The 111541-nt window shown below is 37.5% G+C and overlaps 6 protein-coding genes across 11 annotated transcripts; 4 read left to right on the top strand and 2 right to left on the bottom strand.

Annotated features, from left to right (window-relative positions):
* Window positions 1-4977: 4977 nt before the first annotated feature.
* On the top strand, window positions 4978-30203 carry LOC149829379 (ubiquitin C-terminal hydrolase 12-like). 5 transcript variants are annotated; one of them, XM_090018078.1, is made up of 32 exons: window positions 4978-5106; window positions 5385-5448; window positions 5603-5753; window positions 5868-6025; window positions 6428-6693; window positions 6926-7144; window positions 7253-7361; window positions 7455-7570; window positions 7748-7846; window positions 10774-10883; window positions 20945-21019; window positions 21574-21652; window positions 21776-21922; window positions 22020-22100; window positions 22193-22312; window positions 23349-23471; window positions 24436-24513; window positions 24626-24714; window positions 24793-24901; window positions 25033-25101; window positions 25201-25311; window positions 26857-26912; window positions 27057-27234; window positions 27315-27416; window positions 27496-27567; window positions 27814-27879; window positions 28028-28093; window positions 28290-28376; window positions 28482-28595; window positions 28817-28891; window positions 28983-29069; window positions 29520-30203. In XM_090018078.1, the coding sequence occupies exons 1-32, from the start codon at window positions 5077-5079 to the stop codon at window positions 29559-29561; spliced, it is 3348 nt and encodes a 1115-aa protein (XP_089874204.1). In that variant the 5' UTR covers window positions 4978-5076; the 3' UTR covers window positions 29562-30203. The 5 variants fall into 5 exon arrangements, with proteins under 5 accessions (XP_089874204.1, XP_089874203.1, XP_089874206.1 ...); XM_090018077.1 differs by having other exon boundaries at window positions 28479-28595; XM_090018080.1 differs by lacking the exon at window positions 7748-7846 and having other exon boundaries at window positions 28479-28595.
* A 2639-nt stretch (window positions 30204-32842) lies between these two features.
* On the bottom strand, window positions 32843-34834 carry LOC149829378 (Pentatricopeptide repeat (PPR) superfamily protein). The gene has a single exon (XM_090017253.1). The coding sequence runs from the start codon at window positions 34832-34834 to the stop codon at window positions 33035-33037; it is 1800 nt and encodes a 599-aa protein (XP_089873379.1). The 3' UTR covers window positions 32843-33034.
* Window positions 34835-42992: 8158 nt separating this feature from the next.
* Window positions 42993-45345, top strand: LOC149829377 (uncharacterized). Its single transcript, XM_090018075.1, has 4 exons — window positions 42993-43247; window positions 43460-43563; window positions 44421-44539; window positions 45077-45345. Exons 1-4 carry the CDS (start codon window positions 43001-43003, stop codon window positions 45153-45155), a joined length of 549 nt encoding a protein of 182 aa, XP_089874201.1. The 5' UTR covers window positions 42993-43000; the 3' UTR covers window positions 45156-45345.
* Window positions 45346-55664: 10319 nt separating this feature from the next.
* LOC149829376 (uncharacterized) lies at window positions 55665-59918 on the top strand. Of its 2 annotated transcripts, XM_090017359.1 has the most exons (10): window positions 55665-55785; window positions 55972-56066; window positions 56196-56308; window positions 57148-57219; window positions 57902-57937; window positions 58189-58234; window positions 58372-58459; window positions 58623-58680; window positions 59378-59443; window positions 59715-59918. In XM_090017359.1, the coding sequence occupies exons 2-9, from the start codon at window positions 55988-55990 to the stop codon at window positions 59426-59428; spliced, it is 543 nt and encodes a 180-aa protein (XP_089873485.1). In that variant the 5' UTR covers window positions 55665-55785; window positions 55972-55987; the 3' UTR covers window positions 59429-59443; window positions 59715-59918. The 2 variants fall into 2 exon arrangements, with proteins under 2 accessions (XP_089873485.1, XP_089873486.1); XM_090017360.1 differs by lacking the exons at window positions 55665-55785; window positions 57902-57937 and having other exon boundaries at window positions 55841-56066.
* A 2274-nt stretch (window positions 59919-62192) lies between these two features.
* Window positions 62193-66533, bottom strand: LOC149829375 (uncharacterized). The gene is made up of 4 exons (XM_090017358.1): window positions 66181-66533; window positions 63852-64007; window positions 63189-63270; window positions 62193-62564 (listed from the first exon to the last, which is right to left on the bottom strand). The coding sequence occupies exons 1-4, from the start codon at window positions 66508-66510 to the stop codon at window positions 62413-62415; spliced, it is 720 nt and encodes a 239-aa protein (XP_089873484.1). The 5' UTR covers window positions 66511-66533; the 3' UTR covers window positions 62193-62412.
* Window positions 66534-73522: 6989 nt separating this feature from the next.
* LOC149829374 (serine/threonine-protein kinase TOUSLED-like) lies at window positions 73523-93534 on the top strand. The gene is made up of 17 exons (XM_090017357.1): window positions 73523-74262; window positions 74761-74850; window positions 80259-80465; window positions 80602-80664; window positions 81026-81058; window positions 81408-81515; window positions 81664-81708; window positions 82632-82744; window positions 84246-84312; window positions 86032-86098; window positions 89429-89526; window positions 89771-89950; window positions 90145-90355; window positions 91230-91494; window positions 92321-92375; window positions 92622-92783; window positions 93217-93534. The coding sequence occupies exons 1-17, from the start codon at window positions 74053-74055 to the stop codon at window positions 93310-93312; spliced, it is 2070 nt and encodes a 689-aa protein (XP_089873483.1). The 5' UTR covers window positions 73523-74052; the 3' UTR covers window positions 93313-93534.
* The last annotated feature ends 18007 nt before the right edge of the window (window positions 93535-111541 follow it).

Raw genomic sequence — 111541 nt, 5'->3', positions numbered from 1 at the left:
TTATATATATATATAATATTCAAGCTGAGTCAGGTAATTGGCAAAATCATGACCCATGCATATTGCTTGGGTCAGTTCGAGTCGACCCCAATATTATTCGGTTTGACACTTTCCATACCTATACCCAGAAATTTGGGTTCGGGTCGAGTTAAATACCTAATATAAACCGAACCCGTCGACAGCCCTAGAGGCAAAGCGTACGCACTTCTGCTGGTTTGATACGTGCTCACATCACAATGACAAAATTATCCTCAACTTTCAAGACGGTGGGATGCAGCGTGAGTCAGGGACACCCCTGATGGTGGTCCCTGTGATCGCCATTCATCTTTGTGATGAACGGCATCCCAAATACCGAAACTATATTGTTTATTTCATAGATGGGTCTCACAAAAATTTTAGGAAACTCAAGATGAACCGCGTTTTAGAGCATAAAAAATGATGGCTGAAAATAAATCCAAAACACCTGTTTCTCGGATGCCGTACATCACAAGGTTGAACAACATGAAAGGGACCTGGCTTATGTCACAAGGACACTGCTAAAAGAACACAAAGACATGCTATTTCTATTAAGAATAATAGGAAAGGGGACACGACACGAGAACATGTTGAAGTGTCTCTGTGACACACACCCTGACAGTAATCCTCTGACCCGATACGCTTTCATATGCCATAAACAAAATGGAAATGACACGTACCCTTCCATGCACAATCCAGCAAACTAGTCAACTTTGTACCTTGTTTGGCATGTTCTTTGCCTATCAATAAACCCTTCTGAATGCTTATACTTGGTGGTTAGGAGTCTTAGGACGCACTATCATAACTCAAGTCCCAAGTTCGATTCCCATGGGGTTATCCCCCAGCTTTCTTATCAAAAAGAACAAACGTCAAGATCAACTAGTTCTTCATGAAGGGGAAGGCTCGAGCCACGTTGCAGAAATTCTGACCAATTTTGGTGAGCTTGCCCACTTGTAATCAAGATGAATTACAAAAAGATCATGGTGCAAGCGATCCAACAACAGTATCTAGCTTTTCACTCACAAATGCAGCTATTAGTTTCACTCAAGATAGCAAGGTTCCCATGTAATTCTCGTTCATAATTCATAACTAAAGCCACGTGTAGACGTGACAAAAGAAAAAAAGAAAAAGAAAAAAAAAAACAGCATTCTTTTTAAATAAGAAAATGTGGGATTGCTTCAGCGAAAAGACATCCACCACACAAATTGCTAAGGGGACACTTGTATATGAACGTATGAACACATGGTTGGCTATGTTACCATCTTCATCATAACCATTCCTTGTCTCGTCTAGAGAGGGTCGGCTGCAGAGAATCAAGCATCATAATGATATCAAGAAGCCAACATTAAATTGTCCATACCGACATAAATTTGCCCATATCACTGTTCAAAGCATCATAATGGTATTAGGGGTGTCAACGGGTCGAGTTTAGCCAGACCCGACCTATACCAAACCCTATAGGTCCAGACCCGAAGGTCCGATTAATACATGGACCCAGGTACAGTTTGTAAAATTTTATACCAGACCCGGGCCCAACCCGAGTTCCAATTAAGACTCTCTGTTTTTCAACATAAAAATGATAAAAAATAATGTTTTACCGGGTATGACCCGATTTGGTTTATGTAGTTTTTATCGGTTCGGATATGGTTTTTCTTATGGTGGATCCAATTAGACACAGCTCCAGACCCAATACCATACCCAAAAACCGGGGCCAGGTCTGGTTCTACTTGAGTCCGAACCAAACCCGAAACATTGACACCCCTAAATGGTATTACGAAACCAACATGAAATTCTCCATGTATATTTGCCCCATACCATTGAACAATTCCTATTTTTTAATCCAGTTTATGTGGTCTCTATATTGAAGTTTTTTGCATGAACTCATGAGCTCAGCTCCTATCATATAAAATGCAGATTGTCTTTGTTGTCTAGAGTGTTCAACGCCTTGTTTAGCATTGTGGTCATTTACAAAGAAATTGGCCTATCAACACGGTCAACAATTTAAACTAAAGGCATCCATTATAAATACAACTTGAAACAACACAAACTTAAGAACGTTCCACGTTGACCGTTTAGCACATTGTCTAGTATAATAGATTTCTAGTCCATCCAACCAAGTAAAGAGGTAATACAAGTACAAGAATTAGCTCATAGCCAGATATTGAATAGCCTAGCTTAAGTGGCATCATGTATAAATAGTATTATTCACAACATCTATCATGATTGATAGTAGTGCCGTACATGGAAAATGGATTTCATCAATGACTTAAAGTAATCAAGTTAAGGCATTAATTAGGTGGATTCATCATGTCCGGCATAAAATCAACTCATTTAAGTTTATTTTGGTTGGGATGTGCATGTGTAGGATTTTTTTTTTTGGATTCTGGATTTTGGTTTTACATGTAGGCATGAGTAAACATGACATGATGGAATTACAACAACTACAACTTCAAAGCATTGGTATCTTTTCCTATTATTTCCATCTAAGTCTTCTTAGGCCTACCTTGACCTCTTTTAATTAATATATTTTTTCTTTTCTCCATGCTTTTAACTGGAGCATTATTAGGCCTTCGCCGAATATGTCCAAACCACCGTAAACGATTCTCTCTTATCTTATTTTCAATGAATGCAACGCCTACCTTCTTACGTATCTTCTTGTTTCGAATCTTATCTTTTATCGTATTTTTACACATCCATCAAAGCATACGCATCTCAGCTACACTCATTTTTTGAATATGATGTCTCTTGGCAGCCCAACATTCCGTACCATATAGTAAAGCGGGCTTAATTATCGTCCTATAAAACTTTTCCTTCAACCGCAATGACATTCTATGATCGCCCAAGATACTGTAACATAATGAAATTACAAGCCTAGTAATAAAGGCAATGGGATTCTTTTTGTGCATATTTAACTTTGAACATTATTCTATTTTAGGAGGATCATTGTTAGCTTTGTTTTATGAAGATCCTGGGATTTGAGAACTGCGGCTCTAAGCCCAAGGTTGGGCCAAAGAATTGTGAATTAAAGCTAAAGGATATGGGATAGTGAGATAAACCCAAACTGCATCTCTAGTTTTGAGTTTTCCCAACCATAAATGCATTTGTTCAATTAATTTTTGTGCATTTTCTACTCACTTTTCATATGTTTCCACTACAAAAATAAAGAGAAAACGAATCCAAACTGCTTATTTGGAATAAGGAGATTACAAGACCAATCCATTAGGACACATTTGAAAGGTGGGACAAAACATGCCTTGGGACAAAGTGGTTCCCGCAGCGGATGATCCAACATTTCATGCATACATGGGCAGGGGGGACGAAATGGTGGTTTCCCATTGGGCCGTTTTGTCCACAGATCTTGGGATGCAAGGGTCGGACCTCCAAGGTCTGGTTCTTGCGTCCTGACCCTATTTCAAGCGGGTCCTTGGGGTGAGTTTGAATCGCGGACAGCACATCCTGTCTTATACTGTCCGCGGATGTTCCAGGACTCGCTGTCCTGGAGCATCCACGACCCATTAGAAAAACTTTTTTTTAATATTTTTTATTGGCCGTCGATCCGCCACTGTTCCGTGGTGGTGGAGGGCACAGAACAGCGCAGACACTGTTTCCGCACCCGTGGGACGCACCAAATCAGTGTCCATGCGTCTCTCATTTGCATGAGCACGTGGGACTCGTGCTTGGTGCATCCCGTGGACGGGGATTCAAACGCAGTGTCTTTGAATCCCATAGTTTTCTAATAGAGATTTACAAACACGTTGATCGAGTCACAGGGCCCACGCCTTACTCCTTTCCAAACAATGGATATTAGATCATCATGTTTGATATCCAAAAACAAGGGGAATCCATGGATTTCTAGTGCTATTAGGAAGAGTTTAAACCAAAAAGTATGGAGAGCGGATCCTGTAAAACGCTGGGTGAGATTGCTAATCTCACTCATTGTTTTATAGGATCGAGATTGCTAATCTCACTCATTGTTTTATAGGATCCGCTTTCAAAAGTATGCGGGTCTGAAATCTCATATCTGAGCGCATTCAAATGCACACTACACTTTATATATTTAGTGTCCGAGGAGTGTTTTTCCCATTACACGAGAAGGCCGAAATCAAATCGAGCGATCTGCTGCGTCGGAAAGTCCAGACGAGTTATAGTCACGACGCCCTGCGGCGTAAAACCTCAAACCCGCCGCTTAAAGGGTACAAACGTGTCGGTGAATATATCAGGTGCAATATGATTGCACAAATATTTGTGCATTAAGCACATGATCACCCTCCATCTTGAGGACAGGCCTGTCAGTTGTGGGGCCCAAGGCCTGATGGATGGCGATCAGGTGCACAAAATTTAATGTGATTGCACCTGATCCGGACTCAACGGGTCAGATTCAGGTTGAATCTTGTCAGTTCTGAATCCAAAATTTAAATAGTAGATCCAAATTTGGGTTCAGATAAAAAAAAAAAATCTGAAGAGCTTAGGTTGAATCCAAATTCAAAATAGATCAGAAAAAACAAAACATAAACAAGCTATTTACATGTAAAAAGATGATCAGATCTTGATTATGATCAACTTCAGATTTAAGATACTGATCCAAATCTAACTAAAATAATCTGATTGAACATATCTGAATCTTATCCTAATACATAATTGGAATTTGCTTAAAGGATTCATATCGTATCACCCACTAACGAGTCTGCTGCTTTAGCCTTGTAGTTGTTGGGGGCAAGGAACGCGCATCCCAAGAATCGAACTCGCGACGTGAGCAAAGCGCGCATTTAACGAACTAAAGAAGAGGAGGGGGCACAGGCGACATAAAAGGAAAAATAATGCAGGATTTAGGAAGATTTAGGCGAGCCCTTGAGGGTTTTCTCCCAAAACCTTTTCCTAAATATCTCCGAACCCCCAAATTTTAACAAAATTAAACCTTCCCCTATCTTTTTTCCCTTAACCAAGTTCCCGGCTCCTCCCCTCTCTCGGTGGTCTCCATTCTGCAGCGAGAGAGAGAGAGAGAGAGAGCTCTCGCCGTCGGTTCCTTTCCCTAATTCGGATCTAAAAGACCGCAGGGTCTCGATGACAATGATGACGCCTCCCTCCTTGGACGTAAGCAATCCCTTCTTTTTTTCCCTCTTCTTTTAGTCGTTTTCTGCTTCGCGATTTTTCTTCCCTCGTTCATCGTTCCAACCCATCTGTTCCTCTTCGTTTAGGGTTAAAAATATCGCCCTTCGCGTTTAATTGCTCCTTCCCATCCGATTGATGTCCTGTTCGTTATCGATTGCGATCGTAAGATCGTGTTTTCTGATGGGTTCTAGGGTTTTGGTTGTATTGTCTTCCGGATCTGAGTTTTCATATCGGTTTGTTTCTGGTTTTGTTTTTTGCAGCAGGAGGACGAGGAGATGCTCGTCCCTCATTCCGATTTCAACGACGGCCCGCAGTCGATGGATGGTACGTCCCGGACTATGATTGTTCGTGATTCATTTTTTTTTTGGGTGGGGGGACTTTGTTGCTTGTTTGGTTGTTCTTTTGGGTTTGATTCCTCTCAAGGTGAATTGCTTGTGGTTTGTTTGGGTTTCTGATTGCTTGGTGGGTAATCCGATAGTTGTGGCGCAAGGGGAGACCATGAGCACTGCGGAGAACCAGTCGGTCGAGGAGCCTCCGTCGACGCGGTTCAGTTGGACGATCGAGAGCTTCGCGCGGCTGAACGTGAAGAAGCACTACTCCGATATCTTCATCGTTGGTGGCTACAAATGGTAGGCGGATCTAGCTTCATGGGTTATTCTAATCGTTGTTGAAACGCTTCTGGGGGGCAGCAGGCAATGCCCCTAGAACTCTTTTGATTTTTTCGAAATTTCGATGAATTTCAGGAGGGTTTTGATCTTTCCAAAGGGGAATAACGTAGACCATTTGTCTATGTACTTGGATGTGGCGGACTCGGCGATGCTGCCTTACGGGTGGAGTCGATATGCTCAGTTTAGCTTGGCTGTGATCAATCAGATTCATAACAAGTACACTATAAGAAAAGGCATGCACCTCATGCCCTGCATTCCTTTTTTTTTTTTCTCTTCTTCTTTCTTCCCTAGCGGTCAGTGGGTATATTGGATCGTTCCTCACATTTTTATCTCAGCATTTCTTTACGATTTTATCGTAAATGTCTGTCTTGCAAATCACCTACATGCAGCATGCATTTGTTCAAACAACTAGAGCAAATTCAAACGTGCATCTGTTTTGATCAGTTCATTTATTTTAATACCACCCAAGTGATGGCATTGAGATTAACGTGCACGTTTCAGTCTAGTTTCCAATTGCTCCTAGGCAACATGGTTATGCATTAGCTACTTAACATGTGCGGATCGGCTAACACACTTTATGAAGATCATGTCTTAACTTTTTCTTGTTTTTCCCTCTCGTTCTGTGACTTGATCAGATACGCAGCATCAGTTTAATGCACGGGAGAGTGATTGGGGTTTTACTTCCTTCATGCCTCTCAGTGACCTATATGACCCAGGGAAAGGGTTTCTTGTAAATGACACGTGCATCATTGAGGCGGAGGTTGTTGTTCGAAAGGTGGTTGATTATTGGACGTATGACTCGAAGAAGGAAACAGGATATGTGGGTCTTAAGAACCAAGGGGCGACGTGCTACATGAACTCCCTTCTTCAAACATTGTATCACATACCCTATTTTAGAAAGGTTAGAATCATTGGGAAACACGATTGCTTGTTAATATTGAGAGGGTACCGATGTGCTTAATGCATTTGCCACATCCCACATGCTGTTCATTTCTAGCTTGATTGAAAAGTTCCCTTCATTATTTTTTCTCTGCACTATTTCATAGAAGGTAGTTCTTTGTCAGTGGTGTGTAGTGGAGATCATCGTATGCAACTATGATATGTGAGTTTTTATTTTGTCTTTCATGCTCTAGGCAGTGTATCACATGCCAACAACGGAGAACGATATGCCTTCTGGAAGTATTCCTCTGGCTTTGCAGAGCTTGTTCTATAAGCTCCAGTATAGTGACAACAGTGTTGCTACAAAAGAGCTAACAAAGTCTTTTGGATGGGACACATACGACTCTTTCATGCAGCATGATGTTCAAGAGCTTAATAGAGTTCTTAGTGAAAAGCTGGAAGACAAGATGAAGGTATGGTGGCTGTTGCAATGGAGGTTTCAGGGTGCGGCTTTTGTTTTTTCTGTCCTTTTTTGGGTTTGTTCTGCTGTCATTGCATTTATTTGGTGTGCCATGGGTTAGGGCACTGTGGTTGAGGGCACCATACAACAATTATTTGAAGGCCACCACATGAACTACATAGAGTGCATCAATGTTGACTACAAATCTACAAGGAAGGAGTCATTCTATGGTATTTAGCATATGTCTAAGTGCAAATGATTCATTTTTTTATAGGCATGATTATTCCGCGTGAAATGTTTGATCAATTGTGTGTGTGTTTCAGACCTACAACTTGATGTTAAGGGGTGTAGAGATGTTTATGCTTCCTTTGACAAGTATGTGGAAGTAGAGCGCCTTGAAGGCGATAACAAGTATCATGCTGAGCAACATGGCCTACAGGTTGGTGGCAGCCTGACGCTTGTCCTAATTACATGTCTGTATTATGATATTTTTTGGTCAATTTGGCCTTCAAAATGCCATGGCTATTTGCCTGAAATCATGATTGAAGTAAAACTTGCTATCATTTTTCCCTTGTAATGTCACAAACAAATGACATGTAATATTGAATTGCTGTAGGACGCAAAGAAGGGTGTCCTTTTCATCGACTTCCCCCCTGTTTTGCAGCTTCAGCTGAAACGTTTTGAATATGATTTCATGCGAGATACAATGGTTAAGGTAACTTGATAATATGTATGCTCTGCATGTTTTGTCTAATGTGTCATGTCTGTCAAATGAACTCTGTGTCCTAGACACTTGATTTTGGTCCCCTATTTTTGTCGGACTCCTCTTTTTGCTTGATTCATGTCATGATATGCTATTAGATAGTGAGAATGAAGTACTTGGGGGCCCTGAGCATAAGAAACTTTCCATTGTTATGATGGTTCAGTTGCTTCTTTATGAGAGATGACACAAGAGCACTTAATGGGAGCATGATGTACATTGTCAGGAGGATCGTGTTACTATGGGATGCAAATGCGTTTACACATGCAATTCAAACGTAATTTGATCATGTCTCAGTAAAGACTCCCTTGAATCAGAGACAATGTTGGCTGGTGTTTAATTGAAGCAATCAAACTAGGGAATGTTTGAGCTGGATTAAACTTTACATCTGTGAGGTTTGCGTTTGCATTCAATTGGTTGCTATTAAGAGAAGATTTATATGCCAATTGTAGCTGTTATTCCTAACTTTTTGGTTCTTGAGACATATTATTCATGTCTTGATTCACTAACTGGTAGTTTTCTTCCTGATCCTTGATTGATTATTCGTCATTTGTCAGCGTCATTCAAAAGTTGGAATAAACGTGCATCAAACTTGGTATTTGATTCTGGAGACATTATTTATGCCTATTGATGCACTAACTGATAGTTTTCTTCGTGGGCCTGGGTTGATTATTTGTCAGTTGTCAGCCTCATTCAATGGAATTGTTTAAATGGGCAACCAAGCTTGGCAGCTTGTCTACTTTACATGGGACTTCTCTAGAGCAGGCATAAAATGCTGCCTAGAGGTAGAGGGTAATGGGACTTTATTTATGGTAACAAATGGTTCTTGCTACTGATTTGATCTTCTTTTTGGCTGTTGGATTGTGTCTCTGAGTTAGATAATTCGTAATTGGGATGGTAGATGATCATTTCTGCATAAAATAGTCCTAGATCTGGCTAACGAGCTGATACTGCTGTTGGCTTGGTGTGGTTATTCTGGCTGTTGGATTATCTTTCCGATTTAGAATAATTGGGATGCTTCTACACACTTGAATCTTAAGCAAGTTAATTTGGAGAAGGATGATTCATCAAGTGGAAAAAAGGTGCACTCGTCCTCACAAAGCTGCAGTATATGACTTTTCAGTTTGGTTATTTTTGCCTCATCAAATTCTAGCACACCTATCAAGTTGCTTATGTTAGTTTTGGGAGGACTTGGGGTACTATCTTGGCATCACCTGAGGCAATATCAGTAGTGATCTTTCTGGATGCTTATTGGGTTAAAACAGGCCTTTCTAAAACTTTTCAAGGATAACCTCCTCTGGTCGTTAGGTGCGGATGTGTTATGTATGGGAAAGATGAACTAGTCAAATAATAAATTCATCCTTAGGCTTCTCTTCTGAACATGGCAAGCAAACAGAGACTATGATGGTTGGGGCTTTATGGTTGCCTTTGTGGTAAGGCATATTCCTTTGGAAATTGTGAGGTCTCACAAAAGTGCGATATGGACATTGTCTGAATCAGATGGCTCGTAAACTTTTTAATTGGTATCTGACAATATATGTGCAGGAGCTGTTGCGCCTCCCTTCAGGCAAACTCTTTAATTGGAACTGGATGTTTCCAGGAGAATTCCGTCGTAAGCTTTCTCAGAAGATTCTTCTGGAATGTTCCTCTAGTGCCCTTTTTGTGTTCCCCGACTATTGAATTTATCACAGATTTTCAAGAAATATAATTTTCATGATGATCGAATTGGTTTGTGCGAGAAATTTCACATACTTAAATGAAACTGCAAAACCTAATCACAAAGTTCAAGTCTTTTGAAGTGGTAATTTTGACTCGGTTATCCCATATTTTTTAACAACTAAACAAAGCAGTAAGAAAACCATCGAACGTATTCTATGGAATTTGCTGCGAGCCTTGGCGAGATCTGTATGTAGTTAGTAATGTTCCTTTTAAAGCTGATATCTTCTCTTGATTTATCTTTGAATTATGTGTGCTTGTTGTTTCATGGGTTTTGTTTATAAGCAAATGGGCCATTGCACCGTGAGCCTTCTGCAATCCTGAAAGGATGATGCTTTGGGCCGATTTGCATTTTTAATCAGTGTATTTGTTAGTCCCGGTTTTGTTAATTTATAATGCCTCTACATGTTTTCAAGACAACTTTTGAGACTTAGATGCAGTTACCATATCTCAGTAGGGCTTGAGATGTATATATACTTGGTAGTTGGTGCAAACACACAGGTGGTGTAAAAAATTACTCATTGAAATACTGTAGGTGCATGAATTGCATGGATATGATCTGGAAATGATTAATCTGTGATGGGAAAACTATATTGATGTTATACACATAATCACACATCCTCCAGCTGCCATAAGTGGGACTAGGAAATGGGTTTTGAATCTTTTGATATTTGTTTTATCTCTTCTTTTGCCGATCCTTGTATCTCAAATGTCATTCCACAGTGAGATTTTGGTTTTTATTTTTTAATTGTCTTCAAACTGTTTGTATAGTCGATATTTTGGTGGGAACTATTTTGTTTTATTTTATTTATTTATTTATTTTGTACAATGTGTTCTGGCTCCTTTCGAAAAGTTAGCAACTTCTTAAACTGACAATGGCACAGACACTGCTTCCTTTATGTGCAGAGGATTAATGCATGATTAGTGAGTGTCTAGATTTACAATATGGGAAAATTCTTCGCAAATATGTTTTAGTGAAAAAGTGGACTTTTGGAAAAGGCCGAGCTTGTTTAGTAACTTCTTTATGTTTCTTGTGTTTATGCTGCAACCTTGACATGCTTATAATGGTTTTAATAAATTAAGGTCTGATTCGAGCCACCAACCATGCTTGCTTTGTGTGCTAGAAAGTTCTTGATAGAGGCCCAACTTCATGTATCATTTTGCAGATAAATGATCGATATGAGTTCCCCTTGCAACTGGACCTTGATAGGGAGGATGGTAAATATCTTTCTCCAGATGCTGACAGGAGTGTTCGGAACCTTTACACACTTCACAGGTATGCCTTATGATTGTTTAATTAAATGATTTTGCTATACTATTCATGTCACTGAAGATAGAATCACAGCTGTTCATTAATGGCAAGCCGCCAGCTGATTTTCCTTTGTCCCTCTATAGAGTTTACTTTCTTGTAGGCATGTTTTGCCTAGTCCATTCTTGGTCTTCTTTTTTCTGCTGGAGCAGAAGGAAATGGGTAGTCCAGGAGTACTGTTTCTTGGGTACTCCATTACTCTGCTGTTATGTGCTATTGTGCTCATTCATGGACTCATGTGACTCGATTATCCAAAGAACTTTCATACTTTTATGTGGTCCTGTAGCATGACAGTGATCCTTGATAACACATTTAATGTGTGTGAAAAGTAGAAACCTAAAGAGTTGTCCTCCAGCTACACTTTTATTAATCTCATGTTTGTCACTCCTTTGAAACTAACAGTTTATGAAAAAAAATTAAGTGGCTTACCTTGTATTGGTGAGTATTTTCCATGGTTGCCAGTGGAGGAAGTTGGAGCGGGAAGCGTGGAACGACTTAAAAGCGAATCAAGAATCGTTTCGGAAGCGACCTAGGAAGCAAACCGGAAGCCACCTAGGAAGCGAGGGAAAGCGAAAAATAAAAATAAAAATAAAAATAAAAAGGGGAAAGCACGGGGAAGAGAGGGAGGAGTGCGCTTCCCCAAAAAAATCGGCGCTTCCCAGCGCGTTTCGGAAGCACGGCGTTTCGCTCTTCCGAATTGCGCTTCGGGAAAGCGCGCTTCCCCACTAGGCTAGGCACTTCCAGTAACTCTGGTATTTTTCATGTAATGAAGGTAGTTCTGGTGTATATTGTTGCTCTTTCTTTTTGTTTCACATGAGTAGGGACTTAGTTGTCAAAAGCAGTGCCTAGGCTTGCTCGGCACATGATCACCACTTAGGCTTATGGGTCTAGGCAGTAAGACCCTGTTTTTACCTAGGCTGACTAGGTTGTCCCAGCCTAGGCTGCAGGGACATGGTTGTCATTTAAAAAAATGGTCTTTTTTTTTTTCCTTTTTCTTATTCCTCTCACCCCAAAAGTTTTCCTTTTTGTTCTCTTATTTTCTTCTTCTTCTTTTGCTTTTCTTTTTTACCTTATTTTTTCTTCTATTTTTTTTCTTCCTCCTCCTTTCACTCCTCCACCTTCTCTTTTTTTCTTCTTCTTTCTTTTTCTTCCTCCTCTTGCCCCTCCACTCTCTTCTTTTTTTGTCTTCCTTTTTTTCTTTTCCCTTTTTATATTTTTGTTGTTTACATGTCTTGATGTGTTTTTGATGCACTCACATATGTAAAATCTGTTTTTTCAGTTTTATATATATATACACTATGTCACACAGACTCTTCTAACAGGGCACCGCACCCGCCTCGCACACTTGGACACAACTTCCTTTGTGTTAGGAGAAGTCAACCACACTGAGGTCCATTTCTATCCAAAAGTAGATTCAGTTAACCCTAATCAAGTATATATATATATATATATATATATATATATATATCCTCCCCGCACCCAAGTTTTTTTAAAGTGCCACATCACTGCATTCGCACCTGTACCCGCACCTATGTGACATAAGAACGAGATTCATCCTGTCTTTTTCCTGACGTCACTGTTTTAAGACCCTTCGAATATCAAAGTTTTAGGTGTTTTATGCTAAAAGTTTTAGGTGTTTTATGCTCAATTTGAACCATTAGATGTGTTTATCAATACTTATTGAGAAACAAGTTTTGTTTCAAATTGATTTGACGTAAAAATGTGAACATTTTATCATGAAATTTTAGTACGATATCAACCTGTGATTTTTTTACCTCTTTAGAGTATACATTTGATTATAAAGATGCTTAAACAATTAGATGTTCTCTATTCAGCAATAATCATAAACACATCTAACTGTTCAGGGTCCTAACAGTGACCTAATAAAACAGGGGAAGAGTAATCCCCATTCTCTCTCTCTATCAAATATACATATATATTGTAATCGGATGGTGTGCCGCAAGTTTTGATGTATGTTCAATATTATGCAATTTCATGAATTTTGTGACATGTTACACTGAATTATACGGTTCATCCATAGTTACAATCATGTGTTTGTTACTTTTCTTGATGTTTTATCTTTTTGGTCCTACCTAGGCTCCGACTAGTGCTTTTGACAACTAAGGGTAAAGAAAACCACTTATAGCACATGAACCTGCATCTAGGTTTGGATTGAAATGGCAATCTATCTTAGTTTAGAGGTGCACATGGGGCAGTGTCCTGCCTGTGAAGCATCCTTGCAGTTCATCCCAGTCCTATAACTGGCTGAGACAAACACAAACATATAACATAAATGAATGTAACCAACATTTATTTGGAAAAGCGATCCCACAGATTTGTGACAAAAACCATGCCTAACAAGAAACGCTGAGCATAAATAAAGGTCTTCCCAATCATCACCATCAGCCTACCTTACCGTGTGAGTGAAAAGATGAAGCCTCTCTCTCTTCAACTATTTGAGGTTTTGTCTACTGAAACCATATGCACAGTGGCTGTGTTGCTGCATCTGCTGCAGGATCAGTGCCAGTTCCTGTAGCGAACTCGTTTGACTGAGTCTAGGAGCCGTCTCACCTTTGCAAGAGGCCCGTTGTTCCGTAAAAGTGAAGAGTTGTTGCAAAAGACACTCTAGATTTGTTGTTGCTAAAGAGACAGAGCATGAGCTATGTAACACGGACTCTTCAGGGCACCGCACCCGCACCCGCACCCGCACCCAGGTGGGTGTGACACTTGGACACAACTTCCTTTGTGTTAGGTGAAGTTAACCACATTGAGGTTCATTTCTATCTAAAACTGGATTCAGTTAACACTAATCAAGTTCATTTTTATCTAATATTATATATAAATACATAAATGCACACACATACACATAGTGTTAACTTAAAACTGTTAAAAATAATATATATATACACCTTCCCCCTACCCCGGACCCAAGTTTTTTTAAAGTGCCGCATCTGCATCCGCACCCGACCCGCACCTATTTGACATAGAGCATGAGCAATGACAATCACATAGGCCTCTTCATCTTGAGTTAGGTAAAATGCAAGGAATGTACTTGCGCTGTCATTGTTTTTTAATAAAGTATTTTCTACAGTAGCACCATGAACACTTCATAGGCATCGTCTCAATGCGCAAATAAAGTATTTTCTATGGAAGCACCATAAATGCTGTGTAGCATAGCAACACCCAATTCTGCCTACATTCCCTTCATATGAAATGGGTTTAACATCGTGAAACCCTTGGAGGAAAAGGATGAACAAAATTACATCTGCTGTACTAAAGTTTGGTAGTATACTAAGCAGGATTTTATATATATATATATATATATATATATATATATGCATGTATGTACTATGTTCGTATGAAATTAATCTTGCATGTAGGATTTGAATGGTATGGTTGCTTTTTACACTTCAAACCAAGGTTGTAAGTATCGTATCGTTGCGCGTATTAGTCGAGCCCAAAGTAACACCATAACATATAATAAATTTTTAATAAAAAAATTCCAAAAAAGTCAACAAAAAGTAGCAAATTTTTTTAAAAAATCATCACGTGAAACAATAATTATTTACTCAAAATACAATCATAAAATCACATATGGAGCATTTGTCTTTATGAGTTGCATAAGACATCATCAAACATCAACTATCTCACAAGAACAATCAACAACAACAACTACTACTACTACACCTTCATCCCAAAACAATTGGGGTCGGCGATATGAACCAAAAAAGAAAATCATTCTGGGTCTTCCACGTGAATCCTTCTCCTCCAATCATTTCTAATCAATGCCATGTCCTCGGTGAGGTTCAAAGCATTCATATCCTTTCCTATGATCTCCATCCAAGTCTTCTTAGGCCTACCCCAACCACTTTTAACTAATATATTTTCCCATTTCTCCATCCTTCTAACTTGAGCATCATTAGGCCTTCGCCTTATATGTCCAAACCACCGTAAACGATTCTCTCTCATCTTATTTTCAATGGATGCAACGCCTACCTTCTTACGTATCTCCTCGTTTTGAATCTTATCTTTTATTGTATTTCCACACATCCATCTAAGCATATGCATCTCAGCTACACTCATTTTTTGAATATGATGTCTCTTGGCAGCCCAACATTCTGTACCATATAGTAAAGCGGGCCTAATTGTCGTCCTATAAAACTTTCCCTTCAACCGCAATGGCATTCTACAATCGCACAACACTCCAGTTGAACTTTTCCATTTCATCCACCCAACCTTTATTTTATGATTTACATCTCCATCAATTTTTCTCCATACTTTTGAATGATAGATGCCAAATATTTGAAACAGTCATCCACCGATATTTCTTGCTCACCAAGCTTCACTACACTCTCATCACTACTTCGTTGCTTACTAAACCGACATTCCATATATTCTGTCTTACTCTTACTCAACTTAAAACCTCTTGCTTCCAATGTCTGCCTCCATAATTCTAACTTAGCATTAACCCCAACTCTAGACTCATCAATCAAAACAATATCATCAGCAAACAACATACACCACGACATATTTTCTTGAATTGATCTCGTAAGGTCATCCATCACTATAGCAAATAGGAAAAGGCTTAATGCATATCCTTGATGTAACCCAACCGTTATAGGAAAATTGGTTGTCACCCCTCCACAAGTGCGGACATTGGTTACTACTCCTTCATACATATCTTTAATTATACTAATGTACTTGAGAGAAACACCTTTCTTCATCATTGTCCACCAGAAAACATCCCTAGGTACTCTATCGTATGCCTTCTCCAAATCAATAAAAACCATATGCAAATTCTTGTTCCTCTCTCTATATCTCTCAATAAGTCTTCTAAGAAGATGTATACCTTCCATAGTTGATTTTCCAGGAATAAAACCAAATTGATTCTCCGATATCATGACAAACTTCCTCAACCTATACTCAATCACCCTCTCCCAAAGTTTTATAGTATGACTCATGAGTTTTATACCATGATAGTTTGTGTAATCTTGTATATCACCCTTATTCTTATATAGAGGCACCAAAGTACTCTTCCTCCACTCATTAGGCATTTTATTTGTCTGCCAAATCTTGTTAAAAAGATTTGTCAACCATTCTAAACCTTTCTCACCCAAGCATTTTCAAGCCTCGATAGGTATACTATGGGCCAACTGCCCTTCTTGATTTTATTTTCTTCAAAACCTCTGCAATTTCTTTCTTTTGAATTTTGCGCATTAAGTCACGATTCATCTCATGAAAAGGAACGATGAAGTCTCCAAGATCCTGAGCATGACTTCCATTAAATAGCTTATCAAAATAATCTTTCCATCTCTCCTTAATCTCCTCATTTTTGACTAAAATCCTTTGTGTTTCATCTTTGATACATCTAACCATACCCAGATCCTTCGATTTCCTATCTCTCATCTTTGCAAGCCTATAAATATCCTTCTCGCCCTCTTTGGTATCCAACTTGTCATAAACCTCCTTATATATCTTATCCCTCGCGTTTCAAACTACTTTTTTAGCTTCCTTCTTTGCTATCATATACTTCTCCAAATTCTCATTATCACGACCAGTGTTGTGAAAAACGTTGAGACGTAGTGAGGCGCTCCACCAAAATCTGAGGCGAGACGTAAGCCTCGAGGCGCAAAGCATAAGCCTCAATTTTTTTTTTATTAAAACTTAAAAAAGACTATAAAAATTATCTAAAATTATAAATAAATAAGAAATGCTTTATTGATGAAGCAACAACCAACAAAAAATAAAAAATCTCAAATAAATACGGAAAAAATATGAACTGCAACATAGAATATCAGTAAGCATCCTTGTGGACAAAAAACAAACGAATTATTCTTTTCTAAAAAGAATCAAAACTGCTCTGGAACTTAACACATAGATCACTTTCTGTCAATGTGCTTAATACAGAAATTCAAAACTGTCATTAGGCTTAGTACATCTATATCCTGTTATGGAACTTAACATAAATAAATTTCTGTCAATATCCTTAATACAAAAATTCATCAAAACCAAAAGCATGCAAAGTAGGGATTTCTACGTAATTATTCTTTTTATCAAACACACATATCAGATTATTAAGTCTATAATTTTTTTTTAATGCTGGAAAGGCATATCAGATAGACTTGCAGATTATCATCAGAAGCAAAACACACAGATGTAGGGATTTCAACTTATTATATATTTTTTTCCTCAATGTCAATTCCGCATATCAAAATTTTTCCCTAGGCTGGTAATGCATATCAGGTGTATTTGCAGATTTTCATTAACAACAAAAACACGTAGATACCGCAATTTCAACATATTATATCTTTTTCACTGTCAAACACACGTATCAAAATTTTCCCCAATGCTGGAAATGCATATCAGGTGTATTTGCAGATTTTCATTAAAAACAAAAACACGTAGATACCACGATTTCAACATATTATATCTTTTTCACTGTCAAACACGCGTATCAAAATTTTCCCCAATGCTGGAAATGCATATCAGGTGTATTTGCATATTTCCAGCAAAAGCAAAAACACGCACCTGCAGTGATCGTATCCATTAACATACAAAAAAATTAACCATCTAATGAAACATAAAACACAGACATTTTTTAATGTAACACCAAGTTTCTGTACATAAAAGAAAACGCAAGACCCCTAGCAGAAACATGACAGAATGTATTTGACACAGAATCACCCGGACAAGAATAAATAAAATCACGCTTCATAGCAAAGTGCGCAGGTTTCTAATCTTTTGTTTTTCTTTTATTTTCAGATGCATATTGAGAATGCCGAGCACATTCAGAGGTGTATTGAAAATGCAGAACACCTTTGGATGTGTATTGAAAACGCAAAACATACTCGGAAGCATCTTGAAAACGCAGAGCACATTCAGAGGTGTATTGAAAACGCAGAACACATTAACTGAAAACAAAAAGAATAAATTAGAATAGTTGAATGCATTTCTTTGCATGAACTACGGCAAAAAGAGAGACAAAATCTGTGCATCTGTGCATTTTTTTATATCACGCGAGAGACGAGAGAAGTGATAAGAAGAAGAGGAGGAGAACAAGAGAGCAAAAAAAATCCATACTTGTTTCGGGGCTCCACCATGCGAGAGAGAATGTTGTGAGCCTGTGAGAGCTGTGAGGGAGAGAAGGTTGTGAGAAAAAAAAATCAAAACACATAAAAGGATTAGGTAGAGCTTTGTTTAGGCCTTATTTTTTTGGTTGAATGAGGGTTTTGACCCTCATTTGACCAAATAAATCGAGGCGGGTACGCCTCAGTCCGAGGCGCGCCTCGCCTCAAGGCGGACGCCTCAAGGCGCACGCCTCAAGGCTTATGAGGCGCACGCCTCAAGGGTATTGCGTTTCAAGCCTGCGCCTCAAGGCACAAAGGCCCTCGCCTTGAGGCGAGGCGCGCTTTTTGCGCCTTGAGGCGCGTTTTTAACAACACTGATCACGACTCTTACTTAGATTTCTATAACATTCTCTTTTAACCTTAATAGCTAATTTGACATCCTCGTTCCACCATGATGTATTCCTTACCTAGCGGTGCACCGCCTTTAGACTCACCCAATACCTCCCTAGCCACCTTTCTCATGCCACCCGCTATCTTATTCCACATTGATTCTGAATCATCCCCGAGACACCAATCAACTTCCTTAACTACCTGCTCAACAAACATTCCTTGTTTAGCTCCTTTCAGTGTCAACCACTTAATCCTAGGATCTATCTTATGTCTATCCCTTTTGCGACATTTTCTAATTCTAAGATCTAAAATTAAGACTCTATGTTGTGTAGCTACACTTTCTCCCGGTATAACCTTACAATCGATGCAACAACCCCTATCACTCTTTCTAAGTAGTAAAAAATCTATCTGACTCGTATTAACCCCACTTTTAAATGTTACTAGGTGAGACTCTCTCTTCCTAAACCAAGTGTTTGCTAAGATAATATCATATGACAAACCAAAATCTAAAATCCTTTCTCCACTTTCGTTTCTTTCTCCTATACTATATCCTCCATGGATACTCTCAAATCCATCCCTACTAATGCCTACATGTCCACTAAGGTCACCGTCGCTGAAAAGCTTTTCTCCATAAGATATCCTTTGTACTACTCCATCTAAATCTTCCCAAAATTGACGCTTAATGGAATCATCTAAACCTACTAGAGGTGCATAAACACTAATAATATTAATAATATCCGTACCTAATATTAATTTAATAAGTAAAATCCTATCACCCTTCCTACGGACCTCAACTACATTATCTATAAACTCACGACTAATAACAATCCCTACTCCATTCCTATTCCTATTTATTCCTGTATACCAAATCTTATATCCCCAAGGTTCTATCACTTTTGCTTTCTCACCTACCCATTTGGTCTTGTAGACATAAAATATCCATCTTTTTCATACACATAACATCTACTAACTTTACCAACTTACCAGTTAAAGACCCTATGTTCCAAGTGGCTAAGCTAATTTTATGGTCTTGAACTATCTTCTTTACCCCCACCCATCCAACAAAGTGAGGGAACCCTTGCCTATTTGACACTACACCCGGACGCCGGTGTGACGCGTCGCTTCTGGGCGACGACCTAGCAACCCTTGCCCATTTATCACTGCCTTCGGGCCTATAGTGTACAAGGCATCTCTCAGTAGGGAACGCCTCAACGAAATTCTCATATTGGTGATAGTTGTACTCAATTTTCAGTCGGTTTTCACTCATTACTTGAGTGTCCCATTATTATGGCAAATTTTTTTTTGGAGAGTAACTTTTTAATTTTACTCATAATAAAGTTTTGTTTACCTTAACTCATTTTTTTGAGTGAAAAAATGGTGAAAACGCATTTTTTTTACCTTTATCCGCTTCATTTGGTGAAAAAACAGTGAAAATGCACTTCTAATGACCTCTAGACAAATAGAGAAGTTGGCCCTCAAAAGGTATTTAAAACACAAAATTAAAAAAAATAATTTTTGGCCTTTTTAAAGTGCGCCAAAGGTGTATCGTACAATACGACACGATACAGGGGTGTATCGTACGATACACTCGATACGAGTACCACACTCGTATCACGATACGAGTGTGTATCATATCGCAAAACCCTAAAGTATTGTACCGTATCGTAGAATACCGTACGATACTTACAACATTGCTTCGAAGAACTCTGAATTACGATATGGTACAATACTTACAACACTGCTTCAATCAGCTCTGAATGCATTGCGAGATATGCTAACATTGGTGTTAGAACACTTTGAAGGTTTACTTGCGTATTTAGTAAAAGTGATGTAATGGCAACAACAAGATTAAGTGGAAAAGATGCTCACACCGCCTAACATAGATGGTCAAACAGGAAGGCTATGGGATTTAGTCAGTTTCTTTTTTGTGTTGTGTTACAAGCAGCTGGGAGTGATAATACAATGTTAATGGGGAGTCTGATGGTTATCCACATGTGGATTATTGTTGTTTTTTCTTTCATAATTCGCATGACGTAGTCTACAAAAAGCATGATTTTGCTAATATAAGATGCTTTGCTTAAGTGGCTAAAATATTCAGTCCGTGCAAGAAATGGATTTGATTTTCAACTTTGTTTCTTATTACCTAAAGGATCTTATGGAGTGGGCTGTAGGACAACCTTTTAATATTAATTCTTCCTTGGAAAATGATTTGTGGCTGCCTTCGAGTTAAGCTGCTGTGTAACCTGCTGCCTTATATGTATAGATGGAGGAAATTTTATCAGAACTGTTCCTATATCCTTTCGTTATTCCCAGAACTCCATCTGATTTTGTACATGGTCATGAAGCACTGGTGGCTTGATTTTTAGGATATGGTTGGCAGTCACCGTAGGAATGCTATCTCTTTCTGTTTATGCCCTTCTTTGGTTATATATGATAACTTTAACCTGTGCTCTTTAAGGGCAAAAGGAAAATGGTTCGTGTGATGTGGTTCCTCTGGCAAAGTTAAGTTCCAGGTTGTAAAGCTTGGACAATATGCAGTAGGCACTTTTAACCTATGTGTTCTGTCTGCAGTGTTCTAGTTCACAGTGGTGGGGTGCATGGAGGACATTATTATGCTTTTATTAGGCCAACCCTCTCTGATCAGTGGTATGTATATCTATCATGGCAACAATGTGTCACTTGTTTTTTCAGTCATTTTTTGATATTGCCATGAGTTGGTGTGGCATCTGACTCACTTCATCTTAGTAATAAAGTATTAAAGTTGACATTCTAAACTAGCCTGAAATGTAAAATATCTTTGATCAGTAATGTATAATAGCAAGCTTCTTCAAGTTTTTCATTTAGCCAGTATCATTTTTAAAACTGTGGGTTAAATACTACTTTTTTTTATGTAAATATGTTTTCTTTGACATTTTGAGTTTCATATGTTGTTGCTAGGCCTTATGAACGAGTTTGGTTCTGATCTTGATCTTTATTTTGTAATTATTTTTAGAATGCTTTTATTTTCCTTTGATGTGATTATCATTTTTTTAGTTTTTGCTTTGGGGGTTCTTGATGCATCTTGTGGCAGCTGTTAGGCCTTCAAGATACTTTGTGATACTCGATCTTACATATAACCTGTTGTTTAGTCCATGAAGACTTTGGGAATTTCATCTTTTTGAACCCCCAAATTCTGATGAAATTTAATTTTTGCTTTCAAGGTACAAATTTGATGATGAAAGGGTAACAAAAGAAGACACAAAGAGAGCATTGGAAGAACAGTATGGTGGTGAAGAGGAGGTGATGATCCATCAAAAGGACATATTTTCTTTATGTGATATCACCGACATGCATGCATGCACACACCATGCACATTCACACACACGTATACATTATGTCTCAACTTCTGGAAAACCTTTGCAGTTACCACAGACAAATCCTGGGTTTAATAATACACCATTCAAATTTACAAAATATTCAAATGCCTACATGCTTGTGTACATTCGGGAAAGTGACAAAGAGAAAATAATTTGTAATGTTGATGAGAAGGACATTGCGGAGCATCTAAGGGTAAAGCTGATTCATAAAATATGTTATTCAAATTTATGTTGGTTGATATTTATGAATGTCAAAACTTTAACTTGAGGAAATGCAACTCAATCTTCAGATCAGGTTGAAGAAAGAACAAGAAGAAAAGGAACACAAGAAGAAGGAGAAAGCAGAAGCACACTTGTATACTATAATAAAGGTTCTAAGTACCTTCAGGAGTTTAAGTCTGTTGCTTATAGTATGCATCTCTTTTCATTTTTTTCCTGAAAGATCTTGATCATTTCCCTCAAGGTTGCTTGGAATGAGGATCTATCAGAACAGATTGGCAAGGACATATATTTTGATCTGGTAGACCATGATAAAGTTCGAAGTTTTCGTATTCAGAAACAGCTGCCTTTTAGCCTTTTCAAGGTATGTTTCTGTGACTTGTTATTTAGAATCCTTTTTTTGCTAAAATTGTACTTGTTGCTAAACTCTTATTTGGTAATTAGCATATTAAATGCACCATGGGACTATTGTCTTTTGTCATCTTTACTTACCATTCATTAGGGTGTGGTTGAATACCACACCTATCATGGTTGGATCTGGTGTGGGGCCTGTGCCAGATCCAACCTCTCAAACATAGAATCTCAGATGCGAGATCCTCAAAATACACTTAAATCTGGGGATTTCTGGTCTGATGGGGGTAGGGTTGAACCAGAAATCTGTGGATTTTAGATCCTTTGGGATCTTAAACCCGAGGACCCTTGAATCCTTGGATCAGTCTCAAACACACCCTTATTGTGGTAGTGTTGTCATTGATGCATAACTTTGAGTGAGTTTGGTAGCTTGGGTGAAAATCTCTTAATGTGTCCATTAAGGAAAAGATAAACTAGTCCCTAAGTAGAATGCTAGCTGTTATTGTTAAGCACTCAACTGTTTCTTTGTTGTCCATCAACCCAATTACTAGCTTATGTTTTCTGCGAGTAGAGTATATATTCTTTTAATTAATGACAATCAATATTATTACATATTTTTTCAGCTTTATGATTTTTACTGTGTGATGTGTTGCTCAAGATTCCCATTCTTAAATCAAAGCCATATTTTCTCAATTATTTTGTCGGGAGGTATGTTTCTTATGTATGGGATGTAGGAAGTGATGGTTGGCATATAATACAACCAAGATAATGGAATAACTTCTTTTTCACTTGGCATTGTGTGGTTTTATCTGTTTTTATGCATCATTTTCTTCTGCTACTTGCGACCCTTGAGTCTCGGTAGATTTTTTACCTTCTGATTTGTGTATATCTTTAGTTTAGTCTTGCTTATTTTTAGTTTTATTGTCTGCATTATTCCTTGTGTTGATTATGGCATAGACAAATAGAAGTGATCATCATATCTTGTGCACCAAACAGTTGGTCTTTATTTCTTTGTGATGTGTGGTTGCTTGTATTTTTATGTCTTACAGGAAGAGGTAGCCAAGGAGTTTGGGATACCGGTGCAATATCAACGTTTCTGGCTATGGGCTAAGCGTCAAAACCATACATATCGTCCTAACAGGCCACTGACCCAACAAGAGGAACTTCAATCGGTAGTTACCTTCTCTAGTTGCTGAGTTTTTTCCATTTACATCTTTGGATTGATCTCTAAGTTTTGGTGTTTAACTGCTATTATTAATAGCAATTAAAAGAACATCTAAAATATCTAGTTCTATCTATGTGATCTCAATGTTCTGGTTCGCTGCTATCTTGACTATCGTCTAATCTTAGAGAGGACAGTCCCTTTGTCTCTCTTCTGTCACGTTAGATCCTTTATGAACAGGTTTATTTCCTTCAAGTATTCTCTCCCTCCGAACACTGCAGAAAATCAATGTTTGCTTGAGAATGGGGATCAACCACTTCTCTAGAAGAATGGGTTCAGAACTTAATGACAAGTTCTTTGGTTCTTTGTAGCTGGTATTTCATATCCTGTCATTAGTAGTTCCACTATTTTTATTTGCTTGAAGGTAACAATAAGAGATAAGTGTTGGTGAATCTCCATTACCATTGCTCTATGTGTAAAATTTACCATAACATTGGAGTTGGAGAGTACGCTCACTCTATTTTGTTACTGGAGATTATGGTGCTTTGGCATTCTTTTCCTTTGTTGGGGGGCCTACGTGTGAGGTATATTTTTGTTGACTTTGATGTAACATAGAAAGGTGGACTTGTTTATTTGTTTATTTATGTATGCATGCATAATGTCTGCTTAAACTGACTCTAACAACGATTGAAGAACATGCTTTGCGAATAAGTTAATAAACTGATATCCTGGATTTTGGCTTTTGGGTTTGGGGGGAGGGTGGCTGGGCTTGGGGTGATGCACTCTCAGATTTGCTGACCTTTTTGCTCCATCATGCGATTCATGATGTAAATAAGTAATATCCATTTCCTTTGATCCAACTGCTTAAGTTGATCCTGTGTTTCTTTGGGTTGGCCAAATTGATTCCTACACTTTGCTGCTCTAAAGTGAACCAAAAGTTCTTGTTGAGCTAATTTCCGGTTTTCTTTTTGTAGGTTGGACAGTTGAGGGAGGTCTCCAATAAAGCTCATAATGCAGAGCTGAAGTTGTTCTTGGAAGTTGAACTTGGACAGGTAATCAATGTCAGAATGCATCTCTGGAACCAGTTTTTATCGTTTTTTTTCCCTGTGATTTTGATGCATCATGGGCCTGCTTCTTGGAATTGATTAATATTTTTGTATCTAGGATGGTCGTCCTCTTCCTCCTCCTGACAAGACAAAAGAAGACATTCTACTTTTCTTCAAGCTTTATGACCCTGAAAAGGAAGAGCTACGGTATCCACTTGTCTTTCTTTCACCAATGTATTTCATGTGTTATTTTGTGAATGTTTTGTCTTACTCTTGGATTCTCAGATATGTAGGAAGGCTTTTTGTGAAAGCTGGAGGTAAGCCTGTAGAGATCTTAACAAGATTGAACGAAATGGCTGGCTTTCCACCAAATGAAGAAATTGAATTGTACGAGGTTAGTATTAATTATAGTTGGCACAAAGTCTAGTGAGTGTTATTCTGTTTGTCATGATAATTTCAGAACTTTCAGGAATGGGATTTCTTGGTTGACAATATTTCACCTTTCTTTGCTTATTCAATGTGTAGGAGATAAAATTTGAACCTACTGTTATGTGTGAACATATTGACAAGAGATTCACTTTTCGAACTAGCCAGGTACGTGGATACCATGCAGGGCACACACACACTGTCACTTTTTGACTAGCCAAGCATACGACCAGCTCATCAGTGAAATCTTGATCTTTGTTTTTTTAGCTCGAAGATGGGGATATTATCTGTTATCAGAAAGCCCCTCTTGTTGATGCTGATGAGCCTTGCCGTTACCCAGATGTGCCTTCTTTTCTGGAGTATGTTCATAACCGACAGGTATGCTTCAGTAAGCTTTTGAATTTATGGGTTTTATGTTGTTATGTAAGAGTAAGTGTCAGGACTGTCCCATGGTTTACCTCACAGATTAATTTCTGTCCAACATATGGTTGGCATGCTTTCTTGAGCATCTCTTTATGGTTCAACTGGCATGTATTACGAATATGATTCACATTTTCTTGTAGGATCACACAGAATCAAGTATAGGCATCCACCTTTTCTTCCTTCAGGAAGCATTCCATTGATTTCCTTCCTATCATTTAGGTTCCATCTTCCAAGTCCATTATGATGATCTTACTAGGATGCTAAATAGTCTCCCATGCCACCATTTTGGTAAGCATATGTGAGATTCTTCCCAGCTAGGATCCAACTAACGTCCGTCATTTATTGCTATCATGTGCATGAGCCTGTAGACTTCAAATGGACCTTGGTGATTTTGTCTCTTCTGTTGTCACTTGGCAATTATAATCCTGTCTTTGGATGCCGAAAATAATGGTATCCAGCAATATTGTTGGTCTCCAGTTGTTTTTATATCAATCTGTTAATCTTATCAGGCCCATTGGGTATGTGCTATGGCCCCTTTGTGCCTATTAGGTGTCTATCACTCCATCTACTGGGTTGGTAATAAACATAGTCACCTATATCGTCAAGGTAATATCTCAGCGAGTGTATTTCTCGGAGATATCTTCAAAAGTTGAAAAATCTCGGGAATATCTTGAGATTTTCAAAAATACAAAAATATGAAAAATAATAAGAAATGTAAGAAAATAATAGTTGTTCTTGAAAAAATATAAGGAATATAACTTTGAAAAGCTTTTAAAATACAAAAACCGAAAAAAAAAAATTGGGTTTAAAATATATAAAATGTTTTTTATAAATATCGTGATATTTTTGTTCTTGGTGATATTTTTTAAATATCACAATGTTTTACCTTTAAAATCAGCTGACCTGGATTTGCCAATAATATCACGATATTTTCAAAATATCGGCGATATCGGTGACCCTGGTAATAACTCACCAAACAGGAATCAGGAAAAATTCTGTCGACCCACACCTTCATATGAGTCTTTGCGAAAATGTAGTTCAACGTTTCTTATGGGTGCAAAAAGTTCGTGCATGGGTGGGCTAAGGTTTTCCCTATGATGGTTGGCTAGTTAAAGAAAGGCTGTTTATATTCTCTTGTCTATCTGCTATTGTTATTGATTATGGCAACCGATATACAGCACCATCATGGTGCTTTTAACAGTTGTTTGGGAAAAAAACTTGTTGAATTTGTGGTTTATCCAAGGGGCGTGATTCATGTCTGCTGGTCTGGGGTCCTCTTTGTTTGATGATATACCAAGAATGGAGTTCACAAGCTTGTCAGTTAATTTCTGTCTTTAGATTTATATGATAACTTGATAAGCAATAACTCTGTTGCTTTTTGCATCCTATTATCGTTTCATGGATGAGTATTTGATCATTTTGAATTGCTTTCTTCAGTCTTTTTCTATGAATAAAATGTAAAGCTGGTCTTATATTCAGTTGAAATCTTTTTACTTTCAGGTTGTCCATTTTCGTTCTCTTGATAAACCAAAGGAGGACGACTTCTGTTTAGAACTGTAAGTACCATTGAAGATCTTTGCATGGAGGGCATAAGTGTGGATATATGTTAGTGTTACTATAATCAAAGTGTGGATATGTGTTAGTGTTGTTAACTTGTTATAATCAAAGCATATGAACCTCCTTTTATATTTATGTCGTAGGTCAAAGTCGCACACATATGATGATGTTGTCGAAAGAGTTGCCCAGCATATTGGTTTGGATGAGCCATCCAAAATCAGGCTTACATCCCACAATTGTTACTCCCAGCAACCTAAACCACAACCTATCAAATACAGAGGTGTGGAGCATCTGTCAGACATGCTTGTTCATTACAACCAGGTTGTGAATCACTCCTTCGACAAGCTTTCAGTTTCCTATTTTGTGATTGACTGAATCTTTTGTTCTATTTGGTGTGCCAGACTTCTGATATATTGTATTACGAAGTTTTGGACATTCCGCTTCCAGAATTGCAAGGCTTAAAGACACTGAAAGTTGCATTTCATCATTCCACAAAGGATGAGGTGAGAATGCTAGTTGTGCACTAGCCTGGTTTTTGAGTCTAAAGCTAATTTTGCTGAACCGTTTGTTTTTCTTTCTCAGGTAGTCATCCATAGTATAAGATTGCCGAAACTGAGTACAGTAGGGGATGTCATTAATGAACTAAAATCAAAGGTAGTTTCTGCAATTTCCAGTTGTGCTTTTATTTTTTTCATATTTGAATTAGTTATACATTAAGTCATGTGAAACAATATTATACTGTTTATTCTTTTTCTGCCATATAATTTATCTCCAGCTGTGAGATTTTATGCGGGTTTGATAGGCTTTAGAAGTACTTTCAGTTACATTACCTCTTAGGATTGTTGTCGACACCCTTGTATTAAACATGAGCTTGCACTTGCTCTCATCCTAATTGAACAGGTTGAGTTGTCTAATCCAAATGCTGAGCTCCGATTGCTTGAGGTTTTCTATCACAAGATTTACAAGGTGCGGCTTATCATTTTATTTTATCATTGCAGTTGCTTCTAAAGTTTTTCTAACTATATAAATCATAGTGCACTTTTTCCTCCCCCCCCCCCCCCCCACCACCACCACCACACACACACTTTGAGACTTAGCTGTCCTATTGGTGCAGATCTTCCCTTTGAATGAGAAGATCGAGAATATCAATGATCAGTACTGGACATTACGAGCAGAAGAGGTAATTTTTCTTTTAAGTAGGTCTCTGAGTTCATTTTATAAGTTAGATCACAAAAAAAATGGCTAGTTTCTGTTTATTCTTATTCATGATTGCCTAGTTGAGTGAGTAGTCAAAGGATTTCTTCGATGCATGTCTGCTTGAGATGTATGATTTTGGCAGATGTGCTTGACTCTGAAACTTGTTTTCATTTGCATAGATCCCTGAAGAAGAGAAAAACCTTGGGCTTCATGATCGGCTGATTCATGTGTACCACTTCACAAAGGATGCTTCACAAAATCAAATGGTATTGCATGCACTCCGAATTTGTTATTTATTCATTCATATGGACTGTTGGATCTGTCTGTTTTGCACCTTTAATGTGGTTCTCACTTGCATGCCTTAACAGCAGGTTCAGAATTTTGGCGAACCTTTTTTCTTGATTATACATGAAGGTGAGACTCTGGCTGAAGTGAAATTGCGGATTCAAAAGAAGTTGCAGGTTCACGATGAAGAATTTGCAAAGGTACTTGCCACACCATGCCATGTTTTACTGGTCAACTGTTCTCCACTTCCATATCCAGTGACCACCAAATTTTACTGGCTCACTGAACAGATGGTTTCTGATATCATTTTGATGTGCTTCCTATCATAAAATACTAGTATGCGTAACTTATATAAATTAGTGTAGAGTTTTCATAGCTTTGATGATGTTGAAAGTTATAATTTTTTTTTTCTGTTTTCCAGTGGAAGTTTGCGTTCATGTCACTGGGCCGACCTGAATACCTTCAGGACGGTGATGTGGTCTCAAATCGTTTTCAGGTCTCTCTCTCTCTCTCTCTCTCTGACACACACACTCAGATGTGTAGGCGTGTGTTCTCATGACTTCTTTTGGTTTGTCTTTGTTATGCAGAGAAGAGATGTTTATGGTGCTTGGGAGCAGTACCTTGGATTGGAGCATTCAGACACTGCTCCTAAAAGGGCCTTTGCTGCCAATCAGGTTAGTTCCATTAAAAATGTAGTTTCTATTTATTTATGGATTTGTTGTCTAGAGAATGTGGAGCCTAACTTGCAAACTGGTGCAACTCGGTTGAAATACGGAAGAGATCTGCCTGAGTTTGTTGAGTCTGATTGCTTTTGCTTTTCTAGTTATGTTGGGTTTGGTCTTTTAATAATATTTCAATAAAAATATATTTTTATATATTGAAATATCAGAAATAGTTTTTATTGATAAAAAAATTAAAAATCTGTGTTGCAATATCTCATTTTTCAAAGAATTTCGGAGTCACATGTCGCGTCTTTGTGACAGCTTGATTGTGTTTACTGTTGGTTATGGGCACAACCAACAGCTGTTGAATGGGCACAACTATTAGTTCATCAGCTTTTCCAGTCCTATTAAACCACATAGTTCAATGAGTTGAGTTTTTTACTAGAGCATTACCTTTTGCAGGCCCGACACACTTTTGAAAAGCCGGTAAAAATATACAATTAAAGCAGCAATGAACCTTCGTCGCGGTCTTTGGCTCAATGTGGCAATGGAGTGTTGCTGCTACTTGTCGGTGGAGCAGGGCAAAGGAGATTGAAGAAGAAAGTGGCAGCCTTAGGTGGTGAGTTCCATGATCGTAGCCTTTCTTCAATAATCACTAAAATGTATTCTTTTCAAGTGTGGGTGGGGAGAGGACCTTTGGGATGTACGTGCATGCATTCCCATGTATATCCATGCATTTGTCCATGTATTGTCTGTTCTCATCCAGGGCCCCTTCTGGCTTTTTATTATTGAGTCTCATCTTTGGTTTTCCCTTCCTATTGCCTCTTTTTGGCTTTTAGTTGGGTAAAAGAGGTCATCCATTCCAGTGTAATTTAGTTGGCACATAGAGAAGATTTTCGACTAGGGCATTGTACACAGGTCTAGCTGAACAATTTTTCTTCTCCTTTTTGTCCTCTCACTTTATTTTATTTGATGATGGGGCTTGTACAAGGGTGTTGGTTGGGCTTGGTTTTTGGGTTTTAGGTATGTAAAAGAAACATGTATGTATTTCTGAGGATCTCGGATTGGCTTCTTTGCCCCCTTTTTCTTATTTTTTTCCTTCTTTACCTCTAACTTGCAGATAAATATATTTGTTACTTGCTATCAGATATTTTGCATGATTATTCCTTAGACGTCTTCTTCCTTGAACTCTTGTTTCTCGAAGATCTTAAATGTATATATTCCAGCATATGTGCATGTTTTAGTTATCTTGGTGGCAAAAGAACATGGTTTAATCTTTTTAGACAGCCACTCACATTTTCGGATGATCACCATTGCTGCAGAGACTGCTGCTGGGTGGCATTTTCCATGTTCTTTAGGTGGATGTCGTAAATTGCAGAACCACGTGAAAGCTTTGATGAAAGGCCATTCTTGGATGTATTTTTATTTATTATTTACAGACAAATAAAAATATTTTATAAGGAAGAGACCTGCCAAATCACAAACTATTTAAACTAGAACAATAAAGGGCGATAAATAATAAGTTAGAGAGGATAAGTAGTGGTGAAGTGGTGGTGGTGGACTCCACCAGTTATTATTCAACATACTACTGGGGTTTTGAACCTGCAACGTCCCACCACAAGGAGACGTGCACTGACAGCTCCTACCGACCACGTCCATGGCCACATTTTCTGTTCCGGCAATGAGACTTGCAAAATAACGATGGCTGTCGTCCGCCAACATTATTTTTTTCCAAAAAAGACTCCTAGTGTCAAAAGGGATGTTTTTCTTTTTAAGCACAAACTGAATCACTCTAGTGTAACCAAACTTGAATACAAAGCAGTGACACAAGATGTCATTCGCACTACAGAAAATAAAATCACGTTAAAACAAAAGCAGAATAATAATGGAAAGCTGCACATAATGAGTCGTCTTTTATTCCCATGTCATAATCATATTCCACCTTTGCGGCAATCCCATAAACTTAGTTAGCATATAAAAAACTGTCCTACCTTGTGGACGTTATTAAGTTCAAGCCAAGTATATCAAATGCAAAGGGCATGAAAGAATCTACCACATTCCTCTCGGATCAAACGCCAGTGGCACATGGGTGTGTCTGTAGCATATTTACTAGGAAACAAAATGGATATGAAAAGAGACACAACCGGAAGTGGGGAAGCGAGTGTTAAAAGGTAGTATGAAGTGGAAAGCCATTATGCAAGTGAGTGCTAAAAGGTAGTAGGAAGCACCAGCAGGGGCTCCGCTTGTCTGGCAGGAGCAGTTAGTGCACGTCACCTTGTGTTGGGACGTTAAGTTTGAACCCAATGGTATATGGTTGTATAACTGGTAGGGGTCTGCCTAACCCCAGTTTCTCTGTCTAAAAAACAAAGGGTAGTATGAAGCGATTATGCAAGTGCGCGAAAAAAATGAAAGAGAAACACGTAGAAAGCAATATGAAGCACGGACGGAATTAGGTAAGAAATAATGTTTTTGGCCAGGCAATTGGCAAATTTTGCTAAATCAGTGGGTATGAAATGTTGGAAAGACCGGTCCTAGACTGGCAACCTCTAAAAGAGGTGAACGTTTAATGTATTCAGCAGTTATTCTAAAGCTTTAATAAACCGGTAGGAGTCTGCCAAGAGTCCGCCAAACGTCGCTTGCCTGTCCCCCCCCAAAAAAAATGTGAGCACAAATATAAAAAGATATAAAACCAACATGCAAGCTTATTAGGAACAAAAAATTATAATTTTTTAAATATGAGAAACATCCGAATTGAGGGGGAAGTAACAAGAAGCGAGAGGGAAACTTTAAGGAAGCGGAAGAAATCGATTTGAGAAGAGAAAATGAAGGGGGCTTCCCGCTAAAGGGAAACACTCTTTGCATATTCTGAAGGCGAGTTTTCCAAAGCTTCCCCTCCTTTTGGGAAAGCGAGGAGCTTCTCCCTTCTGAAGCGATCTTCAGGAGAAACAAGTTTCACGTGTAGCAAGAAGCTTCCTGGAGGTGGGACACATAAGGCAGGTGGTCGTAGGCCCCCACCTGGGGTTTTCCTCACTTGGGCTAGGGTTCCCGAGCTGCAGGAACTTAAGAATGTCCATAGGAGGGGTGGGATGGAGGTGTTTATAAAAATTAACTCAAGAATTAAGGAAAATATGCACTTTATGGGATAGGGCTAAAATGGAAGTAGGTCATTTTTTATGAAAACATGATCTTAGGAATTTTGAAAGACATGGGCCTGTTTTTAGAGTTTCCTGTAAAAATTGGTGCCTGTATTGGATTACTCCATGATAATACTTCTTGATTTAGTACAACCGGCAACACGAGATGATGGAAATTTATGGATTGGCTCTGTCAAGTGAGATCAGATCGATAATGGGAGCTGAGTACCTTTCCAGCTACCGTCTTTCAATTTCTTTTTAATAATCGTTTTCTTGAAAGACCATCAAACAGAAAATCGCTAGACGATTCTACGATTTTTAAAGGAAAATCACTATTAAGTTCTGCACTTTAAATATTCACTTTTCCATTTAGCAATTTTTATCAGTTCTAACCAATAGAAACCAATAGGGCGAGAAAATTATATGCTTTGATGGTATGTCCTTTTGAAACGATGAGCAGTTCAAGTTCTCCCAAAACCAAAACAACAATGTATTTGACTAGAGGAAAACTGACAAAAACTAATCTCTGAATTTGAATATCTGAATTACATCCACATGCAATTCAACTTTCCCAAGGAAGAGAGTTCTAAACTATTCTCTTATGTGGTTCTTACTCAATTTCTTTAATCTCATAAAAAGATCTAACAGTGGGGAATCAAACGTTCCTTTATATTTTTTGATCTATCAGCCTACCCTCTTAGAATTGCAAGACTTGCACCCACTTCAACTAGAAGTCCTGATAAATGCCCTTCAACTAGGCATTTATTGCATGACTATTAAATATACAGAGGAATCGCCCTCAGAAGTTACTTCAAGAACAAGAACTGGAATAACAGTCTTTTGTCATCTGTAGCCCTTCGACAATCCAGATATCAAAAGCTTGCAGGTCTGAGCATTTGGAACAGCCCCCAATTTCATCATCCTGTCACGTACCTCAAAAGCCTTCTTCATGTTACCCTCATTACAGTACACTCCAATAAGCGAATTGTAATTACTAGTATCACTTAATTGAAACTTTTCAACAAAACCTTCCAAAAGCAATTCTGCCTTCATCCCATTTCCTTCATTGCAGTACCCTTTTATCAAAGCTGAACATATGGAAGAATCAGGCACCAAACCAAAATGGCTAGACATTTCTTGCACTAAGCGCTCTCCTTCTATGTTCTTGTGCATTCTGCATAGACCTTCAATAAGAAACCGGTAAGTAGCCAAATCTGGTCTGAGGCCACTCTCAATGATCGCATCCTTCAAGAACAGTGCTTCATCCAAATTACCATCCTTACAGAAGGCCTGGATTAATGTATTGTAGATCTCCAAAGTTGGTCTATAACCTCCCTGAAGAATCCTTCTAAACAAATTTTTGGCTGCGTTGGGCTTTCCTTCCACGCACAGCGTCACCATTAGCGTAACATAAATTTCATCATCAATCAAAACTCCCAGTCTTTGGATTTCAACAACCAAATTTAAAGCCGATAACAACCTACCACCTTTAATATACCCTTCAACAAGCACCATGCAAGTAAAATTATCAGGCATCAGACCAGTCTGAATCATTTCATATAATAACAACTTAGAGTCCTGCAGTTTCCCTTCTCTGCAGTACCCAGAGATGAGTGAATTATACATAACATGGTCCGGCACGATCCTTCTGTGGATCATTGTATGAAAAAGTTGATGAGCATCCTTAATTCTGCCTTCTTTACACAACCCTTTTATCAAAATTGTATACGTAACCAGATCAGGAACTACGCCCCTCCTGTACATGATCCTGTATAAGTAGAACGCATTATCTAATTTCTTCCTTTTACAGTAGCTATCAATCAGTGTATTATATGTGACTACATCTGGATCAAAACCAGAATCCTCCATTTTCTCCAAAAACTCCTTCATCCTTTCCAAATCCCCATCCTTACATAAAGCATGAGTCAGTATATTAAATGTATATGCATTGGGTAAAACTCCAATTCTTTCCATCTCTTCATAGATTTCCCAACATGGGTTTTGATTCCCACCACAATTAGACTTCAGTAAACCATTCAAAAGACAATTGCAGGCATTGACATGAGGGATCAACCCGATACCCACCGTCTTCCTGAAAGCTTCAACTCCCATTTGAACCATCCCAAACTGAACATAGGCCTTGATCAGCATATCAAAAACAACTGGGTTCAAATTGCAGCCGTTCGTAGCTCGAATCAAACTATCAAACACTTGGTGGTCGATTTTGACGACCTCACTCAATAGCCGCATTGCTTCCCTGAACATTCTTGACCACGCAAGGATATGAACAATTGTACAGTAATTCTGAGTGCTGGGTTTGATCCCCAGCTCATTCTTCACCCAATCAAATAACCCGAGTGCCACAATTGGATCAGATTGGCACCTCAGCAAGGCGCCATCTATTTCAGCAGGACCCAATTGGTGAACAACCTCTTCTTTCTTGAGATGTTTCAAGCCACTGGGCGACCTTTTGAGGCTTGAGCAGATGAAGGACACCACATTGGATTTCTGTGTCCTTGAGTAGAAATTCTTCGAAATTATGAAGATGGGTTTTGTGGAAGGTCTTCTTTCGGTAAAAAGGAGGCAAGAATATATGGATTTTAGGAAGAATGGTCGATATGAGAAGTTGAGACGTCGATACATCTGAGCATTTGAGAAACTATATGAAGGTTTAAAGGGGTGGAGAGAGGAAACGAAATAAAGAACCGAGCGGGAGAAGCATACCCAGTAATGACCTTCCAAGTTTTGAGCAAACGTTGTAGCCGATCCGAAAGCATCCCCGCGACCAACGCCCAAGTGAAGAAGCCGCTCGTTTGATACTAATCATAGCGACAAACGGTTTTTTGCGGTAAGTATCGGCAGTCCAAATCTTGTGATATTTTGAATCTTTTTTTATAAATCTCGCGTTTTTTTCGGCAAAAAAACGGCAACAGGTTGATTTAAAAAACAAAAAATAATTTAAATAATATTTATGCAGAAAAATTTTAAACAAAATAATTTCTGCCAATATTTACCCAAAATTTGTCTAGTAAATTTTATTTTTTTTTAAAATAAATGCCAATATTTGTGACTGAAGCTAATTTCGCACCAAACAAAGGCACCAAAAAAAAGGATCCCATCGTTTGATACAGGATGGTTTCCATCCGATATCGCTGTCCAGCTGGAGCATTTGGACGGCTAGGATGAATGTAGAATGGAATCCATTTAGACTGCTAGGATTGAACCATCTTATGTCAAATGATGGGATCCGTACTCGAAAGACACTTCACCGATCTATCCGACGGGCGATTCAAATTTTTTTTTTTTTTGATAGGCAAGCTGGGTTTTGTAGGGGTGTCAACGGGGACCTACCTGTACCAAACCCCATAAGGTTCGGGTATGGTGATAAATAAGAAGACCTGATTAAGACCCGGGTTGGGACTCAAAGATCCGATTAATACATGAATCCAGGTATAGTTTGTGAAAATTTATACCAGACCCGGGCCCAACCCGAGTTCCGATTAATACACATAATTTTACCGGGTATGGCCCGAGTCTGGTTCGTGTAGTTCTTATTGGGTTTTGTAGGGGTGTCAACGGGTTGGGTTTACATGGACCTGACCTGTACCAAACCCTATAGGGTTCGGGTATGGTGATAAATAAAAAGACCTGATTAAGACCCGGGTTCGGACTCAAAGATCTGATTAATACATGGATCCAGGTATAGTTTGTAAAAAATTATACCAGACCCGGGCCTGACCCGAGTTCCGATTAAGACCCATAACTTTAACGGGTATGGCCTGGGTCTGGTTCATGCAGTTCTTATTGGGTCTGGTATGTTTTTTCTTATGGTGGGTCTGATTAGACCTGGGTTCGGATCTGATACTATACCCAAAAATTGAAGCCAGGTCTAGTTTCACCTGGGTCTGAACCAAACCAGACCCGTTAGGAGTTAGGGCATACCCTCACCAGTTATACATCAGACCATTGAGATTTGAACTTGCAACGTTCCAAAACAAAGTGACGTGCACTAACAGCTTCTACCAAACAAGCGGTTTTGGTCATAAGTCTTCTAGGTTTTAGATGCACCCGAGTCATCCTTAGCACATGGATTTGGATAAACAGATAGTTAAAGGGCTGCTACTCACATCACATGGTGTGGGATTCCCCTACCCTGAATTCAAGTCCCAGTGTGGGTGGCCCTTTGTGCAACGCAAAGCAAGATGCTCCTTGAGGATTGAGGGAGGTGACTATCAAGTTTTTAGCGACCGTAGGTATGCCAAACTAAGACCAACACCGTCCATCTTCAGTGTGTTGAATACATTCAAGGGTCAGATCTGATCAAAATAACCTCTCGCTGTAAGTTCCTTGTCACGAAGATGGCAAATATTTTTGGGTAATTTTCTGATATAGGCAGACATTTTACGTGAAATCTCATGTTAGGTACAACTTTTTTCTACAAGTCCTGACATGGACCGGACTTTTTCTTTCTAACAAAGGTTGGAACTGCATTAGCATGATACTTGAGTGAGTGAGAACTTGACCTATTTTTTATCCTTGAAAACCAATAGGTTTAGCTAGTTTTCAGCTGATCCAGTATCATAAGGTGTCATAGAACCAGATTAGGAACTTTATTGTGAAATATAAGTTGGAACTGGATATGAAACAATCATCAGTCTGCAAAAATCAGATCCAAAACCTGATCATATCCCTATTTTCAATATTGATGAATATCATAGATACATTCAACTTTGGGATAAATGCAAGACTATTATATATGTTCCGGTTTTCTCCGATCCAAGTTGGAAAGAGATAAATATTGTGTAGCAAGTTTTGAGTCAAAATGAAAGCTAAACAAACATGTTTACGTGAGGCGTGGTTCAGTGTTCTGGGGCAAACACTTATAAAGTGTTCTTCCGCTGTGTGGTACACTGGGTCCTCCCTTTTTAATAGAGGGCAGCCACTACATGGTTACTCTTAGTTGGGCAGAACACTGTATTTACTCCCTGTTTTGGTTGATCAGTGCATGATATTTTATGTATGTGCTCAAGTTGTTGAAGGTAACAACAAAACCATGTTGAACATCAATGGGCTGTCTTTTTTTTTTTTATGACGAAGAACCCTTGATGAAGAGAGGAAAAACCCTGAATGGGGGCCCTACGTACAACCACCTTGCCTTACCTAGCCCACCTCTAAAAACTTGGGACACACCAGTGCACCGGCAGGGTTTACGAGGTCATCAACTCAGCACCTCACAACCACCCTGCTGGCCATGCAGGTAACACCAATGGGCATAAGCTAAGTCATGTTGCCACAAAAATAGAAAATCATATACAACTAAAACAAACTAAATAATATCAAATTTTGATTTAACAGAAAATTTGGATATGAGGCGCCTTCAAGTGGATGCATGGGAACCATGGGTAGGGTTGGGCATCTGGCCCGACCCGGCCCGCTAATGGACCAAGCCGACCGGCCTGGCCCGCTAATGGCCTGGTTCTTAAGGGGCTTGGATTTGAAGAAAAGGCCATGGCCCAGCCCATCCCAATGGGCCAATGTGAAGCCGGTGAGGTCCAGCCCGACCTGGCCCAATCTTAAAATGCATAAATGCTTGACTGAAATTATGGGTTAATGAGAGAATAGCAAGTTTCCATGTAACTAATTTCTAATTAGTGCAACTAATTAGGTAAATAGTAATAATTAACAAATAACAAATTTTCATACAACTGATTAGGTAAATAATAATAGTTATCCAAGTTACTACGTAATAGCTAGTTTTTAAAAAATTTATATTATTAAAAAAAATAATAAATAACTCAGGCCCATTGAGCCAGGTAGCCCGCATATCAGCCCGAGCCCTGCTCATGTATATAATGGGCCAGGTTTCGGCCTGAGCCTAAAATCATGGCCCAAACCCAGCCCATAGCAGGCCAGGTCGGCTTGGCCGATCGGGCTGCCGGGCTGGTTGCCCACCACTAATAACCATGGGGACAATGGAGAAAGAGGACAATAATGGAGAAAAAAGTGGTTATGTGAGAATCATGGAGAAAAGAACTGAGAAAGTGGTTGGATGGTATTGGAGAAAAGAAGACAATAATGTAGAGAAAAGTTGTTTAAGTGGGACCATGGAGAAAGGAGGAGCTGGGAAAGTGATTGCATGGGAACCACGGAGGGCAACGGAGAAAGAGGACAATAATGAAAAGGAAAAGAAAGAGGTTACGTGGGAACCAGAGAGCAAAGATGAGCTGAGAAGGTGGTTGCACGGGAACCATCGAGGGCAATGGCGAAAGGGGAAAATAATGGAGAAAAAAGAGGTAAAAGGGTTCTTAGGTGGGAACCATGGAGAAAACTGAAAAAAACAGCCGGAAAGGAGTGAGGTAGATGGGAAAAGGAAAGGGTAAAAAAGTACTTTTGACATTTTTGAAGATCTAACTTTAATCAAATGAGGGTAAAGGTAGGTTTATACAATAAATTCGTATTTGACCGTTATCAGAAAAAGTTAGGTCCATGTGAGGAATTTTAAAAAAATTGGCACCTGATATGAAATTTTACATAAAAGGTTGGTTTGTTTCAGAAAATTACTCAATAGTTTTCCTATACTTGAAAGTAGACATTGATTAGCATATAAAAAACAACAGGATTCCAATTGCAACGGTTCATGGGGGCTCCACCCAGGATTTTACTTGGTTCGATGAGGGTTCCTCATCATCATCAAAATAAATAAAAAAATACATCTTAGCGAGAGGTCAAGAATTTACTTAAACGTTGTTAGAAAAACAAGCTATATAACAGGATTCTGTCAATTGTACAAAACAGTGGTCAGCCATGTCTGTCGAGGCTTATTGTTGAAACTCACTCGTGAGCGAGGGGAATCATTTGCATTTTGAGAAAGAACTCTCTCTCTCTCTCTCTCTCTCTCTATATATATATATATATATATATATATATAGGAAAACTTAAATATGTGAACCAACAAAATATGTAAACTAGTATGAACAGAGATTTTCATAGGGTTTTTGCAAATCTAATTTTGCATATGCATTCAACGTAGTCGACTATTGGATCATCGTAATTAGATCAAGAAATATGTTTTTGTATGCTTGAATATTTATGAAAATTCTAAGTCATTGATTTTCGCCTTAAAAGATCCTTCTTATACATCATAATTGGATGATCTAAGAGTTTGTTTTTATAAAACCAAGCATCTAGATAGTATTTGTATGATGAAATTTTAGAAAATAAAAAAAAAAAACTTATGAAAATCTTGATGCATACCAATTTTATATATTTTGTTGGTTTACATATTCCAGTGTATATATATATACATATATAATGCTATGGTGCTCCGGGAGAAACTACTCTCACATCAAATAAATCATGGTTGTAAGTTGTATCTTCTCAATCAAACCTTATGGATGTACTCAACATAGTTTATTTGATAGGAATCATGCTTTGAATCTTGTTTTTTAGACATAAATATAGGATTTTTTTAAGTCATAAAATTTTGAGCTGTTGATTTTAAAGGTCTTAAAAAACATACACCTATGCTACAATCACATGATCCAAAACTTGCTTTATACTAAATAATGCTTTTAGATGTATGTTTTTAAAGGCCTTTAAAAATCAATCCAAGTACCTACTCTCACTAAATAGAATATTTAGTTTTTCAAATTTTTTGAACTTTTTTTGTTGATCGGACCCTATAAATATGATCCATAAGCATTTTGAGTAAAAAACAAGTTTTAGATCATGTGATTATAGCATACATGTATGTTTTTAAGACCTTTAAAAATCAATAGCTTACAATGTATCAAAATTTTATGACTTAAAAAATACTATATTTATGTTTAAAGAACATGATCGTAAGCATGGTTTATATCAAATAAATTATGTTGAGCACACACGTAAGGTTTGATTGAAAATATACAACCTAATTTATAGTATGTGGGAGTAGGTACTCTAGGAGCACAGTAGCATTACTCTCTCTCTCTCTCTCTCTCTCTCTCTCTCTCTCTCTCTCTCTATATATATATATATATATATATATATATATATATATATATATATACTTATGCTTGTTTATGCCTACTGAGCTTTGGAAAGATTGTTTCTATTTTTTTAAAAATTTGATCTGTCTAAAATTTTAAAAAATATTTGATGCTTAAAAATTCATTTTTTTTCTCAAAAAAACAAGATCCAAGTATGATTTCCTAATAAATCGATCATGCAGAACACATATGTCATTTTTTAAAAACAATCTGAAAACCCCTATCCAATCTGATATGCACACAATAGGCATAAAAAGCCTCAGGCACTACCATTTTCTCTCTCTCTTATATATAGTAATGGGTAGGTGCTAAATAAAATATGCTAAATGGGGTTTTCCTCTCATTCGGTGTTTTTTTTGCAGTTTTGACTCCATAAATGTGTTGGACATGGTCGATTTACAAAGAATCCACACCTAAATCATGTGTTTTTGATGAAAAAATGATATTTGAAGCCTTGAAATTTTACAAAAAATTTTGGATTGTTGTTTTTTCAAACCTTATAAAAGCCCACCCATGTGTCAGAATTGAACACTTAAAGAGATGATCCCTATAAAATCAAGTGCATAGATCACATTTGTATGATGAGAATTTAAAAATGAAACAAAAAAAAAATCTGAAAAACCCATTTAGCACGTTTCATTTAGCAAGTACCCATTACTCTATATACGAGAATTTTGTAGTTGCACATGTTAGGTGCTAAATGATACGTGCTAAATGGGTTTTTCTACTCTTTCTATTTTTTTTTCACTATTTTGACCCATAAATGTATTGGGATAGTCAAATTAAGAAAAATCCACGATTGGATCATGTATTTTTTATGAAAAAAATGATATTTGGAGCCTAAAAAAATTTACAAAGATTTTAAATAGTTGATTTTTCAAACCCTATAAAAGCCCACCCATGTGTTAGAAACGAACGCTTCAAGAGCTGATCCCTATAAAATGAAATACATAGATCAAATGTGTACCGTTAGAATTTATAAATAAAATGAAAAAAACTGAAAAACTCATTTAGCACCTAATGTGTGAGCCACTACCAATCTCTCTCTCTCTCTCTCTCTCTCTCTCTCTCTCTCTCTCTCTCTATATATATATATATATATATATATATATATATATATATAATCGGTCAGAATTTAAAAATAAAATAAAAAAAACTGAAAAACCTATTTAACATGCGATTTAACACCAAATGGGTTTAGCACTAACCCATTACTCATATACGAAAATGGGTATGTTCTAAACCCATTTGGTGTTAAATGGGGTTTTGAGCTGCTTAGGTTCTTTTTATGTGGTAACGGTTCTATAAATGTGTTGGGCATGGTCGATTTACTAAGAATCCACACTTGGATCATGTATTTTAAAAAAAAAAAATGATGTTTGAAATCTCAAAAGTTTACAAAAATTTTGGACCATTGATTTTTGAACTTTATAAAAACCCACCCGTGTTGGAATCAAACTCTTCAAAGAGTTCCCTATAAAATCAAGGACATAGATCACATCTGTAAGGTCAAAATTTAAAAATAAAATGAAAAAAAGCCCAAAAAACACATTTAGCACCCGATTTAACACCAAATATATTTAGCACCGACCCATTTCTCTCTCTCTCTCTCTCTCTCTCTCTATATATATATATATATATATATATATATATAAAACTGCTGAAAGAAAAAACTCAGTGACACCCCTACTGTGTTTGAAAATTTAGTTGATACGTTGGATCCAACGTTGTGAAACCCCTAATTTTTTTAATGGGTACTACCATACAAAATTCAAACTCCAGATTTAGCTCGACCTATTGGATATTGTCAGATCAGGATTCAGATTCATTTCAATTTTTTCAAGTTAAAATTCGGATTCGGATTTATGCTTGCCTCCCCTTCATTGGTTCCTTCTGGGTAAGAATGGACCCAAACAGTTAAGATCCGAACCCACCTAATAAAACCAGGAACGGTAGCTGCTTTTGGGTTCCCATTGGATTCGCGGCACGTGGTTTCAGCCAAACGCCACGACATTCTGGCACTCAAACACATCCCTCCCTAGTCCCTATCTTATCATCCACACTCCCCATATTTATCCACTACATTCGCGTAGCACCGACGCCACTTATTCGCACAAATGCCCTTCTTTAACCTAAAAGATTACAACTTTGCCCTTCTCTTCTACCACGTTTCTTCCCTCGCGGCTCTCGACAACGAGCCAGCAGCTCATTAAAGTGGAAAGGAGGCCGACAGTTCGGCACCGGGTGCACGTTCTTTGCTGCAAGGCTTAAGCCAAACAAAAGCTATTATTGATGGAAAATGAGAACACTTGAGAAGGTTTACACTGCAGAAACCGACTCAGATCCAATAGTCAACGTGATACCATTTGACCCGTGATGAAACGTGTAGACTATAGCAGTGCTTTTTTTTTTTTTTATGTTAAATGAAAAAAAAAGAGCTATGCTTGTAGACGTCGACAAGTCATGGAACAAACAATGCCTTGTGATTCTTGGATCCCTTGATTTTTAATCACAATCGCAATACTTTCTCAATGCCGGTAAAGCATGAAATACTACACATTGTGTGATTATGATCGGCAGCTGCGACTGTTTTTGCCTTGGTCTGGATGAACGGCGTGCAACATGGTCACTCATGGCTAAGTTGAAAAATTCTCACACCAAATGGGCATTTCGATCATGTGGTATGTCCCACAACAATCACCCTTGGAAGATATGCGCTGTCTCGTTTCTTGCCCACTATAAATACCCAACCCCGTTGCTCTCATGAAAGAGAGAGAGAAGCATGGAGTCGAGTGAAGAAGCAAAGCTGACAGAAGCAGAAGCAGAAGCAAAAGAGGAGGAAGGGCCACCACCACCCGTGGAGAAGAAGATGAAGATCTTGTTTGGGTTCGATGAGAGTGAGGGCAGCTTCTATGCCCTTAGATGGGCTCTGGACACCCTGTTCAGCCAGGGCAACCATGACTTTGCCAGCTTGGTGATTGTGCACTCCATGCAAGCTTTCCAGCAGTTTTTCTTCCCTGCTGGACCAGGTAACAAGGCAGGAACTTGATCATGATTTTCATGGGATGCCAAACACACCCATTGTTTTTTTTTGTGTGGGGGAATTAGGCATATACGAAATGTGAAAAAGGATTTGCAATTGGCTTCTCCCCATGTGTTTGTTAGATTTTTTTGAAAGATTATAATCATTGCAAAATGCATTTGGATGAGGAATTCCCATTTGGGTCTTTTGGTTATGCAGGTGTTTATATCACCCCTGTTGTTATTCAGTCGGTGAAGCAGGGCCAGGAAGAAAACAGTGCAAGGCTCTTGGAACGAGCATTGGCGTTGTGCAATGAGAAACATGTAAGTTTTTTTACTTTTGGAACCTTTGCATAAATTATCATTTCTTGGTCAGTATGGGGTTATAAAATGAAACATCCAACTTTGCAGCTTTGTACTTTTGTGTTTCTGTAAGCTAGAATAGGCAGTCCTAATTTGTGTACTCAGGAAAACGAGTCTCTGTCTTTTTTTTACTCATGAAGTTTCTGGTTGTTGTTTGTATTCCGAGTCACTTCCTGCATAGGTTTCCATCGTTTGATACATAAGAGCCAAAGGTTGGTTTTGTGGGACTGGGATGCCTTTTTTATGCTATAAGGCTATAACACTCTATTCTCTCCAGAAAAAAAAAAAAGACTAACAATCTGTGTGTGGTTTGAGGTATTCCAGCAAAAGCATAAACGTTCTAACATGGGTGACCTTCTGGAATTGCAGTGTTCATGAGAAAATTTGGCATAATCCATGAAAATTCTGTATGATTTTGGCATCCCCACTGCACACACAAATCATTTCAAATCTGAATCAACATTGGGTTTGTTATTCATGAACTATAACGGAAAAAGATTGCCTTTAAATATTGGCAATGCCACCAAAGCTAGCAGAAAAGGGAAAAGGTTCTGGACAAAGTTTTTATTTATTTTGGTGAGTCAATAAAGGGCACTGTAGATACCTAATGATAAGGCAAGCCAGACTGTGCACACAAATAATGCATAATGGTCCTCATCCTTTTTATCTTTACCTTTGTTTGATTTTTCTCAAAGAAAAAACTTTTTAACTTTTCATCTTTACTTTTTCCTTTTATGACTTTGATGATGATGATGCTCTCACTAATGTTGGCACAAAAGCCAGTATCATTAAGGGGATGTTTGGTGCCTTTTTGGCAGGTAACAGCAGAAACATTGACCATTGAAGGAGACCCAAAGGAAATGATATGCCAGGTTGCTGAGCAAATTCATGCTGATCTTGTCATTGTAGGAAGCCGTGGTCTAGGCATGATCAAGAGGTACTTTTGCTCTTTAAGTCTGAAATCAGTCGACGTCGAGTAGCGAGTTGGACCGCACATAAGTGACTGGGCTTGGGAAATGATTGAGTTGGTTGGCTTGGTTGCTATCATGATCGTCTTGACCTAGTAAAAAATCGCTTGACTGTGGTCTTGGTCTTTACCATGGCTTGAAGGGTTATTATTACCCTTTAGCAATCCTTTACAGAAAGGGTCAAGTCTTGGCTAAGTCGTACCAAGGCTTGAGCTTGCTGAATCTAACATGACCTCTTCCATCTACACCAAAAGGTAGCCAAGTCTTTTTAAGTATTATTACTGGATCATTAACTTCATCTCGGTTGAGTGGGGTACCTAGCTATGGATTGACTTGGTGAATCTATCTCACCACCATATGGACCATAATTTCAAAAGCATTGTGCCCATAACTAGCAACAAAGTTTCTTCTTAGCTCCTTGTTAACATCATACCCAGTATAATGTGTGACTCTTTTCTTGCAGTTCGGTTAGATAACTATGGATGTTGTGCTTGCTGGTTTTGCAGGGCAGTTCTGGGTAGCGTTAGCGACTACGTTGCGCATCACGCAAAATGTCCTGTTATGATCGTGAAACCACCAAAATGAGGCATCCTGGCTGGTCTGCAAATGCTTTCATATTGTTAATGTGCAGAGATTAAATAAAGATGTATGTCAATGTGTGTGCGGTGTGGCCCGGCTGAACCTTGTTTTGATTTTCCTTTCTCTTTTGTGTCAAGCGTACCATTTGCCAAGAACCCTTTCTCAATGAAATGTTAAATTTATAAAGTTAATAGCATGATTGTGTTTTTTAGGCAAAGATGGTAATGTTCAACAGTGGAAACTAGCTTTGGATGGCATGATTTGTTCTCGACAGAAGACTGCAGACATAAACTTTGTTGCATCTTCATAGCAAAATTGTGGCATTATGTGATTTGAAATTGGTTGGGTGTGGTTTCTAGGTGGTTCTTGGCTAAATTTTTGTTGAGCCATATATTTAGTCATCCTGGATCTATGAAGTCTTAAATCAAGCAAATAGATTGTAGATTGCTCTTCTTCCCAGAAACATGGGATCAGTGAGTTGAAACTCAAATTTGGAATGTGCAACTTGGGGTAGTGGTATGTGCTCCTATCTCTCCAAGGTGTACTTGTGGTAAGTTCTAAGCTTTAAAGTTTCATCTAAGCTTTTCGTTTCCACAATGAACTGAGGAAACAAGATCCCTTATGAGCGCAGGTTCGTCCCTTTTGTGTATGGGTGTGGGTGTTAGGAAAGTTTTAAAATTGATGATTTCTTTCCACCAAAAGTGTTTTAAAAAGTTTAGTCTCATATCTAAGAGAAATCAGTTTTTTTAGTGGTTTAAATACAGACTTTGTTCTTTATTCTTTACTTTGGTAAGCCTTGTGTTCATGGGTGGCTTGTGGACGTTGTTGCGCATCGTGCAGCAATGAATGCGCCATTCGCGCAAGGGCGCTTGAGGCGCAATGTGGCGTTTTGATGGCGCACTTTGCACTTCGCTCGCGGTGCGATGTGCATATGAGGTGCAAATATCCATTTTGATTTTTCGGTTTTGAGATATCTGGCCGTTTGAAAAGTTTTAATATCATTTATATTGAGTTTAAGGCGTTTTGTGACTGGTGGACGGTTTTGGAGGCCTTTGATTAACAGTCAAAGGTGGGTGACCGTTCATGTACCTTTTCGTCCTATTTTCAAACCGTCAGATTTATGGCCATTAATCTCATTTATCGCAAAACGTTTTGGCCTCTCTAAAAGTTTATAAATTCTTCTATTTTCGTCTTTTGAAAATCATTAGAATCTCTGACTCTTTAGTTTTCTCATTTCTTTCTTCTCGGTTTGGCTTGCAGAGTTCATGTGTGGGAGAGGTCATCTGTTCTTGTGAAGCAGTGACTCTCTTGAGGTTCAAGCCTAGTTGTATCTTGGGAACTCAGTCGTAAGAAAACCCTTTTTCGCATCTTTAGAATTTCTGAAGTAGGGCGATTGAAGTTCTAAAGATAGCGATCTTAAGAACGTGAATCTCTTTTTAGAAATCCAATTTTCACCAGGTTGGTATAACAGTGGGTTGCATTTAATGTTGTTCCACATTAACTGAAATATAAAGCTGAAACTTCAACAACAATTTACCAATTCTGGACCAACGGGCTTTCCAACTTTTACTTTGATCCATACATGAGATTACCTTGAAAAACTGAATCAAAAGTAGAACGGCCATGATGTGTGAAATACAAATGAAGTTGGAAAATTTCTGTAATAAATAGCAACGGGCATATATAAGAGATAAACATGCGGGGTGATGACCTGGTGGGGTATCTAGCTGGAGGAATCTGTAGCCGTCATTTTCATTTCACAAAATGAAGATAAGGCCTAGTAGTGTAGTTGCAATTTTTGCTTTCTATTTAAAGGTCAGACAACTGTTGATGAGTGTGGAGCTTGTTCCTGAATATAAGGATTCAACTTCACGGTAAGTTTGAGAGAGGTTGGCTCCTTGCCCGTAAGGTGGAGGTTAGTTCCAAAGGAATTTTTTTTTAAGGTAGTTATGTAATTTTATCTTAGTCTCCTTGTTGTATACAGCAATACTATCAGACTTCCATGTAAAATCCCTTGACTCCTATTTAAGGAAGCATCTTCCTATGTATTGTGTATCCCAATCAATAAAAGAAAAAGGTTCAGTGCATTCCATCATGGATTTAGGCAGTTTTTTGCCGAACTTAAAATCTTTGTTTTCTTTGTTTTCATGTGTGGTTGTTTTTTCTTCAGAATTTTCAGATTTTTAGTGTTTGTTTCTTCGTTCCATCAACAGGTTCCCCGAACAACTGCCACTCAAAAATTCGATAGGTACAATGCCTACGGAATTGAACTAGGTCTGAATAATCTGTTTTTTGTTGGTTGCGATTATACTGAGGAAATCAACAGGATGGCTGAAGAGGGCAAATCGACTAGAGTAAAATTAAAGGGAACATGGTTGAGCGAGATGGTTTTTCATGAAGGAATTGGGAGATTCATGGATGAGCTTGTAGCTCCACAATCCACATAGATAGCCTCGTATTTACGATTATTATACAACAAGCAGGGAGATTATTTCACTTCAGATCATAAAAGAAGATATCAGCCCAACCTTGAATTTCTTTTTCGTTTTGCTTTAAATCCCAATTTTTTTTTACCAAGAGGAAACAAAGATGTTTGAATACGCATTTATCAACAGCAAAAACAAAGGGAGATTAAATGAGGTTATATGTATGATAATCAAGTCATTATTAGCTTAATAAACAATAAAGTTGACAAAAAAACCAATATTAGCTTAAGAAACAAGTACGTCACGGCTGCAATTTGATTAAGAGAGTTCATTATAAACCATATTAACCCCATTTCCTGCCACTCTTTCGCAGATTAATATCGCATACTGAAGTAACAAAACAAGCATAATCAAGATTCGTGGTGGCAACAACCTCACCGGTGGTCCGGAAAACCAAACAACACACGGAAATTACAGGAATTCTTAGGCATGAAACTTGCAAAACAGTAACCGCAACAAAGGGATGAAAAAAAAACAACACAAGCTAAAATTACGAGCTCAATGACCACAAAAACTAGCAAATCATGAGCTCCATGGCATGGAATTCAAAATTGAATTAGAGTTAAAATAAAAAAGAAAAAACAAAACGGAAAATAACAATATTGTACCAAAAATACGGTCTGTTTTAAAAAATGCTTTTCGCTATCATCCCGATGTCCAAAATCACAAATATCCAACTTCACTATGACCTTTTTAACCCTCGCACGTGCAAAACTCGCGAACATCGCACAATATATCGATTCATTTCTCGGGTAATGCAAACAATCACTTAAAAAGAGTTTCGCACATTTTTTCTTGCGAACATCACGAAGGTCGCATAAAATTTATGTGCAAACTTTCGGTTAATCTTGAACTTTGAAACATTGTACATATGTTACGAAGTTCACAAATAATTTTATGTGTGAACTTCGTTCAAACTTCAGAACATCACACGTCACAAAATTCAGAAATAATTGTATGTGCGAACTAAGCTCAAACTTCAGAATATCGCACATATTTCACAAAGTTCGCAAATAATTTGTGTGTGAACTTCGCTCAAACTTCAAAATATCGCACATATTTCATGAAGTTCGCACATATTTCATGAAGTTCAGAGATAATTTATTTGCCAACATCATGAGTATAAAAACTGAAAGACCGCAACCTAGAATCTTTTCGCAGAATTTTTTAGGGTTATCGAGAGAGAATTCATCATCGTATTCCAGAATCTTCTATGGCATTTTTTTTGGTAAGCACATATTTAACTGTTGAACCAATTGTTTTTTTAAACACAATTTTTTTTTCATTTGTTTTGATGATTCGTATGCTTCTAGTCTATCCTTCAATTTTGTTTTTATATTTTGTGGATCTTGTACAATAAACATGGTATGTTGGTACAATGGTTTGCTTTTTTTTTTGTTTCCTAAACTATTTGGGTTTTTTGTCTACATATACTTGTTGCATGTCTTTCTACCTATATTTCATGTCTTGGTATTGTAGAAAATTCTTAATTTGTTTAATATAATATGCAAACTGAGAGAATTATGTCGGAGGGGTCCACACCTAGATCATCTTCTATTGTTAGTACACAACAGAAAAAATATGAATTGACTCATGAATGATACTATGAAACAAGGAGCTTACTTGACTCGTGGATAGAGAGAGAGCTACATCCAATGCCAAGAGCTTGGGTGTCCAACATTTTTCATGGAAATGACACTCTTTGTAAACTCAGAAAATTGCGCTCAAACACTTAATAGAAAATGGAAAGCAAGTTGGACAAACAACAACTAGTTGTTTCACAGTGGCCCATATTTAAGAAAGAATGTGTAGAAAAAGTTGAAGCGTGTGTAGCTACAATCTTGTCTCCCATCACAGAAGTATCTAAGAAGCGGGAGGGTCACTTAGTGGTAAAAAAAAGTGTTCCATTGCCTCGCTCAGATGTTGTTGCAGACTTGAATATCCGGATAGATAAGGTTAGAGATGTGGTCAGCTGTGTGGCAGTGGTGAGATGAAGTTAGAGGTACCTCACCAAGTGGATAATGATAAACCCAATGTTGAGTTTTAGGAAGTAGATATATCCTAGGATCTCGTAGCTATTTTGGATGTTGAAAGTGATGATCAGGTTGAGATGGAAAGTGTATTGAATGATCGTAAGGGGGATCAACCTCATGAGTCAGAGCATCTGATCTTGGAGGAGAAGGTGCAAGCTCTGAAGAAGATGTTACAGCGTGAACCAAAGTCTGGTGCTCCTGAACAAATATCAAATATATATTTATCTTCTACTTTGATTCAATGTTTAAAATGCTATATATATATATATATATATATATATATATATATATGTGTGTGTGTGTGTGTGTGTGTGTGTGTGTGTGTGTGTGAATCATAAACTATTATTTTCTCAGTAATTCATGTATGTGTGAATCTTGTTAAGATAACTAGTTTGATTCTTGCAGTACAATGTGTAAATTGTTACATATATTTCGTAAATTATTCATTTGATTGATTCTAATAAAATTAATTATGATTCGAGGATCCACAACCAAAAGATTCAAATGATCCATCAACCCACTTTCAACGGTTTTACTGGTTCCAAGCACACCAGTCGTACATAAGACTAACAACGGAAGTGGAGTTATAGCATGAGATGTATTTTCGACAATTCTTTGAAATTACACCATGAAAAAAATATAGTGGAGATGTTGGTGTTGTTTGAGGTATTTATTTTTAGGTATTAATCAAAATATTACTTTAAATTATTGATTATTATATTGTGTATTAATCTTTATAGGGTTTGGATATGGGAGCACATAACCACTACAAGGCCTCCAATATGTGATTATGTACGTGAATTTTCACATGTAATATTTTGTCAATCACGTAGTGAAAAGATGACTAGTGAAAGATTGATGGGTCATCACATGACACATACCTAATTTATAAAATTATTGAGCAAGCCGTGTAGGGCAGATATAAATTTTGTTGATGATTTTTCATACTTTCTTAACTATAATACAATATATGATTAACCATAAATCATTTGAGTTTCTGTAGGTAAAGTGGTGCCCCTACGAAGACCTGATGGTGAAAGAGGATAATGTCAATGTGATTGAAGCAACAAAGGATATCGTGAAAACAAATATTTTGTTGTACAACATGAGTGAAGTTGAGCATCAAATGGCCATCTGAGTCATCCAACAATTTGGGTTTGTTCAACAACCTCTATCCTTTGCACCATATCTAAATTTGTTTTGCTGCAAACAAAGTATCAGAAGAAATATTACCCCACTTTATTCTTGTTCAAAATTGAATAGTGACGCAATGGTGGCAAAGACATCAACTTGTCATCTATGGTACGTGCCATCGATAACGAGGATATACCTATTTTATCCCAATAGGTTTTAGTCAGTCCCTCTGCAAAGATGACCATTGAAGAGGAGGAAGAGGATGTCGTGAAACAGAGAAAGACTGATTCCACAATGAAATCTCATTTAGCTCTTATACTAGACGAAGTCTGCATGCTGATGGAGATGTTACGAGCTCAAACTAGCCTTCCTAAAAACATAAATAAGGTCAATGAAGAACTATGAGCATATATAAGGCATCTACAACAATAATGACTACAAATTTTTTGATTATTTTGTATTTTTTAATGTAAATTGTATGTTTTTATACAAACAACATTGACATTCATGTATTGTTTATATATATTAACATTCTCATATGATATGTAAATTGTATGATATGTTAAATGTTCTGTAAATTCACAGTTGATTCTATAAATGATATATTCTTCTGAGCAGGTTTTGATTTTGCATGAATTTAAATTATGAATATAAGTTTAGAGTTGATTTTATTATATATAATCATAGTTTTAATGATATATTCTATAAATATAGTGATTGTTTTGTAAATTTGAAGAAGTTTTGTTTCTATATTCTGAAAAAATGAAGTCTACAACAAATTTATGTGAAATCATTTTGTCTGCAACAAATTTGTTGCGAATAAAAAGAAGTTTGCAACAAAATGTATGCAAAAACATGGAGTCTACAAACAAATATATGCGAAATTAGGAAATCTACAAACAAATTTATTGTGAATAGAAGTCTGTAAACAAATATATGTTGTTACAGACTTCGTTTTATTCGCAACAAATTTGTTTATGGACTTTCTAATTTCTCATATGTTTGTTTGCAAATTTTCTATTTTCGCATATATTTTATTGCAGACTTCTTTTTATTCACATCAAATTTGTTGAGGACTTCCTGATTTTACATAAATTTATTGTGAACTTCGCGGTAGTTTGCATAAATTTGTTTAGTCTTTATATTTTTAGAATCAAAACTCATAATATAGAAACCCTCAACATATTTATAGAATATTCAACATATTTATAGAACATTTAACATATTTATAAAACATATCATCAAAAGTGAATAGATATTAACATATTTAAATTGCATATCATATCAAATTCAATTTCATGCAAAATCAACAATAAAATTTATAGACTGTGTTTCAACATTGAATTCATACAAGTTATAGTTCTTCATTGTCAATTCAAAATAATAACGATGCAAGTGTCTAGAGTTTAGCTTCTACGACGTCATCAGTTGGTACCTCACTTTCCGTATCATCTTCGTTCTATTGCGGTACCTCACTAACTGTACCATTTGTATTCTGTTGCGGTATCTCAGCCGTCTTCTTTAGGTGTTGATAGAATTTTATTATATGTCAGCGAGACTTTGTCATAGTTTTATGAGGAAATATCATTAGCAAACAACTAAGTGTAGATTACATTCCAAAGAAGTGAAGAAAACATGACATATAAACACGTACCTGCATGAAGTTCAATGCTCAATTTTTTGATGTATACTTCACGTTTATGAGGATGAATATAACATAATCAATCCAATCATGTAACAATCATATACAGAGTCATGAACAACAAGCGACAAAAGCTAACAAACATGAAAAAAAAGTACTTGTGTTCCTGTTGATGAATACCCTTCATGACATCAGTGATCCAATCATTCTAATAATTCACGCCAAACTGTGAAGCAAAAAACATAACCTACAAAAAGCGTATAACATATAAGTGAGTAAACAAACTTATACAATATAGAGCAAAAATAAATAACATACAACAAAAACATACTAGTTGTATGAGGTTAATATCTGCACGATCTGTGAACCCCGTGGAATTGCACAACTTGAACACCTTCTCATGCATGTTCATTTCCCATAGAATCATGTGGTAGTTTCCCTAGTTGATAAGAATTAAGACCGACAATATAAATCTAGTTTAAGGTCGTTGTGTATTGTAAAATTATACAAAGTTGTCGAATGAATAACTTGTCAACATCAAAAAATTGATATGATAAGTCATTTCTCTCCAAGCACGCACTTGCCCCATCTTGTTGCCCTGTAGTTGCAATAATTTATTGTAAAAAAATATCGTTTACTAGTTAGTTTGAATTAGTTAGCATAAAAACAATAGAAAGCTCGCTTTTTTGACTCACAAAAAAATATGGGGTAGGGAAAAGGGTTTTCGATAATGTCATCCTTTTTTTATGTTCTTGTTGTGGGCCAATTAGAGTTGTTCTACAAATCCTGCTTGATGTTAAATAGTAAAAAATATATTATATTCATGTCATATTCAAATAAGTATGCATATAAACGTAAGAACAACTATGAAAACGAGCAAACCTAACACTTACGTTATTTGCCAAAAGAGTTTCTTCACCAAAATCATACTCTTTCATGGACATGACTGCTTCTTCTTCATTACCTTATTCTTCATTATATATAAATACATGTCCTCATAGTAGGATAAATATACACATAACTCGAGACATTGATTATACAAGCGGCACCACAATTGGTTATTCTCTCCTAGACAAAGATTTGGTTCTTCGCTTCCTCGACAAATATTTAGTTTTTTGTCTACCACATCTCATACATTGATACATTCTTGCTCTATCCTACCACAAATAAATAAAAGACATAAAAATGGAGGATATCCATGGCAAAAAAATTTAAGTCTTACCTGCAAGTTAGTTGTTATGGCTCTTTGCACAACCTGATTCCCACATTGTTTACTGCATTCACATTTACTCCAACACTTCCTAATAAACCTCTTAAATAAATGTCCCTTACCAAGCTTATCTAGCTCACTCTTTCTTAATAAGACCATCCTAATGCTATGAGTATATTTACCACTTGTCTCATTAAACAACTCTTAACAAATCCTACATTGTTATTTGTGTTTTCGCTTGTTGTGGCCAACGTCACCATATACACTCCACTTGTATAACATATCCTTGTGTTTTGTTCTTCGTTTATTCACCTTAGGTCACCATCGTTAAGTGTCTATAAGAACCACACAACATATATCATTTATCTTCAGAAACTAGCATGTAATAAAATTATATATATAATCGTAAACATAGTAAATTCTAAATGATAAAAAAAAAGAAATACACAAAAAAGAACAACAACAACAACCCGACACAAATAAATATATACATATAAACATCCCCAACATGTCATCATTAAATCATATTTCAAAAAATTTGTATTTAAAACAATAATTGTTTCAACAGTTAAATATGTGTTTTTTTATAAAAAAAACAACGACAAAGATTCTGAAATACTTGAGGATGAAGTTTGGCCAAAATAGTTGCTGAAAAAGTCACTGCAGGGAATCAGGATGGGGTCCACTAGTTGGAAAATGCTTGTTGGAGACCACAAATAACTCTAAAAATTTTGGGTTGCGGTGTTTTGGTTTTTATACTCATGACGCAAACTTTATGAAATATGTATAATGTTTTGAAGTTCGAGCGAAGTTTGCACATAAAATTATTTTCAAACATCATGACATGTGTGATGTTGAAGTTCGAGATTAACATAAAATTCACACATAAATTTTATGCAACCTTCGTGATGTCTGCAAGAAAAAATGTGTGGAACTCCTTTTAATTGGTTGTTTTTGTTACCCGAGCAGTGGAGCAATATATCACTCAAAGGTCTCAAGTTTGGCACATGCAAGGGTTAAAGAATTCATAGTGAAGTTGGGTATTTAAGATTTTGAACATGAGAATAATAACAAAAATTGTAAGGCATTTATGAAAATATGTCATATTTTTCGTACAGTATGTTTTCCGAAAACAAAATGCTTACCCACTAAAATTTGGAGTGGTGCCATTGACTACTCACTCAATTCTCGCAACCCATCTCCCTAAACAGATAAATTCAACCATGAACCCATCTTCAAAAAATCGAAACCGGGAAAAGGAACTTCCAGTGAAGAAAAAGGAAGAAGAAACATGCAACCTTGTGAAATAGGCTCGGCAAGTTGAATACAAACAAAAGGTGTTCACTTCTGCTCAATCCGTATGTTATAGATAAGGCAGGGAAATGAGAAGAGCTGCTCGTGGTTCGGTTCTTGTTTGGCTTGTGAGGAACTCATTCGAACTCATGAAATAAGCTTAGTAAGCAGAACAGGAACTCAACTCAACTCGGTCATGTAATTTCGTTAATTAATAATAAATATATTTTGCATATAATTTTGTGTCACAGAGTGTAGATAGTTGAAGTATTTGGCTGGCTAACAATATATTTAAATTTCAAATCTTATTGCTTACAAATTTGAAACAATTATTTATTTTGTAAATGAGTTAGTTCGAACTTGGCTCAATCGATTTAGATCGAAATTCTATTATTATTAATTCCAAAACAATGTATTTTTTTTAATGAGCTGGTTCGTGATCAGCTTGTTTAACTCGGGTTGCTTTTCATGAGCTCAAGCTCGGTTTGGCTAGACAAAGAAACAAACCGAGCTTGAACACCCTATGTTACCACTTGTAGATATATCCCTGATGGAATTAAAAACAATTAAAATCCCTAAGATCACCACTAACTAAATTGTTCATCCCAAACTTTGGTGAATTGACAGCATTAAAAGGTGTGGGCTTGATATTTGTGTGTTCCCGAGAGCATGCTCTTCAAATAATAAAATAGAATAAATGAGTGGGCTTGACCGCTTGAGTCTTTTGCCCGAAAGATTTCAGACGATCTCTCCACTGCGTTTCCATTCTTGGGTGATCCTTGCGAATCGAATTTTTCCGGCCAAAAGATCGACGGAGTGCTCGTTTTTCGGGACGACGGTAGGTGTTCTGGTACTCGATTTCCTGCTCTTTTTGGCTTATCATTTCTTGGGCACCGCCGGAAACCCTTTTCCGGCGAGAACCTCTTCAGCAATTGCCTTGTTCCGCCATCTCTGGCTCTAAACCGACGGAGAATCAGACGTTCAATTCGTGAAGAATCTCTCTCTCTCTCTCATGGTGAAGCAGAAACACGTAGAGCTCAATGGGGTGGATCGGAGAAGCGGTGGAGTCGATTCGGTCTCTTCAGATTAGGCATGTAGCCACTCAGGCTATCAGCCTCGGTATGGACACACCCTCTTCTTCATATGCCTTCCTTCCCTTTTATTAGTGTCGCTCCGACTACGAGTTATTCTGCACTTTCTTTATCCCCATTTTTTTCCCTGATCTTTTCGCCATTCTGTTTGCGTTAGGGATGATCGTTACGTCGGCCCTATTGATATGGAAGGGGTTGATGTGCATCACTGGGAGCGAATCGCCCGTTGTTGTGGTTCTTTCCGAAAGTATGGAACCTGGCTTCAAGAGGGTACGACTTAAACCGGCATCTTCTTCTTTTTTTTTTTTGAAAGGCAAGCTGGGGTTAGGCAGACCCCTACCAGATATCTCTTAAGCCCCATGTGGCAGAGGGATTCGAACCTGGGCCTTCAGCTTGGCAGAGGACCCCGCTACCACATGGGATACCACCTCGGTGGTTAAACGGGCATCTTTTTGCTTTAACTTTGGTGCTTGTTCTTGTCTTAGATCAGATGCAACACTATGTCGAATATTTCTGTTTTATATTCTTGTACGTCTTTTAGTAACCTATCAAATGAAATGTAGGGTTACAACGGCGTACAGTTGCAGGTTTGAATTTAAACTCATAACATGTACCTGATGGATCGTTATGGTTGCTAAAATCCTAAGGTGGTAGGCATATCACATGACGGGTTGTTCAAGATTTTGGTTACTAGTTTAGTGTGATATTCACAATCATACATTCAAATATTTATTTTCATGTTAATCACTACATTTAAACATGTTTGAGACTAAGCATATTCTTCTTGCCAGTTCTAGTATCTTTGATGTTTTCGTTACATGGAAGTTCTTAGCTGTTTGGCAGACACTGGAAAAGCGTAAAGATACTTTATTTGAAGAATTGGCCTCATTCTCTTTCTTTTTTTATGTTATTGTCAACAATTGTTGATAACTGGCATTCAATTTTATTTTTCTTGTTTATGAATATATTTGTCTAGTTTTTTATTTTTCTTCTTCTCTTTGCCAATTGCGATCATAAGACTAACTTTTAGTTAAATACAGTTTTAGCTCGGTTATGAGGGATATTGATTTTTGGCTGACTTCTCTGCCTAACAATTTGATGTCTTGTAGGGTGACATACTGTTCCTGCATATGAGTAGGGATCCTATTCGCGCTGGAGAGATTGTCGTGTTCAATGTTGATGTATGTTTTCTTTTGTCTTAAATTGTTTGTAGTCTCTCTCTCTCTCTCTCTCTCTCTCTCTCTCTCTCTCTCTCTCTCTCTCTCTCTCTCTCTCTCTCTCTTAGCTAGAAAAGTAGTTAGACAGCTACCACCTTCTCTCTCTCTCTCTCTCGATATATATATATATCGAGAGAGAGAGAGAGAGAAGGTGGTAGCTGTCTAACTACTTTTCTAGCTAATTGTGCAGCTAACCAGGTTTTTGAAGGGGTTTTCCATGTTTTTCTTAGATTTGACCGTACAGATGTGATTGAAATGGTCAATTTCTTGGGGAACGACACTTGGATCATGTTTTTTCAATAAAAAAATGATGTTTTATGCCTTAACATTTATGAAAATCTTAGACCGTTGATTTTTAAACCTTACAAAAACCTACCTGCATATCGGAATTGGATGATACAAGAGTCAACTCCTATAAAATCAAGCATGTTGAACACATTTGTATGGTTAGATTTAAGGAAAACATGGAGAAAACCTGGTTAGCTGCCGGTTAGCTATAAAAGTGGTTAGCAGCTACTCTCTCTATATATATTATAGAGAGAGAGTGTATATATATATATAGAGAGAGAGAGAGAGAGAGAGAAATTCATATGGATTTTTTCATCATAGTTGTATCATGGCAACTGTTCTCATTGTGTCGATGCAGGGGCGTAAAATTCCCATTGTCCATCGGGTAATCAAGGTATATGCCCATGCTTAGCTTATTTCCCTTCATTGAGACAGTTAGTTTCAATTGGATCATTGTCCATGAATCTAATTACGTGATCTAGAAATATTATATCTCTACAACTTTACATGCTGTCAATCAAGTCCTTGTTGATGGTAGAATCAGTGAAAGTTTTGCATGATATGAACAGGAATGCTGAAGATTTTTTTACAGTATACTTGTGAGTATATATTTTATGTTGAAGATTGCTTATTCTCAATTCTCAGGTTCATGAGCGTCAAGACATTGGTGAAGTGCATGTACTAACAAAAGGTTTGTGCTTTTCTTTTTTGAAATTTAAAAATAGGAAATTCTTAGTGGTTAGCAACAGATAATTCAACTCTCAAGTGAAATAATTTGTAACAAAGGTGTTATTATATCTTATTCAAATTGTTTATTAAATGTATCAGGGGATAATAATGATAGAGATGATAGGATTTTGTATGCCCATGGTCAGCTCTGGCTTCAGCAGCATCATATTATGGGTAGAGCTGTTGGGTAAGATGTTAATATGTTATATATTAGAAAGTGGATTTGATTTTCTTGAGATGTTGCATATGGTTGTTCATCCAATCTTGTAAACATGGTTAGTAGTGCTAGTTTTTTCTGCACCTGTATCATTTTTCAATAATATAACTGGAATTCTTGGTTAAATGCCCAGGTTTTTACCATATGTTGGCTGGGTAACAATTATCATGACAGAAAAGCCCAGTATCAAGGTATGGCCTCCCTCCTTTTTTTTCTTTTTAATAAATTCTACTCCCTTGTTGACTTAATAAAAGTTGAATGCAAGGGAATCACATGTTTATGGAATGCTGCAACTTAGTTTCAACTTTCAAGATTTTAGTTCGGGCCAAAGACACTTCTGGTTCTTCAGATGCCTGGGAATGCTTGCCTTCACTAGAAGTTGATATTTATTCATAGGAATACATAGACTTTCCAGGGTGCGGGATATGCTTGCTAGAAAACAAAGAATCTATTCATCCAAATCACCTTTTTTTTCTCCCTAGATGATAACTAGTTGAAGTTTGTCTTGGATGCGTATTGACTACAAAATTGTAAAGAAAACTGTGGGCATATTCTTACAAATGGAATTTTGTATGTCTTATGGCCTTATATTCATTGATGCAACATGTGCATGTAACTGGTGATGTTGGAATGTTGGTGGTTTTCTATATTGTTTGACTGGTGGATCTTTTTCATGTCTTGGTACACTTTGAAATATTAAAAAAAATGATGCTCAGAGAAAATGCTCGTTAGCTTGTTCAACTGGCCCTTGTCTTGATGGCATAGCTTAAGAGAAGAGGAGGAAAAAGACAGATGGGCATTTTGGAGATGGTTATCATGTGCATAATAGCCTAGACACTAGAGTGAAGCTTATGCATATCTTTGATACGTGGTGTCCTTTTTTTGCAGTACCTGATCATTGGAGCCCTAGGGTTGCTGGTTATAACATCCAAAGAATAGAAGCTAGAATCACAGGTTTGTGTGGTGAAACATTTTTGAGAGTGCCTTTAATCATACATGCATTTTCTCTTCTGAGAAATTTTGTTCTTGAACATTTTCATGAGATTATCGCTTCTAGCTTTTGAATGTCATTCTTCAGTTTGCAATTTCATATTTTATGGGACTAGTCAGAGCCATGAAATTGCTGCTGCGTTCTGATCATAATATTTGGTTCATTGTGGACGTTTGATGAATGGAGAGTTGTTTCAATTGAACTACACTGACACTGGCCTCTTGTGAGTTGCAGGTAATCCAAAGGTCAATTACTCAGAAGTGGAAGCTGTTATCCACTGCAAAAAGGTTGGAGATAATGGGTACTTTGCGCTTAGATGCTCGTTTCAATCCTCAAAACTGAAAAACTTCTTAATTATGCTCTGTTTCTAAGATGTTTCTAGCGATCTATGAATTTATACTCTCAATACAAAAGACGGGCATGAGCTCCTTTTTGGCATCTTGCCCCAATCCTCTTCTTTTTTTTCGACAGAGAAAGCTGGGATTAGGCAGACCCCCTTACCAGTTATACAACCATATAACATTGGGATTCGAACTTGCAATGTCCCAACACAAGGTGACGTGCCAGACAAGCTGAGCCCCCTGTGGTTTGCCCAATCCTCTTCTTGCTTCCATTTCCAGCGCATAACTTCAACTTTTTTTTTCTTGTGGACACTTCAACTGCGCTTCATGATCAGCATTAAGCTCATTACACTGAGCGCGCAATTGTGTGTAGGGACAGGATGCTCTTCTTGACTTGATGTGAATCAAGGTTTTAGGTTGGGTAGGTCGGCAGGGCTTCCCATGAAGGCTGCTTTTGAGATGGAGAACTTTTAGGCAACCGGCTCTCGGCTCTGGCAAACCAGTTTTCAAAAGTGCTAGAGACTAATGGCCTTTTGAGTTTCTTGGATAGTTGAGGAAGGAAAAACCAGTTGAAGTATAGCCCACTTGCTGGTTTTCATTCTTGTTTGGAAAGTTTGTCTACACACATTTTGGCAAAAAGGAGAATCGGGGTAGGGATGTAAATGGTTTGGACTCGGATCGGATGTGGCCAATACCATATTCACTAATTGGATGTTTGTTAAACCGATTCAAATTTGGATTCGCACTTGGATGGTGAAAAGCTCATACCAATTCCATTTTTTTTACATGTAAATGGATTCAAATATCCATCAAATTTGGATATTTGTTGCATTCAATAGCCAAAAATCAAAACCATATCCACATCCGTTTATAATTAGATATGGTTTTGACTTACCAAATGCAACTAAACTGAATCAAATTCGGCCGTATATCAGATAAAATTTGACTTACCAGATGCCAATAAATGCATTTTATTAAAATATTAAGATAATACGTGTTAGAGTCGTGTCAGTGTATTATAGGGTATCCAACTTGTGTCACCCATCCCATGACGTGCCCTCCAGATTGCGTGTCATTGTGACATAGTCTGAATTCCTTGCGGACATGTTTGCAATCTTGAATCACTTTCGAGCCACTCTCTCGAAAATCGATTCTCACACAGTCATGGAAACACTTCACTAAATCCACCTAATCATTCTAGATTGATCACATAAGGGCTCCTAAAATCTGTTTTATAGATTGCCAGGCACTCTTAGCTGATCGACTTCGATTATTCCAGGTCCCCGTCCGATCTCCTGTAGGCATCACTTTGACGTCCGTCTCAGTCCAACCATGTACAGGTCTAAACAAGGAAATTCCAATACTTTGTTGTTACAAAATGCAGCTCCTCTTTGCCAAATCATCTTCACATGTTTTCTACATGTTAAGCTCATCATAAAACATATATTTTAAAATCTAAATTCGAACCAATTCTGACCCATTACAGCCTTGATCTAGAGCTGTTAGTAGCCTATCCCATGTAGTTGGAATAAGGATTGATTATTGTGATGATGATGATCGAGGGTTGCTAGTTGGTAGAACCTGTGCCAGATCTACGCCAGCATGGCTTCGGGGCTAAACTGTAGCAGTTGGAGCAGTACCTTGGAGCTGGTCCACTCTCTCAGAGTTTAGTACTTAGTGCGCAAACCGTGAACTTGCCTACCGACACAAGGCACGAGCAAGTGGTGCAACCATGCAACACTTAGAGGCGTTCAGTCATAATCATGCTGATCCATAGCAGGGTCGAATCACCAATTCCAGCCGAGCGCAAAACCGTGACCTTGCCTACGAACACAAGGGACGAGCAAGTGTTGCGACCGTGCAACGTGTGCCGTACTTAGTGCGCAAACCGTGAACTTGCCTACCGACACAAGGCACGAGCAAGTGTTGCAACCATGCAACACTTAGAGGCGTTCAGTCATAATCATGCCGATCCATAGCAGGGTCGCATCACAAGTGTGGCAGACGCAGACGCGCAAAACCATGACCTTGCCTACGAACACAAGGGACGAGCAAGTGTTGCGACCGTGCAACGTGTGCCGTACTTAGTGCGCAAACCGTGAACTTGCCTACCGACACAAGGCACGAGCAAGTGTTGCAACCATGCAACACTTAGAGGCGTTCAGTCATAATCATGTCGATCCATAGCAGGGCCGCATCACAAGTGTGGCAGACGCAGACGCGCAAAACCATGACCTTGCCTACGAACACAATATATTGGGACCAATCAGACGGACCAAACCTGGTGGGTTCCTCTTCATTTAAAAAAAAGAAAAAAGAAAAAGAAAAACGGAAAATCAGTTGGAGTTCTAAACTGGATTCGAATAGCATATATCCAGATGAGGGTAAGCTTAAGCTCAACTTAAAAATAAAATAAAAAATGACTATCAAAAACTGCTTAAGCTCAACTTGAGAGAGTGAAAATTTCACAGGAACCTACATACCCTCCAAATTCCTGTTTCCTTGTACCAACCATAGATAAACAACAAACTGGGGAAAATAAATAGCTTAAAACATTAAAAATATTTTACTAGCATAAAAATGCCTCTAGCCTAAGTGGTTTTATCCCAACCACCTAATCTCTCAACAGGATCATAATTTGTAAACAACATGAAATCATTTCCTAGTTTACTGGAATGCTTGGGCCTAAATCCACACGGGTGTACATGCAGCAATTCCTCTGCCCTCTCTTTCTGCACTGCACCTGCAAATCGTCATGATTTAGGATCAGTTCCAAATTAAGAAGAGGAACCAACATTCACACTAAAGAGTTTTGTGTTCGAAAATAAAGAAATAAACAAATGGATGTGTTCGAAGTAAACATTACATATATATTAAAGGATATGATGGAACTCCATCGCGGGCTCACAGCATGATTGAAAAATTACTTAGCAAAATGTGTCCCAAGTGCCTAGATCACTCAAAAGTTTGATTCTGTCTGAACTACTCAGTTTCAAGTGGTATACACATTGTTCACAAACATTTAAATTTATATAAAATTCATGAAAGATGCACGAAACAAGATCCTTGGTAGTTTTTCGGACGTTGTCTGGACTAGATAAACATTTATGATAGAACCAAAACACTGTAGCATTTGTCATCTATGGCGCCTTTTTCATCAATTTCTACACAAAGCTGATCTTTCATTTCAGGAGAGTGACAACAATGCTTAGATGTAAGAATAGACTTGCATGGTATACAAAGTTTTGCCACCAGATATAAATCAAGGAAAGATCTTTAGTGTCATACAGAAACCCAGCAGCCAAGAAATCATTGGCCTAATCTCAGAAAACTTTAGTAAGCATGCAAAAGAATAAGATATATTTACCTGTGAGCAAAAGTAAATATGAATCTACTGGTTTTGCAAGAAAATTTATGGTCTGCGCAACTTTCTCCAAGCATTCTTTACTCTGTTAACATAAAGGGAAAAGAAAGCGATAAGCAGGATTTCCAATTATGAAGATAGCATGTAGCAAACAAACAAAAACATGGAAGTGCTTGCTTGCTACCATTACAGCATGCCTATGTATAAACTAGATAACTCTTAGGTGAAATCTCAAAAGTGCAATAGATGTGTTTACATGGAGGAACCATCAGTTATAAAATATGATAATTCCATCTATCCGCTACCTACAGCGACATATAAATGTCGTTTCTTATGAGATTGCAGATCTTCTTGATCATTCAGTAACTCACAAATAATAAAAGAAAACAAATAGTTTTTTCAGTGGAAAACAAATAATAAAAGAAAACAAATAGTTTTCTCGGTGCTTAACCAAAAATGCAGGCAAAATTATGACAATTTTGCAATTTTTTAAGTGGAACATTAAATTAGGAAAAAGAAGGGTAAAGCCAACAGACTATTCGTGCATTTATACATATACCAGTCATTCAACACAGATTTTCTATATGTCGTCCACTTTTTTTGTTTGTGTGTGGATCAAAGATAGAGAAAAAAGCATATTAAATAAGATCAAGGCAATCTCCTTACAAGATAAGGAGGATCTGCAACAATGACTCGGAAAGCATGTTTTAAAGCTAGTGGCAACTCTTCTGGCTGGTTATAGTCATAGAAGGTAAAATCACTTCCATATTGCTCAAACCGTTTGTCATACTCGAGCAGCTGAACCATGGCACCCTGATCCATCTTCCGAAATTCAAATAAATGCCATTAGGAATAAAAACCATAGAGGAAAGAACGAAATTCTTGAAGGAAAAGATGATAACGAAAATTCAAAAAGTAGCACTTCATGGATTGTACCTATTTATCAATCAACAGGAAGAAAAAAGACAATTCAAGAGGTAGCTCATTTATTGAAGACCAGAGGAAGCTCTGGCATGGACAAGATGAATGGAAGCCTTGAACAAATTATCCTAACTCATGTTTGCTGTTATAATGATCATCATATTTGAATTTGTCAAGGCATCAAAATAAATAGCACTACAATGCAAAGGGATTTGAGTGCTTTGTAAGATAAAAGACCTACGCAGCTGTGTTCCTGGAAATCTTCAATGGTCTATATATAGTATCATCACACAAGATGCACCTAAAGAAGTGAATATGCTGTTTTTTCTTGTTTTTTTCACATCCATTCATGAATCAGTATCAACTAAGAGATTGGCTCTGAATATGGTTCAGTTCACAGACATGCAATGAATGAATGGATCTAAGATGCACGCATTTTCATCAATAGTTAATGACCACAGGCTTTTGCAGGCCAAGAATCCACTCTTAACAGATCATGATGCCCATCCTTCTCTTAACAGAGTATCTAACGAAATACATGTGGGTATATGAATATGAACATAACGCATGTACAGAGACTCTCAACAAACAAATCTTACCACTTTTCTCTGGCAAGACCTTATACACAGCCTTTTAATTCAAGAAAGAGAAAGCACTCTATTAATATCATGACTTTTAGTTGGTACTTGGTGACTGGCAAAACTCCTTAGGAGCATGCAAGATCATCATCACGATTGTGAATTGTCAAAGGATATCCGCATATACATTTATTTTTTGTCATTAGCTTACATTAGAATATGACATACTTCCAAACTAGAGGATGAAATTACTAACCAAACTCAAATCACTTTTCCTCCCATCAAATTCACCTGGGTGCTAGAACGTTCAACAGAAAGTAGTATAAAGTGCTTATACCCATCGTATGACAAGAATGAAGTTGCCAACAAAATCTAAAGTCGAACTCAACCATAAGAATGATTGATTACCTAAACTCAACCAAGTATGACATTACAAAAGTCATTTAGTGTCTTCCCTAACCTACATATTATACATTATGAGAAATGTGTTTCATCAAAACCCTGCAGTTCAACCTCTTATCTTTTGTAACCAATTCTTGCAGACATGGTTATGGTGTTCTGTACTTTGGGCTGCACCAAGTGACTTCCGCCAGTCTAACATAGCATGCACGGTGCATTTAGCTTGAATGACCTTGGTGACTACTGACTATGCTTATACAGGGAAAAAAAAGAAAGGAACAAAAGTCTACCTTAAGTTTCCTATATTCAGATGATCAACGTGGAGATGATGGATTGCGATGGCTGTTGTTCTTATCCAAATAATATAGACCATAAGTAATAAAAGTATTTTTTTTTGGATAATCCAAGGGAAACCAACCCCCACCCCAATCACCGACGGCACATTGGCTGGCCTCCGGTTAGTAAAACCCTTGAGGTCCCCTGCCCACCGAGGAGTACACCCAGCGGCAAGGGACGCCACCCGTGGGTTTCAAACTTGCGTCGTCCTGTAAACTTGGCGACATTCACAAGTCACTCCTCCAGATGATCAGAGCCCTTGTGGGCACAACTAACAGTTACTTATTTTGAATGACCAATATCCAGTTTTACACAAGAACAAGGATGCGGATTACTCTTAATCTTTTACTATATTGCCCAGGGGTTTCATATGTAAAAAAATAGCAGAACTTCACTGGTAAGGAAACATGGTACCAATATCACGAATATTTATCTCACCCAGATGAATATGATAACCATCAACCTAATATCTCAATTTGTAATGGAGGAAATGAAACACGACGCTAGATACTTCAGTCATAGGAATAGGATTATGATACCCACAAATTGGATTCATCTGCGTGATACAAGAGATCAAACAGGCCCTCGTAAAATACCACCCAAATCAATCGGATTCATCTGTAATTTATCTTATTGCTGCATCAGAAAAGCTCATGGTTTTTCAACATGGTGACAACAGATAAAACAAAATCGATAACTAAGAACAACCCAGTATCCAGAAATTGAGACTCAAGCAGGAATAGTAGAAGAATGGAGGAGACCTTGAGGTATGCGTAGAGGGTAGGGCAGGCGATACAAGCAATGGGAGAGAGGGTCAAGGCGCTCAGATGCATGAGCTCTTCCGTGACGGTCTCTGCGGTTTGTCCCTCGTACCAGAACTGGCTCAGCCTCCAATCTTCGGACAGCAAGACGGGTTCCGCAAGGTGGGTGGGCTCCTCTTCGAAGGAGATCTGCTGGGTTCTTCCCTTCTGTTGGTGGTGCTCCTGCTCTGAGAGGAACTCCTTGAGCGCTTCGAGAGCATGGAGGCTTAACGATGGTCGATCTTCATCGTCTTCCTCCCATTCCACTCTTTGCTCTCCCGCCATCGCCATCTCTCTCTCTCTCTCTCTCAATGTTCTTTTCTCTTGTGCTCTCTTTATTTGTTTTGGCTTTTGTTCTTGTTCGGTTCATGGGTTCAACATTTTGTTGATCTTCATGAGTGGTAATGTTGAATTACTTTCGGCTCTCTCTCTCTCTCTTCGGCGCTCTTGCGTTCTCGGAAAATTAGGTAATTTACGAAAAGATGCCCAACACTTGGATTATTGCATTTAGCCGCCTGCTTTATCCCGATACGTTTTTAATACCGCTATAATATACCAGCCCGGTATAGGGTATAGCCTGAGCCTGAGGTATAAAATGGCATTTTTGTTCTTGTAAGAGCATCCATCTTATGCCCATCCTGTGAATTACGTTAAACATAACGGTAATGAGGATTTCAGAGCATTTTAGCCACTTGTTGACTAAACAAATATCGACAAGTTGAGTTTAGAGTAGATGGTGGGCCGGGTTGACTTGGTCCATCATGCTGCTGGGCCGGTTGCCCACCCCTAGTTTAGAGTAAATTTGTCTTTCAAGCACTAACTATAAAAGCAACCAAATATTTCATTTAAACAAATTTATAAAAGCAACCAAATATATAAATAAATAAAGGGTACTATTGAAGGCACAAAACTATTGATATTAAAATTATAAGTTTAGACTTTATGAATTCAATCTAACCATACAGATATATTTACTATAGTTTGTTTGCTAAGGATCAAACCTTGGATGGTGTAGTTTTGATCATAGTTAGCCGTAATCGAAATAGATACGAGAAGTGGGGATGCAAGTGCTAAAAAGTAGTGTGAAGCATGAAGCAAGATACTGTTGTCAAGCTATTATGTAAGTACATAGGAAGCAATGGTAGAACCAAATAAAAAATGGCATAAACACAAATATAAATAGATGTAGAATCAAGGGCCACCAAAACATATTTTTTTATTTTTTCTTCAAGTTCATTGTATGGATCTGATCTAGATGCTTGGTTTTATAGAAACGGACTCTTGGATCATCCAATTATGATGCATATAAAGATCTTTTAAGACCTCAAAATAAATGACTTAGAATTTTCATAAATATTCAAGCATCTAAAAATCACATTTTCAACAAAAGTACATAATAAGTAGTGGATTCCTAACAAATAGATCACGTTGAATGCATTTACAAGGTTTGAAAATACCAAGTTAGGAATCTCCAACAAATAGTTTAGGTCCATAAATGTCTCAATTTTGAGCTGTTATTTCGATGCAATCATTCAAAACCATGAAAATTCAAAACAAGGATTTAGATAAAAATAGTTTTATACAAAAAGTCCATATACAAAATATCAAAATTGGCTCAAGAGCGAACAACAAAAAGAATGAAATCTTGATATTGTTTCATCATCGTGTCATCCCCTATAACAGTAGTCTACTCGACACTTGGATCCCATGAAAATGGACGGACTCACGAAAGCATGGCAGGTGCAATGATGTTACACAGATGTACAGAAACAATACAAATATTAATCATGGTTTAAAATAATGTATCGCATGCAACCAAACGATTTGAGAATTTGTATAAGCAAGGTATCGTTTCCATTTTGAATATGCAGTGTTTGCATCATGTCTTTATTCTTATATTTACCTACTTGTGGGTACTCAAGATAAAATTATAAAAATAACTAAAAATAATTTTTAAGGATTTATTATTTTAGGTAAATTGATAATTCGAATGACTACCTGAGTTTAATCCAAATGAGACAGTATAATAATTGAAAGAGAAATCTCTAGAGGCTGAAATAAATGAGGATGCATCCTAACTTCTTTAGAAGTTGTAGGATCTATCACTTAGGGTAATAATTAGTAGCCTTCTCTCCTAACTCCAATTCTTCAATGACTGAGGACTCTAAGTTATTGTCATTCGTAAAGCGTAGTTATTAATAACTTATCCATCGGAGTTTATACCTCCTATCATCTTTAGATAGACATTATAGGTAAATGGGTTATTGGATCCTCTATTATTAAAAGTGTTTTACCATATTTGGTATATGTCTCACTTGAGTAGGCATCATCCACTCGTTTTAGGTAGGTTCTCAAGTTTGTTATTTATTGTAACTCATTCACCATTATCTAACCTTGAAATCGATAAAACATCTTGCTTGTGAAAGCAATCCCCTAATTTATATCTGATTTTTTTATAGGATGGTGCATTATTACACTATGAGGTTTGTCATGGCTCATTCATCAATATTTGGGCATGTCTCACATGTCTTATAGTACACATTATTGATAAACAACCCATTTTTTTAAAAGAATAATACTTATGTTTTTGAAAACCAACAAAGATATTCTAAGAAATTATCATTTATCAAAATAATATCTTTATCGGATCTAGGTTATTCCCATATGCATATCAAGAAACTTGATGTACGTGTGAACAGGGCCCATGTAATCAAAGTTCCGCATTTTGTTCATTCACAAATAGAATTGGTTGCATATTTTTTAAATGTATCAAACTTATTCTTTTTTTAATAATCTTTTGATGTTCAAACTACACAAGGTTAAAGTTTTGTAATGTTCGATAATTGAGAATGTCTGATGTATGCGAACGTAAAATATTGTACACATGCTTTTTGAAAAGAGCATTACAACGTGCGTATACACATTAAAGTATGTGTATATAAATAAATCATGCATAAGTTAAATGCATGTGTAACTTAAAGAAAGTAAGAGTACACAAAACTGCATATTGAAATAAATTATATATATATATATATATTGAAATAAATTATATATATATATATAACAAAGATGCGTCTGCATAAATGCCATCATAAATAAATATGTATATAATTTAAATAAAGCATAAATATATGTTTGAAGTGCTCAAGTTGTTTTTGCAAAATTGCGGCAAGAGCAATGATTAAAAACATAATTTTAGCAGAGGCAACAACTATCGCGGCACCGAAGTCGAACCTGGACTGATTTTGAGTTGATCAAACTAAGTCCAGCTTGGTTAGGCATAACTATGCCGAGCTCTATTGATTTTAGCCAAACTGGGCTCGACTTAGGCTAAACTAAGCTGAGTTTGGTATCGATTAAACCTAGTTGGCTCGGTTGAGAAGCCAATCGAGCTAGGCTCGGCTTGGTCGAGGTTCAACCGAGCTAACTTAGTTACCGTCGAACCGAGTCAGGTTCCGTTGGAGTTCGAGCCAAGCTCGAAAACCAAGAGGTAAGGAGTGGGGCTCGGCTAAGGCTCGGTTGAGCTCAAGCCGAGTTACAATAATCCGAGCGGGAGGGGGCTTGGCTCAGTTGGGGCTCAACCAAGTCGGGCTCGAGCTGAGCTAACAAAAAAACGACAAGGGAGGGGGGGGGGGGCGGCGAGATGCCGAAAGCAGAAAAGGAAAAGGGAAGAAGAAGAGGAGTTGGGGGAGGAGCCCTGCTGTAACGGGTGCCAGGCAACACGGAAGAGGGGCAGAGGAGAGCGGTGACCCACAAGGGAGAAGAAGAGGGCAATGGAGGCACCCAGAACCTGGGTGGCCTTTGGCCAGCCCCCTCTGGCTAGATAGATAGCAGCAACAACAGACTGTTGTTGCTGGTTCCACTGTGAAATTGAAGAAGAGAAGAAAAAGGTGGGGCGATCCTCACCTTGGTGGCGACGGTGGTGGGTGTAGCTTCCCGGTGGTGGGGAGGTGGCATAAGAGAGAGAGAGAGCAATGAGAGCGGAGAGGGATTGTGGGGGTCAGGGTTTTTTTGAAACCGACCGAGAGAGGGAGGGGTTTTGTAACCCCCTCTCGATGGCGGTGGGTGGCTTTGGGTTTGGGTTAGATCCAACCTCAAACCCAAAATACTTAAAGAGTGGGGATGTTGGATTGGTCAAACCCAACTCCACTACCTAATATATATATATATATATATATATATATATATATATATATATATATATATATATATATATATATATATATATATATATATATATATATATATATATATATTGTGTGTGGTTTGAATTTGAATCTTAAATTCAAATCCAATCCAAACCATATTCTTAAGTCTAAATCCAAGACATATGAATTTGGATTGGGTCTATTTTGGATCCAAATTCAGCTTCAATGTGTTTAAAACATTACAATATTTAGGTCTTATCGGGTTGGGTCCGAATGGACCCAATCCCTATGTTAATTAAAATAAAACCCACATTGTGTCTTATTTGGATCAAAATTGATATTCTTATATATATATATATATATATATATATATACACACACACACACACATTAGTTTAATTGTTTTAAAGTTGGTTCCTCTATTTGGATCTGATTCTAGACCCGTTTAGTACAACAATTTGGATTCCTCTTGGACCCAAATTGTTTTGACATTGGATCCATCTAATGGATCCAACCTAGGTCTTTAAGGTTTTGAGAAGTAAGGATATCTTCTAAGATCCAACTTGAAACTATTCTAAACTTGGAGCGGGTCCAGTGAATGGATCCGAGTTCTTCTTGTAGTGTTTTACAATTTTGGATCACTCTCTGGATCCAAACTCATTTAACTAGGAGATCCGGTGAATCCTAGGCATCTGAATTGTATATTTTGAACTGGTTTTCATGAGGGTCGATCCTTGTGGATCTTTCATTGAGATTTAGATCCAAATGTGTTTAAAAAACTCACAACAATTAAATAATTTGAAAGAAATCCAAAAATATCATCCATAATTTAAGTGTTGGTGATTTGCTAGTAAAAATACCGGGACAATCCCTTATAATTTTCTGAAAAATTCAGAAAATTTGCAGACTTTACAGTTTTGATATAAAAATATGATTTTTGAAGTAATGAAATTTGAGTCTACTGTGGGTTTGTTAGTTTTTAAACCCCTTAAAACCTACTTATATATCACAATTACATGATTCAAAACTTTTTTTCTACAAAAAAACTTTGCAGATCACATCTATAAGGGCCGATCTAAAAAAATATGAAAATAAGGAGATTTTTACTTAATAGTTCTATACCTTCGATAGCACTTAATATTAACCCATAAATAAAATTATATATAATTAATTATTTATTTGTTTATATGTGTGTGTGTGGCTACACTCTAGAGTCTGGAGTACCGTATTCTTTAGTTGAAACCAATGCTGTCAGTATCGGGGCATCGGCCGTTACATATCATATCGCCAGAAAATTGATATGATATTGACTTGAATTATCTACTTTTTAATAAATGTAAAAAATATATTAAAATTAAAACTTTAATATTATTTTATTGGTTTTAACACGAGTCACATTCTGATTGGCACATAATATTTTTTAAATATTTTTTTAGCTGATTCAGAACAATATACTTTAGTATCGGTATTGGCCAAACAATACACGCCCGATTCCGATACTGATTACATTGGTTGAAACTGTTATGTGTGGACAATTTTTTTGATAAAATTTGACCCATTGATGCGAAGGAATATATATTCGCCTTATAGCACACTTAAGCGAATAGTTAAATGTGTAGCATTGTGCGAAGCATGATTTAGTTGACAACTTGACATTGTTATTCGTTTAACTGCACTATTAATTCATATAGATATGTGTTTACTGACAATTGCAACATACATGAACTGTATTGTTTCAACCAATTCATCAAAGATATTCACAATGTTTTAAGCATTTTGTCCAAACTACAATGGAATAAAACATTGCTTACACATGCAACAAGATTGCGTATAATTTTGTTATTTAATTTGAAAATACATATTTTAATGTTAACAACTTGTTTTTTTTATCATCAGACTTATGTTACCAAGCACATGTTAGAATCAATATGTATAATCAACAAGCACAGAAAGAAATCACCTTTAATCAACCTATGTGAACAATGGCATAGAATAACACAAATCATAGTATATGAAGATTTTTTAAAGACAAAGTACATACAACATATATAACACAGAAAATGTGTTTCAGTTTTACATGATGTAAAAACAACAACATAATAGTCAATCGTGCCTCATAGGATTGTAACTAATGTTGTTCTCTTTCTTGCTTATGCACTGAAGCTATATATTCCCTCAAAAAGGAAAGCTGCATGCTTGATAAAATATGCAAACAATTTTAAACACAATAAAATAAAGAAAAAAAAAATTAATCAGAAAGACATGCAGAAACAATATTTTGAAACATGAATGATAAATACTAAAATGATGAATATATGTAATTGTTAAACCAAACGGAAAAAGATATTTAATTCAAACTACATAAACCATGTATTTGATATTTGACACACTCTCCTATGTGTGCGTGCGTGCGTCGGAGAGAGAGAGAGAGAGAGAGAGAGAATAGTACGAGTGTTTAAACATAAAATTGAGGGCTATGATTATTTTAATAAGGTAGTTGTGAACAATATATCCGCCATGTTTTAAAAATTGTATTCAATAAATAATAAAACATCACACATAATGTGAATATTACGAGTCAAAACAAAACATTCGTCAATAGTTTATTAAAAATTGTGGATTTATTTGTTATTTTTTAATTTCAGTTGAAATCATTGTTTAAGTTGAAATTCAAACATTCATGGTTGGAAATAATGAAAAAAAGAAAACACATTGTTAAGGTCATTTCCAGTATGTAGGGTCTAACCTACAAAAAGAAAATAGTTGAAAATGAAGTTAATAAAAAGATATTTCTACTAAACAGGATGTGCGGTCGACTTGACCACATATTAACCCACTTTTATGTTTTTTTAAGGAAAAATATTAACCAGATTCAAATAGGTGGATTAAGTGTCTGATTTGATATGCGTACCCTAACAAGCTCATGTGAAAAAGTAGTGAAGGAAACATATCCAATTTGGTTCTAAAGCCCAAGTCGACACAAAACATCGTTTTATAGCTGCAATCTGTAATCATATCCGTTCGTGCGATCATGAACTCAATGCATATCCAATCAAGCAAACCAGAACCAGATCCAAATACTCAAAAGGACCCTATATTGGACCAATTGACTGACACTCACCAATAAATTCACTGGATCCGGGTCCGACAAAATCGATACATCTCTCTCTCTCACTTCTGCCCGGCTTCTGACTCGCCGGGAATCACCATCGGCGACTATCATCGTCGGAGATCACAGCTCAATGCGATGCTCGGCCCCGGAAACCGCGTCCAACGCATCCTACCTCGCCGGAAACCTCTGTCGGAAACCTAATTCTCCGGAATCCTAGCCGGAAGTACCCTTCTACCACCCCAACCCTAGAGAGTGAGCGACAGAAAAAGGGAGATAACCTTCAACTGCTAGAGTCAGTAGGCCTTGATCCCCTCTCGATGCGCAGTTACTTCATTTACCCGCAAACGCTTTCTATTCCGAAACCGATTGCTTTCTCAATACAACCGAAACAAGCTTAACATGGTTGCATGCAACCATTTGTTGGTCAGAAACCTTCCCATTTTGGCGAATTACCCAAGTAGAAGATTGGGTTTAGTCATCCTTGGTCCCATATAGGGTTGTTTTCTATCTCTATTTGTTGTATATTTTTCTTTTTTTCCTCATTTGGGGTTTGTTGGGGTGTCCTGAATCAGCATGTCTGAGGAGGTCCTAATGCACCTCTCATCGAATTCGAACCAGTCCGACCCTTCCCTGAGTTCCAAGCTTGCCAAGCTTGAAGCCAGGATGGCCGGGAAGGCCGCGAGCTCGGTGCAGACGTCATGGCCATCGGTTTCCTCTGCTCCGAAGCCCGACAGTCCCGAAGATGTCCCCGAGCCTTCTCCATCGAGTGATTCCGATGATGATGTATGCGCCATTCTTTGCCAATGTCTCTTCTTTTGCCATTTAGTTTCCGTTTTTCCCATGTATTTGCCCGAGAAATGTTGTTTGTTATTATGGTTCAGTTCCTTGATCTCCACGTATTTTAGATTTGTATATGTTATATGTCACGTATATCAATTTGATTGTTCTTCAATTGCCTTGAAGGAAACACATTCAGGCTACTGATACTGGTTTTTGATTGTGCATGTCAAGAAAATATATATTTTATTTTTTGGGGGGGTTTGCATGGTTGCTGTATTTCGATAAATCGTCGATTGAGTTGGTTGTATTCATGTTCTTTTTCTGCATCTGATATGGCAAGTGTTAGCGTAACCGCGATCTTACCCCTGTTTAATTTTTAGCTTTGTTCGGAATAACACTGGACCCATGCACAATGCATCTGGGTTACGGCTAGGTAGAAGTTAGGTGTCTTATCAGAAACAGCATGTGATGATGGGATCTGTTTGTTTCATACTTTTTCAGATCGTTGAGGATTTTTTGATACAACCCAATGTTAATAAGAGGCCAAGGGTTCATGAAGAGGAGCAGGTAGCTGGCATTCAGCAGACAGAGGTACATTGAGATGCTCAGATTGCGGACTTTTGTACTTGCTCTTTGAATGTGAGAATGGTGGCTTTTGGGTTCGATATTGAACTTTCTTCCTAATTGCTGTAGTTTGTCCAATGATTGTTTTTACTGTTAGTGTTAAATGCAATTATCTGGTTGCCGATTTTGTTTTTCTACGAATTAATTGCTTCTATTTTGTTTTGATGCTCACTGTGTCCGGTTTCTAGTTCACCATTCTGCATATCTCCATCTATGTAGCTGCATGATTACCAATGTCTCAAATGTTTGTTTGATATGTGTTTGTCAACACGTTGAACAATAAAACCGTCAATGAGATTTTGCCATGTACATTCCTATATTTTACAAATGAATTATAGTTTTATTTGTCTCCAACGAGACTACCTTTTGTTCTTCTGGCCTTCACTCATTACTTTTAAATTGGTTTGTTGCAGACGCTGACCCATGAGGGAAAGGATATATAATCTTACTCTTTTGATTCCTTTTCATTCAAACAAAAAATTCAATGTCTCCAATCCATGGTGTCAATGTTGGCAGAGGAAGCAAGAGATGTAGTTTAGACATTGTTTCCTTTTGAACATCATATTCTAATACTAATTATTAAAAGCTCTATTAAGCTCAGAATTTTTTGATCAATTACTATAAGTCCTCTACAAATAACTCAAGGAACTTGCTAGATCACCCTGTCCTCTAATGACCGAGTACTGGTTATTAATCTTTTATTTCTATCTCTCGTGTCTATAATTTATTTTTCTTATTTTTAGGAATTATTTATAATCTTAGTGGTCCCTAGTCAATGGTTTATGTTTTGATCTATGCGAGTGCATGGGGGCACATGTGCTAGTGAGCAAGCGAGAGGATACATACATGGAAGCATGCATGTGTTTATGACTCTTTGCACATATTAACAAGTTTCCTAATAATTTCTACCCCAAAATTCTTGAAATGCCCTGGTGTAGTGTTGACTTGCATTAGTTTTTATTTCTAAAGGTATTATTGTATTCGTACAAGAATCAGAGGTCGCATTTGGCAGCTGTGCATTGGAAACAAAGAAGGATCATTTGGATACATGCGACATGCTCTTTAATAAAATTTCTAAAGTAAGCTTGATGATGTGAATTAATGCAAGCTACGGATGGTATCCAAAGTTGCTTAGCGTAAAATAATTGTCAAATTTTGTGTTTTTCATTAAAGAATGTGTAAAAGAAAGGTATAACTATATATAAAATTTTCTTGGGGCACATACTGCAAATTTGCTGCCACTGAGCAAAATCTCATCGACTTATTATATCATGTCTTTTAAAGTAGATTAGACCATATTGATGGTCTTATCACGATTCATTTACCATGGCGCATGAAATATATCTCAAATAACAATAATGGATGCCTCAGATTGCATCAAAACATATTGGTTAAGAAAACGAGTCATCATATCCAAATTGTTAGATGTGAAGTATGATTGGTATGGAAAAAACTTTGACCATGAGAAGCCAGTGTTGAAAAAATGTGGAGACTATGGCTGATCTTGAAATGTTTTGCATTTGCGTCAAGTTTAATTGGCGATGAGAGGAAATGTGAGCTGATTTTAAAGCGAAGGAGAGGTCAAAACTCAAAACAGTTGGCATCGGTCAAAATTTTTATGCAATTTAGTTGCCATTACCCATGAAATATCTTTGCATGGACTTACGTAAAAAGCATTTCTATAGAGGCCTACTGGATAGCTATGGATGATCATATAGCAAAAGAATGCAGTCATGAAGACATGAACTCATCATTATTTACTCCTAGCTATTCGAAGTTTTGAACTATACTCGTTAAACATGGTGAGAGAATAAAATATGTTTGTTTTTAGCTTGAGAAGCATGTATTAATGAGACCAAACAAGCACACCACCAAACAACACCAAGCCAATGTGAGAGTGGTTAGGTTCATTTACCAGTGGCACATACATACATACATTTATTTATTTGTGTTTTTTATTCATTTATTAATTTAAATGAGAAGGGGAGGGGCCCACCAAACCAATGAAGGTCCAAAATCTAGTCTCATAAGCAATGTCCGATCTTACCCATCAAATCTAGCAGTAAAGATACCACCACCACAACAACAACAACAACAACAACAACAACAACAATGCCTTCATCCCAAACAATTGGGGCCGGCGATATGAACCAAAAAGAAAATCATTCTGGGTCCTCCACATGAATCCTTCTCCTCCAATCATTTCTATCCAATGTCATGTCCTGGGTGAGGTTCAAAGCATTCACATCCTTTCTTATCATCTCCATCCAAGTCTTCTTAGGCCTACCCCGACCTCTTTTAGCTAATATATTTTCCCATTTCTCCATCCTTCTAACCGGAGCATCATTAGGCCTTCGCCGAATATGCCCAAACCATCATAAACGATTCTCACTCATCTTATTTTCAATGGATGCAACGCCTACCTTCTTACGTATTTCCTCGTTCCGAATCTTATCTTTTAGTGTATTTCCACACATCCATCGAAGCATACACAAGCAGCAGTAAAGATACCAACATGACAAAATAGGAAACCCCCAATAAAAAAAATGTGAGCAGTTGTTGAAACTGAAAGAGAGAAAAAGAGAGCTGTGAAATTGATATGACTATAGATTTTGCACCTTTCTTTACATAATACATACATACATACATACGTACGTACGTACATAGTTACATACCTACATATATACATATTACACACACACACACATATATTGATAAGTCTCTGGTGCGGACCTGCATATGGTATCAATGAGTTAAAATGAGCAATATCTTATTGCTTGTGTTCTTTTAAGTGAATTTAACCTTATACGCATGATCTACATTTTGAATCACCCGAATCCGGTGTGTATACAGGTTTTTTTTAATGATTAAAAATTCAATGGTCATAAAGGCACCAATTTTTAATGACTTAAAAAATGGTATTTTTTTTGTCAAAAAAACATGATCCAAGGGTTAGAGATCAAAGTAAGTATGCTGAACACATCTACAGGGTCAGATTGAGTCAAAACAACTTGCACCTATGAGTTTCAACTTATTGACACCGTATGGACATCCGCAACAAAGAATTATCCTATATATATATATTTAGGGTCCTAAAAATGGCACCATGTGTTTTCACCAAAAGCTTTGCCCTACATCTGTATCTAGCCAAGGGATGGGTCAAAAGAGGTTCTCCATGTGGTCCTTTCCAGTCAAGAATTGGGGTCTCGCAATCACCAGCCAATATAATAATGCTTCAAAAATCCATCAATGGTTCAAGATGTAAGTAGAAACTACTATATAACAACTAATAGACAAATCAACAAATGAATAATCAATTTTAAAATCCAACACTACTTAATAGCAATATCATAGTGAGCATTTTGGGTAGATGAAAGATCGACAAATAGACTAATTATATTAGCACATTGTTTGCTAAAAAGATATGGTTTAGCTGAAGCATACTTGGTAAAGAAACATTCTCATGAAACAAGCCACCTCCTTCATCAATGCACTAAAACTTTTACAAGCAATGTTGAAAAATGTCAGAGATAGAGGTTCTTCTTGGTGCAGCCCACAGGACATAGAAATCAGAGCACTAGATACCCCATTAATGGCCATTGAGATTGATGGTGAAGATTGAATGTCAAGGATCCATCTCTTCCATCGATCCACTGTCCCCATTCCATTCATACAATGCAAGCGAAAGGCCCAATCAATAATCAAAAGCCTTCTCTAGTTCGAGTTTGAGTGTAAAACCCAAGTCTTCTTCAAGGTTATCACATGAATGGCTTGTTTCTAAAATTCTACTCTCATGAGGTCTCCTACCAGACATAATAGCATACTGGTTTGGAGAAATAATGGAGAATTCTCCTATTGACTTGCGTAGGCTCGTAAAGGTAAGCATATGGAGTATGTGTAATATATAAAAGTGTTTAGATGAGTTTTCCCTTAAAAGAAAAAACTGGTTGCCATATGTGGCTTGCATAAAACAGGTTCAGAGTCTAATTATCCTCCATCCCCTTATTAAATGAACAAACAAATAAATAAACACACACACACACACACATATATATATGTATGTATATTCCCTTGCTGATAAATGTTTTTTTATATCTTCATCCCCTTTTCTCTTCTTGTATATCCATTCTCGATGGTTCTCTCTATTCCTTCCCTTTTTATCCTATGACCACAAGGAGGGAGGGAGGCCTACTAGAAAAGGTTCCAACAAAGAACTGATATCTTTCCCAGCCCCGACTTTCTAGGTTTATCCCACTAATTGATTGGTTTCCTCTTCACTTGAAGTGTTGGCTGGTAAGTGTTGACTAGAATGTTCTGAAGTTGGTTTGGTTTGTTTAGGCAGCGTCAACTTGCTAGGAAGTTTGCACATAAGAAGACCCGATTAAGACCCGGGTCCAGACCCAAAGGTCTGATTAATACATGGATCCGGGTATAGTTTGTAAATTTTTATACCAGACCCGGGCCTGACCTGAGTTCCGATTAAGGCCCACAATTTTTAAATGTAAAAATGATAAAAAATATTATTTTATCGGGTATGGTCCGGGTCTGGTTCATGTAGTTCTTATCGGGTCCGGGTATGCTTTCTCTTATAGTGGATTGATTAGACCCGTGTCAGAACCTGATACCATACCCGAAAATTGGGTCCAGGTCTGGTTCCATCTGGGTCCGAACCAAACCCGGCCTGTCGACACCCCTAAAATCTGAACTGTTAGATGTGTTTATCATTGTTTTACTCGCTAGAGAACATGCATTTGATGAAGAATTTTTATGCTTAGATGTGTATTTTAAAGAGGTAAAAAAATCAATGGTTGATATTGTACTGAATTTTGGTGATAAAAAATATTCACAGTCTTACATCAAATCAATTTGAACCAAATCTGGTTTCTTAATAAATAAGCATTGATAAACATGTAACAGTTCAGATCGAGCATAAATCACCTAAAACTATGTTTTTTGGAGGGTATTAACAATGACCTAATAAAAAAGGGGGTGGGATGATTCCCATTTTCATATATATATATATATATATATATATATATATATAGAGAGAGAGAGAGAGAGAGAGAGAGAGAGAGAGAGAGAGAGAGAGAGAGTTTGTGAATGTGTGCATGCATGTGTGTGCGTTAGTTATATGTATATAATGAGCTGTCTTATAAGGCATGTTCTGCATTTTTCACTAGAAAACAAACTCACTGCAACCCCATTCCATGTAATAATAATGTACCTTTATTATAGCATGGATATCTTAATATGATAATATCATAATAATTGATTGTGATTAATTACAGGTTCATCTTTTGGTAATGCATATCCTTTTCATTAAATTTGAGGACTAATTTTAACATTAATGCATTTAAAAATTGCTATTTCTGAAGGGTATTGATGGAAGGGAAAGGATTATAGAGGCTATGGATCTACAAATTAGTTCAAATGATGGAAGCAGGAGAAAAAATAGTCGTGGCAGAGGACGGTCAATAATAGGGAGGGGGCGTGGTCCAAAGGCCTGTGATCAATCACGTCCCCAAGCTTCTCTTTCTTTATTTCCACTGTCAAACGGTCATTTGGAGAGCTCATTGCATAAGGTACTTGTTCTGCCGTTGAGCTATGTTACATTATTGCCTCTGTGTGTGTGTGCATGTGTGCGATGGTGCTTTATGTTTCTCGTATTTGACTTATTTTATTCTCCTTTTTTGCCTCTTTATTTTTTGATTCAACTAGATTGGGTCAGAATCATCAGATGTGTTATTTCAAGCAACGATGAGTCTATCCACATCTAATCAGGTTAAGCAATTGTCTTTCTCTTTTCTTGTTTTGAAATCTGATACTAAGTATCACATTCTCAAAGCCTGGAGTCGTAAATAGTTGACAGAATATTTATAATTTCAGTGTACCTGTTACAAGCTCTAGGATCTGTTTGAAATGCAGAAAGTGTTAGTGCTTGAATCTATGGCTGTATACATTATTCTTCATGTTCTGTCTTCACCCTTATGGATGTGCATATGCTTATTCACTGGATCTCTATACGCCAATCTGTTGGATGATGATACTTTGAGAACAAATTTCCTTTTATTTTGTTATATTTGACTGCTTAAATGCCATTGGTGCCCCTTTCATTTGCTGATTATTTTTAACTTGACTGCAGGAGAGTTGGTTGAAGGAGAGGGCTTCTATGCAAGTATGTTGCTTTTTTGTCTCAAAGTTATTTTTCTTATGGTGACAAATTTATAGTTACATAACTTTTACATTAGGTATTTGTCCTTCCTCTTGCCTTTGGAGAATAGTTGCTAAAAATATTTAATTTCTTTGTACATTTTCTATTTTTCTAGTCCTTGTAATTGTTCATGTATCTGATCAGATTGTTTAGCTATTTATAATTTTAGTCTAATGAGGACAGGCATCTTGTTACTTTCCCCTTTTGTTGGAATATTATTCTATCCAGTGATGTACTGTTTGGATAGATGCCTGTAAACGTGTATGATTGATTGTCAATTTTTTCACCTATCTTATTTTTGTTCCTCTATTAGGAAGAGATAGCATTTTTGAAAGGAAAAATTGCATCTTTGGAAGAAGAACTCTCTAAAGCTCACCAAGAAGCTTCAGACCATCAAGGGGTGCATCGCCAATTGGAGAAGGTGGAGAACTCTCTCTGTCTCTCTCTCTCTCTCTCTCTCTCTATATATATATATATATATATATATATCCTTTCTTGGTTGTTCTTGTTTTGGAGTTTCAGAACAAAGCAATTATTGTTTTGCTCACAAATTTGTGATGTGAACTCAGGAACTGCGAGACTTTAAAGAGCAAGAGCAGCAAATGAAGCCAAAGGTTGTCTTGCAATTCACCACTAATGTGTTTCTAATCTACTAACTTCTGGAGTTTTGTCAAAGCTTATATTGTGAGTTGCCTGGGATAAGATCTGAATCTGGAATGAAGTTCATGCAAACAAATGGTGTTTTCATTGGATCACCTCCTATTATCTCCTAGCATTTTGAGGATAAGCTGAAATGTGTTATGTTCTATGGTGTAGATATTAGTCTCTGACCATATCTTTTCCTTCCAGCTGTTTTCTTGGGCCATAAAAGGTTGATGCTGCTAGTTCTGTTCATTTTTTCCCCTCAATTCTGGGGTTTGGCGTAGTGGGAGGGGGCCTTTGCTGCTTGCCGGGTGGTCAAGGTTCCATTCTTATGGTTGTCAGCTCCTTGCATTATCAAGAGTAAGGGCATCATGCCCCTTGCTTATGCCGAAGTAAGGTGACTCCCTGGGGGCAAGGGGTGCTCTATGGGTTTACAACTTTACACCGTTGGGACAGCGACCGTAAGTACGTGATCAGCCAGCGGGATTAGGTCTCTAATTTCGGGGGTGGTTTCCCCATTCCTCATGGAAAAAAATTCTGAGTCGTGAGCATACATTGCCTACTGCCGGACAGTCTAAATCACTTTTATGACATGTTGAAACGTCTTCTATTGCGTATTGTAGGAATACATTCTGAAATTTTGCAACTTCTTCTGTCTTTGAAGTTGAATGGAGTAGACCTTATTACTTTTACCTGCTATATATTTGCCTTTGAAAATCCCTTTCTAGAACCACAGATGAATGATATCTCAGTTTCAGTATTTGTTCCGCTATAGTTTATTTTGTTTGCTATGAAACATGCTGTGTTGTTCTTTGGTTTTGTTGAGGTTGATTTTTCTGCATTTGATTTTTTTAAGTCTGGGCCTCTGGCTTATAGAATTTGTTCTCTTGGGCAGAGGATGAAGGTGTTGTCGGATCTACTGATTTCGGTTGCCAAAGCAGAAAGGCAAGAATCAAGGATGAAGATACGTCAGGATTCTTTGAGGCTTGGTAATGTGGGTGTGATTAGGTAATCTCTTCTATATCAGCTGTCTTTCCATGGTGAAGAATGAATGGTTTATCTTTGATGATTTGCTTGTGGCTGGTTTTGATTTCTATTTCTTCATCGAATGCTTCTACCCAAGTTACATTTAATGAAGATTGTTATTGTAGCAAAACTAACTGAGGTGCTCACGTTTAAGTGTAATTTTTGTTGTAGTGAGGTTTAGTCTGTCATTGTTGGACATATTTTATTGTCCTTTGTACTAAATAAGGGAGTTGGGTCTCTAGTTCAGTCTATCTTGGGTGAGCGAAACAATATGAAGCCTCTTGGGGTGCACTAGGTGACTACTAGTTGCTTATTCTCACAAGGCCTCCAAGCCTCATTAGTTCAAACTGCCACTATGGGTTGGAATGAGATGTTTATGGTAGGGTGTTTATCATTTATTGCTGAAGAAGCCTTAAGTTCCCCTTTCTTGCCGTGGATGCCCTGGAGGGCTTTGATAGCATGTAAACAAACACCATGGGGTGAAAAAAAATTCCAATGTAGGAAAAAGGGAAATTTAGTTGTATTTATGATATATAACAACCGATACATTGCCAAAGAAGGCATAAGTCTCACTAAATACATATTGTGCAACAGCTAACGAATGTTTTTTTTTCCATTCCTGATTATTATAACCCACTATGTTCTGCAAGGTTCTTATCCACCATTATGCACCTGCATTTCAGTTGATTCAACATCTACATCTCAAGGGACTTGGAATACAATTAAGGTTTCAATAAGAAGGCAATGCCACAGAGTATGAGTCGGATATTTTTAGAAGAATTATTGTTGAACAAGCTCTGGTTCATTTTTCTTCCTTTCAAGGATCATCTGTTGGGGCTATAATGCCATTTAAAATTAGTAAAATTCAATGAAAATAACAACATTATTCTACTGACAATCACAGAAAACTCTAGTTACCAAGAAGAAAGAGAAGTTATTTCTATACCCTGATGTAATAAATACTCCACAAATCTGAAAATAACATATTGCCTTCCGAGGTGAATGCTTTGCAAATACCAACATATTGGTTCCTTCTTTCTAGGTTTTTGAATTCTTAAGGTAAATGTTGTGTTTGATATATTTCTATTTCTTGTCCACTGGTTTACATTAGCATCTCAATTATATACTTTTATAAGAACCAGGAAAAGTTTACCTCAATATAAGCTACCTCCCTAAAGACAGCAAAGGAACCCATATACTGGTGCATGCTCATGTTTTAGACCTGATGAAATGTCTGAGTTACTGCAGTTCATCAATCAATTAAACCAGACATTCAGTAGTTTGCTTGGCACGTTGAGCTTCCTTGCCTGCCTGAATAGGTCTGGTTGGCTGTCAGATTTTGTTATAAAAAATGGGTGAGAATTGAGAAAGAGTCCAGCTTGAGGTTGTGGTGATAACTGCTTGTTGGATGATAGTGACTCCGTGTATGCACACATGCCTACTTGTGTAAGCTCTGTTCTAAGTATTTTCATGCTTGTTGCAGAGCTGGAACAATTATATCTGAGACATGGGAGGATGGCCAAGCACTTAAGGATGTTCAAACTCAACTTGTATGTTCCTCTGGACATTTTTGTTTGAGCGTTTCCTTCATGATTCATCATGATTTCCTTTAGCAGCCTTTCTTCCTGATGAAACATTTTAAGACCGTTGCATCTGAAGCAACACATGATTTTGTAATTTTCTTTTCTGCCAGCATGTCAAAGATTGTTATTTACTTTTCTATTCTGCTACTTGAGGATGGCTTTCATAAACTTTAGGCTACTGTTGCCTCTGCTATGACCACTCATGTTTCTGTGGTTTCAACAATATATGATTATTGCTAACTAAAAACAACGTAGTAAATCTAAATAAGAAGAAATAACACATGCATGTACCAGCTCAAGTGCCACTAGTGGACCCATGACCTTCATCATATGCCTTCACTTACACCATTCTTCTAATGTTACTGCTCTTTGGTAGAAGAAATTTAAAAAAAAACTTATTGGAGTGTGTGTGTTAAGTAGTAGAGATGCAGATTCCAACTGATCCCGAAAAAAAAGATGGTTGAAAAGAGTAAAGTAAGCAAGTTTATTGGAGGACCATAAATTAGTAATCATAGAAAAGATCAAAAAGGTTCATCACTAGAGAACACCATTGATAGGAGAATTTAACAATCATTTGCTTGGTTAGGGTAATGTGTCTTTTGCAGGAAAAAGGATCCAACCTGTGTTTTATTGTAATTTGCTTGTTACCATAAATACTAATGAAATTGAAGTTGGTGAAACTAGATTTGGAGAAGTACATATGGGTGACTCAGCAGTTTATCAAGTTGGAACTCTCTAGGAAGATGTGAAGAACTATTCAGAAAGGGGTTCTTTTTAAACAGTCCTTTGCTGTTTAGCTGAGGAAGGTTGTCACTGTAGCATAGTATGTCCTCCTTGGTTCCACTAGAATATAAGATAGGCTCCTTACTTGGAGCACACTTAAATAATGACCGGAATCACATTTCAAAAATAGTTTTTGTCAAAAATATATAGCGGTAATGAGATTGATGACTGAGAAAACTTAAGCAGCTAAAAATAAATTACTAAAAAATTCTGAATGGTGCAGTTTCCATTTATATTCAAATCCATCTTGTGTCTCTCTTTCTGGAGCAGATGTAGGCCATGTGCTCTTTTGAGCAATTTTATGCTGATTATGTTATCTATGAAGTGTTCTTGAATGTAATTACATAATCTGTGGATGGGCTTTCTGTGTGACCTCTAAATGTCCCCCACTTTACTCAGTGCTGCTCTTTTCACCAGGGTGAAGGCCATTTGCGTTTCCTGGTTCTTGTTTTCCTCTAAGACTATTGAATTCTCTTTCTAGGTGATGCTATTAGGTTTTCGTGAGAATTTTTTTCTATTTCACTAAAAGGATGAACAGTAAGTTAGTTCTAAATGCTGGAGCTGTTGATGACCAAAGCTTTGGTACTATCTCTCATGTTGGGTCTGCTATTGCAATCTTTTGACTTGATTTGATATTGCTTCTCTATACAACAACAACAACAACAACAACTACGCCTTCATCCCAAAACAATTGGGGTCAGCGATATGAACCAAAAAAGAAATTCATTTTGGGTCTTCCACATGAATCCTTTTCCTCCAATCATTTCTATCCAACGCCATGTCCTCGGTGAGGTTCAAAGCATTCATATCCTTTCATATTGCTTCTCTATGTGCCAAGAAATTCTTTTGGTAGTTTTCGCCGTTATTTATTATTATATTACCTTTTATTCCTTTTCTGTTCAGAGGAATTTGTGGGATGCAAAGGAGGCTATTGAGAGGCACAGGAAATCACTGAAAAAGCGACAGTCTGGTAGTTCCTTGGCCAGCATTCCTAAAGTGTATCCAGTTAAAATGATTGGATTTTTCTACTTCTGTTACTGTTGTTCATAACTATTAGTTGTTGGTTTGATGTGCAACTTCTATTTTGGAACTGTTGTTGAGTATAAACTTAGTTTTCTATTTCTCAGTTTTTCTAGTGCATAATTGTCAGCAAAATGGGAAAAGGAGCATTCATAGATATTACATTTTGAAACAGTTGAAGTATTTTTTTCTTGAAAATTACAATGGGCAGCTAATGGTAGTTGCTGTATATGTAGACATCTGCATGATGAATATCTGTTCAAAGGTGGAGGTGGAGTTTCTGAAGATCTTACGAAATTTATAAGTCCTTGATTTATTGTATCGCTTAGGAAGGAAGGAGGGCCAGCCAAAATGTTAATTTTTCAAGGATGTTTTGATCTCACTTTTATTTGTTTCAAGCGGCATGGCTGTTACTGAGTGCTTCTTGATGATGATTTATGTGGAATTAGTTGAGACAGTACATTTTAACATGAAATTGACTTGTTCCTATCTATGCTTCATTTTGCAAAGAGTACTCAAAACCAAATGTTGGTACATAAACATAAGAGTATTTTCTTTTGATATTGAGCCATTACTAGCATCAAGGAAAGTCAATGACATATCTTGTCAGGTCATGGATCCCTGGACTGCTCATACAATATTAAACTACAAATCAAGAAAATCTCTGTTGCAAGTGCTAAGCTGTTAAACAACCTTGTTGAAAACACGCCTCAAGGCGCAAAAAGCATGCCTCGCCTCAAGGCAAGGGGATTTTTGCCTTGAGGCTCAAGCCTAAGGCACTATTATGCTTGAGGCACGCCTCAAGGTGAGGCGCACGCCTCAACATTAAATTAAAAACAAATTAAACAAAAGGGGGAGGGAGGTCCGATGCTAGGGCAGGCCCCCTTTGTCTCCTTCCTTCTGCTCCCCAATCCCCGCCCTCTTCACCAACGACGTCAGGTACGAACTCCTCTCTTTCTCTCTTCTTCGTCTCTTCCTCTTCCCTTCTTATGTTGTCGTTTCTTCTTCTTCTTTCCTCCTTTGTTCTTCTTCTTTTTCTTCCCTCCTTTTCTTCTTTTTTCCTTCCTCTGATGCTGCATCTTCTTTCCTTCTTTTTTTCCTTCTTCTTCCCTCCTCCTCCTTCCTCTGTCCTTCTTCTTCTTCCCTTCCTCTATTATCGCTTCTTCTTTCTTCCTTTTTTCTTCTCCTTCTTCCTCTGTTATTCTTCTTCTTTTTCTTCCCTTCCTTTGTTGCCGGCCTCCTCTTCTTCTTTCCTCCTTTTTTTCCCTTCTTTCTTCTTCTTCCCTCCTCCTCCTTTCTCTGTCCTTCCTCTATTCTTCTTCTTTTTCTTCCTTCCTCCTTTCTTCTTTTTCTTCTTCCCTTCCTCTGCTGCCACTTCTTTCCTCTTTTTTTTCTTCTTCTTTCCTCTTCCTTCTTCTTCTTCCTCTGTGCAATTAATTGACTGTGCATGTGATTATGTATGTACATGTAATTGACTGTGTATATGTTAATTTTTGTAAAGATTGTGTGTCCTACTCCTATTCATGAATGTTCTATTGACTTTTTTCACTTTTCACCTTTTTTCAATTTAAATCTGGATCTGATGGTGCCTTGAAATTGTGCCTGTTTGTGATATTAGAACACAAAAACTGAATTATATTGTCAGTAGGGCTATCAATAAAAACTAGAATTGGTTTAGTGGTGTTAAGATTTTCATAAACTGGAATCATAGACATGTATTAATATTAAGTTAAGATTTTCATTCCTGTAACTTAGTGAATATGGATTTTTTCTGTTTGCTATTGTTTAAACATGTATTAAGTTAAGATTATTTTTTGTATGCTATTACTGATTTTCTTCCATGGAAAACAATTTTTATCCAGCTTGTGATTCTTATATTGGATCAAATTGTTGCATTAATGTTACTTTTACATGTTAATATCACATTTTTTGATATTTATTTGAGATTTTCTATTTCTTATTGGTTGTTGCTTCATCAATAAAGCATTTTTTTCTATTTATTTGTATTTTTAGATATTTTTTAAAGATTTTTTTAAGTTTAAAAAAAATCTGAGGCTTACTCTTTACGCCTTGCTCATAACACTTCTTGAAATCCCAAAATGATTTTCTTTTTTGGTTCATATCGCCGAGGACATGGCATTGGATAGAAATGATTGGAGGAGAAGGATTCATGTGGAAGACCCAGAATGATTTTCTTTTTTGGTTCGTATCGCCGACCCCAATTGTTTTGGGATGAAGGCGTAGTTGTTGTTGTTGTAAGAAGTGTTATGAGCAAAATGTGACTCGAATATTGGGTGATTCATATGGTAGATTATCTAATGAGATCATGAAAATGAAAATGTACTTGTATGTAAGTTTTCATTCCTAACTCAAACGTTGTTTTAATTGTGTAAAGGCTATGCGTGAGGCAAGCCTAATGACAGACTATGGCATATTCTGTCTGTGCCTTGTCAAGGTCCACCTCGATGGATATGTGTAGAAAATGATGGGGATATTTCTCTTAGTTGAGGTGGCTTTCTCTTTTGCCATGCATTAGTCACATTATTATATTATTTTTTATGGTGAGCAAATCTTCTATGAGGAAGGACACTTCACTTAAAAATAGAATAGAAGTCTGTGAACAATGGCTTAGGTACAGGTACAGTCACCAAACTTTGGTAATCCAAGGACTGCAGTAACCCAATTATGACTTAGTGGAAGTGCATTCTGCACTTAGACCCACTTGCATCCAAGCCATTTGGATAGCAGTGCTTCATCTCTTAGAGGTAACACATTTCGACCCAAGTCATTTAGAGTGAGCTGTGAAGCAAGTTTGTCAAGTGGGCAAAGTTGTTGGAGCTAAGCAACAAAGCAGGTGCTTTAGCGTGTCAGGGTTGTGGGAGCTGAGCAAGAGATTTTCTAGAGAGTGAAATTGTTCATTTAGGCTATTCTCAAAGCAAGTATAGATTGAACCCAGCTAACTCTATTTGTGCATTAGACTGCTTGCATATACTTTTTTTCGTTTTCTGAAATTTATATTTTGGTCTAAGTGCAAATTGTGGAGAATGGCGGAGTAGATCTTCGGATGAAGGGTGCCTGTGCCATTTGGACTCCCAGCTATTGTTTATTTTTTGATGTGTTGTTGAATTGAGCTTGTAGCTTATAACCGGTTTATCTAGATCTGTTTGATGAATGATATGTGGTATTCTTTAATTCAATACATGTTCATCTTGTAATATTTTCCTATTTCTGATCTATTTTGTGAAGGAACCTTTTTTTTTTACATGATTTATTTATGCAGATAAGGGTGATGGAAGTGACCATGAATCTGGGATACCAGAAGAAGACTTTCTCATTCAGGATGAGATTTGCAAATCACGGCTGTTGAGCATTAAGCGTGTAAGTATGGATTCCTTTGTTGTATTTTAGCAGCCAAAGTTGTATTGTTTGAAGGTGATGCAGGCAATTGTCTGTGGTCGTCAAACATGTGAGGTTGCCAACAACGTGTGCAATTAGTTGGGATTTACTTGCAACCATTGAGTGTTTTACCTGGAAAGAAGCTGTGGCATGTAGTTGGTGGTTATGCAGACCTAGTTTTTGACGGTTGAGGACATATCTCAATAGCATTATTTGGTCCTTATAGGAAGAAGAAGCATTGCTGAGGGAGAAAGATCGTTATGAACTTGAGAAGGGAAGGCATATACGTGAGCTAAAGCGTATAAGAGATGAGGATGGATCTCGTTTCAATAATTACCAGATTTTGAACTACCGTTATTTCCTTTTAAATCTTCTTGGAAAAGGAGGTTTTAGTGAGGTGTACAAGGTGCGATATTTCTAATCTTTTGTGCTTGGCATGTTAAAGTAATGTTTTTAAGGTATCTTTTACTAGGGAATTTCCTGACGCAGACACCAGGAATTTCTTAGCAAGATATGGTTATATTATTATATGTTGCCTGTAAAGGCAATTGCGAGAACATACTTTCTTGCAGTGATCTGAAGTGCATCACTTTGGGGCAGGCTTATGACTTGGTGGAGTATAGATATGTGGCATGTAAGCTACATGGCCTGAATGCACAATGGAGCGAAGAGAAGAAGCAAAGTTATATACGGCATGCAATTAGAGAGTACAATATTCATAAGAACCTTGTGCACCATCACATTGTGCGGCTGTGGGACACCTTTGAGATTGACCACAATACTTTCTGCACTGTTTTGGAATATTGCAGTGGTACATACTTAACTGGTTTGACAGTGATTGCATTTTTACCTATATATGCTTCCATTTCAAAGGGGAAAAAACTACTGCACTTGGATAATTATCATTAGTTGTTTAACCACTTGTTTGTGAAGTTCGTATTCATTTGGTTAATGCAAGGAAGTTCACATTTATACAGGAAACTATATTTTGTTTTTCATGGATCAGTTCTAGCTTTGGGACATTTATCCTTGCAGTCAATTTGGCTTTGGAAATAGTCTATTCAGTATATTTCCATGAAAGAAAATGCATTTTGCATGTGAATGAAACCTTAGTGCAATCACTTTCTGTAGGGCCTGCTTCTGCATGATCAGAAGATTGTGAGATGCACATGCTTTCACAATCTAATCTTCAAGAAGACTTGCTAAGGCTAACTCTGCATAGTTAACTTCTATATTGGATTATTGGGGGATGTGGTGTTAAAATCTTTCATTTCCTAAAATGCAAATATTAGCTTGAGAAAAAATTTTGCAATGTAAAAGGGGCTTTTATAAAAACCATATGGTATCAACAAGATGTGAACCCCTGGTGAAATTAATAGGCTTCACATTACAAATAATTTTTATTGGAATTGATATTTTTCTTCCCCACATTCCTGGTCCATCTGTTACCCTGGCTGGTTCTTTGCAACCAGTTTTTATAGCCAAAACGGCATGTTCACACAAATTTTTTGCTTTGTATATCCAAGGAATATATGTTTTCTTTCATTTTCTTTTTTTGGTTGAAGTGTGACAGCATGCATTAAGTACTTGTATTTTGTGTTGCTGCGAGATATCTTTCTCTAGGACTGTTTGATCATTGTTGGTCATTACTGTGCCTTGTGTCCTTATCTGCTTTTATTCCATAGGGAAAGATCTTGACGCAGTCCTCAAGACAACACCAATACTGCCAGAGAAGGAGGCCAGGATTATAATTGCTCAGATATTTCAAGGGCTTGTATACTTGAACAAGAGGCTGCAAAAGATTATTCACTATGACTTGAAGCCTGGGAATGTTCTTTTTGATGATGTCGGTGTTGCAAAAGTAACCGACTTTGGTCTAAGCAAGATAGTGGATGATGATGTGGGATCCCAAGGGATGGAACTGACTTCCCAAGGAGCCGGCACATATTGGTAAACAAATCAAAGAAATAATGTTTTTTTTTTATAGGCAAGCTGGGGTTAGGCAGACCCCTACCAGATATCTCTTAAGCCCCATGTGGCAGAGGGATTTGAACCTGGGCCTTCAGCTTGGCACAGAACCCTGCTTACCTCGGTGGTAAAGAAATTATGTTGTTGATGCTTAAGTTTTCATAGCTTCATGTTTCCCACATTCCAAACTCAATTTTCAAAGGCATGCCTTATTTTTTATTTTCAACCTAAGTAGTGGCTGCTATGTGTAGGCATTTGACAATTGAGAAAACTGAAACAAGTTGCAAAATTATGCAAAATAAAACTTCAGTTCTTTTATTCCTGTACCAACCTTCAGTAGCGTCATATCAAATTTTTTTTATTAGCATAATGTTTCCATTGTAATCATGACAGAGGTAACTTTGTAATGCATTATTGGCTTAATTATGTGGTTCTAAATGATTACATTTTGGACATTTGATTTTCCCTAGTGTTGTGATGGTTGCTTCTCCAAGGAATGTATAAGCCATCAGCAGATATATCCAGTGCAAAAACACTGCTTATTGCTGATTTGATGGTTTTGGATGTTAATTTCCATTGATACCCTCAAAGTTTCGTTTTGGTGTAATGTCCTTTTAAATATCTTCAAAATGATCATTAATTCTTCCAATACATTGCAAAAAGAGTTATGTTGATTTGATGGTTTTAGATGTTATCTTCCTTCTTTTAGTAATACCTCAAAACTTCATGTCTTTGTGCAATACCCTTTATCAATTATTTGCAAGTTTGACTTTTATGTATCCTGCTGATGCACTCTTTTCATTTCTAGGTATCTGCCGCCAGAGTGCTTTGAGCTTAACAAGACACCTCTTATATCATCAAAGGTTGGTAACTCCATGAATAGGCTTATTTTTTTCCTCAGGAAATTTGAAATCTGTGAGCTGAAGCATGACATGGATGTATCATGAGTCGAATAACATCCCACTTCTGCTCGGATTTCTTAGTCCATGTGATCTGATTCTAGACATGAACTGAAGTGGTTCCAAATGCTTACTGTACTCAAAAGTCTGAGAGGACTGATTGGCTGCGATTTGCAGCTCCTCATTTTCTTCTTCTGCTTTGAGATTCAGGTTGATGTTTGGTCAGCTGGTGTCCTCCTCTTCCAAATGCTGTTTGGTAAACGTCCTTTTGGCCATGATCAAACCCAAGAGCGGATACTTCGTGAGGATACTATTATTAGAGCCCGCAAAGTGGAATTTCCATCAAAACCTGCAGTCTCAAATGAGGCAAAAGTGAGTTCCTGGTTCTTACCACAGAAAAGTTAGAAACTAACATCATGTCAGGGTGTGAATGGTGGCGTGATCTCAATTTTGAGCTCTCTCTCTCTCTCTCACACACACACACACGCACACACACACACACACACACACACACACACACACACACTTGCACATACGCCCAAAAACACTCTTGCACATACTCGCACATTTCCCAACTTTTCTTGATTGTAAACAAAATCTATTTTGCTGACATTTTATAAATAGTTATTTAATTATATGAGTGCCAGAGTTGACGAACCCAGGCATCTTTAATTGTGCTCATTACTTATCAAATAGATGTCTACTTTTTTTATTTGTTTTAATCTTTGTCACAAAGACAAAAACCAAAGAAAATTTACAAACTCTGGTGTGCACGTTGCTGACTTCTGTACATGCAAAATACCAGGAATTTATAAGGCGCTGCTTGACTTATAACCAAGCTGAAAGGCCTGATGTATTGACTTTAGCTCAGGATCCATACCTGTCATATGCTAAGAGATGACTATTATCATACCTGAATGTGAAGAGATAAAGGATTTTTCTTATAGCCTCAATAGGAGTCATCAGAAGTTTGGCAGTTCGAAGTATTTGTACAGCATGTAAAGCACCTTGTCTTCCACAGTAACAATTGGAGATGAAGATGGCCAACTCTCTCTCTTTCTCCAAGGCAATAGTATCATGTTGGAAAAAACACCATAAATTTATTTTGCACTTTTTTTTACTATTTCGTTCCATTGTTATATTGTAAGTCCATAATAGCATGTAAACTAGTTTAATAGAAATCGTGTTCATTTAGGCAGTCTTGTTTTTTTTTTTGAAAGATTCATTTAGGCAGTCTTAGACTATGGCATTTACCATTTATGTTTTGAAGATTGTCTAAACCATGATGTTTCTTCATGTTTTGTTCTCTGTTTTTCGTTTTTTGGTTTCCAATGGACTTTGAAGTTTAAACCCAAGACCCCTAGGCTAGGATCACCTATATTTGTTTCTTATGGGCAATTTCTTGAAAAAAGGAAACAGAACTCCCAGTTGAGTCTCAGGTCAGGATGGACTAGGGTTAGCCTCATCCTTTTATTTTTGTGGATTACACAGAGAAACCATCACCTTGGTTTGGACCATAGTTACCAGGAAACTAAATGGATACAAGATCTGATGTGTAAAGCAGAAACGGGGAAGTGTGTTAAAAAGTATGAAGCGGGAAGCGGGATATAATTGTTAAGCGATTATGCAAGTGCATAAAAAATGCAAAGAGAACACAGAAATCAATTTGAAGCGTGAAAGCAAATAAGAAATGACAGTGAGCACATATAAAATCTTGATATAAAAAAATTATAATTTTTTAATGTGAAAAATTGTAGGTCGAGTGGAAATTGATAAGCCAGAGAGACGTTTTTGGGAAATAAGGAGGAAGCATCGGACTTTCCAGTAAAAGGAATAGAGTTTCAAATATTTTGGAAGTGAGTTTCCCAATGCTTCCTGTTCTATCGAAAAAGCAAGGAGTTTTCAACTTATGAGATTCCAGGGAAACAAGCTTGTCCTATGTAGCTATAGTTTGGACGTTCCATTATGGGTTTTAAGGTGCCAGGTTGACTGTGGCCTTTATTTCGGTGCCCTGATACGAGTATTCTTCATTTGCTCACTTAAGATAGTTTCCTTTTGGCTTCAGTTTTGAGCAAGGGATGCACACCCTTGATATTGAATTCTTAGTGTTCTTTAACTCGAACAATTGCTTTGAACAACCACCCCGCTAGTTGGATTTCGGACTAAAATAACAACTGTTCATCATATAGAAATTCCAACAGATTGGATGCAGTTCGGATTATAGCTGACCGGATCTTAAACTGAATTTTGAGCAGTAAATCCGGATAGAAATTTAAGATAGATCTGGCAAAGTAGATTACAAATTCACATTTGACAGGATGGTACCAGAACAGGTAAAAATATAAGTACTTTACATGTAAAACATGTGGACTGATTAGATTGGATCCGGATCTGTGTCTGAATTCGAACAGTATGACAATATGAACCCTAATCCACTCTGAAAAGACATCTTTGATTTAATTTTAAGATCCATGTCCTAAACTAATGTAATCATGTACGAATTTGAGGTTGGACGCCTCAATGAATGTGACATGTTTGCACCAACGGGGGCTCTGCTTGTCTGGTAGGAGCAGCTAGTGCTCGTCACCTTGTGTTGGGACGTTGCAGGTTCAAAACCCAATGGTATAGTTGTATAACTGGTAGGGGTCTGCCTAACCCCAGCTTGCCTTTCAAAAAAACGAACGTGACCTGTTTACATCCCTATCATAGTGATTGCACACGCATTCAAACAGAAATGCTGGCTCTAGTTTTCAGTTACATCCCAAACGATTCGAAAGTTATCATTGAATCGGGGAGGACAGATCTAGTGGCTAGCCTGCATAAGCTGCTGGAAGGAAGGTCGGAAGATGGAGTGAGGCAATTTTTGTACAGGTTAGATAGGGTTGGTTTACAGAAACCTAAATACAATTCAAACTACATTGCTCGTGTACTAGCAAAAATATCCAAGGGGGGGGGGGGGGGGGGATAAAAAAAACTTGGATCACCCCCAGATTGGTTCCATGATAGGAATGAGTTATAGTTGTTTGTTTTTTAATTGAGATTCCTTATTTCAATGAATTCTGGTGGGTCTGCCTAACTGCTAGTGATGCAAATGGGTCAGATCCAAGATGGAGGTCTTATAGTATTTGACTGTTTCGGATTCGATTCTGATCCGATTCCCCATGTATTTAGCTGATCTGGCCCTACTTCTTGAAACCAAAGGGCCTCTTTTATGTGTGTGTGTTTGGAATACAAGAGCATATACATTGTGTTCAACAGAGGAAACATGATACCATGTGGTAAGCAGGGTCCTGTGCCAAACTGAAGGCCCAGGTTCGAATCCCTCATCCACATGGGGCTTAAGAGTTATCTGGTAGGGGTCTGCCTAACCCCAGCTTTGCCTTTCAAAAAAAAAAACAGAGGAAACATGGCATCATTTTCTTTTAATAAAACTAGTAGAACGTTCCGTCCAAGGGACGGGCACTAACAATGAGGCAAGTAGGTAACAAACAGTACTTGCTAGAATCCTAACCCATTGTATTTACATACATTGTTATATATCTTATAAACTTATATGTACCAATTTATTTTAGATTTTTTCAAGGAAAATAATTTTTCAAAAATATCGCAATATTTTTCTTCATTGACATGTGACTATGGCTTTAGCCTTCAAGAACCAGACCTACTTGCTAGAATCCTAACCCTACCTAGCTTTAGTCTTATAACGAGTCCAATCCACCTATCTTGACTTGAAGTTGGCCACCGATTAATTTTGGTCCTTTGTTCGGCATGTTTTCTTCATTATTGAATAGTGTCCATTGATTATATGGCCCATGACTATGTTTTCAGTCTTCAGGCACCAAACCTACTTGTTAGAATCTTAACCCCACCTAGGGTTAGGTCTTATAGAGTGTGCAATCCACCTATCTTGACTTGAATTTGGCCACCGATTAATTATGGTCCTTTGGTAGGCATGTTTTCTTCATTATTGAATAGTGTCCCTTGATTATACGGCCCATGACTATGTTTTCAGTCTTCAGGCACCAAACCTACTTGTTAGAATCTTAACCCCACCTAGCGTTAGGTCTTATCGAGGGTCCAATTCACCTATCTTGACTTGGTATAGGTTGGTTCTACCGATTAATTTTGGTCCCTTTGGTAGGTCTAAAATTTCTGGATCATTGAATAGTGTCCCTTGATTATATGGCCTATTTACAAATCTAAGTATTTGTCATATAAACATAGCTAAGGCTTGTAAAAAAAGATGAAACATATGAATAATCATAAATAAAAATTAAAGTTCTTCATGACGAATCAAAAAAAATCATAAAATGAAAATTAAAGAGAACTAGAATATGAGAACTAGAAATATGGGCATTTCCAACACTTTTTTTTGCCAATCTAACCATGTGGATGTGTTTGGCATGGTGGATTTGCTAGGAATCAACCATTGGATAGTGTATTTTGAAAAAATGTGATTTTTGAATGCTTGAATATTTATGAAGATTATGAGCCATTGATTTTAAAGCCTTAAAAAAATCTTGCTTATGCATCAAAATCGGTTGAGATGACTTTCTTTTATAGATTTTTTTTCTGGTGTTTATCGTTCTTGATTGCTCTGTCTCTCTCATTATATTTTTCGGAACAAAAAACAAAAAGAACCTTTTTTCGATTGTGCATGTATGTACGTGTCCCTGGTTGATGGATTTAATGACTTTTATTGCTTTGATCTCAATGCAGTTTTTAGTCTTTTTTATTTTGTTAAAATATGGTCTTCTGATCACGATAGGACTCTCACCCCATAGTGGTCTCTTTAGGAGACCACTTCTATTGGTTTCCTATGTTCTATGGTATTCTCCTTGTAATCACCTCATCCTTATCTCCGGGTAGCTGTTGATAAAGATGAAGCATACCCACTCACCTTGGACTCTGTATGTTGCTAGTCCATATATAGCCTCTTTGTAATCGACGAATTCATCACCTTGTGAATAATACAAGCATCAATGTTTCTTCCTGCTACTGCGTTTTCTCTCTTCCTCTCCCTTTTAACATGGAATCAAAGCAGAACGGTAAGAACCTGTGATCACGCCCTTTCAAATCCTTGACTACCGCCAAAAGAGACAATGAGCCAAGCTCCTCCACGCATACCACATCTAAAATGATCGTACAAGAGCAGAACCCCATGCTCAAGATCACCACCATACTGTTGAAGGGATCTAACTATTTGTCTTGGTCCAAGGCAACCACCCTTTTCCTTAGCGGCAAGTCCAAGCTGGGATACATCAACGGTAAGATCGTCCAACCCAATTCTGACGACCCTGTTTATGATGAATGGGAATCATGAAATCACTTGGTCATGTTTTGGTTACTAAACTCCATGGATCAAAGCATTATCGAAGGTTTCCTTTTCCTAGACATTGCCAAAGAAATATGAGACTCACTAAGATACATTTACGACAAGCAGAACAACCTCGCTAGAATCTACCAACTCCAACAAGAAATCTCTCACCTCGCAAAAGTAGACAAGCCGTTCCATTCTTATATGAGCTCCTTGCACGCCATATGGGACGAGATGAATCTATATCGACATATCACCAACGACATAGAGGTCATTAAACGACGCATCGAAGATGAAAAGGTTTTCAAAATTCTTTCCGGCCTCGGTTAGGACTATGATAACTTAAGAAGCCAGATCCTCATATCCAGGGATTTACTTCGATTCAATGAAGTCTATTCCATAATCCAACACGAAGAAACTCGTTGGAGAGTCATGGGACCCGAATCAAAGTACCAGACCGAAGCTCACAAAAAAACTGCTTTCTCTAGTAACTCCAATGACAATGCTATGCGACCACCTCTTGAGAAAGTGATGAACAACCCTCCACAGGGATGAGAAAGACCACAATGCACTCACTGTAAAAAGATTGGACACCTAAAAGACAAATGCTGGGAAATACATGGGTGCCCGAAACAACAACAATCGCGTGAAAGCAACAAGGGGGTCAAAGTCGGCGCAACCATAGAGGACCTTGCACAACTTTTGCATCAAATCAACAAGTCGAACCTTGCAGTTATTCTCGAAGGTCAACAAAAGGAAACCACTGGTAACACGTCTGCACTCAGCTTTAAACTTATGGACTCTAAGTGGATTATCGACACCGACGCAACCGACCATTTGACGGGAAAGGCAGATCTCCTAACAAATATTCGATCGACCAATAAAGGCCCCGTCAACATAGCCGATGGGACTCAAGTTACCGTCCACAAAATCGGTGACATATCTCTTTTAAATAACTTGGGGTCGCCAGAGGCTTTATGTCCCATCTTTCCCTTCTAGCCTCATGTCCATCAACAAAATTACAAAGAGTCTTGCAGATCTTCGCTTGCAAAGTGTAAAGGGAACATGCCTTTGTTCCTCTGGCTACCACCAAGGAACCCTTGGTTAACTTCCACCTTCCATCAATGAAGGTGTTGTTGTAGCCCTCATCATTCAACTTTCCGGTAGAGATCAGATTCAATCGGATGTCTGGTACATGCCTCACATCTTTGATCAACAATTTACAACCAACGTTTGTTTTCAAGCAAATGTCGCATATGCCAACAATCTTTGACACATCTTCGTTTCTCATTCGGACATTCCCAAAATTACCTTGCAAATAGGAAGTAAAAAATCAGCCCGTGAGGTAACATGAAATGAAGCTCCAGAGTCAATCACCCAATCAGTCTCTTGACCAATCAAATTTAAGTTGGTGCCATCACAGACAATCATGAGCTCTCCATCTGTGACTGTGGCACCCTGCTTTTCTTCTGAGCTTTTCTCTCTGCTTTGCTCCTTAAACTTGAGCTTCCTGCATTCCCTCTTCATATACCCTTTCTTGTGGCAATAATAACACTCGACGTCTTTCTTTGAACTCGAGTGTGAGTGGCCTCTGGATTTGCCATAGTAGTGCGAAGCCTTGCTCTTACTCCTACTTCTCCCCCGGTTTTCAATCACAAGTGCCTAAGAGGTAAAAGGACATGATGACTTTCTCCTGGTCTCTTCATTCAACAGACTGCTGGTAACTTGGCTCATCGTTACCATTCTATCAGGTGCGGAGTTGCTAACTGTAACCACCAACGTTTCCCAACTCTCATGAAGGGAACTAAGGAGCAATAAAGCTTGTAGCTCATCATCAAAAGTGATTTTCATTGTGGTCAACTGATTCACAATGCTTTGCAATAGAGCTGTCCTTTTTATACTTGAGGTTCACAAGCTTTTGAAATAGAAAAGCCTTATTCACTGTCATCTTTCTGTCGTAAAGACTTTCTAGTTTGATCCAAAGACCATGCGCTAAAGTTTCTGTGGATACGTGATGAAAGATACTGTCATCTATCCACTGCTGAATGAAACTAACCGTCTTTCGGTCTAACTTTCTCCATTCGTCATCTTTTATTTCTTCTGGTTTACCGCTGACACCCTCAATGAGTCCATCCAAATCTTTACAAACCAAGAGGTCTTCCATTTTAGTTTTTCATGTCATTCAATTTGTGTCATTCAAACTGATCATGTGATCGACGTTGTTCTCTATGACTTTACACACAAATATATGAACCAATGGCTATGATACCAGATGTTGGGGATAAAACAGATGTACCGAGTCTCCCCACAAGTGTGAATCGATGAAAACAATGCAATGATAACGATAGAAGAAAAAAAATCAAACCAACAATGAAAACAAAACAACACACAACGATTTACGTAGTTCCCTCTCAACTGAGGTACGTCCACGACGACTGATAGGTCAGCACCTTCCACTATCTTCAAACAAAGATTACAAAGTAGCCAAAAGGCATAAGCCTTACAAACACACAAGGTGTAACAAAATGAACAAGATGATATACCTCACTAAAGAACAAAGAATGAAAGATCTGAAGAACCAGCTTGACGAAGTTGTCCTGAAAGAACTGTAGCAACACTTCTTGCTTTGTTCTCTCTGCACCCTTTCAGTATCATAAAAATGTTTCTTACATACTCTCTCTAATGTTCTGCTCCGTATATGCTCACGCTCATCCATCCTTTAAACAAAGGACGAGACCTGCAATAAATGCGAAAGACTAAACGTGTTGCACAACTTACGATGCGCCTGACATGCCTTATCACAAATCGCTATCCAGCGAACACTGCAAATCGTTATCCAGCGATACCCACAAATCCCTATCCGGTGATGCCACAAATCGCTATCCAGCGATATCATAAATCATCGTCTGACTGAAGCACATAACGCTGACCACAAATCGCTATGCAACTGAAGGCACTTACCACAAATCGTTATCGACAAATCGTTGATCCTCAAACTCTGAACAACTGAATCGTTATTCAGCTGAGAGGACTTCTACAAATCGCTATCTAGTGAATACTCTAAATTGTTGTGCAGCGAATACGAAAGATGTCCTTGAGAAGATCAAGCATCGTGCTTGGAATTCTGCAGCGATACTGAATATGCATCGAACCAATGGATGTTGTCATAAAGATCCATTTCCATCACAGATGGGTCCCATGAGGAAGGAAACCTAACACGCCGACCGAGTTCTTAACTTTTTGCTGCTGTTATTGAAATCTTCTGCTGCTGTATTATTAAGAAATCTTTTGTCACGTGCAACAAATGAAATGGTTCCCCCACCGCAGTTGGTAGTAGTTGCGTGAGACTGCTTTCACTGAACAAGGGTCACAAATGATTACACTTTATCAACCTGTTAATTCTGTCTCTTCTTTTCTTGAGATATTGAACAGTCAGCAATGATCAGATACTCCGAAAGTATGACTTGACACCTTTTTCTCTCATCAATATTAACTTATCTAGCCTAAATTTTCAAATTTGTCTGGCCCCCATTTTCTCTAATTTTTTTTATCGTCGTAGAAATTTGTTTTTTTATGATGAGGAAGCCTAGCCAAAGCAAGGAAAACCCCAGGTGGGGCCCACGATCACCCTACCTTACGTGGCTCACCTCTGAAAACTACAGACACACCTGAGGTTTGATCCGGCATCTTCAACTCAATGCCCTCACAACCACCCTGCTGGACATGAAATGGTTGATCCGGCATCTTCATAGGACTTTGTTAAAATCCAAAGTTTTGACTACAGTTATGCTCTGCAACTTTGTTCTTTTGGCTAGAGTTTTATGCACCTTGATTTTTTTTTTTAGCAATGTATGTAGTCACTGATATAACTTGATCCAATAAGCTTTTTAGTTTTGAGTCTTTTGACTTAAATTAAAATCCCATATAAAAAATGAACTTGATCCAATATGCACATTTGTTCAGGTTTTGTTTCCACACATCACATGGCATCCACATTCCATTGGCATTTAGATTTTAAACCTAACGCCTAGGAAGACACATTCCCCAAGCTTTCAAGATCTGTGGCATTTGCATTGACATGTAATTCACATAACAAAGTTCTCATTTGCTTTTAATGTTTCTACCAAAGGTCAAATAATAACAAATAATGATAATAATGATGATGGTAATGATGCCAACAAGGGTTTTGCTTAACTGGTATGGGTGACTTGTGAACATCATCAAGTTCAAAGAATATCACGAGTTTGAAACCTACAGGTACATGTCCCTTGTAGCTAATGTTATCTAAAAACTAGGTCTCCTCGTATGAGAGAGAGAGAGAGAGATCAGGAAAATGAGAAATCACGGTGAAGAAAAATAAAGTTACGCATGAGAAAGACATGTGGGAGCATGGTCATTTTAATAAATTTAAAACAGAATTTATTAGAGGTAATTAAATTGGAGTGATTTGAGCACTAATAGTAAAAGACCATTTCACCCTCATACAATATAATAAATGGCTTTTCTTTGGTGGGATATGAATGTAATTTCGAATGTTAAGGGTAGCAGGAGTCTTTTCTGACGAACTTCCCCAAGTATTTAATTCATTGGTTGGGAAGACCCAGTTGCGTCCTTGCCTTTTTGTTAACAAATTTCCAAAATTGTTGATGGAAGAATGTGTAAATTGACTTTAGTTTATTTGAGGAATCCCAATGTGGTAATTAATGTTAACACCCATATACCAGACTTGGAAGAATGTGAAATTTGAATTTAATTAAGAAAAAACCTCTAATGTCGGTTATATGAAAAAAAAAGGAAAAATGCAAGCCAGCTAAAGTAATTAAAGATACTGCAATTCAACAGAATATATAATACTGCCGTCTAAATATGCATCTAGAGGATAGACTTGTCCTTCAAATAAGTTTTTTCATTCAATAATGAAGCGCCCCCACATCTTTTGTTTTTTGGGTAGTCAAGCTGGGGTTAGGCAGATCCAAGACCCCCAAACAGCGCCTCATCTTAGTAGTCAAGTTGGGGACTGAGTCTAGAATCCCATATCCCATCAAAAAACCGGCTCCCACACAACCTAATTTTAGCAGTCAAGCTGGGGACTGAGCCTAGAATCCCCAAAGCCGTCTCCCAAAGAACCTAATTTTAGCAGTCAAGCTGGGGAACGATGGGACATGAAATAAATAAGCACACCCGCAGGCAAGTGGTCAGCCTACATGGCACTTTAGTGGGGCCCACCTTTTCCCATGGGATTCACACTTTTCCAAAGAAAAGTCATCCACATGGGAGAGGGGTGGGGAAGTCCTTTCCCACAGGAAAGGGGACAGAAAACAGGAACCTCTTTAGAAATTTCTTCCCTTTTACTTTCACCGAGAACCGGGTCACTTAATGAGTCCCTCTCCCTGCAAGGTAAAACTCGGGGTAGAGAATATGACCACCCAGCACCGAGAAATTGTTCATGCTATGCAGCCAAATATGGGACATGGGAAATTTCTTCTCTTTTAAAAGCCCTAAAACAGCAGTCTCACTCAAGGTTGGAAGATAGGAACAAGGAAAGCATAGTCAAAACCTTGGATTTAATCATGTATGACCCTTGTTAAATCAAAGCTGGTTAGAGATTCCAGTCTTATACAACAGCAACTGCCGACAACAGAAGATTTCTTTTTTTATCATTTATGACCTTAGTTCAATACAAGCTGGTTAGAGGTTTCAGTCTTATCCAATAGCAACTACCACCAACAACTATTGGGGAACCATTTAATTTGATGCACACGTTACAGAAGACTTTTTTTTTTTTTATAATCCAACCGATTGCACATTGTCTGTCGGTAAAACCCTTGTGGTCCACTCTCCCTATCGTAGCTTCGACCTTGCTGCAAGGGATGCCACCCGTGGGTTTCAAACTTGTGATGTCCCATGACATTCACAAGTCGATCCTACCAGATGAGCCGAGCCTTACAGAAGACTTCTTAGTAATACAGCAGCAAATTTTGAAAAAGTCTGGGCATTTATCGTCTCTGGCACTTCTCTAGTATAGACAAGAAGTCCATCCTCCACCTCGAACGGGTACATTGGGTTTCTAAAGCTCAACATTTGTAGTCAAGGATAAGAAAGTATTCCTCAAAGAAATTCAAGCTACAAGAATGACGAGGGAAACCACATTATTCAACTTCTAATGTTCTTTTACAAGCAATGTGGGCGTACTTTATAATTGAACTAAACCAGACCGCATCGACAAATGCTTGAAACCAAGCAAAGTTTCCTCTATCATGCCATGGTCTGGCAAGTTGTCAGGCCAAAACCGAATGGGAAAAGTGGGTCATAGTGCTTGTCACCGACGTTTGTCGGGAGCTGATCCACGCTCTTGAACCAAGTCCGGGAAAGCATGCCTGTGAAACCATAGTCACCAAAGAGGACATCTGCAATGCCTTGCCCTTCGGTTCCGGGCAACCATGCATCGACCAGCGCATCAATTTGTGATACATATGGCTCAATGACTACAGGCGTAACTCGTTTTGTATCGTTGAAGTAAAACTCAAATCCTTAAACCCTTAACCCCAATCACCCGTAAAAGCAATTAAGAAATTTTATTGACATATGTCTTTATCATTCTCAATCTTCATTATATTTTGGTACTTTTCATAACGCTCATATAGATAGGACTGGCAGATAACTTCTCTAATATTCATCTCATAGAATAGTGGGATATTTCTTGTCTGATGAGCTTTAGACATTGCTAACCTGCACAACACAAATATAACCGCATCATTATATGTTACAATCGCCTCCTCAAGTATATAATAATATAAATTATCTCATTCGTTACACAATCACCAATATTACAAATCGTTATAATATTTGGCTTCATAAGTAAACATCGCTGTAAGATTTAGCAAACTTAAGTACAAATCGAGGTAACTTCATAAATACACATTGCTAGTGCTTTAAATGTATAAATCATTGTTGCTTCAAACTTATAAATTGTTGTATAAATTGCAACCTTCATAGGTACATATCATTGTAACATTTGGCTTTATACATATACATTGTTGTACGATTTATCCAACCTAAGTACAAATCGTGGTAGTTTGATTAAATTGTTATTGTTTCAAATGTATAAATCGTTGCTACATCGAACATATAAATCATTGTAGAAATATAGCCTTCATAAGTACACATCGTTGAAATGTTTGGCCTTCATAAGAACAAATCGTGTTAACTATTTTTCGATGCTCAGAAGGTGGATAGATACAAATTGATTTGTTTCAGTACAAAAATAGGTGTTATTTAGCATGAATAGTAAAACCAGTTGTAAGATTTAACATTCATATTTACAACTCAATTTGTTTGCATAATGAAACCTTGGTAATTCGACAGTGGAGGAGAAACACCCAAAAGATAGACGCAGCCGATGGTGGCAACGATGCTGCCACTGCACAGACAACGACAAAGGATGCTCCAGCGGCAATAGACGACAGAAAAGGGTGCTCCAACGACAGCAGACGATGACAAAGGGTGCTCCAGCGATAGCAAAAGATGACAAATGGTGTGGCGGGGTAGACGACGACAAAGGATGCTCTGGCGGCAGCAGAAGACAATACAACTGCTACTTCAGTGGCAGGAGACGACAACAAAGTTTGCATCGTCAAAAGGAGCTTCTGTTATAGCAGATGGTGCAAAAGTTTACTGATTAAGGCAAAAATGAAACGTTTGGACTTTATACAGTTAACGGCATTCTAGAACCGTCGTTTCCCTTTTTTTGAATGGAGGACATTTTTGTCATCTTCCCAAACCGTTGTTTCATGGCAAGAATGGCGGGAAAGGGTACTCATGCCTTTGCAATCGCACCGAAAAATGATGCTAAGTGATGTAGACACACATGGGGATATGAGCCCCGCAAGCTTATATGTGTGGCACTCATTGGGACCCCCGAACACGCACCGTGGCTAACGACCATCTTCGGGGGGGGGGGGAACATATACTTGTTTTGTGAGAGGTAACCACATAATATTTTTAGGTGTGTTTTTAAAAATTTAGGTGCCTTTTAAAAAATTTCTCAAAAAACAAATGATACGACAAGACAACCGTTTGACAAGACTCATTTTTTTGTTTTCTTCTTTTTATGCAACTAGAAAACTACCACTGCCTTATAAATACCTCTTCTTTTTATTTTCTTCTTTTTATGTTCCCCGTGTTCGGGGTCCGAATGAGTTGGCGCTCATTTGGCTTTTGTGTGTAGAGGAATATCTTGGGACCCGCGATATTCCTCTGTACACACCTGAACAACCGAATGAGCGCCAAGACACCCAAACATGCACCAATGTGTTGCAGGGGTAACATACAACCTGCTCCCATAAATACCTTTTGATTCTGCTCACTCTCGCACTCTTATCGTAGACATTTGGACATCTCTTCAGACTACACAAAGAAGAAAATGTTGGCCTTTTCTTATACAGTGTGTATATATTTATTTTGGTACATTATGTGAACGGATGATTGATGTAGTTCTTTGGAGAGTGGTGAGAAATCTAGCTCATTTTATTCTTATGTACTTTTTTTATTGGTTATATTTGAAAAGTATATTTGCTTTGATTTGTTTGAACTTTTAGAAGTAATAGTGTGTTTATGGGTAGTTGGTGATTCTTCTTAGACCATAGGAATGCTTGTTAGTATGATTTTTTGATTGCATTATCTTTCTTCCCTTTCTCTTGCTCTTAAGATTGTGTGTAGTGGAAGAGTTAATTTAAAATTTATACTTTTAGCGATTTGTTTTTCATAAGAATAGAGTTTTTTGGATCGATGATGAGCCTTCTTATTGTAGTAATGTTGGTCATTGTGTTTTTATTCATGTGGAGTGTATTTACTAATCTGAAGATAGCCTTGCAGTTGAGAACTATTTTCACAATATAGAATTTTCTTAATTTTTTATTTTTAAAAGTTGTGTTTTTGGAGTGTATTGACAAGGTGACATATAAGCTTCAACTTCCCCTTAAGCCAAGATACACTCAGTATTCACATCTCTCGACTGAGTGTCCAGCGGGTTGGTTGCCATGGTACTGTGCTGAATTGAATAAGCTGGTGTTGTTGAGGTTGCGCAGCGGAAGGTCCTCGGTTGTGGCGGCAGCAGAGACGTTGAGGAGCGGCAAAGAGAGAGAGTGAAGAAAGAAAGAAGAGAAGGTGAAGATTATTGTTTTCTGCTTGGAGGTTTGCTTTGAAGGATTCACATTGTGCTGTATTGCATATATTCATAGGGGTTGAGTCCTGTGTTTATATAGCCTTCAGATTCCCTCTCTCGGCTCAGCAGACGGTTGAGAGAATATCGATGAGTCCGATGTTTTTTGATAAACTTAGAGTTTGAATTTTAAATGAAAAGGGTTATTTGTAAAACAGACTTAGCTTATCCACGAGCAAGCCTACTCATGGATAAGCACAACGTGCAACGCACGGCCACATGCACCAACATCTCTCACTTGGACATGAGACTGCTCAGTTTGCTCCTACTATTGTAGGCTTCCTTAAATTGATTACGGATTTTCCATTAAGGATTTCCTTCGTAATCATATATATCTTAATCCCATTCGGGAAACATGCTTGGTAAACAAGTCTTCTGCAATACCCTTAGTTAGGGGATCCGCTACCATATCCAATGTAGGAAGGTAGTCCATAGTTATTTCATTGTTTTCAACATATCATGTATATAGTGGTATTTCACCATTATATGCTTGCTCTTGGAGCTATCAGCTCCACTTTTTATTAGAGCAATGGCAGCTTGATTATCACAGTATATCTGTACAGGCTCACATAATATTTCTATCTTTAAATCTTCAATGAACTTGTTGATCCATACTGCAAATGTCGTGGTTCCATTACACGAGATATACTCAGCCTCTTGAGTATGTTGAGCCACACAACCCTGTTTCTTACAGAACCACGCAACAACTCCTCCTCCAAAAAGGAAGATGTAGCCAAAAGTAGATTTGTTGTCATCTTTGCACCCTGCAAAGTTAGCATCGAAGTATCCAATCAAATCAAGATTGTTAGCTTAAAAGCACAGTTGAAACCCTTAGGTATCGAAAAAATCTTTTTACGGCTTGCCAGTGAGGCCATCCTGAATTACTTTGATATCTACTAATAAGACCTACAACGAAGCATATGTCAGGTCTTGTACATAGCATCACATACATTAGGCTTCCAATGGCCCGAGCATAAGGAATTTCAAGATTTGGTTGGCCCTCACCAGGACAATCGCTTTTGCTTAAGTTTACTCCTTTTGCAACAGGAGTTCCAATAGGTTTGGAGTTGTGCATTTTGTATCTTTTAAGAATATAGTAAATGTACCTTTCTTGGCTTAAACAGAGAGTCCTTGAATCTCTGTTTCGGGTGATTTTAATTTCCAAAATGTAGGAAGCTTCACCCATATCTTTCATTTCAAAGTTGGTATATAACCATTTCTTTGTATTGACTATCTTTTCATTATCATTCTCAATCAGTAAAATGTCATCAACATATAGTGATAGGATACAAAAAAGACTCCCACTTTTCCAAACATATACGCAGTGGTCTAACTGATTTGGTTCGTATCCAATTTTTGTTATGGCTTTGTGAAAAGCCAAATACCACTGTCTTGACGATTGCTTCAATCCGTACAATGAGTTTTTCAACTTGTACACTTTATCATCATTTATCACATAGCCTTTTGGCTGAGATATATATATATCTTCTTTTAAGTCACCATTTAGGAAGGCTGCCTTTACATCCATCTGCCATATATTCAGGTCATAATGAGCAGCTATGGATAATATTATCATGATGGACGTAAATTTAGCAACTGGTGAATAGGTTTTCGTATAATCGATTTCCTCCTTTTGGGAAAAACCTTTCGCTACTAGTCTTGCTTTAAATTCATCGATAGATCCATCTGCTTTATATTTTTTCTTAAGAACCCATTTACAACCAACTGGTTTTCTTTCATGAGGAAGATCAGTTAAGTCCCAGACTTGATTCTTTTCAATGGATTTAATTTCTTCATCCATAGCTCTTTTTCATTCTAATGTCTCTTTTAAATTAATTGCATCAGTATATGAGAGATTATCGATCAATTCATCAAGATCTATTGAATAGCAGAGTTCCTCACACAAATACACATAGTCGTCATCCAAGTAGGATGAGGAGCTCTAGATCTTTTACGACCACTTAGTCCTTGAGAGATAGAGGGTTCAGAATTAGTTGGTTCATTGCCTGACTGTTCCACACCTAGTTCATTAACTAACTGTTCTACAGTTGGTTCATTACCTAACTGTTCATTTTTATCATCATGATCATCTAGCAAATCAAAGGGATCCTCAGTTGGATCACCAGATTCATTGTTGAGATTTTTCAGAAACTCAACATCTCTACCTTCTATCAGTCTCAGTCTCTGGTGATACAATATGTAACATTTTGATCCTTTTGGATAATCAATAAAGATACATCTAGCTGATCTGTTATCCAATTTATCCATAGTTGGATCTAATATTTTTACATGAGCTACAGATCCCCATCTCCTTAGATGATTTAAGTTTGGTTTCATACCAGTCCATCTTTCATATGGAGTCTTCGGGACAGCCTTACAAGGTACTCTATTTAATGTATACATAGCTGTATTTACAACTTTACCCCAAAAAACTTTGGGTAGATGAGCACCTGCTAACATGGATCTTACCATGTTCAAGAGAGTTCTGTTACACCTTTCAACAACACCATTTTGTTGCGATGTCCTTGGTATGGTTCTTTGCCTATTAACACCAAGATCTTTGCAATAATTGTTGAACTCATTTAAGGTGTATTCACCACCTTTATCAGATCTCATAATTTTAATGTTCCTACCAAGTTGTCATTCAACTTCATTTTTGTATTTTTTGAATTTCTCAAGTGCTCGTGATTTATTTCTGATGAGATACAAGTATCCATATCTCGAGAAATCATCAATAAATGTTTTAAAATATAACATGCCATTATGAGTTTGGACTCTAAAAGGTCCACAAATGTCCATATGAATTATTTCTAATAGCTCAGTGGCTCGAATAGCATTATATAGAAAGGGTTTTCTTGTCATCTTTCCAAAAATACAAGATTCACATTTTTTAAAATGAGATTCATTAAAGTTAGGGATTAGTCCTTGTTGTGCCAGATTTTTCATTTTCTTTGGGCTCATATGCCCAAGTCTTTTATGCCATGCATTCACATCAATAACTAAGGCACAATCAATATACGAGGAAATTTTTTCTTTATTTTCAGATAATTTAAACATCCCATGTTCTTTGTCAAATTTACCCTCAAACAAGATTCTACCATGTTTCCCTATAGTGACCTTCCTAGGGACAAATCGGACATCAAAACCTTTTTCAATCAAAGCTGGTACAAACACGAGGTTCCTCCTCATTGAAGGGACATAAAGTACATCTTTCAGTAACACACTAGTCCCTCCCACATTGAGTCTGTAGGACCCAACTCCTAGAACATCACTATAGGAGTTGTTGCCCATATAGACCTTGTGCTCGCCTGGTCCTAGCTCTTTGAGATCCATAACTCCATTGGTGGATTTGGCTATATGTCGAGTAGCTCCAGAGTTCACCCACCACCCTGAGAGTTCTTCATTCACAAAGTGACATTTAGATACAACACAGATGACTTCTTTTCCGTCATGCTTTTTGCTTGAATTGCTGTTGTATCTCCCACCATTCCAGTTGCTCCTGTTATTGGGAAATTTTGTCATGTAGTTCTTTTGGATATGTCTCTTCTTGCCGCATTTGAAGCACTTGACTTGTGAGCATTTGTGGCCATGAGGTTTGAAACCTGCACTTTGTCCTTTATGGAACTTGCCATTACCCTTCTTTTTAAAGTTATTTTGCTTAACGAGTACTTGGCTATGAGATGGTTTGTCTTGAACCACCATCAACTCAAACTTCTTCTCCTTAGCCATGTGTTCTTGTTCTATGGCTAATTGCAGGGGCAACTCAATCAAGTTTAAATTCTTTGAATTTAATCTTAACGCAGTGGTCACCATTTTCCATGAATGTGGGAGGTTATTCAGTATGGTGGACACCTGCATTCTATCTGGAATTGCATTTTCAGCAATGGCTAGGTCTTTAGCCATGACCAACATCTTATTTATGTGATCTACCACACTATCACTTTCTTTCATCCTATATGAGTTATATTGTTCGAGTAACAGTTGAATGTGGACCTCGGATGTGGTATCATATTTGTTGGTGATGGCCTCCATCACTTCTTTAGCAGTTTTATAATCTTCAAAGACTCTGATTAGATCATTGTCCATGTAGGTGAGCATGATGGTTCTTGCCATCAGATCGTCTTTTTGAAATTTTTCGAATTTGATTACTTCTTCTTGAGATGATTCATCATTCGGTTTTTCTATAGACATACTAAGGACATTCCAATCTTTTCAGAGTTAAGCTAAGGGGATCCGCCTTTTCCAAACAGAAAAGTTGGTCCTATTTAGCTTGTCTATTTTTGCTAATTCGGAGGCACAAACACGATTAACCATTTTGTACTAACTAATTTTAATTCAATTAATTTATGGCAAGTCAGCACAAAGAAAACAATAAAAAAATTCTTGTCAAACTAAACAATTTTATTATTATTATTTTTATTTAAACTAAATTTAAATGAGTATTTTTAAATTTAATAGGAGGAAGGGGTTTTTTGAAAATTAAAAATTTATTCTGGGTATTAAATGGGAAACATAACTTTTCCAGTTATTTTTCAAAAATTTCAAACTTGCAAACCCTTTTTAGCAAATAAGTTTTAAAAAGTATGTGGGTTA

Source organism: Nuphar pumila, chromosome 9, assembly GCF_984573655.1.
Source record: "Nuphar pumila chromosome 9, dmNupPumi1.hap1.1, whole genome shotgun sequence".
Taxonomy (NCBI): domain Eukaryota; kingdom Viridiplantae; phylum Streptophyta; class Magnoliopsida; order Nymphaeales; family Nymphaeaceae; genus Nuphar; species Nuphar pumila.
Note: the sequence above shows the minus strand (reverse complement) of the source record. Positions and strands in the feature narration are given on the sequence as shown.

What these genes read in the sequence shown, in the direction of transcription:
- LOC149829379 (XM_090018076.1), top strand. Translation starts at nt 5,077, where the DNA reads ATGACAATGATGACGCCTCCCTCCTTGGAC. An exon ending in TGACGCCTCCCTCCTTGGAC is followed by an intron (nt 5,107 to 5,384) that starts GTAAGCAATCCC and finishes TGTTTTTTGCAG; the next exon opens with CAGGAGGACGAGGAGATGCT. An exon ending in TGCCTTTTAGCCTTTTCAAG is followed by an intron (nt 22,313 to 23,348) that starts GTATGTTTCTGT and finishes TATGTCTTACAG; the next exon opens with GAAGAGGTAGCCAAGGAGTT.
- LOC149829378 (XM_090017253.1), bottom strand. Translation starts at nt 34,834, where the DNA reads ATGTATCGACGTCTCAACTTCTCATATCGACCATTCTTCCTAAAATCC.
- LOC149829374 (XM_090017357.1), top strand. Translation starts at nt 74,053, where the DNA reads ATGTCTGAGGAGGTCCTAATGCACCTCTCATCGAATTCGAACCAGTCC. An exon ending in GTTTTAGTGAGGTGTACAAG is followed by an intron (nt 89,951 to 90,144) that starts GTGCGATATTTC and finishes ACTTTGGGGCAG; the next exon opens with GCTTATGACTTGGTGGAGTA. An exon ending in CACCTCTTATATCATCAAAG is followed by an intron (nt 92,376 to 92,621) that starts GTTGGTAACTCC and finishes TTTGAGATTCAG; the next exon opens with GTTGATGTTTGGTCAGCTGG.
- LOC149829376 (XM_090017359.1), top strand. Translation starts at nt 55,988, where the DNA reads ATGGGGTGGATCGGAGAAGCGGTGGAGTCGATTCGGTCTCTTCAGATT. An exon ending in CACTCAGGCTATCAGCCTCG is followed by an intron (nt 56,067 to 56,195) that starts GTATGGACACAC and finishes TGTTTGCGTTAG; the next exon opens with GGATGATCGTTACGTCGGCC. An exon ending in TGGAACCTGGCTTCAAGAGG is followed by an intron (nt 56,309 to 57,147) that starts GTACGACTTAAA and finishes GATGTCTTGTAG; the next exon opens with GGTGACATACTGTTCCTGCA.
- LOC149829377 (XM_090018075.1), top strand. Translation starts at nt 43,001, where the DNA reads ATGGAGTCGAGTGAAGAAGCAAAGCTGACAGAAGCAGAAGCAGAAGCA. An exon ending in CGTTGTGCAATGAGAAACAT is followed by an intron (nt 43,564 to 44,420) that starts GTAAGTTTTTTT and finishes CCTTTTTGGCAG; the next exon opens with GTAACAGCAGAAACATTGAC. An exon ending in GGTCTAGGCATGATCAAGAG is followed by an intron (nt 44,540 to 45,076) that starts GTACTTTTGCTC and finishes CTGGTTTTGCAG; the next exon opens with GGCAGTTCTGGGTAGCGTTA.
- LOC149829375 (XM_090017358.1), bottom strand. Translation starts at nt 66,510, where the DNA reads ATGGCGATGGCGGGAGAGCAAAGAGTGGAATGGGAGGAAGACGATGAA. An exon ending in TTGCAGATCCTCCTTATCTT is followed by an intron (nt 63,271 to 63,851) that starts GTAAGGAGATTG and finishes TTATGTTAACAG; the next exon opens with AGTAAAGAATGCTTGGAGAA. An exon ending in ATATTTACTTTTGCTCACAG is followed by an intron (nt 62,565 to 63,188) that starts GTAAATATATCT and finishes GACGATTTGCAG; the next exon opens with GTGCAGTGCAGAAAGAGAGG.